The sequence below is a fragment of the Tauraco erythrolophus genome, chromosome 17 (assembly GCF_009769465.1).
Source record: "Tauraco erythrolophus isolate bTauEry1 chromosome 17, bTauEry1.pri, whole genome shotgun sequence".
Taxonomy (NCBI): domain Eukaryota; kingdom Metazoa; phylum Chordata; class Aves; order Musophagiformes; family Musophagidae; genus Tauraco; species Tauraco erythrolophus.
The window spans coordinates 17,390,830-17,514,832 of NC_141481.1; the positions used below are offsets into that span (position 1 = coordinate 17,390,830).

Consider the following 124,003-nt stretch of genomic DNA (forward strand, 5'->3'; position numbering starts at 1 on the left):
CAGTGTCCCCCCCGCTCCCCCCCCGCCCACCGCGCCCCTCCCGCCCCGCCCACCGCGCCCTGCCGGGGGCGGGGCCTCATTTGGGGGCGGGGCTTCACCCCGGGGCGGGGCCTGACCGGGGTGACGAGTCGCGGCCTGGGGATGGGGCGGGGGGTGGGCGGGGCTCGGCGGCGGAAGGGGGCGGGGCGAGGGGCGGAAGGGGGCGGGGCGAGGGGCGGAAGGGGGCGGGGTAAAGGGGCGGAAGGGGGGCGGGGCAAAGGGGGAAGGGGGCGGGGCAAAGGGGGCAGGCTGAGGTGGCCGTTTCCGTGGCGGCGGCGGCGGCTGGCGGGGCCTGCTGGGCCCGAGCTGCCGGCGGGGCTGCGCCGGCACCGGGTACGGCACCGGGGCCAGGGAGGGCCTGCTTGGCGGCGGCAGAGCGGGCTGAGGGGCCGGAGGGGGCTCTGAGGGCCGTGAGTGGGACGGGACGGGATGGGATGGGATGGGATGGGGCCCTGAGGCGGCTGAAGGGCGGGAGCGGGTTCTGAGGGGGACCCGGGGGGCTGAGAGGGACCGGGGGGGCTGAGGGGGACCTGGGGGGGACACCTGGGGGGCTGAGAGGCCCTGGGGAGGACCTGAGGGCCTTGAGGGGGACCCGGGGGGGCTGAGAGGAGGGAGCGGGCCCTGAGAAGGACCTGGGGGCTGAGGGGTGAGAGGGGCCCCTGAGGGGGCTGTGGGTCAGGAGCGGGCCCTGAGGAGGGGGGAATGTGGAGTGTGAGAGGGGCTGGGGCTCCTGGCAGGGGAAGGGTGTAGGAGCAGGAGGGCTTGTCTCAGGGGGGAGCCGGCCTGTGGGTGCCCTCCGAGACCCTGCAACCCCCAGGCAGCCTTGTTGGCCCCAGGGCACCCCCAGAGTAGCTGCCAGCCACTGGCATCCTGACTTGGGACAGGGATGGTAAAAGCTGCTCCTCTGCCTGGTGGGGGATACTGGTGTGTATGTCCCTCCCCCCACTAGAGAAGCAGAGTGAACCCCTGCCTGTGGTGTTTGCAGGGGTTTGGGGCACAGGGAATGCCCCGCGGAGATGACCATGGCCTTGTTTCACTCAACCTCTTGCTGGAGATGCTGTTTGCCTCAGTCCACGTCACCGTAGTCGACCTCCCGTAACATCACCGACAGCCGCTCTCGTCAGCAGAGCATCTCGAGGGGGCTGAACTGAGGAGGGAACAAGAAACCCGGAAAAGGTTTTCAGGAACTCCCTGAGAAGGAGTTGCAGAAGGCAGCAGGAGGAGAAGCCCGACGTGGGGCTGTATCTCTCTCCCTGTAGGTGGCGATCAGGCTGTAGTCCCTCACCTCTACGGCCCGTTGATGTGGCCACAAAAAGCTGTGGTTGAAGCCACCTGGGCCTGCCAGGAGCTGCGGGAGCCGAGTCTGTCTCTTCCCAGCTCTGGCTGAGGTGGAGCAGGGTGGCCGGGCGAGCGTGAATGCAGCCTGTGGGGACGTGAGCCTCCGAGCCTGCTCCTGGATAGGGGAGTGCGCCCCGAGGACGGCCATGGAGAAAATGGCCAGAGTCACCACTGCCCTGGGGGGCAACACCCTCACGGGACGGACCATGTTCTGCCACCTGGACGCCCCCGCCAACGCCATCAGCGTGTGCCGTGATGCTGCCCAGGTGGTGGTGGCTGGCCGCAACATCTTCAAGATCTACTCTATCGAGGAGGACCAGTTTGTGGAGAAGCTGAACCTCCGCGTCGGCCGCAAACCCTCCTTAAACTTCAGCTGCGCGGATGTGGTGTGGCACCAGATGGACGAGAACCTGCTGGCCACCGCCGCCACCAATGGCGTGGTCGTCACCTGGAACCTGGGCAAGCCGTCCCGCAACAAGCAGGACCAGCTCTTCACTGAGCACAAGCGCACCGTCAACAAGGTCTGCTTCCACCCCACCGAGGTCTACATGCTCCTCAGCGGCTCCCAGGACGGCTACATGAAATGCTTCGACCTGCGCAAGAAGGACTCTGTCAGCACCTTCTCTGGTACGAATGCGGGCTGTTGCTTGTCCCCCTACCCTGGTGAGAGGTGGAGGCTGGGGGCTTTTCCCTTTCTCCGTGCCTGGGAAGAGGGTTTGCTCAGGGTGCGATGTCCGGAGCAGGCAGGGAGGGAGCCGAGAGGCATTTTGGTGCATTTTTCCCCACTCAGCAGTGGGCTGGGTCTGCACCGGAGGTGGAAGGTGGCCACATCACTCCCTGCTTCACCTTCTCTTTGGGCTGGTGACCCCCATGGCTTTTCCAGTGGGGAGTTTTTAGCTTCGCTGGAGCTCTGTTCCACCAAATCTCAACTTCTGTCCCCACTCAGGCCAGTCGGAGAGCGTGCGTGACGTCCAGTTCAGCATCCGGGATTACTTCACCTTCGCTGCCACCTTTGAGAACGGGAACGTGCAGCTGTGGGACATCCGCCGGCCGGACCGCTATGAGAGGATGTTCACGGCCCACAACGGCCCCGTCTTCTGCTGTGACTGGCACCCAGAGGACAGGTGTGTGTGGGGCCGGACCCTGCCAGCCGCCCAGCTCCGTCGGAGACCGGGGAGGCCCTAAAGATGGGATTGGGATCTTCCCGGGTGAGGAAAGCAGGGTCTCTGATACCTTGGCCCCTTGTGTCAGGGGCTGCGCTGTTGCTGGATGATGGGAGCGATTATTCCTTTGATTTGAGGGGGTGTTGGGGTGTTTTGGTTTTGTTCTTTGACAAATTGGGGGATCCTGATTGCGTTCCTAATGGTCAGGTATGGCGAGCTGCTGTCCTGCCCCTCGTGTCTGGGCAGCCTCTCACTCCAGTGCTCCGCTCAGGAACAGCAGCTGCATGGCTGCTCCAGGATGCAGCTCGCTGCGTTTGATCCCGTTTCCCTCCTGCCTTTCCCCGGGGGCAACTGGAGTGTGGAAACACTTGTGGTGTGCAGGTGGCTCCTCGCTTCCTGCCAGGCAGCGCTGCGACTCCTCCCGAGCTTAGAGAGGCACCAAAACACGTTCAGACTGGCCTTTTTTTCCCCTCTCTCTGTCCCTGGAAAGTAGAAACCGGAGGTGGGGGGAACTGGTCTGGCTGGGAGCCCTTCAGATGAGTGTGGCTCAAAAGACACAGGGAGCAGGAAGGAGGGGTGTTGCCTGACCTGGTTGTTGGAGAATGGAGGTGTTAGGGTAGTGTGTGGGAGGAGAGGGTGTGATCGCAGCCCAGCTGCCTCCCCTTGGCCTGTACGTGCTCACATCCGTATTTGTGAGCGCTTCTGTGCCGGGGCAGGAAAAGAGGGATGAATGGACGTGGATCCTGGCCCAAGCTGGTGTCTCACTGTCTTTCTCCACCCTTCTCCCAGGGGCTGGCTGGCAACAGGCGGCCGGGATAAGATGGTGAAGGTGTGGGACATGAACACCACGCGGGCGAAGGAGATTTACTGCGTGCAGACCATCGCCTCCGTGGCCCGGGTGAAGTGGCGCCCGGAGTGCAAGCACCACATCGCCACCTGCTCCATGATGGTGGACCACAACATCTACGTCTGGGACGTGCGGCGGCCCTTCATCCCCTCCGCCATGTTCGAGGAGCACAAGGACGTCACCACGGGCATCGTGTGGCGTCACCTCCACGACCCCTACTTCCTCCTGTCCGGTTCCAAGGACAGCACCCTCTACCAGCACATCTTCAAGGACGCCAGCCAGCCCATCGACCGGGCCAACCCCGAGGGGCTGTGCTACAGCCTCTACGGAGACCTGGCCTTCGCCGCCAAGGAGAGCCTCATCTCCTCCGACTCCAACCGCAAGCCCTACATCGGGGACCGGCGTCACCCCATCTTTTTCAAGCGCAAGCTGGACCCCACAGAGCAGTTCGAGTACATCTCCTCCTCCAGCGCCCTCAGCGTCTTCGAGACAGACGTGGAGAGTGGCAGCATGGACTGGTTCGTGCACACCGCCAAGCAGTACGCGCTGGCCGGCAGGCCCCTGGCTGAGCTCTGCGACCACAATGCCAAGGTGGCCAAGGGCTTGGACCGCAACCAGGTGAGAGCTGGGCTGGAGGCTCTTGGCGCAGAGCCAGGCTGGTGCTGGGGTTGACAGGTGCTGCCAGGATGAGGCCCGCCACCCGAGCAGGTGGCAGCTCTCCAGCCGGCTGTGACCTCTGGCTGTCCCAGGCGTACCTCCGCCTGGCACCAAACCCGTACCACTGTTGCCTACAAGATCGTTGCCCAGAAACTTGACCCCCCTGAGAGCCTGCCCAGCTCTAGATCAGCAGATGATGGGAATTTGCAGAGAGGAAATTCCAGGTTTTCACCTGGCGAGGTCTGACCGCCGCTGTCTCTCACGCAGGTGGCTCAAACGTGGACGATGCTGCGAATTATCTACTCCAGCCTTGGCACCGTGTCGTCTGCCAACCTCAACCACAGTATGGGGAAAGGCAGCGCCGCCCTGCCGCTCATGAACAGGTGAGGGGAGCCGCAGTGACAACGACACGGCTGGGACGGCTCCACGAGTGGGAGAGCAGAGATGGCTCCTGGGCTGGGCTGGAGGCACAGGGTAGGAACAGGGCTGGCTCTGCCCCAGCCTCAGGCCACGCTGGTTTGGAGGTTGGCCCATCAGAGGAGGCCACGGAGATCATCCGAGGGCTGGAGCACCTCTGCTATGGAGACAGGCTGGGAGAGTTGGGACTGTTCAGCCTGGAGAAGAGAAGGCTCCGGGGTGATCTTATAGCAGCCTTCCAATGCCTAAAGGGGCTGCAAGAAAGCTGGAGAGGGGCTTTGGACAAGGGCGTGTAGTGACAGCACAAGGGGCAATGGCTTTAAACTGAAAGGGGAGATTTCTATTAGATCTAAGGAAGAAATTCTTCCCTCTGAGGGTGATGAGGCACTGGACCAGGTTGCCCAGAGAAGTTGCGGCTGCCCCATCCCTGGAAGTGTTCAAGGCCAGGTGGAATGAGGCTTTGGGCAACCTGATGTAGTGGAAGGTGTCCCTGCCCATGGCAGGGGGGTTGGAACTAGATGGTCTCTGAGGTCCCTTCCAACCCAAACCATTCCATGATTCTATTGTTTGATCTTTTTCCATATGAGTGTGAGAAGCGAGCGGCCAGCCTGGCCTCAAGCCATGCAGGCTTGCACGCTGCTCCCTCCTCCTTCAAACGAGGTCTGAAGCTGTGGTGGGGCTGGTTCCATCTTTGTAGTGGTTTAATTGGCGACTGTGACCGAGGGCTGGGCTGGAGAACCCCCGTCCTGCTGCTGGTGCGGAGAGGTCGTCGCCTGCTCTCCAAAGGGAGAGGACAGCCCAGCTCTGCGAGTGGCTGGCTGGCGTGGAGAGCTCCACCGTGGGCTGATGAAGCAGGAAAACTTGTTTTTCCTCTTCTCGGTGACATCTAAAAGCAGAGGGTGAGGATTCCAAATGAGCTGTCAGCCCTTGCAGGGCCGGGTTTCCCAGCGTGAGTGGCAGACACTTGACTCCACATCAAACAAAACGCTCTCCTCGACCGAGCTCTGCATCCAGTGCCAGCGCTCGGCTCCGAAATGCCTTGCTGGAAAAGGCTGTGTTAACAACTGCAAGGCATCCTTGTTTTTAAGTCATGACGTGGGAACGGCCGGTTGTCGCAGCTGCGGAGCTGTGTCCGGGCTGTGCACAGGCAAGAATGGGGGCTGGCAACTTCCGTGACGTTTAAATTTGGCTTCTTTCCCAGCTTTAACCTGAAGGACATTCCCTCTGGGCTGGGCACCGAGTCGAGACTGGACCGCAGCAAAGGAGAAAGCCGCACGGAAAACATCCTTATGGATTCCTCCTCCACTCTGATCAACAACGAGGGTAAGGATTCTGGGGCGGGCACAGTCCCGATCCCGCAGCTCTTCCCTCCTCAGCTGTCGATAGCCCTGATAGGGGGCAAACTGGTAAACTTACCCTATAAACTGGGAGGTGACTGGACCTTCTGCAGCCCCCAGGTGAAGCACACCGAGCCCCAGGGTGTTGCAGAAGGACAACTCACCCCCGTGACCTGCACAGTGGTGGCTGCGGGTGCCGGGAACGCGACTGCGGTGGGGAGCTGAGCCATCTGGCTCGGGCACAGCCTGGCACACTGGGGCAGGGCGTAGGGGATGTGGATCCACCCGTGTGCCCGAGGGGGATGAGCTGATTTCTCTTTCCCTGGGCATGCAGACAATGAGGAGACAGAGGGCAGCGACGTCCCTGCGGACTATCTGCTGGGAGACGTGGAAGCGGATGAGGATGACCTGTACATGATGGACCATGAGAACCCACATGGTGAGTGAACGGCTGGTGCTGGGTGGCGTTGTGTGTCCCAGACACATGGCTGGATTTTCTCCTGGCCTTCCCTCCTTGTTTTTGACCGGATCCCTCTCCTCACAGCTGAGGAGCAGGAATACAGCCTTCCCCAAGAAGCCTTTCCCCTGCGCCACGAGATCGTGGACAACCCGTCGGCCTTGGACCACCTGCAAGACAAGGCTGACTCCCCTCACGTCAGCGGCAACGAGGCTGAGACGGTGTCGCTGACACCCGTGGAGTCCTTCTCCCTCATCTCCATCTCCCACTCGCTCTACGAGAACCGCCTGCCCTCCGACTTCTTCAATCCCATCGTGCGGGACACGCTCCTCTTCTATGCCGAGCAGGGCGATGTGCAGACGGCCGTGTCCATCCTCATCGTGCTGGGAGACCGCATCCGCAAGGAGATCGATGAGCAGACCCAGGTAAGACCCCAGGAAGCCCCTTCCTGGCTGCGTAGGAACCGGACCTTCTCTTCATGGCTGGTGCAGCAACCCCTACGAGATGCAGTAGGTCACCTTGGTGGGACCCAGTGGTGGTGTATGCCAATGCAATGGGATCCCGCCTGGGCTCTGGGCACCTCCTTTCTCCTCCAGCCCCTGCCAGGCCTGTTCTAACCTGGGGTGGGCAGCTCCAGGACCCCTGGTACCCAGCTGGCTGTCCTACCGGCGGTCCTGGCACGGACCCGAGGTGGTGTCCGCAGGGCAAGGGTGGGGAAGTGGCCTCAGCCTGTGGATTTGGGGAAGGACGCCTCTTCCTCATCCCCACGGAGGAGTTTCCCCCGTGCAGGAATCTTGCCTTTGGGACGCAGGGCTGGGATCCTGGGGAGGGTTTTGGGGGGTGTTGAGGCTCAGCTGTCTGCGGCTGTCCCCAGGAGCACTGGTACACGTCCTACATCGACCTGCTGCAGCGCTTCCAGCTCTGGAACATCTCCAACGAGGTGATCAAGCTGAGCACGTGTCGTGCCATCAACTGCCTCAACCAGGCTTCCACCACCCTGCACGTCAACTGCAGCAACTGCAAGCGGCCCATGAGCAACAGGGGCTGGATCTGTGACAGGTGAGGGCAGCGCTCCAGGCAGGGAGGAGGGGACCATGCCCTGGTCGCCAAGGAGAGGAGGGCAGGAGGATGGGGTTGGTGCCCCCCGATCCCCCTCGCTGCGCCCTGCGGGCTCTCCTGCTCACCCCCTTCTCTCTGGCGCAGGTGTCGGCAGTGTGCCAGCATGTGTGCCGTCTGTCACCACGTGGTGAAGGGGCTCTTCGTCTGGTGCCAGGGCTGCAGCCACGGCGGCCACCTCCAGCACATCATGAAGTGGCTGGAGACCAGTTCCCACTGCCCCGCCGGCTGCGGCCACCTCTGCGAGTACACCTGAGCCCCTCGGCAAGCGGAGGAGATGGCAGCCAGGTGGGGCAGGTGGTGGTGGGCAGGGCTGGCAGGGCCTCCTGCCTGTGCCCTCCCCGCACCTCCCTCCCTCCAGTTATTTATTTTTGTGTAAATAGGGGCCCTGTGTGGCCCCCCCCCGCTTCCCCCTGCCCGCCCCTTTTGTACTGGATTAAAACAAAACAGAGCAGCTGAACTGAGCCACGCCTCTTGTCTTTGCTTAACCTGGCTGCAGTGGCCCTCGAGGCCCCGGGGCAGCTCGGTCCCGGCCCCGGTTCCGTTCCGCGCTCGGGGGTCTCTGCCCCGCGGCCACCGGGGATGTCGTGGGCCCCGCTGTCTCTACGTGGCCTCTTTAAGACGTTGCCCTTTTAAGCTGTGGCCCCGGCCAGGAGCCGTAGTGAGACACGCAGCCAATGGTAGCGCGCCGCGTCAGCGCGAGCCGCGGGGCCTGCTGGGAAGCGTAGTCCGCCAGCCGCCCCGGTACCGCCGCCCGGCCCGTCCCGCTCCGCGATGGCGGCGGCGCGGCGGCTGCTCTCGCTGCTGCTGCCGCTGGCCTGGGCCCGGCCCGCAGGCGGCGCCGACTCGCCGGGCGGCGGCTGGTAAGGGCGGCGGGCCGGGCCCGGTGCCGGTGCAGGCGCCGGTCCCGGTTCTGAGCGGAGCTTCCCGTTGCAGGCTGGCGGGCACGGTACCGGAGGAGCAGCGGTGCACCGTGGAGCGGGCCGACGCCTCCCTCACCTACTCCCTCTTCCTGCAGCGGTACGGGCGGCCGCTGCCCCGAGAGGGGGTACCGGGGCGGGGGCAGGTCCCGGTGTCCCGGGCAGGCTACCGGGGCCGGTCCCCGGGGTGCCGGGGGTTCGGGGCGCGGGCCGCGGGGGGTTAGGGGTGTTGGGGGAAGACCCCGGTACGGCCGGCCGTGCGGGACCCCGCTGCGGTGCTCTCCCCCAGGTTCGCCTTTTCCCGGCCGGTCATCCTCCGCGGCGTCACGGACAACTCGGTGAGTGGCGGCGCGGGGACCGCTGGGTGAGGGGCTTCCAGGGAGGGCCGGGGCCCCGGCTGCATCCCGGCCCCGCCATTCCCCCCCCCGCCCCAGGCCTTCCGTGCCCTCTGCACCCGGGAGAAGCTGCTGGCGGCCTTCGGCTCCCGCCCGGTGCGGCTCAGCACGGCCAACACCTACTCCTACCGCAAAGGTGAGGGCGAGGGCCGAGCCCCACCGCCCCCCCACGGCGGGCAGGGCCTGCCCGGGGGTACCGGCGTGACCCCCCGCCTCTCCCCTGCCCGCAGTGGACGTGCCCTTCCAGGAGTACGTGGAGCAGCTGCTGAAACCGCAGGATCCGGCCAAACTGGGCAGCGGTGGGTAGTGGCGTGGTTGCGCTTCGCAGCCGTGCATCCCCCTGCCCTACGCCATCCTCATCCTCCCCGTCTCCCCCCCTCCCCAGACACCCTCTACTTCTTCGGGGACAACAACTTCACCGAGTGGGGCCCCCTCTTCCAGCAGTACGTGCCCCCCCCTTTCCGTATCCCGGGCACCAGCCCTGCCTACAGCTTTGGGATCGCAGGTGGGTGCTGACAGGGGTGGCAGTGGGTGCGGGCAGTGCCAGGGTGGGCTGGGAAGGGTGTGGGGGGGGTGGGGGTGTCTCCCCAGCACCAACATCCTTGCTCTCTCTGTAGGCTCGGGCTCTGGTGTTCCCTTTCACTGGCACGGCCCTGGTTTCTCTGAGGTGATCTTTGGCAGGAAGGTGAGAAATGAGCCCCCGGAGGAGGGGGGAGGGAGAGAAAGGAAGACCCCCAGGAGCATCCCCTGAACGTGCTGGGATGGAGGAGCACCAACCCCCGAGGGGCTGGAAGGGAAATAGGGGTGTCTCCCTCCCCCGGTGTCTTCCAGCGCTGGTTTCTGTACCCGCCGGATAAGACACCCCACTTCCACCCCAACGAGACAACGCTGGCCTGGCTCCACCGCACGTACCCCGCGCTGCCGCCGGCCGAGCGGCCGCTGGAGTGCACCCTCCGCCCTGGGGAGGTGAGTCCGGCCAGCCCCTGCGTCACCCTGCTTCTCCGCTCCCGTCGGGAAAGCGGCGGAGCCACCCAAACAGCCCCCCCAGGGCACAGGGTGCAGGAGCCCATGGGACCCTCCTGCTCTGTCCTGGCAGGTCCTGTACTTCCCTGACCGCTGGTGGCACGCCACCCTCAACCTGGACACCAGCGTCTTCATCTCCACCTTCCTGGGGTAGAGCTGGGACGGCCAAGGACGTGCCACCGTCATCCTGGCCGTGGAGAGAGCGTGCCAGGGCGGCAGCTCTGGGGAATAGATTCGCCCCCCCTCAACTACTGATGTTGGCACCAAGTGCCTGGAGATGTGCTGGTTTTTTACTGGTCTTTTCCCTCCCCTTTGGATTAAAGTTGTTGTTCTGCCACGGCGCCTTGTGTATTGCTACATCCCGCCCTGGGGCGGGCATGGGGGGAGTGGGCAAACCCGCTCCTTATGGGATGACACTGGTTCCCAAGCCACAGTACCTTGTGTATTGCTACATCCCACTCCGGGGCGGGCAGCGGGGAGCCCACCGTGGCACGGGGGGAGCAGGCAAACCCACTCCTCGTGGGATGGCACCGCTTCCCAAGCCAGGACATGGTCTGCCCAGTGCAGAGATCGCTGCTGTGAACCACTCCAGCTCTTTTTTTTTTTTCCCCCCACACACTTATTGCTGAATTATTTTTTTATTATTATTTTTATATATTTATTTTTCTGTTGTTAATGGACATTGGCAACCTTCCAGAGAGCGCTCCGAAGCCGGGCAGGCTGGTGTCTGTCAGCCGTGGATTTCTCAGTGGTTTTCTTTTCATTTGGTGATTTTTTTGGTTGGTTGGTTGTTTTTTTTTTTTAAAAGGGATTTCATTAAAAGGAAGGAGAATTTCAACCTGGGTGGTTGCTTGCAGGGAACCATGGTCCTGGTGGGCGAGGGGATGCATGAGCCAGCCCCTTCCAGCCCCGGGGCACCAGTTTCCCAGGAAAAGGTGGAGGGCGAGTCGGCATCCGCAGCGGGAATGTTGGTCTCCCATCCCAGCAAATGGCTATTTACAGGAGAGGAGGACACGACCTTGGCCAGGCAGGAGGTGGAAGGAGGAAACAACTATGTACACCGGGAGGGGGCCGGGCCAGACTAGCACCGGGCGCTCGTCTCGGCAAGCTCCTCGCGGCACCTCCCCAGAGCAGGATGCGATCTTTAGGGATTTTCAGCTGCCGTAGCCGAGGGGAACCCTGCTCGCTGGGCGATGAAGACGTTGGTGAGACCTTCCAGGCCATGGTGACGAGCCAGCCTTCTTCAAACCCCCAGGCAGGTCTTCCTCCAAGCGCCGCGGTCGGTGAGGAGCTGGTGGAGAGGGGAGCCCGGGGAGCCTTTGTGCCCACCCAGTCACTGCGGCTCCTCGGGAAGGAGAGATGGCGACGTGCCCTCGCCCAGCCCTTCCGCTGGGTTCCTGGGCACCCGGAGCGGAGGGGGAACAGCCGGAGAGCGAGTAAGGCATGGTGCTAGCCCAGCGAGAGCCGTCTGTGCCAGGGGAGCCCGGGCAGGCCGCACTGCCCGCCTCGGCCCCTCAGTAATCCTCCACCCAGCCGTTCTCCGAGATGAAGGCGTCTATCACCTCCTTCATGGCGAGGTTGGGGATCAGCTGGTCCTGCGTCAGGGGACTCCGCGTCACCGGATCGAAATGACCCACGCGCTGTAAGGGAGGAGACGCCCGCGAACCGGTTACTCCACGTGCCCGGCCTCGGCCCCGGGGCACAGGCAGCCATGAAGCCAGTGCCATGCTGGCATCCGGTAGCAACCAGGCATCCACATGCCTGCTGGGAGCAGGAAAGAGGTGGGCGGGGGGAGAGCCCCCCGCCTCCGAAGGTGCCTCCCAGCAGGATGAGAGCGGGTCAAGGCTCAAGGCCCCTTGCTAACAGCTGCCTCCGCTGCGGGCAGGGCCTGGCAGCGCCTGACGCCTTCCTGCCTGTCCTGGCACCTCCGCAGGGAGCTGCCCGGGCAGGTAACTGGGACCAAACCCAAGGAGGCTTTTGAGCCTTTAGTTGGGCAGGCAGGTGCCTTCAAGGGAGGGCAGGCAGAGGACTGCAGGCAAGGTCCTGGGAAGCCCCCCCTCCCCCTGGGCTGGTGGTACCTGGAGATGCTCCTCGATGTCCTTCCTGTCGTAGGTGATCCCGCTGGGCGTGATGCAGGGCTCTCGCATCAGCTCGAAACTGATCTTCCCGCACAGGTAGTCAGGGATGTCCCGCTTCTGGCTCGAGAGAAGCGGAGCAGGGTCAGGAGGGGCTGGGCAAGCCCAGCATCAACAAAAGGGGGCTGGGAGCCGGTGCCGGCTCAGGGAGGAAGATGGGAAGAGGTGGTAGCGCGGAGTAAAGTAGGTTTATGGCGAGCAGCTCCAGATGGGGAGAGACGGGCACACGCACTGGGGCACACTCACCTTCCTCTTCTCATCCACCTGAGAGAAGAGCTCGTCCATGTCTGCCAGGTATTTGTCCTGCAAGAGAAGGCCTTGAGGACGAGGGAACCCCTGTGCACGAGGGCTACGGGTCCCCAGGGAGCGAGCCCTGAAGCCTTTCACCCCATGGGTGCTGCGGCAGGTCCCTGGTGGCCCCTCTGCCTTCGCAGCCCCCAGCTGGCGTTCGCACGGCTACAGGCTGCGCCGCGCCGCGTGGCAGGAGTGATCCAGCTTAAAAATAACCTGCCTTTGTGGGGCTATTTTTATCCCAGGATTAGACTCCTGTGCCAGGCCAGCACCCAGACCCACACGCAGCCGAGAGCCGCTCGTGTTGCGCGGCCCCGGGAGAACAACAGGTCCAGCACCGGGGGAGCGCAACTGGGCGTCAGCGCTGCTGGGCTGCCCCGGGACTGGGACAAGAGGGAACAGAGCAGGGGCAGCCAGCACGGGGACACAGGGAAACCCACCACCAGCAGCTCGGGCCACAGGAACGATGGCTGAGAAGCCGTGCTCTGCCCTGGGCTCTCCTGACTTTCCCCTGCACAGCCACAGCCCTGTGGCTTCCTCGGCTGCAGCAGCACATGGGGATGAGGACGGGACGAGGAAGGCCCGGCACATCTCCCAGCCTCCGTGAGCAGCCCCGGCCTCCCCGCTTACGTGTTTGGCCTCGATGCTGGCCAGCTGAACTCGGCTCCGGCTCTCGTCCACATTTTCTTCCTGCTGAGTCTTTCGGCACTCGGCCAGCTCCCTGAGACAGAGCAGGGAGATGAGAAGCGAGGGAGGGAGGGATGCTGGCGCTCCCTTCCCAGCTGCTGCCCTGGCTGCAGGGCTCTGCCAGCACCTCCGGGAAGGCAGAGGCACCATACGGAGCTGCGGCGGCTTCATGGCACCCACCAGCACCCCGTGTTACCTCTCCTTCTCTGCCATGATCAGCTTGGTCAGGTAGGAGTGCAGCTCGTTCTCCTGGTTGATCCGCTTCTCCTCAATGCTGTTCCAGCGCTTCTTCTTCGCGATGCGCAGCGCGCTGGGGATGTCATCCCCGAAATTCAGCCGCTGCTCCTTGGCAAGGTTGTAGGCTAGGGAGGGAATGGGCATCTCAGAGCCAGCACCTGCTTCCATCTCACCATCCCTGGTCCTTTCTCAGTGGATGGGTGGGGAGGGGGACACCGGCACCATGCCCACTCACTCACCTCTCTGCAGGTTGGCGATTGCCTCGTCGTAATTCTCCATCTCCATCTGGCACTGGCCCAGGAAGAAGTGAGCCTTCACTGACTGGCCGTCCAGCTCCAGGGCGCGCTTGCAGTCCGCCAGCGCCTTGTCGTGCTGCTGCATTTTCAGGTAGCAGAGGGCTCGGTTGGTGTAGTAGACGGCCACCAAGGGGTTGCGGTTCTGCAAGGTGAGACCCGTGCTGTGGCTAGTGACGGCAACCGCCCCACTGCCCGCCACGGGCTGGCAGGGACACGGCGCGGTGACAACAGGGTGACGCGGTGAGCTGGCTGCGTACCACCACAGAATCACAGAATGGTTTGGGTTGGAAGGGACCTTCAAGACCATCTATTTCCAACCCCCTGCCATGGGCAGGGACACCTTCCACTACACCAGGTTGCCCAAAGCCTCATCCAACCTGGCCTTGAACACTGCCAGGGATGGGGCAGCCACAGCTTCTCTGGGCAACCTGGGGTGCCTCAGCACCCTCAGAGGGAAGAATTCCTTAGATCTAATCGAAATCTCCCCTCTGTCAGTTTAAAGCCAACCATCACCCTGGCAAGAGCCAGGGCCAGTCCCCATGGGCAGCCTGTGTCCCCCCCACCATGCCCTGGCTGGGGGGGGCTGCAGCCCTCCACCCCACGGCACGTCTGCCCTACCAGGGGCAGCCTGGGGCTGTGGTGGGGTCAGGGGCCACAAGCCCAAGCTGGGGGCACCCTGGGGTGGGGTGGACGCAGGAGAGTCCATCTTGGAGCCCGGTGGTGGGACGGGCCTGGCTGGGGGCGGTGCAAGGGGCACTAGCCCAGGCTGAGGGGCGCGGGGGGGCCAGGCCAGGCCCAGGGAGGGGATGCAGGCCTGGGGGTGGGGGAGGTCAGGCCGGAGGGAGTGGTCTAGGCCGGGGGGGGTCCTGTCCCAGGAGTGCCCAGGCCAGGGATGTCCCATCCCAGGGGGTGCCCAGGCCCGGGGGGGGGGGTGGGGGGGGTGGTGTCCCATCGCGGGGTGCCAAGGCCAGGCCCGGGGGAGGGGGGTGGGTCCCAGCCGGGGGTGGGGGTGCCGCCGGGACTCACGATGGCGCGGCCGTAGCAGGCGGCGGCCTCGGGGTACTTGCGGCCGCCGAAGAGCCGGTTGCCCTGCTCCTTGTGCTCCTGCGCGCTGTGGCTCTTCTCGGGGCTGCCGCCCCCCGCGCCCGGCCCCGCCGCCCCGGGCCCCGCCGCGCCGCCCTCCCGCTCCTCCTTCCCCTTCATGGCACCGCCCGGCCCGGCCCGGCCCGGCCCGCTCGGGGCCGCCGGCTCCTCTGGCTCCGGCCGCGCACTGCGACAGCCGCCACCGCCGGCGCCGCCGCTTCCGGGGCCGGGCCGGGGGGGGCGGGGCCAGCGCGGGGGGCGGGGCCGGGGGCGGGAGCGGAAGGGCGGGGCGGGGGGAGCGGGGGGCGGGGTCTGGGGGCGGGGGGCGGGGCGGGGGCGAGGAGGGGCGGGGCGGGGGGCGGGGCGGGGGGCGGGGGCGGGTGAGGTTTGCAGGGCTGGATGGGGGGGGCTGGATGGGGGTACGGGGGGGGGGGGGGGTCTGGATGGGAGCCTGGATGGGGGTACGGGTGCGGGGGCTGGATGGGGGGAGCTGGATGGGGGTACGGGTGGGGGGGCTGGGGGAGGGGGGCTGGATGGGGGGGGGGCTGGATGGGGGTGGGGGGGTTGGATGGGGGTAAGGGGATGTGGGGGCTGGATCGAGGGGGCTGGATGGGGGTACGGGTGGGTGGGGCGGTTTGGGGGGGGCTGGATGGGGGTACGGGATGGGGGGGCTGGATGGGAGGTACAGGGTGGGGGGGCTGGATGGGGGGGGCTGGATGGGGGGTACGGGGTGGGGGGGCTGGATGGGCGGTACGGGGTGAGGGGGGCTGGATGGGGGTACGGGATGGAGGGGGCTGGGTGGGGGGGCCTGAATGGGGGGTACGGGGAGGGGGGGGGGGCTGGATGGGGGGCTGGATGGGGGTACGGGATGAGGGGGGGCTGAATGGGGGTACAGGGATGTGGGGGCTGCATCGAGGGGGCTGGATGGGGGATCGGGGGGGTGTAGCGGGGCTGGGGGTTGCGGGAGATGTGGGGGTACAGAGGGGTGTGTGGATGGATGGAGGAAGGGGGGCAGAGGGGGCTTCAGTGCCCAGCCCGCGCTGCAGAGCCACAGCCCTGCACGCCCTCCCCTCCCCCCCCCCCCTTTTTTACCCCCCCCGCCCCCCCGGGCAGGCAGCACCGCGGGGCCGAGCCGGTGCCGTTTCGCGCATCCCGGAGTTTTCTGCTCCAGTTAAATCCCGTCCCCGGCTGCTCCCCTCACCTCCCCCCGCCCCAACGCCTCCCCCCCCCCCCCCAGGGCCCTCATTTAATCAAGCAGGGATCGGAGCGGGGGGGAAGGGGCATCCCCGGACACCCCCCAACTCCCCCCCCCCCAAGAGACGCAGCCCCCGCAGTGTGCAAAATATTTATTTATACTCCAAAAAGGTCGGGGGGGGGGGGAAATTGGGGGGGGGGAGGTCGGGACGGGCACACACACCCCCCCCGTGCCCTCCATCCCGAGGCGCGCCCCCCGCCATGGGGAGGGCGGCTGGCAGCAAAGCCGGGGGGGGGGATGAGGGCACGGGGAGGGGGGGCCTGGGCTGCCGAGGGCACTGCTGAAACGAGTTGGGCCGGTCTCAGCGGCCCCCCCCGTAGTTTCGGTCATTTTTTCTCTCTCTTCCCGTTATTTATATTTATTTTGGCGTAGAAAAATAAATCGCTCCTATTTTGGCACCAGTCCTTCGGGGGAAAGTGCAGGTCCGGGGGGGGGGGGCAACGAGTTGGGCCCCCCCACCCCGAAAAGGGGGTACGGGAGCAAGTTGAGAAGGGGGACACACAACCCCCTTGCCGGGGGGGCACATCCCGAGCCCCGCGGGTACCCCGGGGAGGGGAGTGGGCGATGCCAGGGCAGGGCTGAAGCATCCTTTGGAATGGGGGGGGGGGGCACAGCGGGGGAGGAGTGGGTGCCAGGGTACATTTTTGGGGGACACACACACACACAGGCAGCCCATGGAGGGGGGGGGGCAGCGCGCTCGCTAGCACCGAGAGGGCAGGGGGGGTGGCCTGTCCCCATGTCACGCGCGGGGGACCCCCCCCCACCCACCACCACCACCACCACCATTGGGGAGAGACAGGGGGGGAGTTATGGTGGGGGGGGGATCTGTGCCCCCAGCAGGTCGTAGGCGAAGATGTTCCAGAAGACGGCGAAGAGGAGGAAGGTGCCATAGGAGAGGAGCAGGACCCACCAGCCGCACTGGTCGCGCAGGCTCTCCTCGTAGCTGCGCAGGATGGTCAGCCCCATGCTGATGCCCACGATGGCCCCGGCCAGGTGTGCCATGAAGCTGGGCTGGGGGCCCGAGGCTGGCAGCGGCGGCGAGAAGCGGAGCCAGACGGCGCGACCCACCTCCGAGCTCACTGTAGGGCATTGGCGGGACACGCTCAGCGGCCCCGCTTATTCCCACCACCACCCGCCACCCCCCAAATGGGCACCCCCGGGGACGGGGAGCACCCCTGGGTACTTACTGCACACCAGCGCCAGCACCATCCGCAGCAGCTTGTAGGGGCAGCGCATCCCAGCCCAGTTCTGGGGTGGATGGACGGATAGACCGATGGACGTGCCCTGGCACCAGGTGTGCTCCAGCACCAGGGCCCCCAGCGTGCCCCTGTGGAGCTGTGTCCCTGTCCCCATAGATTTCCCCCTCCCCCTCCCACCCCCCGATGCCACCCAAGGTGCTCCTCGCTGCCATGGTGCCCACCCCACGGCATACCCCCCCCGATGGTGCCCACCCCATGGCACCCCCCCCCAATATCACACCACACTGACCACCCCACAATGGCACCTGCCTCTGATGCCACCCCCTGGCATCCCCTCCCCCCAATATCACACCATGCTGCCCACCCTCCCATGCCACCCCCCTCCCCAATGTCGCACCATGTTGCTCACCCTCTTGCACCCCCTAATGGCACCCACCCTCCCCAGTATTCCCCCACACAGCTCACATCACACCACGCTGCCCACCCTCCCATGCCACCCACCCCATGCCACCCCCGATGTCACACCCTGCACCCACCCCTCCCGCACCCCCCGCTGACCATGACGACGTTGGCGAGATGGGCCGAGCAGAGTGCGTAGACCCCCCCTGAGCCCCCGACCAGGGGTGCCCGCATGTCCGTGATGGAGACAGTGAGGGAGCCTGCGGGCATGGGCAAGGCTCAGCACAGGGCCTCACCCCCCCATGGCATTAATTAATTACAGTCCACATTAATTAATTACAGGCTGTGTTGCCCCCCCCAGCCCCCCCGGGGCAAGATGCTGGCAGTGCAGGGGGGTACCCAGCGGTGGAGGGTGGGCGATGAGCGAAGCCCCCACACTCCCATCAAACTCGGGATGCAGCTCCCTGTGCCCTCCCTGGAGCTGGTGACAGGGACGGATGGGGATGCCCCCCCCAGCCCCGGGCACGCACCCACCTGCCAAGACACCGGCCAGGTAGAGGAAGCTGATGCGCAGGATGCCATGCACCATCTCCAGGGGCACCCCGATCATCAGCTGCAGGAGGGCGTTGAACCCCAACTGCTCCAGCCTGTGCGGGCACAGGAGGGGACACGCGGTGGCTCAACCCACGCAGCCCCCGGTGTCATCATACCCTCCTCCCCCCAGGCAGGGACCTACCCCACGTGCATGAACATGTAGGTGAGGAAGCGCCAGGCGCGTGCTCGGTGCCCGGGGTGGTAGATCAGGGGGCTCTTCATGTACTCGGGGTGGTAGGTCTGCAGCACCCACTTGTTCAGCCGGGCCCCGTAGCAGAGGAACACGATGATCTGCACCAAACACCACGGCCGTCAGCCCTGGCACCACCGAAACCTCCCCCCTTCCATCCCTCCGGCTTGGGGTGGGGTCACCCACCCCGTCTGCCCCATGTCTGAGTTCCCATACGGGCACTGGCACATGACAACTGGGGTCACCCATCCTCTCTGTCCTTGGTTTGAGCCCTCTGTGGCCACTGGCACGTCACCCATCCCTTCACCCCAGATCTGAGCTCCACAAGGGCACCAGGACATCACAACCGGGGTCACCCATCCCTTCACCCCAGATCTGAGCCCCACAAGGGCACCAGGTCGCTTCAGCCAGGGTCAGCCTGGGCACCAGCCAGCTGGCACCCTTACCTGGGTGAGGGTGACGGCTGCCATGAAGACGGGGGGCGGGCACGTGCGGTGCTGGTAGAAGTACCAGCGCCGGTCCATCTCGCAGGGCAGGATCTCGTAGGCCACATAGCGGACGAAGCGCTTGTAGATGCCCAGGCCGGTCTCGTCCAGCAGCACATCGCGGGGCAGGGCGCGCTGCCCATTGGCGATGGCACGCTTGAAGCTGCTCGAGCGCTTGCTGCTGATCTGCGGAGACAGGCCGTGCCCGCAGGGGCCACAGGGGCACCTCGGGCCGGTGGGCTTGTAGCCACCCCTTGCCCATTGCCACCACCCCGTGCTACAGTGCGGTGGGACCAGCCACCCCGAGGCTGTGCCATCATGCCATGCCAGAGGAGCCCCTGGGGACCACCGGCATCTGCCCGCCTCCCCAGGGACACAGGGAGGTGCCCAGTGCCCACCCCAGGCTGGCACCCGGCCACTCACCCCTGTCCCTGCATCCCCCCCCGGGCACTGACCAGGTCTACCAGCTCCTGATAGCAGACCTGCCCCTCGTCGTTGCCCTGTGCCAGGGCCACCAGCATGTCCAGCTTGGCGGGGTCCAGGGGCAGCTCATGGCTGTGCACGAGGCTGGCGAATGTCTCCACCCCGATGAAGCCGGTGTTTTCAGGGTCAAGCTGCAGGGCACGGCATGGGGCATCACCAGAATGCCACAGCTCCCCAATGGGCCGGGGAGACTTTCCAGTGCCCCTCACCCTGCCCTCAAGCCTGGTGGCACCATGTGCCACTCCACGACACCAGCTCCTGCCTCTGCAAGGGAGGCTACAACCTGCACCCATCCTGCACCCCACACCGAGTGGGTGCCCTGTGCCATGCGGGTGCTCCATGCCGTGCAGGTGCCCCATGCCGTGCCGGCATCCCCGTCCCCGTCTCCCCGCGGCGCAGCCAACACTCTCCCACTCAGTTATTTCTCGCCACCAGCAGGCTGCCAGCCGGGAAGCCACGAAGCTAAACACACGCGCAGCCCTGGCACCAACCTCCTTCTCCTCCTCCGCCTCCTCCTCCTCCTCCCGCGTGCCCTCACTGCTGGGCTCCACCATGCCAGGCACCCTGTGCCAGGGCGCCTTGTGCCACCCCTGGGGCTCCCGGCACTGACTGGGCACCCTGAGCCCTCCAGGCACCCCGCACCCAGCACCCTGGGGTACCCAATGTGGTGCTGTTAGCAGAGATGAGGAGCCTGGGGTGGCACGAGGAGGACGGAGACAGGGAGAGAGCCCCAATGGCTGGAGAACAGCTCAGTGCCCAGCTGAGGGGGGCCAGGACCCCGCGCCCCACAGAATGCCCCTGTAAATCATGTGGGGTTTGCTCCTTTCTGTGCCAGGGAATGAAAAGCAGGAGGGGAAACGCGGCCTCATGGGACGGGCAGGAGATGGAGTCCTGGGGGGCATGGGAGAGTACCCCCACCCTGGCATGCACCCCGTCCCTCTGTCCCCGGCGGGGAACAGCCAAAGCCCCTGTGCCAAGGAGTGTCTGGGTGCCCGGAGTCCCTCAGGTGGGCGTGGATGCCCGGGGGAATGCAGGGTGTGGGATGTGGGGTGCAGGATGTGGGGTGCGAGATGTGGGGTGCAGCTGCTGGCCCGTGGGAGCAGCCCCAGCCATTGGGGTGCAGGAGCACCCAGGGGCCATCCGTCCCCTCCCGCCCCGTGCCCGCCACCCCACAGGCACCACGTGCGCGTGGCACATGCCGGGACCTGGCACACACCATCCCCACGCGCTGGCACACGCTGAGCTCACCGGGCCCCGGAGAGCCCCGACAGCGGCCAGGAGCCCCTCTCTGCTTTCGGGGTGCATCTCCCCCCCACCCCAACCCCACTGGCCCCCCGCAACCCCCCGGGGGGGCCCGATCCCCAGCCCCCCCAGCTCCTGGGCCCTGCTGGGCTCTCCCAAGTCCCGCTCACGCCCCGGGAAGACGCTGCTCGTCCATCCCCAAAGGACTCAGAGGCACAGGGAGCCCCAGCACCCAACAGCGGGGTGACACGGGGCACAGCACCACAGCTCCCGGGACTCAGCCAAGGTCACCCAGCCAGCGGGGGCGAGGGGGGGACCATCCATATTCCTGATCCCCCCCAAGAATTTCCCTCCCCATCCCCAGGGGCGGCTCGGTGCGGGGCAGGGGGATGGAGCACCCGGGGAGCTTCGGGGCTGAGCACCGGGCAGGGCCGGGGTGCAGCGGGTGTGAACGCGTCGGGGCCTGATCCTGCCAGCGGTGCGGAGCCCACCGCTACGCAGCGTTACGGCTCCACGGCCTGATCCCGCAATCAGGCCACGGGGCTGGGGGTGAGTCTCCCCCCGGGGTGGGCGAGCCCCACGGCAGCCCCAGGACCTCGGGGCCCCATCCTGCACCCAGCGCTGGGGCTGGGCACCACCGCAGGCGTTGGGGCTCGGCTGCCCAGCACCCCTCGTCCTTGAGGGTGCGCCCGGCAGGATCGGGCCCGGGGCAGGCGGAGCGGGGAGTTGCCGGGTGAGGGGGGGGCCACAAGTGAGCTGAGCCGCGCGGTCTCAGAGGCGCAACGGGGACGCGGGTCTCCCGGGGCAGCGTCGGGGCACACCGGAGGGTGCTCGGCGAGGGGCAGCGGGCACGGTAGCCGCCCTGGGAGGGCAGCGCTGCCCGGTGCGTGCCAGAGCGGCGGGCAGCGCTGCCCGCTGCGCGGCAGCCGTGGCCGGTGCGCGCGAGCATCCTCCCCGGTAACGATGCCCGGTGCACGGCGGCACCCCCCCCCCCTTCGCCCCCCCGCCCCGGAGCGGAGCCCGGTGCCCGCCCGCCCCTCGGCAGCGTTTCCCCCCGCCCCCCCAGCTCTCACCTGCTCCTGGATGAGCTGGAGCAGGGAGCTCCTGTCCATGCACCCGGCGGGCGGCGGGCTCCGCCGCTCCCCCGCGCCCGGGGCCGGCGAACCGGGCAGGGGAGCGGCGCGGGCGGCGGGGACGGCGGGGGGGTCGGCTCTCCCCGCCAGCCCCGCGTTGCGGCGGGCCCGGGAGCGAGCGGCGAGCGGCGGCGCCGGGAGCCGCCGATGGCAGCGGGGCGGCGGCGGCGGCGGCGGCGGGGGCGGGAGCGGAGCCGAGCGGAGCCGCCCCCGCCGCAGCGCACGGCGCAGCGCCCCCCCCGCGCCCCCCCCCCCCGCCGCCGCCGCGCGGGGAACCGGGACCTGCCCCGCTCCGCTCCGCCCCGCCGGCAGCCCCGGCCCCGCGTCCCGGGACGTGGCACGGGGAGGGAGCCGCCACCGGGCACCGGCAGCCTGGTACGGGCACCTGCATCCCAGTATCCCAGTATGGGCACCTGCATCCCGGTACAGGCACCTACATCCCCGTACTGGTAGCTGTATCCCACTACGGATACCTGCATCCCGGTACTGGTATCTACATCCCACTATGGATACACACATCTCAGTACGATACCTGTATCCCAGTACTGGTACCCACCTCCTTGTACAGTACGCGCATCCCAGTATGAGCATCCACATCCCAGTACAGGTACCTGCATCCCAGTACAGTATCTGTATCCCTGTACTGGAACCTGCGTTCCATCTACATTACTTGCATCCCAGTATGGATACATGTATTCCAGTACTGTACCTGCATCCTGCTATGGGCACCTGCATCCTGGTACAGGTTTCTGCATCCCAGTACAGCACCTGCATCCTGCTACAGGAATCCGTATCCTGGTATATTACCTGCATCCCAGTATGGCACCCACATCCCGCTATGGCACCTGCATCCCAGCATGGGTACCAGCATACCAGTAAGGATACCTTCATCCCAGTATGGGTACCTTCATTCCAGTAAGTGCACCAGCATCACAGTAGGGGTACCTTGATCCCCGTAAGGGTACGTTGATCCCAGTAAGGGTACCAGCATCCCAGCAGAGGTACCTTCATCCCAGTATGGGTACCAGCATCCCAGTACCAGGTACCCATGGAATCTGGCACAGGCACCTGCAAACTTTACCTCCATCCTCACCCTGGCACCCACAAGCCAGCACAGGTCCGGGTCCATCGCCCATGGGTGCTCCACCTGGCACAGGGCACATGGTGCTTCCAGCATCGACACCTGCCCCAGCACAGAGCACGCAGGGCAGCCTGGCACCGGGTACCCTTCAATGGGTACCTTTTACGTGACATGCACAGCAGCACCCGGGCCAGGGCTGCTGCCCTGTCCTGGGGTGGCACGTCCCCAGGACCCAGCCCTGGCACTGTTCCCACTCCCTTGGGCCGCACATGGCGTGCCATGCCGTGCCATGGGGCTGCCCCTGTGCCAGGGCAGAGGGGCTGGGAGGCAGCAGGCTCTGCCGGCTGGCGATGCTAGTTGGCACTGGGCAGAGATGTCAGGCAATGCCCAGGCTCCTTCCTTGAGGACCGTGTGCGGCCATGGCTGAGCTCCCGCAGCCCTGCCACGTGCATCCCCTGCCCCACGCCTGCGCTGGCACAGCACACGCGGCTCCAGCACATTGGCACTATTAATACGCACCGCGGCACACGGGCTTGCTGCTCCCACGGGGCCCAGCCTGGTTTGGACTCTCCAGGGAGCACCGCGCGTCCCGTCCACCTTGGCATCGCCTCCTCCACCCTGCACAGCGGTACCAGCTGCGCTCTCTCCCAGTCTGGGCACTCCTGGACGTCCTGGTTTGCCATAGTGGGAAGGGTCTCCTCTCCCACCCTGGCAGCCCGGAGGGATCCCCTCGCACATGGGGAGCGGTCCCGTCCAGCCTCAGAGCAGAAGTCCCGGAGAGGTGCTGTGAAAAGCCTTTTCCCCAGCTGCGCCCGCGTTCCTGGCACCCAGCACCCATGGCTGAGCCTGCAGAGCTGGAAAGAGCTGAGGAAAAAGCTGCCACGGGGAAATGAGAGCAGGCATGGCAGGGGGAGCAGCCCAGGAGCTGAGGGCAAGGGGTCCTGCCCCCTAGGAGATGCAGGACACGGTGCTCAGGTGGAAGGTGTGTAAAAATTTATTTTGTTGTCGAGAACAAACTTAAAACAGTATGGCTTTGCCAGGCACGGGCCGGTGCCAGGAGCGGGGTGAGACCACCAGAAACGGGCCTGGCTAGCAGAGCCACGCGCGGTGGGCTTGGGCACGGAGAAGGGACACAGAAACACCAGGGATGGGGCTCTGGCAGTGCCATGAACCACAGGCCAGCAGCGAGCGATGGCAGCAGGTGCCCAACTGGCAGAGTGGCAGGGACCCCCCATCCGGCCAGCGCTGGGGACAGGGCACCAACGGGATGGGGGCACCACTCTGGGGCAGCCCCCAGAAAGATGCTGGCTGCTGCCCAGTGACTTCTCAACCCCCTCGCTGGCTCCAGGCCATGATAAAAAGTTTAAATTATAGACAAAACCACACAGAACAGCAGCTCCAGCTGTACCTCGGTGCCACCCCCTCAGCTGCCCGCAAATAAACCTACCCTGAGTGTGCTGGCAGAGCCCAAGAGCTTAGTGCCACCCAGCCAGGAGCTGAGCCGCGCTCCCCCCGGGAAGGACGGGAGCCCAGGGTTGAGGGGGGAGCCGAGCCCAGGGGCCAACACAGGCTGGCCTTGCTCTTTGGGACGCAGAGACAGGGATGCTGCCAGACTCTGGCCCCAGGTTTGCGCTGAGCTGAAGTGGCAGTGGGTGCCCGGTGGCTAGCTGCGGCTTGGGGCTGGCAGGGAAGGGCTTCCAGTCATACCAGGAGATACAACGCCCAGAGCCTCGCGCTCTGGGACAGCCTCAGCACGGCCAGGGCTCCATGGAGGGGACAGCAGGACAAGGGCCACGTGCCAGTGTAGGGCACAGGGTGGCACCAGCTCTGCGATGGCACTGCCAGGAAAGGACTGCACTGCCCCAGGGAGTGCAGCGGGCACCATGGGGCCTCGCAGCCCTCCCCAGCTTAGCAGGGCTCCTGGGGCCCCCCTAAACACTGGTGGCCATGAATACTGGTGGCCAGGGCAGGTGTGGGGAGGGCACAAGCCACGCAGCCAGGCAGGGCAGGAGGGCAGACAGGCCAAGAGCCTGGCACACTGCAGGACACCGAGTATCCTTGTGCAGAAATAAGAGAGAGAAGGGGCCCAGGAGAGGTCCTGGGCATTGCTCCCTGCCCTTGCAGCCTGGGATTGGGAGCTGCGGCAACAGCATCCCAGCAAGAGGGGGCCAGGAGTGACCCCAAAACCACAGAGGGGCTTGGGGGGTGTAAGCGTCTGGCCCTCCAGGGCTGCCTTTCCCAGTGCTAGCAGAGGGAAAGGGGACTGGGGACGGTGGTGTGCCGCAGGGGGCTGAAGCCATGAGCCCATTTCACAGCTCTGCTGCTGCTGGAGGTGCCGGGGACTCCAGGAGTGTTGCCCTCCAGAATTGAGGGCAGTGGCACAGCCCTCTGGGGAAGGCTGTGCCCAGCCCAACAGATACTGAGACTCACGTTTGAGCTTAAAAACAAACGTTAAAAAACAATTAACAGACTAAAAGACAGGGGTGATCCTCGAGCTGCCAGGGAGGCAGAGGCCCCAGACAGAGCTGCCCAGGCCCCCGCTGCCATGGCTGGGCAGGAGCCCGCAAAGCCTGGCAGGGTTAGGCTGCCTGGTGCCAGAGGATCTACCCTGCTGGTGCTGGGAAGTCCGGTTTCACTGGTCCTGCAATCCAGGCTGGGGGGAAAAGGAGGATTTCCCACCAGGGACCAGCTTGCGGCAGGGCCCCTCAGCGGGGCGTCACGGGGGACGGGGAGGCTGGTGTCACGGGGAGGACGGGGCGGAGGGCGACTCTCACTTGTTCTTGGTCAGCACTCGGTACAGCGTGAACCCTACCAGGGCGGTCACCGTGGCCCCCAGGGCCACCCGGAGCCAGAAGGACGCGGCGCCCAGCTCCACGGCGTTCAAGTGGCTGCAAGGAAAGGGAGAAGAGGTGGGTGAGTGCGGTGCACAAGATGGCTGCCCCAACACCCCGCTCCCCGGCAGCCCGCGGCGCTCCCGGCCCAAGCAGGGAGGGTGGGGAGGCCCCGGGGGGATGGAGGGTGACAGCTCCGGGATGGGGGATACAGCTTGGCTGGAGGCAGAGAGCAGCGGGAGGCTCCCCGGCTCCGTGAGCCAGAGCACCCACCACCCGGCACCGGCACCGAGCCAAACCACGGCTCCGCGCTCCGCTGGTGGGACGGATGGGGCTCTACCCTCCCGAGGTCTGGAAATAGCACACCAACACCTAAATCATTAGTAGGAGCAAGGAGATACGTATCCTCCTTTCTAGGTCAAGCTGCTGTTACAACTCCAAGTGCACGGAGACCCAGAAGCGGATCAGGCGGAGGCACCGGCACAGCCGGTGACACCGGCCGAGGGGGTCCAGTCCCGCCCCAGCGTACACGTTCCCTTCCTGCCTCAACGTGCTCCTCTCCACGGTGGAAAGACACATCCATTACGCAGCCTCCACTAAATCAGGGGAGAACAGCCAATCCCCGGCCCTCCATTACGCTGTTATTTATTTATACCACATACCCTAAGATATATTAAGAATATTTAAATTTTAATACTGCAGAGGGGAAAAAAAAAAAAAAAGTGTCAGCTCTAAAAATAAAGTTGTTTATTGAAAAGAAGCTAGAAGGGAAACCACTCACTAGTAATCCCATCCTGTCTCCCGATGCACCCACACGTTCTCGCCGGCTCTGCCCCCGGCGCTGCGCCGACCCTCAGCTCTCAGCCCCGCTGCCTCTCGAGCAGAGCCATGCCACACGTGGGCACCTTCTCCTTCCCAAATTTCCCGTCCCCACTCATGACCGGCCTGGCTGTCGCCCTGCCCTGTTATCCAGCCCCTTCCAGGTGAGGTTCCTTCCCAAAGGGAGGCCCTGGGGACGGAGGTCTCGCTTCACTGACCTCTTTTTTCAGTCTGATCCACCTCATCAGGAGAAAAATAGCTGCCACCCTTCCTCTGCAGGGCTTGGCAAACTAGGCTGGCGACTCTCCCTCAGCGTTTTTTCATCTTAAGCTTCAAAAATAAAAACTCCTGTGGCAGGATCCATCTAACAAATCTGCCAGAGAGACGCACGAGGCAGAAGAGAGCCTCCACCCCCGCCGATTAGGGGAAGAAGTGGCCTTTTTGTTTCAATTACTTGTATGAGCAGATGACACCACGAGCTAGAGAGAAACCAAACCAAAAGCCAAGCAGCAGAGGCAGGGGTCAGCCAAGCCCCCATCCCTGAGCTCTTCTCCCAGCCGAGAGCCCTGTCCGCAGGAAGGATACTAACGGGAAGGTGGCGGCGGTGGCCAGCTTGGTGTAGACGGCGGTGCTGGGTGGACCCTGGCCGTGGCAGGAGAAGAGGAAGGGTGGTGGGAGACAGTGCTTGTAGCAGAACTCTGCAGGGGAGAGCCCAGGCTGCTGACTCGCTTCTGGTAGGTCTGTCTTGGAGGCCACGAAGACACAGGGGATCTGACTGTCCATGTAGTGTTGCTGCAGAGACAGGGAGAAGCCCCAGCGAAGGGTAAGCGACCAAGCCCCAGGAGATCTGGGGCTGGCACGCTAAGGCTGAAGTCCCAGCGGGCCCTTGCCAGCTACCTTGTAAATACTGGCACAGTAGCTGAAGGACCTGGGGTCGCTCACGTCGTAGATGAAGCAGGCGACGTCGCAGGCTGCGTCCGACGGCTTCGCGAACCTCGTGTCGGCGCTGACCTCATACAGCTGGGGCAGGAGGCGAAAGGACGCGTGGCACGGCACCGTCCCAAGGGCATCGGCTCTTTCAGACCGTGCCAGTGCGACCGCAGCCACCACCCAGCGCCAGGACGGCGCGGCAGCAATCCGGGGGTGCCACAGCCACACGCGGCAGCGCTTCCCTCCTCTCCCCGACTTACTATAAGGTACTTCTCCTGGCCGTTGACTTGCACCGTGTTGATCACGTAGAGGGACGGCTCTCCCGGGTTCTCCCTCTGCGCCTGCCACCGATGCAAACACCGTCTCAGACAGCAGGGAGCAGGAGCTCGGGGGAGGGAGAGCGTTCCACGCTGCCCCGAGCGCCCGCGCTGTGACTGCACGTCGCCAGCTGGCGACTGCCACGAGACGCGGGGCCGTTCGCAACGAGCAGGGAAAGCCAGCATCGCCGCGGGGAGACGCGGCTGCCCGGGAAAGGCACAGCCCCTCCAGGTCCTTGGGACAAGCAGAGGGAGCGGGCCCGCTGCCTTAGGCAAAATTAAGGATGCAAGAGCCACGGCGACCGGCGCCGCCGGCACAGAGTGGGGCATGAAGCCCTTTGCCAGGATGCTGGGGCCTGGCCATGGGCAGGGAGGTGCCATCACGCAGCAGGTCGCTCAACGGCCTCACAGCTCTGCCTCCTGCTCCGCTGGGATGCCCTGCCGCAGCGCGGCCGGAGAGGGGAGCAGCCACTCACCGCGAGGCTCCTGCCGAGGAAGGCCTGCAGGAAGGCGGACTTGCCTGCGCCCCTGGCTCCCAGCACCTTGCAGAGGAAGACGTTTCTCTGGGTCTGCCCTTTCTCCAGGTCGATCCTCTTCTCCCGGGTCACTGGCAGGAGAGAGGCTGCGTGAGCGAGAGGAGGGACCCGAGCTGCGACGGGAGGGGAGGGCATGGCCGTACCCGTGAGGGCTTGTGTCTGGGAGTCCTGCTCCGAGAGGATGGGGTAGCCCAAGTAGCCCAGGCACTCCAGGCAGTGCCGCACATCCAGGTAAGCCACGAGCCTGGAAAGACAGAGCGCACCGGGAAGCCAACAAGGTCAGCAAGGGCTAAGCGATGCGACTCCAGGCAGGGGAGAGGGACTGAGCTTACGTCCACTGGCAGAGGAATCCATGCAGGGAAAGCAGGCCTTTATCAGTGGTGCATACCGTGTGGTAGAGCTCGGGGCCCCAGGGCACGCGGGGGAAGACGCTGAAGAAGTTCTGCAGCTCTGTGGGGGAGAGGGCTCCGTCCTGGTCCTGCCGAAACAAAGGGGAGTCAGCAGCTGAGGTGCGACACAGCCCACGCACGCATGGGCAGCTCTGCAGCCACACCAAGCGCTGCTGGGGTCCAGCGAGGGGCCCTGGCACACAAGCCACCCTGCCCGCTGCTGCAGAACGACACGGGGATGCTTTCAATGGCAGAAATCAATTGCAAGCAAGGCCATTGCTGCGCGAGCGTGCAGAGAGCCTGTGCCCCAGGGACTCCCGTCACTGCACGAGAGACAGGCTGATTCTGCTTTGCGACTGCAGCTGGAACCAGTGCCAGCCCTGCTACTGGGCACGACCCATCCACGCTCACCCCGCAGCCCTGAGCTTCCCTGGGGTCAGTCACCCCGCAGCAGCCTGCATCGCTCCAGCCTGGCCTTCCATGCTGCAGGGTAACTAACCCAAGGTCCATGTGAGGCCACTGGGTCGTTGGCCACCAGCTAAGCACACGCCAACGTGTGGTAGCTTCAAGCTGGTGTGCCACAGGGCACAAAGGATGTGCCAGCATCTGGGCACACAGGGACGTGCATCGACTCGGTGCCGCAATTCCCCATGGCCACAGTGCTGCCGTACCCCAGGTGCATGCCAACATCGGAACAACCAGTCCGAGCAGGTGCATGCAGATCCAACACATCCCCTTCTCTCTCTCCAAAAAGCCAGAGTATTGCACAAATCAGTCGCTTTCTCTCCCTGTCTCCGGCCTGGCATTCCCTCCACAGGGCTGGCAGCCACGCGGATGCTTGTGGCTGCAGGCCAGCAGCTGTGCCCGCTTTCCCTGCCACCCTACGTGCTGCGGGGCTACACCAGGGTGATGTTAACTCAGACCCATCCCCTGAAGGCCCAAACTTCACCAGCTGCCCTTTGTTCGAGGGTAGTGACCACAACCCCATGCCCTCGACATGCCGTCGGACTGCTGACAGCTCACTCTGGCCACCTCCTGCTCCCAAAGCCTCAGCAAGAAGCCACAAAGGGAGTGCTGTGGCAAAAGAAAGCCCTTCACTGGTGCCACCTCTGCTCCCTGGCACAGAGGGGGTGGACAGGAGAGCAGCTACACCCAAGTGTGCAGGGCTAACATGGAACACCCCCTCCCCAGGCAGCTCCACTGCACGTTGCCCACCTTGTCGTGCTTCTCGAACAGCCGCTGCAGGAACTGGTAGCCCAAGTGGTTGAGCTCAGTGGAGCAGCCGGGGGGAAGGCGGAACCTGTCGGAAAGACCCAAGTGAGCCTCCTCAAGCTCTGAACAACGGGCAGCGTGTGAGCCGGGCTTCGGTCAAGCCAGATCTCACCCAGAGGACACAGTTCCCCACTCCCTCCCTGCTCAAGGCCAGCAGCTGTCTCCAGACCTGGCTATTCCTTGACACAGCCCCCTTGTTTTGGGAAGAAGCCCTCGAGGGTGCACAGGGGCCTCCCCTCGGCACATCCGCGCTGCCCAAGCAGGCAGGAAGATGACGTAGCCCTGGCTCTGCCTTGTGCCCAGGGCTTCAGCAGGGCACAGCACCAGCCCCGGGGTGCTTTCCACCAGCACGGGCCCCGTCGCCTCCCCACGCAGCCAGCAGTCTGGGGCGAGGATGAGGCAGCTCGCATGCCAAAGCCTTTCATTACTGCCAGATCACCACCTCCGGGGTGGCAGGGAGCAGAGAAGAGACAGCAGCTGCAGAATCAGCCGGGAGGGCTGTGCTGACAGCTCGCTGCTCTCGACAGAGCCGTTCTGCCTCAGCTCAGGCACAGACAGCACAGCCTTCAAAAGGCCCTTGCTGATGTCAAGGGAAGACAGGGACAGACCTTCATTCCCCACCTCCTTGCCCGCCTACGTCAGAGCTGGCAGCACAGTCAGCAGCTCCAAGGCCTGCTGGATTTGTTGCCAACCCAGTGCGTCGGCTCCTGCCCACAGGGAAAGGTGAGGAGCGTGAACCTGACCATGAACTAAGGGTGTGGATTCAGCCTCAGCTGAGGAACACAGCAGACCCCAGGGCGCAGAAAGGAGGAGCCCAAGTTGGGCACCACGGGGATGTCACACCCTGCCCGCCCCGCTCCACGGCAGGATACGCACTGTGGGTAGAGATAGTCGTCCGTCAGCTCCAGCTCATCGTCGTACCCGAAGCGGCGAAGGATGGTCCAGGTGGTCTCGTGCCGGCCCCTCTGGATGAAGAGAGTGTTGAGGAAGAGGAAGCCTGTGGAGGAGATCAAGGTGGCTGAGGCACAGCCGGGACAATCGAGCACTCAGCCTCAGGGATCCACTCGGGACCACGTTTTTACTGGGAACACGGGCTGCCTGGACAGTGCGCCACAGCAGGCTCAGGCTTGCTTTGACAAGATGGACTAATTCGGCTTGGAATGAGAGCCAGGAGGCTCAGCCCAAGAACAGGGCCCCTCACAATATGGTGAAGGAGACGGGTCCCTCCATCCCTTGCTGGGAAGGGGCACGGAGCCCTTGTTCTGTTACCGTTCAACGTCAGGCCGTTGTCCTGCACCCCGTCTGTGGTGTTCTTCCACACAACCATCTTCACATCCTCCAGGGCCTGCGGAGCCAGCGGGTTTCCAAAGCAGGATTTCTACCTCCCAAGAGAAAGGTGGTCATCGTCAGCAAAGGACACGGACAGCACAACTCTGTCTCACCAGCAACCCTCGCCCCTGGCAAGGAGATGGTGTTTCTAGGAGAGAAAACCCACCCAGCTCAGGGATTGCTTCCACAGACCCTGACCAAACCCCTGCTCCTCAGCATCCCAATCCAGTATGACTCTCAGCATCTCCGCAATCTCCTGCTCTTCCCACACCAAGCTTAGCAAAGATGGAAGACCTGTGGATCCCCATGTGCTTGCAGATGTGTTCTGCGGGGCTTTAGTTGTGCAACAGCAGAAGTACGGAATGCAAACGTGCGTCAGGAGAGGGGCAGCCTTTCTGCCTGGTGTTGGAAGGAAAGGAGACCCCAGGGGCTTTCCACAAGGCACTGGGAAACATCTCAGCTCCGCAGCCAGCCTTACCTGGAAGTAGTTGAGCTCATCGTCACTAAGGATCTGGTTGTTATCCTGGTCGGAGAGGTTGAAAATCCGGGTCAGCGCTCGCGCACACGCAGGTTTCAGCTGCAAGGGACAAATCAGAGTGACAAAAACAAGGCACCACCTTCAGCTCAGCCCTTCCTCCTGCCTCCTGAAATCCCACGTGCAGCAGGGTTCCCTTCCTGCACTGGCTGGGAGCACGGTTCGGCTAGGCCAGTACCTCAGCCACTGTGGAGCTGGGAGTCAGAAGCAGGACAGCCCATGGGGAAGGTCTCTCCTAGACCCTTCCCACTACGGCTAAAACATTGTCTGGAGCACGAGGGCTTCGACCCCGACATGCCCCTGGTCCTTGAAGATCTCTCTGGTCTGAATACACTCAGCTGCCTGCACTGAGCACGAGAGATGAGTGTTTTCTCCCATCGGCTCCCCTCAGGGACATCACCTTCCCCTTGTTCTGGATGCCTCGGCCCAAACTTTCCACCCTCTTACCCAGGGGCAAAAGCACAGCACCGGATCAGAGCGCTGCAATGGGAACGAGACTCCTCCATGGGCTGCGAGCAGTGCTTCCTACCTGCTTCTCCTCTGGGTCGTAGAGGGGGGCGGTGGGGTGCAGCACAGCTTTTTGGGCATAGTAGAAGAGCTCAGAGATGTTCTTGAGGTTCTTGGCAGAGCACTGGGGATTAAAAGGAAGAGACAGCCCTGTGAGCAGGGACAGGCAACGGGCTGGTGACAAGGAGCAAAGGGAGGATGGAATCACTCAGGTGGGAAAAGACCTTTAAGATCATCAAATCCAACTGAAATGGATGATATGAGCTCCCCCAGCCAGACAGGTTGTGCATCAAAGCACAGAGCAACGTCTGCCCACCGTTAGGAAAAAAGAAAAGGGAAATCTCCTGCTCATGCTCTGGCTTTGCCGCACCCGTTCCACAGCCAGCATGTAGCTCCACCACCAGTTACAGCTAGTGAGCCAGAGCGGGCTGAACCCCACTCCCCGTGAGGAAGGCAAAGGACAGAAGGCCCTCAAGACCAGGCAGGGGTCAGGGCAACGTCAGCAGGGCAGAGCTCCGCAAGCACGGAGGCTCCCTGACTCACGCTGGCCAAGTGCTCCTACCCCCCTTGGGAAGGCTCTGCAGAAAGCCTCCAGCTCCCTCACCTCCACGCAGGTCTCAATCTCCGAGAACTGGTTCATGATGGGCAGGATGACATCCATGGAGCTCCCCACCTGCAGGTCAGACTTGTTTCCCACTAAAATAATGGGGATCCTGGAAAAGGAAGACAAAGTGTCAGAGAGCACCAGCGAGGTCACCCCTCTCTTGGTCTCAGCGCTGCCCCGGCCACGTGTGCTCCCAGGCAGCAGGCTGGGGAGCCTCCCCACCCTCCTCCACAAGGTCCACAGCAGCTTTCCCGCCTCCCACGGCTGGGAGCATCCATCTGGAGAAACAGACTGCCTGATCCCACTTACGCTTTCGCCCAGCAACAAGATGTTCAGGAGTCTTTAATCCAGCACAGCGGCCTTCTGTCTAAGCAATCCACGCACAGATTGCGGCTTCTGTGCTCCCATCCTGCCTTGGCAGCCTCCCCCCCCTCCCTGGCTGAGAAGGGATCAAGGGGGGAAGGAACCCTCTCCCATGGCCCTCTGCCAGATCCGCAAGGGAGAAAAGCCCCCGTGTCCTTCTGCTACAAGTGGTCTGGCCTCAAGCCACAAATTTGGTTTGATCTGAGCGACCTCCACCCAACGCAAAAGTGATGGGGACCCCGCAGCCTCCAGAATCCCCCAATTGTGCACCCGCAGACGGTACCTGGAGCCCTTTTCGACTCCCCCGTTCACCATGGGGATCCACTTGGTGCGAATCTGAAAAGCGAGCGCAGGGAAAGGCCTGTCAGCACAGCCTGGCGAGGGAGAGGCAGCTCCCAGCACAGCTCCCAGCACAGCTCCCAGCACACACGCCGCAGCAGTCAGCAGGGCCCTGCAGCCATCTGCTCCCCGGCGTTCCCCCGCACCAGAAGGCAGAGCAGACCCAGGGATGCTGGATGCCAGCAGAACGCGACGAGCTTGTTGCCCCCCAGCACGTGAGAACAGCCAACGTGGGAGCAAGCTTGGGCTGTGCTCAGCCTGCCTCTGCTTGAAGCCCCAAATCCCTCACAGGGTGGGGAGGTATCGGTACCCGCTCACACCAAAAAGCCAGGGCAGCTGGGAAGGACTGGATTTGGTGTTGAGGAACATGGTTTAGGGACCCTGACAGTGCAGGGTGAATGGTTGGACTCGATGATCTTGAGGGTCTCTTCCAACCAGATGATTCTATGGCATTCTATGGCATTCTATGGCATTCTATGACTCGGTGCTGGGAGCCCCTTCCCCTCTGGCACTGCTGCTGGAGTGGGGTTTCGGTGGGAGACGAGTTACCTTCTCGATCGTGGCCTCCTTGGTGACATCGTACACCACGCAGACCACGTTGGCCTGCAAGAGAGAAGCAGCAGAGGGTGGTGAGCGAGGGTCCCTGCGGCAGCGGGGAGGCAGCCCGAGCCCGAGGCACAGCCCGGCCCCGTGGCCAGGCAGCTCCGGCCCCACACGCTGCCATCACGCTTGCCCCGCAATCCGGCCGCGGCGGCTGAGCGCACGTGAGCGTGCCCACGTACACACGGCCCTCCGACAGCGACGACTCATCCGCTGCCAACACAAGCTCTGCAACGGGCTGCTCGGGGCAACGACAGGCTCCGCTGCTTCAGGAGCTGCCATGAGCACACCTGCCTCCACGCTCGCCACCCCGGCTCCCCATTCCCACCCCTCACTGTGCCCCCCTGCAACGGCTCTGCCCGTGCCCCATGCGGGGCTGGCAGCCGCTGCCCTCCTCCCCTGCCCGACCCCGTGCAGACAGCGCCGACACCAACGCTTTATGTGAAGCAGACAGGAGGGATCACTGGCCCTTTCAGGAGAGAGTTTAGTGCTAATCCCGAGGATGCACGAGGGTTTAGGCAGGATTTCCTAGAGCCGTTTTAAGCCTCTGCATCCACTCTTGCTGTCTGGGGTGGAGGGAGCAGGACCCCCCTGCCCACCGGCCCACCTCCTCGGTGGTTAGCCAACAAGGTGGAGAGATTAAATAGCTTTGCTCACGAGATGCACAGGGGAGATGGTTTTATTATCCATAATCAAAAGGTCCTCCTCTGTGCAGAGCCGAGGTTAATCCCGGAGCAGAGAAGAGCAGCTAGGGGAACCCCAGCCAGCCGGCTGGATTGTTCCTCCATGGCTGCTCCGAGGGACGCAAGAGCCCTCGTCTCTCCCTGCCCAGCACGCCCTGGGGCTCCAGCTCCCAAACCAATTCCTCTGTGTCACTGCTTCATCAGGCAGCCACAGGGACCTAATGTAGAGAGCAGGGGGGTCTCACCCAAGCTCAGCAACCACTTTTCCCCTCTTCTGAGTCCGTCGGCAACATCCCGAGGCTAAGAGCACATCATCTGCCCAGCAGCCTCCTCTGCTTCCTAGTGAGCAGCAAGCTGTCCCCCACTGCCTTCCTTCTGGAGGCTCCCCGGAGGGCTAGGACGAGCCACGTACAACAGCTTGCAAGCCAGAGAAGGATTAAGCAAACCTCTAAACAAACCGATAGCATTAATCCACAGACAACCGACTGCCTGCGCATCTCCGGTAACGGGGGAGAGCGAGCAGCCACATGTCACTGGCAGGCTGCAGGGCGACAGGCACCACAGGCTCCTGTCCTGCAACACTCCTGCCCAGCCCTGCTCACCTTAGCGATCTCCTCCTGCAGCTCATCCTCCGTCTGCTCCGACTCTGGAAAGGGAAGAGAGCCGTCACCAACCACCCATGGCAGCAGGGACCCCTTCCCACTCCTCTCGGCCAGGCAGAGAAGGGGAGAAGGGAGCAAGGCTCCACTTGCAGGGAGCAAGGCAGGACAGGGCCCTACCTGAGTAGTCCACTATGTGTGTGGGGACCTTCTCGGGGGTGACATCAGCCGGGATGGTGATCTCCTCTGCACGAGGGGGCACCTGCAAAGCCAGCAGACTCCGTTCCAGCCAGCCGTGCCAAACGCAACCAAGAGAACGGGTGACAGGGGACTTCAGATCCCAACATGGCTGCTGCCCAGCGCTCTCCCTGCCAGGGTGGGATGAGCTCCAGAACACGGATCGCTCTTGGCCCACCAGGCTGCAGCTGCGACTCGCTGCAGTCCAGCCCTCGCACAGCCAGTATCCCCACGGTGAAACCTCCAACCACCTCCCAGCCCCTAGCTTTTCCTCGAGACGCAGCTCCTGACAGCGCCAAGTGCCGCCAGGGAAGCTGCCACCCCCGCTACAGCTCCGGAGATAAGCCCTCAGCACTCCCCCAGCTCTCCAGCCTGACCTCTTGGCAGCTGGGAGAAGCGCTAAGCTGATTGTCCGGGCTTTGCTGCAAGAGCAAGGGAAGGTGCGCAGAGCTGGTCCTCCCCCGGTCCCCCAGAGCTGGTGCCTCGTTGCAGAGGGCACCATCTGCTCGTGGGCAGCGGAAGAAGCTGCCTGTGGGACAGACTGATCCTGTTTCCCTATCCAAAGCACGATTGTACAGTGAGCTGCTGAGCCGGAGGCTTCAAGCGGCACGTGCAGGAGGGCTGGATGCTGCTCCTCGTAGACAGCCCAGCTCAAAGCATCAGGCCTGTCTCCAGACACACGTAGAAGGGCAGGAAACACAGCCTGGCCCCTTCCAAGGGCTCTATACCAGCGCTGCCACAGCAAGACCACCGCTGGGTAGCAAATGGCCTTGCTCCAGAGGGCAAGGCTTGGCCCCACAGCCTGCTGCACTGGAGGACACGGAGATCCCCAGCCACAGCACCGGGGAGCAGGGCCCTGGGAGGTACCTGTGCCCTTCCCCAGGGCAGACAGGGCCCCAAATCAGGGATTAGAGCATGAACTGGAGAAAACATCATTTCAGCTGGAGCTCCGTGTGCTCCTCGCAGGCTTAAGCTCACCCAAACCAGCCCCGTGGCTGCCACCAGTCTGCAGGGAGCTGCCTGCACCCCCAGATCCTCCCACCTCGGGCTAACGCTGCTCGGGACGGAGCCTGGCCGGGCACCCAGGGGTCCGTGCCCTCACACTCACCTCCTCAGGGAACTCCTCGCCCACCAGAGCCATGATCAGAGATGTCTTCCCCACCTGGGCTAGGAAAGAAAGGGAAGACGTTGGCACCGGCGCGGCAGAGCCCGAGCGGGACGCGGGCCGGGGGCAGCGGCAGGCGGCAACCACCCTCGCGGGGCGCGGGGCGGCTCGGCCCGCCGGCGAAGGGGAACGTCGGTGCCCTCGCCCTGCGGGAGACCTCGGGGCGGCGGCCGGTAAAGCGGGGTAGCGGAGCCCGGTGCTGCGGGAAGGAACCGCCAGAAACGGGAGCCCGCGCTACCGCCGGCGGCCGCCCGACACCGGGGCCGGCACGGAGGGGGCCACCCCTCCCGCCCCGCCACCCCCTCCGGGGCTCAGGGGCGCGCCAGGCCGCTCCCCCCGGCCTGCCCCGCCGGTGCGGCCCGCCCGGTGCCCGGCGGCACCCCGCGGGCCCCGGGACCCCCCCGGCACGGCCCTGCCGCCCACCTTACCCTCCCCCAGCAGCAGGATGCGCACGTCCCGCTTCATGGCGGCGCCGCCGCCGCTCCCGGGGCCGCCACCGCGTCCCGCCGTGTCCGCCCCCCCCCCCCTCCGACTTCCGGCTACACCAGCGGGTGGCGGCGCAGAGCGGCCCGCGCGGAGGGGCGCCCCCTGGCGGCAGGAGGGCCGCGCGGCACGCTCAGACCCCCTGCCTTCAGCTTTGGGTGTTTTATTAATAATAATAAAGAAAAATAATTAAGAAAAAAAGGAAATAAGGTCGCAAAACGCATCCCCGGCCCCCGCCGCCGCCACGCCCGGCCCCACCAGCCCGCGGGCGGACAGCACGGTGGGGCTGGGCCTAGTCGAGGCCTAAACCGGGGCCTCGCCTGGGAGCCAGGGTCGGGCCACGGCAGCCGGGACCCGGCCTGGGGGCCGCCCCCAGCCTCGCTCCCCCGCTGGCCCAGGGGGCTGCGGGCTCAGCCGCCCGTGAGCTCCCAGAGCAGGACGGCGCTGTGGGAGGCTGTGAGGAGGCGGCGGCCGGAGGGCGCGAAGCAGCAGAGGTGGACGGCGTCGTCATGGCCCGCGTAGTCCTGGGTGGCACCAGCCGGGCAGCGCAGCAGCCTCAGGAGCCGCTCTGTGGGGAAAGGAAGGGGCTCAGGGTGGGGGGCAGGAGGTTCCAGAGCACCATTCCCAGTGTCCCCCCAAGGCCCTCTCCCAGTGCTGAGCTGGGGACAACGAGCTGAGTGACGGGACAGCTTATTCCCGCATCAAACAGGCAATTAATGGCTGGCAATGGGGAAAGGGCACAGCGCAGCAGCTCCATGCTGCGTGTCGGACTGCCACACGGCAGTAATGGTCATGGCAGCGCACGTCAGGGCAGCCCCAGTGTCTCACACCCCCCTGCAGTGCCCAGCCTGGGGCTCAGCGGGTGCCCCCCGGCTTTGGGGCAGGAGTGGCTGTCAGAGAGGGATGGACACCAGCACTGCCTCCCCAGGCAGATACAAACAGCTACAGGGGCAAAGTGCCCTTCTCAGGAGGAGGGTGCTGATCCTTGTGCTGTGGGAAGGTCCCTTCTGCCTCCCGGGCTGGAGCACGTGCAGTCACAGAGCTGTTCGCTCGTAAGCAGAGATGAAGACAGCTCGTACCCCGAGGAGTCATTCCAGTGCCAAATCCTGCTCACTGACAAACAGGATCGAGCTCACGCAGCTTGTTTCTGACCTTTCTCCTTGCCTGACACGTGCCCTGGCCAGGAGCAGGGCAGCTACCCACATTCCTGGGACAATAGCTCCCAGAGTTTGAGGACACAGGCTGGTGTGTGTGCACATCTCTCCCGTTTAAAGGAAAAAGGGACACACTTGGTTTCCCTCAATCACAGGAAGAAGGGGAGATCTCTCCCTGGGGACAAGGCAGCCTGGGCAGCAGAGCCAATGGTGGCACCCTCCGGTACTCACCGCCGAAGCCGACAGCCATGAAGCGCGCCGCAGGAGACAGGCTGAGCGATGTGGCGAAGTACGGCAAGGAGATCTTCTCGACCACCTGCGCTCCAGCAAGAGAAACACATCCACATCTCAGAAAGGAGAAGGCAGGAGAAGCGGAGCCGCTGCAGCCACAGTGGTTAGGAGGGTAAAGGGCTCCTCTCAAAGGAGATGCCGACAGATGCACGGCTCCTCTCTGAGCTTCGGAACCTGCCAAAAGCATCGACTTTCCAGAGGAGACTTGACTCAACGACTCAGAGACCGTTAGTGCTCCTGAAACCAGTCGGATGGAAAGGCAGCAGGGCGGCAGCGGGGACTGGCAACCTGCCCAGACGCAGCCCGAGGCAGGGGCAGGGCCCTGCTGCTCACCTGGGCCAGACTGGGGAGTTTCTGAGATGAAAACCTGTTGCCCTGAGCCGCTGCTTGTCTGAGCCCACCCCACACCTCCAGACCTGGCTTTACGCACAGGGTGGCACTGCCTCTGCCCCACTGCACCCTGTTCGACGTGGCCACGGCCCCACAGCAGCAGAGCAGCACCCACGCCGTACCCGTTTCTCGCACAGGCTGTAAAACAAGGCTTCCTTCTGCATCCCAAAGCCGACGTAGACCAGGGTACCGTGTTCCCAAGGGCAGAAAGCAGCCAGGCTGGGCGGAAGGCTGCCGAGATCCTGGTGAAGGAAACCAAAGGGGACAAAATTGAGGCTAAGGTTTTCCAGCCCAACCCAACACAGTGTGGGGACAAAAGGAGAGCACGGAGGGCTGCAGTGTCCGAGCAGCAGGAAATTAGTATGAGGGCGACTGTTTCCTCCCTCTTGCATTGCCACCTCGGACACGCTCACAGCAAAAGCAAGGAGCAGCCGCACACTGCCATGGAAACCTGAAGCAAATTGTTGACTGTCATAGGAGTGGGAGACATGAGGGTCTCCTGAGGCATTATTGCTATGTGGGCTTGGAGGTGGGATTGGGTTATGGATCGGTTTAACACAAGAAACCAGGGCCCAGAGGACAGATCTTCAGTAGTGGATGCAAGATCAATCCTCCTCCTGTTTGCTGTGTGGAGAGCTGTAGTGAGTCTCCTTCATGGAGAGGAAATCCATCGTTTTGGAAACAAAAGAAGAAATGTTGTCAGAACCCAACTGCTGTATGGGCCTGGATGGGGCTTGGCCCTAAGGATGGCTGGTTGAGGTGGGCCCCCAAAAAGAGCCAGCTCCCTTCTGCTCACCAATGTCATGTGTACCGGGGACCATCTCTACGTCCCTTCCAACACAGACCCTCCTCCCTTGGTAGCAGGTGCCCTGCTGCCCGAATCTAACACCTGGGTTGGAGCCAAAGGGTTCTGCAAAGTATCACAGGCACCCAGAGCTGGAGCACTTGGCTCAATGAACCCATCGCTGCGCTCCTGGCTCTTTCTTTGGCCCTGTCCCGCTCAGAGCCTTGAGGCACCCCTCCTCCAGCTCGGCTGGTGCCGAGACCCGTGCCATGGAGCAGGCAGGGGCTGGCAGTGCCACGCTCACCTCGGGGCCAGCAGGAGCCGGGAAGCTGAGCCAGTCAAGGAGCTCACACTTATCCTTCAGCCAGTCGGACGCCCAGACGCTGACTCGCCGGTCCGAGCTGGTGGCCAGCCAGAGTTCACCTCCTTCCACCCCAAAGTCGCGGTACTACAGAAGAGAAACGCAACGCTGTGACTCTGGCAGTGCAGAAGCTTTAGAGAAAACTGTCACTAGAGCTGGCGTGGGGCAGGAGCTCGTGGGAATCAACACCAGGATTAACCTCCCTTTTGGCAGTGCTTAAAGACACTTATCACAATAAAAGAGGACAGGAAGCTGTGGTACCGGAACCAGTGGCACGCTCTGGTCTGAAAGCCCCGGCAGAAGAGGCTGCTGGAGAAGGGGTGAGGGCCTGGCCTGAACGACACAGATCTCTTCCCCGGGACGTCCTCTGAATCTGCACATCTCCCAGGGGAGTGCTTGCAGATACCATGTGTCCCCTACAACGTCCTTCACCTAAACCCAAGGAGGATCTCCTAAGTCTACAATCAGCAGGGAACACAGCAGCACGGGTGATTTTAAAGCCTGAGAACTTACACAAAATTATTCTCATTCCCACTGCGCAAAGGATAAAGACTCTCCATGAAGAGATGGACAAAGGTGATGCTAAAACCATCCCACTGCTGCACAACCAAGTCTCCATAGCTCCGCAGAGGAACCATACGGAGAGCCAGCTCCACGTGAGGCCAGGCTGCCAAGGAGCGAAGCGGGGAAAGCACGCTGAGCCCTTTCCCGGGGCTGAAAGCTCACGGCCCGGGTTGCTTCTCTCCCAGAGGTGTGGGCACACATCACATCTGCGTGCAGTGTGTCTACAACAGCCACCAAACGCCCCCCCGCCTGCAGGCACAGCCTCGCTCAGGCTTGTACCTGCAACGCCTGCGGCTTTACCCCGCCAAAGACATCCCTCGAAAAACTGAACGGAACTTACTGGAGGGGATGGGGGCCTGAAGAGGAAAGGTGAGGGACAACAGAGCAAACTTGTTGACCAACCTGGCCACGCTTCTGCTGCTTCCTACAGCTGTGGATTGACACATGGGGAACTCGCTCCCGCACAGCGCCAGGGCAGAGGGTGAGGGCTCACCTGCTTCCTGATGCACTGGAGAGCAGTGATGGGAGAGCCTTTGTGCTCAGCGAGGACACGGATAGTCATTCCAGTGCGAGGGCTGCTGACAGCCACGAGCCCGTCTTTGCCCCCCGATAAGATCATTTCTCCTGTGAGCAGAGGAGAGAAAAGAACAGGGCACTTCTTGTAGGAGAAGAAAAAGCCCATAGCTGAAAGGTCCAAGGTCATGGGATACTGGTGTCCCAAAACACTGTGAAAGGCTGGGAACATCTGAGTCAAGGGCTGGGAAAGATGAGACACCCACTAAAACATCACACTAAAGAAGAGCCACTGCGGATGGTAAGCAGGAGGACACAAAGGAACGCTTCTTGTACCCAAACCCCTTTGCTATACCATTGCCAATATAGCACCGGTGTCCCGTTTACCACATGCTCAGCTGGCAGAGCTACCAAAACTCATCGATATAAGTTCTCCAGCTCTCCTTGGCCCCAGGTTTTTGGGCAGGCCACCAGTACATGGAACGGCTGGAGGTCATGGTAACCCAGGCACAACCAAGTCATGATCCCCAAGGCAACATCTCCCCACTCTTACAACAGGCAGCCTCACCGTCTGTGGAGTAGGCAATTGCTGTCAGTGCAACGGCATGGGGATGCATTTTCAGCTCCATCTCTGTCCTGGAAATGCTGAACACACGGATGGTGCCATCGCTGTACCCTGCCACTACATGCTGGCTCTCAGCTCCCCACGTGACGACGGGACGAGGCTTCCAGGCCAGGCACTGGCAGCTCTGCAAAGGAACCAGGGCAGAGACCCAACGACACAGTGAAGACAGCAAGCGCACCGAAAGCTCCACCTGCGAGTACTTCTCCAACTTTAGTCTGCTCCGCGAGGACAAAGCAGTCCTTGCAATCCCAAGCAGTGGACTGTGCCCTCTACCAAGAAGAAGAGATCGACGTACCGCAAACAATTACCTGGTTGAGCACCTGGAACTGTACCACCAGCTCCATGCTGCCCAGAGACCAAACCCTCACGCTGCCGTCTTCCCCGCACGTTACGCAGTGAGTCTCGTCAGGACTGAAGCTCACTTCGGTCACCTGCAGCGAGAACGGAGATGGAGAACAGGGGCCCTACAAATGCCGCAGCCTAGGGGACATCGGCTCCTCTGCCCTCTCATCCCCCAGGACCCCTCTCATGGGAGACACCAGACAAGAAGCCCCAGACCTAAAGGAAGCTGGGGTGCTTTGTTTTTGTCCTTCAATCTTGGGCTGACAACTAGGCTTGTCATGGAAACCAGTAAACCTAACCCCAAAGCTAGGACCAGGCACTACGCAACGCAGCTGTAAGTAAAATACCTTCTTTTGCCATTTGAAATCTTTTTTCTCTAGCACAAAGATACCCAAAAGCAACAGCGAAATTCAAAACAGTCATTCTTCATCCGGTTGTTTGTTTTTTTTTAATGTTTTAGGCAAAGAAAACGTTATCCAACATGGATGACCAGCTAGCAAACAGAAGGCAGGCAGAAGTCACAGCACTCCGTGATTGCGAACTGCGTTCTTCTGCTCCAGCAGAAGGTCCCACAAATGCTCCCAGACCCATGCTGTTAAACACCTAAAGCTAGAGCAGACGAGCTCAGATTTCTTGATGTTGGACTCCTCAAGGTGCACATTTCTCTCTAGACTCCTCCATGTCATCTCAACAGCACTAACGAGCCCTACAGCTCCTTGACCTCTCCCGTGGCCAGACCAGGGAACGCTTCTGCAGCCCGCACACGCTTCCCAGGGCATGGACAGCACACCCAGCACCCGCTGCTCTGTGGGACAAACCACCCCAGCCCAGCCCCTCTAACCTTGTTCTTGTGGCCGCTGATGAGTCGGATGCTTGTGCTCTCCGGCCAGTTGATGTACCACAGCGTCCCTGCCGTGGTGCCCACAATTCCCATTTCTAGAGAGTCATCAAAGGCCGCACTGACTATCGTCCCGTCGAGGGCGATCTCATGTTCCAGCAGGACTGAGCTAGACCTGGAGGAAAGGAGGATGCGTGAAAGACTGGCTCAACTGTTGGAACAGCCACTCTGCCTCCTTTAAATGCAATTTTCTAGTGAGTCCAGTCACGTATTTGCAGCTAAACGGTTTGATGAGGGGCTCCTGTACATTGAACAGTGACTACCGTTGTATTTACACTGCAACCATCTTTTATAGGAAAAAAGGAAAACAGGGCATGCAATAGTGCAAGTGAGGAAACAAAGGCAATATATTTTCCCTAATTCTCTCAAAGAAGCTCCTACAAATCACCAAAACGAGCTTCAGGCATGATAAACTCCACCCATTTCCAGTATTAAGAGGGTTCAGCTACCTGTGGCAAAAATTCAGCGAAAAGATCCAGACAGAAAGAATCAGTAGTCACGGGACAGAGAGGGAAAGCTAAGGATGAAGAGCAACAGGAGCAGCGTGGTTGCAGGCAGAGCCGATGTCCATGAAAAGCCACCTCTCAGACAAGTCCCTGGAGCTGCCAGATGAGGGGAAGAGCATCTCAAGAGCACAGAGTGTTCTCGGGACGGCGCGAGCACAGCGGAGACGCCGGGGCCACGACGTCCTACCTGGCGTCGGGACCTTTCAGCCTCAGCTCCTGCACGGCGGCCACTGCCCACAGGCGGATGCGTTTCGTGTTGCTGCCGCTCACCAGCCTGTTGCGCCGACACACCAGCACACCTGGGAACCAAGGGCACCCATGAATATCCACCACTCTGGGCCATCACCCAAGGTGTGCTCCTGACAGCCAGGCCACTGATTCACTGGGGCAGGGCAGCGGGGGTCTCCTACAGCCCAACACCCAGCGTTTTTACAGACTAGAGGGAACCCAGGTCACGGATCTGTTGCCACCCCACACATCTGGCACCAGCAAACTGGTTTTCTGAGCACAGCTGAAATCAGAAGCCTGCAAGCTCATTGCTGTTCTTTCTTAATGAGTTCCCGTGGAATTTCCTAGAGCCCTGACAGGCAGCCGGGGCATCTGCACCCACCGATCTCACCCTCGTCGGCCTCCCACGTCATGAAGCAGCGATTAGTCTCGGTGTCCCACACGCAGATCTGGCCTGAGTTGGTCCCACTATAAAGAAGAGCGTTGGCACCGTAACAGAGAGAGGTCAGCTCCACTGGCCCTAGCACCTCCGGGGCAGGGGCCTGATGAACCTGCCAGAGCACGTAAAACAAACGTCAGAGAGAACATGGTGCTCACTTATGCTAAAAAAAACCCCAAACCAACCCCAACCCCTCATCCTTCCCTCAATTAATGCAGTTCAGGCCTCAAATACATCTGAGAGCCACTCAGGGCCAGCCAACATGACCTCACTAAATCACCAGCTCTCACAGACTCACCAGGGGCTTGGAAAAGGAGTCAGAGATGCCGAACACGTATTTTAAAAGAAGGTAAAACTGAGGTTTACCTTGAGGTTGACATCAGCTCCCTGCTCCTCCAACAGCCAAAACGTCAGGGCTCCCTTCCCCACGCAGGCCAGTTCTCTGTGAGAAACAGGACTAAAAGCCACGTCATGGACCGGCTCCGAGAGACAAGTCGACGACAGGAGTTCGTACGTGTAGGTGTTCCACAGAGCGACGGTCCGATCGCTGTAGTCCCCTGGGTAGAACATGGAAGACAGCAGGAGGAAAGTCTGCAGCCTCAGCGTTTCTTCAGGCTGCTCGCAAGCACACGCGCTGCACGCACGCGTCAACGCTGTCACTCCCTTGTCTGGTTGTTCGGAGACAACCGTTGCAAACACCGTCCCAGCCACAGACACGGCTCCTTGCGTGCTCAGCAAAAGCTGCACGACATGGTGGGTCCTCACCCGAGCTGAGGACAGAAGTAACTGGCCCCACGTTTCGTGCTGGAGGTTGTGGCAGATCTGGCCCTGCCGCGGGGTCTGCAGCCGGCGTTCGAAGCGGCCGATGGCTGGCGTGGCAGGGATTTCAGCAGGCAGAGCAGGTTTTCTGCTCTTTCTACATCCTTAGGAGCTACTGGACACCTCAATGCATGCCCCACATAAGCCCAGCAGTGATAGAATCACAGAACCACAGAACGGTTTGGATTGGAAGGGACCTCAAAGATCATCTAGTTCCAACCCCTCTCCCATGGGCAGGGACACCCCCCACTACACCAGGTTGCCCAAAGCCTCATCCAACATGGCCTGGAACACTGCCAGGGATGGGGCAGCCACAGCTTCTCTGGGCAACCTGTGCCAGTGCCTCACCACCCTCAATGTAAGGAATTTCTTTCTTATATCTAACCTAAATCTGCCCTCTTTCAGTTCAAAGCCATTGCCCCTCGTCCTGTCACTACACACCCTTGTAAAAAGTCCCTCTCCAGCTTTCCTGTAGCCCCCTTTAAGTACTGGAAGGCTGCTATAAGATCACCCCGGAGCCTTCTCTTCTCCAGGCTGAACAGCCCCAACTCTCTCAGCCTGTCTCCATAGCAGAGGTGCTCCAGCCCTCGGATCATCTTCGTGGCCTCCTCTGGACTCGCTACTGTGCGCTCTGGGCTAACAACAGTCTTGAAATAAGAAAGGGATGTTGCCTTTGCCGAGGTCAAAGCTGAGACAGGAGCTCATCTTAATGGAAGCCACCATATCTGAGCGGCAGCAGAAGGCACCGGTCTCAGTGATGGCAAAACATCCTCAGCTCCCCGACAGCTCCGGAGGACAGTGCTCTCTTGCTGCCTTTTCCAGGCTCCACAAGCTCAGTGGAGACTTTCTGCTTTTCCCTTCTCTGCCGCCCAGACCGGAACAGGAGGAGGAGGTGGGCTCCTCTCCCATGCTGCTCCATGGAGAGCACAAAGCTCTCTTCCTCTCCAGCAAAGCTTGCTTTTTTCCAAGGGCAGACTCAGCAGCCCAGAGAGGGTGTGTTGGCTGCTCCACAGGTCCTCTCTTGTGCAAAACAAGAACTTACTAATTGCATATTTGTCCTTTAAATGTCCCCTGCCTAAACAAAACAGACAGCTTGAGCGTCCATCGTGTGCTGGCATCGCTGCCTGGCAGGAGGCTCACAGTTTGAAGCCTGGCTACTTCTCTGCAATTCCACCTAAGCAGCAATAAGAAGTCCAGAAGAAGGTTTTTCCCTTTGGGTACTATATATAGTAACTGCAAATGATGTACACGGGCTTAACAAGTGCTAGTGAGCCAGGAGAAGGAAGCTGTAACTTTGATAAAAACAAGCTAGCTGCGGCAATAAGAAAGAACTGAAGGGGAGCTGAGGGGAACCACAGCGTGAGCGAGATGCACAGGGTGTGTGCTTCCCCTCGAAGTGCTGCCCACAGCGCCCTAGAAGCACGCTGAGCTGCAAAGATTACCTCTGCAGGCAGTCACTCCCAGGAGGACCAGAGATCCCTGGCAGTTTTACGTGCTGTACTATCCATTGTCCCAAGGCTACCAAGCAACAGCCTCATACCCACAAGCCTGGCACGTATCTCACAGGTCTTGCACACCTACAGCATCCTCCTCCCACGAGCTGTCTACTCTGGGGTGTACTCCTGCGCCCACTCCTGGTGTTCCAGCTGTACTCACCGAGAGTGACAAGGAATCTATCATCCCGAGAGAATGCCATGGCTTGTACTTGTGTCTTGTGATGGAAGAGACTTGCTGTGCAAAGCCCATCCTGGACATTCCAGATGCAGATCTGACAATGGGAGTCTCCATTCCTCTTTCCTGAGGCAGAGGCAAGAACCTAAGAGGACAATATACGTTGTCACTGAGACCTTGGTAAGTAATTAGAGAACACTTCCTTAGGTAGGTAGTCTTAGCAACTATTACCCTCAAATTAAAGTGATGTGGTTGGCGAAAATTCTGTGAGAACAACCATCAGCTGATGGCAGGAGGGAACGGTAGCATCACCCAGAGGAAGGGAGCAGCCTTTCCCATCACACTGAGCCAGCACAGCGGATAGCTGGGCTCCAGAACCATTTACTGCATTTCCAAAACCCCAGATCTCCAAGCAGCAGGCAGAAGAAGGATTTTACAAACAGGATTTTGGTCTGTGACATTCCTTTAGCCCAAAGCGACGCAGACAAAACCCAGCCCAGGGCAGCAGAAGCCTCTCCTACCTGGGCGTCGTGGCTGACGGCAAGCGTAGAGATCTCCTCCGCGTGGCCAAGCCAGTGATTCTGTGATCCCGAGTGCAGGTCTTCAACCACGATGACGCAGCCACAGGTGTAGGCGAAGAAGCCTAGCAGAGACGGAGATGGGATGTTTTCATGTAAAGGCTTCCTGTACAGCACCCACTACAACCTACACCGCAATTCAGGAAAATTTGGTGGTTTTTTTTTCTGGTAAAATGTAAAAGCTGACTCTTCTATGCAGCCTGCCAGCGTTCTTCTCATCAAGTTGAGAGCGGAGTAGAACCTCACCTGCCCTAACCTGAGCAAAGCAAAGTGGCTGGGCATCGCTCCAGCCTGGAGAAAGGAGGCAGGATGGCCTTGTGAGAGCTTTTCCTTCTGCTCTGTTGCCTGAGTCTGCCCGTATCAACTAACGTTTCCCAACAGCAAAGAAGAAGGGTTACTGGATTTTACCATCACAAAGAACCCCTGTGTTAAAGCAGAGATCCCAAGCTGACAGCTAGAAGACCATAACTTGGCTCAGTACACAAACCTCCCGCCCCTCCAGAGCCTTCCCGGCGTACCTGTGTCCGGGTTCCACACCATATTCCCTCTGCCGTTCCCATTGTAGCCGATCACCGCTTTCAGCTTCAAGACCTCACTGTCAGCTGGAGGAGATACGAAACTCTACAAGGAAAACAGACACTGGTTTAAAATGAGCTCCAGAAGGATGGCTGGGTCAGGTACCTTCAACACCCACGTAAGAACTCACGCACACAACACACACCTCATGCCAATACTCACACAATGCAACACATCAACGGATGAACACCAAAGTGCACACTTACACAGACAAAAGAGAAACTGTGCCAGCAAAACCAGGCACAGATTCAGATGGGGCACAAAACAGGCTGGCACCAACTGCCCAGCCGACGAGCAGCTTCTAATCCCGCTGGGAAAGAGTTCAATGGGTTTTGCTGACTCGGGGACGTCGACGTTTCAACAGGACAGTGGTGGTGGGGAAGCGCTACCAGGTGGAGGGGCGGAGGAGAGAATTGAATGTATTTTCTCTCCCAGCACAGCTTAGGAAAAGGTTGAGTTAAGTTTGAGGTTTATTGTTGCTCTGTTTGTTAGCAGAGCGAGAGCTGCGCCTCGACTGCCTTCACTCGGCTCGGTGATCGCCTTCCCCAGCCTGCTCTGCCAACGCATCTGCTCGCAAACGCGGGCGCACGATGAATCACTCCATTGCCCGCTCGTCTCTCACTCGCAATAGCACATGCCATTTCCATTTCTTTTGAATAAAAATGTATGCAGATTGGCTGAACGGAAAAAAAAAAGAGTTGATCACCACTCACTTTTTACTAGTCGGGAAAGAGCTGCATGTAGAGAAGAGAGGAGGACTAACGTTAAAGGTTTCTAATTGAACACCAGGCCCGGGGGTATATTTCAGAAATCGCTTTCAAGCAGAGAAGAAAACAGAAACAATTGGGAAAACCCACCTACCCCAGCCCCAAAACACCTGTTTGCCACCTGCCCAGGTAACCAGCTCTGGCACAACTCTCACCTGGGGGAGCACCGATGCCTTGAAGCGAGGAGTGAAATGCCGGTAGGAATCTGGGCGTACGGAGCATTGGGACTTGGGACTTTTGGTCTCCTTTCTGGGTTCTGCCACACAAAGAAGAAGACAGTATCTATGGGATGCTGCTCCTGGGAATGATTTGGGAGCAGCAGCCAGGCACGGTTTTGTGCTGAAGCTTTCTAACAAGTCCTGCCTGGGGCTGAGCGCTGGCAGCTGCCCGCTCCTGGCAGCTCGCCACAAACTGCTGCAGCTTTGAGGCTCTGCGTCTATTAATAGAGACATTGGGAGCTTTAATTGCAGCTGGGTTTAATAGAACGTGCCACTTAGAAATGATATTGGCTCCAAGCTGAAGAGGGGCTTCTGGTGTGCCGCGAAGCAGCAGCAGGGAAAGAGCCAGAAAAACAAGCAGTCTTGGGGACCAGCATGAGTTTCCCTCAATACTGACTCCCCTTGGTAAATCACACCCAAGGGAGGTGCCCCAAGGAACACATCGCTACCCTTCGTCTCACCACGTGGAGCACGTGTCTGGGTCTGTCTGTACCATAGAATCACAGAATGGTTGGGTTGGAAGGAACCTTCAAGATCATCCAGTTCCATCCCCCCTGCCATGGGCAGGGACACACACCTTCCACTACACCAGGTTGCTCAAAGCCTCATCCAACCTGGCCCTGAACACTTCCAGGGATGGGGCAGCCACAGCTTCTCTGAGAAACCTGGTCCAGTGCCTCACCACCCTCACTGCAAAAAAATTTCTTCCTTAGATCTAATGGAAATCACCCTGTTTCAGTTTCAAGCCATTGCCCCTTGTCCTGTCACTACACACCCTTGTCCAAAGCCCCTCTCCAGCTTTCTTGTAGCCCCTTTAGGCACTGGAAGGTGCTGGAAGGTCTCCCTGGAGCCTTCTCTTCTCCAGGCTGAACAGCCCCAACTCTCTCAGCCTGTCTCCACAGCAGAGGCGCTCCAGCCCTCGGATCACCTCCGTGGCCTCCTCTGGACCCGCTCCAACAGCTCCATGTCCTCCTTCTGTTGATCATTATTTTTCAGGGATAGACCAAGCTGCCATGCAGGCCTGTGCCTCTAAGGAGTAAAGCTCCGTATGAGGTGGGAATACCCCTGATTTACCATTTTCTGATTCTCCAGAAGACCTCGAGCTCTCCTGCCTCACTTTGGGCCTCACGACAATAACCTCCTCATTCCTGACCGACTCCACCACAATGACCGAGTCATCTTTGTCTCCATTCGCCACCATCCTGCTGCTGCCTGCCAGACCTGCTTCCTCCTCTTTGTCCGACTCGGAGAAAATACCTGAAGAGAAAAATTAGTGGGAAGACAGAACCATCCGTGTCCTTCAGGACCGCTTCATGTGTGACCGACCCGTTGATTTCTGGCAGTGTCTTTCTCCTGCTCCGTGTAACAGCCCATCTGTTAGGGTGGAGGGCTAAGCAGACATTTCCCACTGGGTCTGTCCAACAAGGTATTTCCCATAGCCCTCAGAGAAGCTGTGCCAGCAACTTAGAGTATGGAAGAGAGCAGAGGATAAAGCAGTGCTGAACCCCAGCACTTCTGGCTGGCTTTGGCCACGTTAGGAGAAGGAAAGTGCAGACTGTCAGTCTGCAGGAAGGGGATCACAGGTAGGGACAGCTCCATGGGTGACGCTGAACTAGGCAAGGAGTTTTTCCTAAAACAAGATTAATTTTCCCCTTTCCTGCATGCAGTTCCTCTTACTTGGACATCCTGCTTGATGGACAGAGCTGACGTTCAGAGATGGTGGCGAGGACAACAATGGAAGAGGCACTGTCTGCCGAGGTGTCTCAGAGGCATCCCTTAGCTTCTCAGAGCTCCCTTCTGTGAAAAGAAAAGGGTTTGTGTAACTTCCTTCATCCCTTAGATCCTCTCGCCCTCCTGGGTTGACCGATGGTGATACCTCTAAGCTCATTTCTCCAGCTTCCTCCTGCACAGGAGAAGCTACTTTTCCTCTGTCTTTCAAGAAAGGGAGGGACAGTAAGAGCAGGGCAAAAGAAGACAGAAGAGGTGGAGGCAAGGAAGGACAGAAGGCAAAAGCCGAAAGATCTACCAGAAAACCCAGTGGCTCTGCCCAGAACATCCCCTCCTTGGCAGGCGCCCACTGAGAGGTGCTAGTTAATTGGAGACCGTCCTTTGAGGCTGATTACCTGGTTAGCCCCCTGTTATGTGACTGCCTGAGGGAAGGAACCATAAATCCCCAACCCCTACCCTCTGCCATGAAGAGCAGCTGTGGAAGAGCTGTCAACCTGCCGGCCACCACAACTCACAGAGGAGGAAAACTCACCTGCTCCCGGCAGCAGAGCGGACTCCGAGGAACGAGCCCTGGAAAGGGAAGGAGACTGGCGTTACTCCGGGAGGGGATGGGGCAGGGGAAGGCACTGCCCAGCACGGTGCACGTACCCAGCTAGGGGTGACCTCTCCGCAGGCAGGGCCAGGAAATCCCAGAGGAAGACGGCATCTCCAACGCTGACGACGTGCCGTTGGTCTGGGGTGAAGGCCACCTGGCGCACTGGCTCCGAGTGGCCGATGTACACCTGGGAGAGAGCATGCCTTGAACTTCTCCACCACCCACGCCTGTCCTATCACCACCAGGATGGTGGTTCTCGCACTCCCTTCCTCGGATAGTGAGTGCCTACACTCCTCAGCAGATCCCCTCAGAGGCCAGCACCACCCCTAACAGCGCTCAAACCTAGGGCTGATCAACCTGGGGTTGACCTTCAACACATTGATCTGGAGAAACGAGCAGAAGCTGAAGGCGCCCAAGGTCTTATCCTAACCCTCAATATCTCTGAAACCCTGGGCGAGCCGTTTTCTTCTCTGGGTGGCTCTGTCCCCCAGCACAGAGGTAACACCCACCTCTGTCCTTCACCGAGGGTCTCACTAGGTGCGGTGCTTTGGCAGTCCCAGCCTGTGCTCAGTGCACGGCGTCAGGACAATGTGGGAATAGGGCTGCGTTTCTCAGCTGCTGGGAAACTGGGACCGGGGACACCGGGCCAAGTCACACAGAGGACATTTGCTGCTCTCTTCTCCAAGGAATCGGAGATGCTTGATGAGGGCAACACTAGCCCCCTTCCCTCCCTTTGTGGGCAGTACCTGGAAGTTGATATCGAAGCGCATCTGATAGTCCCACACTTTGATCACTTTGTCGCCAGCAGTGAGCAGGTACCGGCCATCCACGCTCAGCGCTAAGGAAGAACAGGACAGCTTGTGCACGGGAGACACCTGAGGACAAAAAACGGCACCAGCAGCATTAACCAAGGTAGTTCATGTCCTTGCTTATGCTTCAGGGAGAGGACAGGAGTGTTGACAGCACAGAAAACATGGACAAGCTCAGGCTCGCCCTGAGCCCAACCACACCAGGACAGCTACACGGCTGCCACGCGTGTGTCTTGGAGGCTTGTGAACTCCAGGATGAGCTCGTCTCTCGTTCAGCTGCCTACAATGACAAGAAATGCCCAAGCCCCACGTGACACAAGACCTCAGTGCATGAATTTCATAGCGTCCTACCTCTCGCACCAGCCGTCCCGTTTTTGCGTCAAGCACAAGGATTTTATTGGAAGAAGTGGACACCAGGAGCTCGCCTCGAGGCGCCGGAGCAAAGCAGACTCTCACTGCCGTGTCCAAGGCAGTGCTGTTCAAGTCGAGGATGCTGATGTCCACCCTCAGCAGCTGTGAACCAAGGAGCTACTTAAACGTCCCGGAGCAAATCCTGCAGAAGCCTCAGGATTGCTCTCGGGGCTCTCCTAACACAAGGCTACGGAGCCCCCCAGACCCTTTCCTTCCCACCTAATGAGGGGCAGCAGGGTCCAGGAGAGCAGCTCACAAAGAGGAGTCGGAGCCAACAGTCTACACAAGACTTCTCCAAATTATCTTTCTAGAGGGGAATGAAGCTGGAGAAGAAGAAACCTGGACGTTGTTGTTTCTATCTCACAGAATGGAAAACAAACCTCATTGTAAGCACCCTGAGCAAGGGTCTGCTGTGCAGGGAAGGGCTCTCTCTGACATTGCTGATGCCCAAGGCCCTTGATCTGTCTCATCTGATGGGAATTTCCCCTGTGGCACGTGCTCCCCTCCCCACCCTCCCCCAGGAACAAGGGCAGCCCACTGGGTACCTCATCTAGCGAGCAGGCCTCCATCACGGTCACAATGTACTTGGAGGGGCCCACGAAGGCCAAGAGACGGCTGTCCCCGCTGACCACCAAAGCACCCGGATCGCTCCCAGCATCCCGGGCCACCACATTGCCTGAGGGCCACAGCAAGAGAGAGAGTGAAGAGAGGAGCAAAGCCCACACTGCAGCATCCTCACTCTGTGATGGTGCTGCTGACCAGGAGTTCCAGCTTCTCCTGCCTCCGAACCAGCCTTGGGTTAATGTTCTGGCCTGAGAAAGAAGCAACCTCTGTTGTAGAAGATGCTACAAATTGTACCTGCAATACTCAAAGCGTGCAGTGAACCACCTCAAAGACAAGGTCTATATACATGGCTTGTCGCCTGATGGAACGCGTGGTGTTTTCAAGGAATGCAGAACAAAGTCAAGGGAATAACATTGATTTTAGTGTTTATTTTCTAAGGTTATGAGAAGCTGTGATGAGGAGCTATGGGTGGGACATCTCAGCTGCAGCCTGGGTGTCTGAACCCTGAGCCGAATGAAGTGAGTGCCGAACCCCACCACGCTGATGTCAGTCCGGTGGGCAGATAGACCCAAAGGTCTAAAAATCACACAAATCAGAGTGATTCTCTGTATTTGTTGCACTACCAAAACTCCACTGTTCTGTGCCTGGAACACGGCCGGGCAGTGAACGTGGCTTCAGAGCAGAGTCCAAACATGAAAGGTGCAGCTGCAGCACTGACACTGTCACCAAACTGGGTGATTTTGCACAAATTCCCTGGTTTCTCTGAGCCCCTCTTCCTTCTCCACCTACTTCAAATGCGCGTTTCTTGCGGCAGGATGCTCCTCTTCGTACAATATTGCAGAACGCAGCTCTCTTTCCCTGCCCAACCTCCTGCTGCCACAGCTCATTTCAAAAAGCGTGTGTTAAAACATGGCATGAACGTTTCAAAGCTGCCCTGCCCTGCCTGCAGCTCTCCACCTTCTCCACTCACCACCACGGCTCTCTGCTGCGGGCAGGATCAAGGAAATGATCCAACTCAAAGAAATTAAACCGCACATCCACAGAACAGAAGGCATCAGAGCTTGGGCATTAGTTAGAAGACTCTACGCTTGTAGAGTTGCTTCTAGGCAAGGAACTGTTGAAGCCAGACCTGAAAGGGCAGGTCTCTGCGATTCCAGCTCGCTAACACCGAGCAAGCTGAGAGTGTTTGATCCAGGATGGGTAGGGGAAGGCTGGCAGTCGTTAGAGTTTTGCTCACGCATATGGCATAAACACAAACGACACAGCTCAGAAGGTTCATCAGAAAAACATTGGAGCACCTTTCCTATGAGGACAGGCTGAAAGAGTTGGGGCTGTTCAGCCTGGAGAAGAGGAGGCTCCGGGGTGACCTTATAGCGGTCTTCCAGTACCTCAAGGGGGCCTACAAGAAAGATGGGGAGGGGCTGTTCAGGAGGGCCAGTTGTGATAGGACAAGGGGTAATGGTTTTAAAATAGAGGGAGGTAGATTCAGGTTGGATATTAGGAAAAAATTTTTTACCATGAGAGTTGTAGAACACTGGAACAGGTTGCCCAGAGAGGTGATGGATGCTCCATCCCTGGAGACGTTCAAGGCCAGGTTGGATGAGGCCCTGAGCAACCTGATCTAGTTGGAGATATCCCTGTTCCTTGCAGGGGGGTTGGACTAGATGACTTTTGAAGGTCCCTTCCAGCCCTAACCATTCTATGATTCTATGATCTCTCTGAGTAGGCTGAGCCTGGTTTAGCTTTGGTGCTGGGATGTTTGTGCTACCAAAAAAACAAAAAAAAAGGCAACCCAGAACCCCGAGGTCTTACCCAGGACTCTCAGGACGTGGCTTTTCTGCGCCATACAGCTGTAAAGAGCCAGAGTTCCCTGCAAACAGGAGCTGAACATGAAGTTGCCGTCTGGAGAGAAGGTCAGTCCGGTGATTGCAGTGCGGTGCTGCCTGAAAGAAAGCAGAAAACATGAAAAAGGGGAGGAGAACAAACAAACAAAGAAACAAAATCCCCCAGAAAACAGGAGCAACGTCAAGTGCAACATGGTGAAGAATCCAGGGGAGCAAAATAATCAGGGGCAGGCAGAGGACCTTTAGGCAGTACCTGAAAGGGCTACAAGAAAGCTGGAGAGGGGCTTTGGACAAGGGTGTGTAGTGACAGGACACGGGGCAATGGCTTTAAACTGAAAGAGGGGAGATTTCCATTAGATCTAAGGAAGAAATTCTTCCCTCTGAGGGTGCTGAGGCACTGGCACAGGTTGCCCAGAGAAGCTGTGGCTGCCCCGTCCCTGGAAGTGTCCAAGACCATGTTGGATGAGGCTTTGAGCAACCTGGTGTAGTGGAAGGTGTCCCTGCCCATGGCAGGGGGGTTGGAACTGGATGATCTTGAAGGTCCCTTCCAACCCAAACCATTCTGTGATTCTATAACCCCACTGTGCTCACGGCTGCAGCAGCCCAGGACAATCAACACTCCAACTTTTTGGAAAACTGAGCAGCATGTGCAGCACTCCAGCTGTCCCTGGATGAGATTTGCTCCCCTCTCCTTTTGAAGCACCCTCCACTTCCCGTGCCCAGGCTTGCAAGGGCTCCCTGTTCAGCTGCCCTCTAGGACAAGCCTTTTCCTACTGTTGGCCAACTGTCCACCAGGAAGTCACAAAGAAAACCCTCATACCCTTCACAGGTTGGACTGGTACTACCCAGAGCCTTGGCACAGCAGGCCTGGAAACCACTTGGCTGGGACCTGATTGTTGAGCTCCAGAAAAGCCCTTTTCCCACTTCCACGATGATCGCTGTGGCTCTTGCCAGGACACCCAGTTAGACCCATATGTGCCCTGGTGCAGCTCCCACTGCCAGCACTTACTTGTGCTCCACCAGCAGATCGGAGGCAGCCAAGCTGAAGGTCCGCACCGTCCCACTGTCAAATCCACAGGCCAGGATGTGCTGGGTGGGGTGAAAGGCCACAGCACACGGCGTTTCCTCTGCAGCTGTGAAGTCATACAGCTGTGGGGAAGAGACACAGCTCAGGCATGAAGCTGGGTAAAGCTGTACCTGGCACCACACATGACAACAAAATGGCCTCAGACCTCCACCACGAGCGTGTCCCACAACAGGGATCTCATCCTGCCTGGATGGATCTAAAGCCCAGTGAAATCCTGGGTCTTCGGGCATTTAGATAGAGCCCTCGGGTATTATTTTTTGTGTTAAAAAGTGGTATTAAAATGATGAAGGAAAAGAAAATATTTTGTTTAATAACACCTTCAGAAGCTGAGGCCAAATTATGCATCAAGCTAAAACTCTCAGAACTCCGTACTCCAGGATTTCTTGCCCATGGTACCCCCCCATGCTTCAGGGAGGACATTTAAGGGCTCTTGAACTGTGGAGCTTTGATAACGAGACTGTTAACCAGAGACTAGGCGGACTATTAATAAACGCGAGACACCTACTGCCTCTCATCTCACCTACCTGCTGCATGGAGACGAGGTCCCAGACGCGGATGGTATTGTCCTGAGACACCGTTGCCATCTGCTTCCAAATCCCCTCCACCGAGAACGCCAAAACCGAGTCCTCGTGAGAGCGCATGAGGGTGTTATAGTCCCGGGACTGGATATCCAGGTAGCCCAGGTTCCCAGCAGTGGTTGTGCACAAGACTTTGTGGCTGTCTGGGCTGATGCAGACGGAACTCACCGGAGCCTCGTGCTCTGCGGAAAGACACAGGAGTCAGCAAACCCCCCCTAGAAAAGTTGCAACAGCAGCTGGGGCACAGTTACCAAAGCAGATTCACGTTTAGGAGTAACACACACAGGAACGAGCATCCCACATTTCTCCAGGATTGAACACTTGCAGGTTTGAGTTCAGTGAGAAATCAGTCTCTGCCCTTCCTAGAAGTCCCCGGGCTCTGCTGTTACGGTGGTTGTTTCAAAAAGAGTGAAGAATTGCTCAACTTCTCCCCTAATTTTTCATGGACAGAAGAGCCATGGGTACAAGGACACAGAAATCAAGACTGAGCGCCTGCTCCCACTCAGGACATCCTGCCTTTCTCCTACGAGCTACAAGAATGAACAGGAGTGATTGTTGTTGAAGTAAAAGCCTTCCAAGCCAGCCAACCCTAGAGCCAGCAGGCACAAAAGATCCCCTTGATCCTAAGAATTGCTGTAGGAGACATGACAGTGGAGCTTTGGCTTCCCAGCAGCAGGCTGATGGAGACGTGGAGCTCGGAAGCACCAGTCCCACCTCTACTCACCTGCCTCTATGATGACAGCTGAGAAGTCCAGTGGCCACAGCCGCAGGTAGCCGTCTTCTGAACCCGTGGCGCAGAAGGTTGAGGAGAGGCTGATACTGTTTATAGCGATCCCAGGGCCTGAAAACCCAAACCACAACACGAAACGCTTGAAAACAAGAAAACTCAAACTGAAGGTTCCCCCATCCAAGAGTGAAGTCCAACGGGCCACCTGCACCAGCAGCTGAAGCCTCCGAAGCAGCAGCCAGGAATCCCACGGTGACAGTACAGGCTGGAGAGTCTCAGCCAGCCCTTCCCAGGACTCAAAACACAGTCAGACCCCGTCCCTCTCCAGCACTCCTCCGCGCCATCCTGCAACTCCGCTTACTCTCATCAGGCACAGGAAATTCTTACCACTCTTGAAACCCTGCCATATTTTTGCCTTGAACGGGATCGTGCTGCAAGGGATGTCCTAAACAAACCGAGACACCAAACCCTTTCATTTCCACATTTCAAATCCTTTCTGCAGTCTAGAGAGAAAAAATATAGATCTACAGAAACTGGGATTTTTTGATTCGGGTCTAAAGCCTGTTGGTCAACGCACTGGGGAGAGCCAGCACTGCTACCAGGAGGACACCCAAGGACATCGTTTCATCTCCTCTTGGGCGTTTTCTCACCCACGAAGGGAGAACCGGAGTGACGTACGTCTCAGAGGGGTGTGCTCTCGGTTAATCAGCTCAATTTGCAACGCAAACTATGCCCTAAGTTTCAAGATATCAGAGCAAGCACACTTCAAAGTGAGTTCTTCCCGCTGTTAAAACTAATGGCAGAGCTGAAAGCTGTACTACTTTGTATACAGCAACAAAGATTTTTTTCCAAACACTCTGCACAGGCTGAATAATTAAAAAAAAAAAAAAAAAAAGTTCATCTTTTTCCTTGGTCTGCTTCGCTCTTTTTCCATCTCTACATTAAGATTCCCATCAGCAAATTGAGACCTTGTTTCGTGATTCTAAAAGTGGCATTTCTCTGAAAGTGCAATCAGCATTTAAAACGCTCAAATCCTTTCTTAAAACGATCCTTTGCTGTACTGAGGAAGATTATTTGCAGCACTTAAGAGGCAAATAGCTGGCAATGATCTAATCAACCCAAAATAATCCTCGGCAGTAAGTAAATAGCTGGTTTCTTTTAACCAGAGATTTGCCTGTCGTTTCTGACCCCCACGATGGCCGAGGTGCTCCGTGCCCGCCGATGCTCCCACCTGCGCCGCTGCCCGCCTTGTCCTGCCGCTGGCAGCCCCGGGGCCGCGCGGGCAGGAGCCGCCGCGCGCTCCTCATGCAGACGTTCTTGTAGTCGACCTCCAGGACGTGGCCACTCTTGCTGCAGACGAAGCTGTAACAGAGACAGACCCCTGCTCTAGCACCCCCGGGTTACAGGGAGCCGCGCCGGCGTCGTTTGGTAAAAACCCACCTTGGTTTACCCGTTAAAACCATTTGCCTGATGGGCAGCAATTCTGGTTCACGGTAACCTCAACGAGGTGCCCAAGGGCACCTTTCCATGTGCTGCCCTACAAACCTACGACCAAGTCAGAGCTTCTTCCTTTTTTCTTTCCTGACCCTTTGAAATGGGAATTTGTGAGAGAGCTAAAAGCTCAGCATGGACTTCGGAATGGAACCTGTCTCTGCCGCAGGATGCAGCCCCGGGGAGGGCAGGACCCGCTGAGCCGACAGCTCTGCCCTTACGGAACGGTACGTGGTAGTAATTTTGATGATTAAAACAAGACAACAAAAACCGCCACGTGTATCCGTCTATACGCAAGAGGCCACGCACCATGCTCCTCCCGCTGCCAACAGAAAGCCAACCACAAGCCTCAGGTTGGGGAAGGATTCACTAAATACGGCACAAAACATCAGTATGGCACGAGGAAAGACTCATTTCTTGGGCTATCCTGCAAGCAGCCGAACCTCTTTTGGGAAGTGAAGCGTGCTGAGGAGGGGGAAGGCTCTCCCAGCTCCAGGAAGCACCTGTATTTCAACAGGGAAAACCCAAGCAGAACGCAGAGAAGGGAGAAGGAGGATGCTAAAGGCAGCTGAGAGCCGTAGAGCTTCGTCATAGAATCATAGAATGGTTAGGGCTGGAAGGGACCTTCAAAGGTCATCTAGTCCAACCCCCCTGCAAGGAACAGGGATATCTCCAACTAGATCAGGCTGCTCAGGGCCTTGTCCAACCTGGCCTTGAACGTCTCCAGGGATGGAGCATCCACCACCTCTCTGGGCAACCTGTTCCAGTGTTCTACAACTCTCATGGTAAAAAGTTTTTTCCTAATATCCAACCTGAATCTACCTCCCTCTATTTTAAAACCATTACCCCTTGTCCTGTCACAACTGGCCCTCCTGAACAGCCTCTCCCCATCTTTCTTGTAGACCCCTTGAGGTACTGGAAGACCGCTATAAGGTCACCCCGGAGCCTCCTCTTCTCCAGGCTGAACAGCCCCAACTCTTTCAGCCTGTCCTCATAGGAAAGGTGCACGTCCCGGTGGGCTGCCCCGAGGATGGGTGATGGTGGATCCCAGCAGCCCCTTACAGCGCGCGGTCCTCCGGCTCCCGCTCGGCCGCGTGCCCCTCCTCGAAAGCCAAGTCGGTGAACTCCAGGGAATGGTACTCGCCCAGATCGACGGGACAGGAACGCAGCCTTCCGCTCCGCACTCGCCACAGCCTGACGTTGTCCCGGCCACACGACACCATCCTGTCCCGGGAGAGGCTTCGTGAGGACCAGGGCAGGACTCTCCGAACCCCTGGTGAAAGGTGAGTGCCCCGAGGGCCACCAGCTGACAGCGAGGACCGAGAACAGGACCGAGAGCAGGATGGCTGCAGCACCACGATTCCGCCCCCCGCGGCCGTATGGCCGCGGGGGGGGAATCGTGGTGCTGCAGCCATCCAAGAACCAATTCTTTTAATTTATTTTCTTTGCACGCTACCTGGTATCATCAAAAAAAGCAATCTTCAAGGCCTGGATGTCCACATCCGTGTGCGCTTTGGCCAGCACAGCCACCTCTCCGCCACGGGTCACCTGAGCAGCGTTCCACACCACCACCATCTGAAGCAAAGAAGAGATGACAGCAGAGCTGCTCAAATTTGGAAACTTGGGCAGCAAAGCTTTTCATCACAGCAGCTGACCGGCTGCATATATGGAAACCCACTCCGGAGCTGGGCACGGAGTATCCATAACAGAGTTGAGGCAGGAGGGAAAAAAAAAACCAACCTCTTGCACAGGGTTTAGGACAGTCCAAGAGCTTTGCAAAGCTTCATGGCAATATACTTGTCTGGCATCTATAATTATAGGTTCTAAATCCCGGGGCTGCCTGGCAACAGGGCTCAGACTTGGAAAGAAAATTCACAGAGGAGTGGGAACTCTGTCTGCTGAGATTTAAGAGCTGAAGTGGGGCTGAGACAGTGTCCCAAAGCAGCACTTTGCTCCGACGCAGGTTTGTGTGCTGGCAGTGCCCATCGCGAGGGGTGAGAGAGTCAAACCCTTTCCCCAAAGGAAAGGGGAAGATGGGGGGAAAAGAACACAAGTGATTTGATGCCTGGCATTTCAAAACAGCCTCAAAACCAGACCCAGCTGAGGCATCACCCTAGGAGAGGTGCTCCTGGCCAGGCCCCCCAGCACCATCCTGTTCTCCCATCCTGCTTTCACCTTATTGATGCCCCTTCCCCAGTTGCAGCTCGCCGGCTCCCACTCGGATCACGGACTGCTGCCACGTGCCGGGATAAAAACCAGAGTGGTGTTTGTTTTTTCCTGCTGGCAATACGCAGTTAACGATGGCACAGCTAATTGCTGGGGGGTGTCAATAAGGGATCAGTGCAGGAAAACGGTTCCATCGATAAAGCAAAACCCCCAGTCCTGTGAAACACATTTATTTTTGACTGCTTGACATGGGACCTGCGTCATCCCTGAGCTGCATCAGTGGGTGGCAGCTCCAGTGCTCAGCACCCCTTCCAGCAGCGATGCCTGCAATGCTCAGAACCGAAAGATTAAATCTCATGTCTCACCCTAAATGCTATAAAAAAAAAAAAAAAAAGGTTTTTTTTGGCTCTAGTCTGTACTGAACCTCCCATTTCAATTCCCATTCCTCCACTCCGTGCTTGCAAGCCTCCCAGCTCAAAATACCACACGAACACGTGTCACCCTCAGCGCGACGGGCCAGAACGGCTGCGGAGGCGGGTGGCAACGCTGCGCGTGAGCCTGCGGCGATCCCCGCAGGGCGCGGGCAGAATCACACTGCCGCCTTCATCGCCCCGGCTGGGACCACAGCAGGGATGGAAACAGCCCCAAAGCTCAACCCAATCCAGTCTCTGGGGCTGCTTCCGAAAGGATTTGTTCGCTTGCAGCCCAGGAAGGCGCATGCGAATATTCGTGAGCATCGGGTAGAAGGAAAGTATTTTCTAAGCAGCTAACGAGAAAGGGATCTCCCCTTGGAGAACGTGTCTGGGAAAGCCCAGAGCAGTGCTCTGTCTGAAAAATTAACTCTGCGCTCTGCAGAACAGCCATCTCGTGTCGCTTGTTCGCAGGGCAGGGAAAACTCCAAACCCAAGTTTCGGTTCTCACCGTTTTGCCGTGCCCGTCCTTTCCGACGCCACACAGAACGGCTCCGCTGTAGGAAAAGCTGCAAGAAGAGGCCACCTGGTGAAATGTGGCTCCTTCGACCCCGAGCGCATCTCAGAGGGGAAGAAAAGGAGACAAGTTCGGGGTACGGGGAGAGAGCAAGACCTGAGGGATAAGCTCAGGAGGGAGCTGGCAGCGTATCGGCCGTTCCGGGCCAGCTGCCAGCAGGTCTCAGTGATAAACACACGCAGCTGAAGGTCCACCTGGTTCACCACACGCCAGTAGCACAGGAAAGCTGCTGTGCCACACGTTCAGCCCACCTGAACGCATCCCTGAAACCCACCTCAGGCACGAGAGGGAGCGGACGTGGGTTCTAAACACGGAGAGGCAGGTGCCCGTCGGGAAGTCCCAGAGCCGCACCACGCTCAGGGGCCCAGCCTGTGCAGAAGCCAGCAAGGTGCCGTTCCCGTTGAATGCCAGCGCCGACACCTGCGGGAAGCACCAGGTCAGAGGCTCTCGAGGAGAGTTGGGCCAGGGGGTGCATTTGGAGTACGAGGACAGGGCTCTGTACGGAGAGTTATGCTCACCTTATCCGTGTGTCCGATGAAGAACCTCTGCTCTCCGCTCTGGATCCGCAGGGTCACTATCACAGCGTGGCAGGGGTAGACCACCGCGGCGTTGTCTCGAGTCCACAGCGCCTGTGGGAGCGAGACAAGAGTGAGAGGGTTGCAGGTCCTCAGAGGTGGCCCAGGTCCTAGGCTGGAGCTGCAGAGATTTCCTAAACAGGTGGGAGACTTGGAGATCTGCTGCATGTGTTGTACGGAGAGCGTCCTCTCACCTGCACGAGCACTCTACTAACTAGCAAAGGAAAAATAAGAGCCCAGCGAACATCCTAGTTAATTCAGTGGATTTACCGTGTCTACAACATGAATAGCAGATACAAGGAAAGTCGTGGTGGTGTCTGCCAACAGACTGAACCAAAACGACCTTTTCTTCACCCTACTGCAGACCACAAGCCTGGAAGGCAAAGCGCCCCACGGAAACAATCCAAAGCACAGCCCTTCCTTTCCAGACTCTGACAAAGCAGCTCTGATTTGAATATTAAAACACAGAAGCCATGAGATGTAAAAGGCCCTCGTAATTTCTGATGCGCCATCCTAACAGTGGCAGGCCCATGCATGAATATAAAGTCATGCCCATCTGCTTTGGGGCTGTTTCCCCCATCACAAGGTGCAGGATGGGTGGCACTCAGCTGCCTTTCATGCCTCCAAAAATAATAATAAATAAAAAAAAAATACAGAACCTGTGATTACACATAAACTCCCCAAACCGCCTGAGCTACTGACCCATTTGGTGCTGCAGCCTCCAAAGCCAATAATCATTCTCAGCTTCAGGATGGGATCTGGTAAAAGCCTCTGGAAAAATAAAAACCAGACAGCACCGTCACAATTGGCGCAGGACGGTGTTTCTCTGCCCACGGCTCCCTCCATCCCCACTGCCAGTTTCTCTCTAAAGCACAGAGGCAGCGTTGGGTTCTCCCCTCTCCAGCCCTTCCCAGCACCCCGGCAATGCCCGGAGAGCCGGCGGCTGCTGCGGGAAGGGTTGTCCTCTTACCCTGTAGGCAGAGGCTCTCCGGCCGGCTGGCACGCCTGGTCCAGGGCCCTTCTTGTACACGCTCTGGGCAAAAGAGTAAACACACGTTATTGGCTTAAGGTCCGTGCATTCGAACACAGGGTCCCTCTTTCAAGGCAAGTCAGATACTGGGGGAAAGGAGAACTGCCAGTCAGGAAAACTAACGCCAGCGAAAGGACTCCATAAGATTAACCGAAGCTCCAGCCTGAAGCTTGTGTTCCCTCTGCTGCTCCTGCCGGGCTCACAAGCATCAGCTGTTAAGTGTCCCAAAGCCACCCGTGGGCTGCAGGGACTCCTCAGCACCTCACCCACCTCCTCCGAGCTGCTGCGGACGGCTCGGATGGTCCGTTCGCCCTTTTGGTGAGCGTACACATGGATGCCACCGTCACTGACTGCCGGTGACCGCTGCACGTCCCCCGCGCTGTGCGGCCTCTGGTGCTTCTCTAGCCCCTGGTCCACAGCAGGCACAGCTCTGGGAGGTGCTGGGGCTGTCAGGTGAACCTCAGGGATGCTTTTCATAATGACAGGACACCGGTGCGGCATCTGAGAAAGAGCAAAGCCTCAGACAGAGATCAGCCCTCCACCCACCGCAGCCATAAGGAGACACCCGCATCTCTCCCGAGTGACTCCACAGCGACACAAACAAGGACGAAGCAATGTGGAGGGAGAGCATCCCTGTGAGTGCCTAACTTGGCCAGGGACGTTAACCAGCCGCTCTCCCTATGCTCCCAGTGTTGTCCATGAACAGTTCATAGAATCACAGAATGGTTTGGGTTGGAAGGGACCTTCAAGATCATCTAGTTCCAACCCCCCTGCCATGGCCGGGGACACCCTCCACTACACCAGGTTGCCCAAACCCTCATCCAACCTGGCCTTGAACACTTCCAGGGATGGGGCAGCCATAACTTCTCTGGGCAACCTGCTCCAGTGCCTCACCACCCTCACTGCAAAAAAATTTCTTCCTTAGATCTCATCGAAATCTCCCTTCTTTCAGTTTCAAGCCATTGCCCCTTGTCCTATCACTATGCACCCTTGTCCAAAGCCCCTCTCCAGCTTTCTTGTAGCCCCTTTAGGCACTGGAAGGCTGCTGGAAGGTCTCCCCGGAGCCTTCTCTTCTCCAGGCTGAACAGCCCCAACTCTCTCAGCCTGTCTCCAGAGCAGAGGTGCTCCAGCCCAAAGCATCATCTTCGTGGCCTCCTCTGGACCCGCTCCAACAGCTCCATGTCCTTCTGATGTTGGGGACCCCAGAGCTGAACGCAGCACTGCAGGGCGGGGGTCTCAGGAGAGCAGAGCAGAGGGGCACAATCCCCTCCCTCGACCTGCTGCCCACGCTGCTTTGGGTGCAGCCCAGGACATGGTTGGCTTTCTGGGCTGCCAGCGCATGGTGCCAGCTCATGGTGAGCTTCTCCTCAACCAACACCCCCAACAGTTCACCTCCTCCAGGCAGCAAACCAGAGCCCCAGGAAAGATCCAGCCCTGAACAGCCTCTGGAATAACTGCCCTCTCTCCAGTGAGCAGAGGAAGCTCAAAACACCCAGCCAGCCAGCTCGGTGCATCCCAGTTCACAACAGCAAAGCACTCACACTCCTCATTTTCTCCCTCTCCACAGCGTGAGAAGGATGGCTTCTCCAAAAGCCCATCACCACGCTGGCTGGTAAGCCAGTCTGAGCACCAGCTCCTGCATCACCACCAGCAAGGAAGGGTAAATGGGCGGTGAGGGCAGCTGCCCGCAGCCCCAGCAATCCCGACTCCACACACTGCTCTGCTCCCTGAGGGCACCCGACCCAGTTCTTTAGTCTCCAGTCCTCGTTTCCTACGTATAATTTGGAGACACAATTATTTGCTGCCTTGGCTGAGACAGGGAGGATAGATGTCTGGAGATTACGAGGTACTTGGCATTTATCTTGTCTCTGCCCTGTGCTATGCCAGACAGAACCACCTGGTCATTAACCGCGGGGCTGTGGTCAACAGACCGTGCCCGGATCAGGGGTCTGACCTGCCCGGATCAGCTACGAACCACAACAAGCAGCTTCTATGTCCTAAATAAAGGACCTCAAAGACAAGATGTGGGGGAAAACATCCATGGGAGGCAAAAAGGAAGAAGTTGCAGCCTCCTCCATGGTGCACTTACAGCTTTGGGACTGGTTATCTGATGGACGAGGGACAGTCGGTCACGGACTGCTTTGGTGAGCGTCACCGGTTGGGACAGCTGCTGGATGGGGTCCTCCGAGACTTGGCCACCTGGGTGACATGAGGAGTGGGTTGGGCTCTTTCGGGAAGCCAAGGTGTCCACGCAGGCGGCACAGCCTGGCCTCCCATCCCCGGCCTTCCCACCTGCCGCAGGACCGGGACAGCTCTTCTGGATGGAGTCGTATGGGAGCTTGGACCCGTCGGGTGGGAACCTGAGCAAAATCAGAGGAAGGTGCCATGTAATCGGGCTGCTGCACCGGCACCCAGGGATCTGGCATGATAACGCACTGCCCGGCACAAAAGCCTCTCCGTTGCCTCCTATAACATTCCCCCATTTTCCCCCTCTTCTCCCAAACACAGGGATATTAAATAAAGCGTCTCCCAGCTCTGATCTACCCCAGGGGTTAACTTGGCACCACGTGCTACAGGTGACACCACTCAGCCGATGACACTGATGAGCTGCGACTCGTGACCGACCAGAGTTCTCTGCCAAAAAGACCTCACCACCGATGGGAGCCCAGCACCGAAGCCGAGGAATTCCGTCGTGTCTGCCCCCCTGACCAGACGTGATGGCCGATGGCAGCTCAGCAGCCCCCGTCAGACCACCCCTTACCAAGCAGGAGGCTGAAGCGTTCCCCAGGAACAGCACGTGCAGAAGAAAGGGTGGAGTTGGAGGGACCAAAACGTCCCCGCTCGAGCCCCAGGTTTGTCCAGATCCATCATTCCTTAAGTGCCGTTACCCATCCCTGCCTTCCCCCGGGGAACGGGGAGGTCTCGGAGCCGCGGTTGGGTTCAAGCGCAGCCGGGAGCAGCGGTACCTGATGTAGTTGTAGAGGTCGTGCCACTTCTCTCCCTTCGGAACGGGGAAAGCCATTTCCCGCGGCATGGGAGCGACCCCGCGGCAGGCCAGGTCGCCTTGCCGGGCCTCGGAGAAGGTCACACCTGGCAGCACAGAGATGAAGATAAAGAGAGTAAGTTCTCCCAGGCCCATGGAGCTGCTGAAATCACGCATCCCGTGGGACACAGGCAGAAAACTCTTCCCTCTTTGAGAGCACCTGAAAAACAAAGACTACAGCCCCGAGGTCTGTAAGGAACTAACACATCTTCGCACAGGAATAGTCCTGAAACTCAAAAAAAAACTTCAAAAAAGACCCAAGAGGGTAAACGCTTGGTATCACGTTATAAATCCCCCAGGCCCAAGATTCACTTAGTTTTGTATCCAGCGGTTCAGCAGTGACACATCATCTGTGTTAAGGCTCCGTTCTCATTTTCTGGTCTTATTTCTTTCGCGTGTTTGTAACTTCATCAATGTCTTCAAGATACGACAAGATTCAGGAACCCAAAAGCAGCATCTACACCTTCCTCCTGACTGATGCCTTCCAGCAGGCCAGTCACAGAATCACAGAATGGTTTGGGTTGGAAGGGACCTTCAAGATCATCCAGTTCCAACCCCCCTGCCATGAGCAGGGACACCTTCCACTACACCAGGTTGCCCAAAGCCTCATCCAACCTGGCCTTGGACACTTCCAGGGATGGGGCAGCCACAGCTTCTCTGGGAAACCTGGTCCAGTGTCCCTTAGACCTAATGGAAATCTCCCTCTTTCAGTTCAAAGCCATTGCCCCATGTCCTGTCACTACACACCCTTGTCCAAAGCCCCTCTCCAGCTTTCCTGTAGCCCCTTTAGGTACTGGAAGGTCTCCCTGGAGCCTTCTCTTCTCCAAGCTGAACAGCCCCAACTCTCTCAGCCTGTCTCCATAGCAGAGGTGCTCTAGCCCAAAGCATCATCTACACGGCCTCCTCTGGGCCTGCTCCAACAGCTCCATGTCCTTCTGATGTTGGGGACCCCAGAGCTGAACGCAGCACTGCAGGGGGGTCTCACCAGAGCAGACGGACAGAATCAGTCCATTTGGGCAAACTTCCAGCAAAACCTAAAGGCAGAAACAAAGGTTTTGACCAAAGTATCTCTACCACACTGAGCAGGTGGATAAAAAAAAATAGATTGGAAGATTTCTGAGACAAAAAAACCCAACAACCACAGGCTCTTCCAGCACATAAAAGCACAGGCCTCAGAGAAGCGACGTTTGGTAACACCTTAATTTTTTTTCCCTGAAAAAAAATTCTAACCTTGGTAAGAGATTTAACTTTGCTTTTATCATTCCCTTTTACAGCTGGAAAACAAGAGGCCGCTTTCCTCCAGGGATCAAGAGATCGTGTTCACCAGTAGAAACTTAACTGCTGTGGGGACGGCAGCCTAGTGCTCTGCCAGGGCTGAGGTCCTGCTGGCATCGCGTCTCCAAAACCAACTCTAAACTCCCTCAGGTTCCATCCAGCCTGGGTTTAAGTCAGAAGAGGAACCGAAGGTCACCCCGAGGTCTCAGCTCCTCACCTGGGTCGAACACCAAGTCGCTCGTGCAGAGGTTTTTCACCAGCAGGTTGGAGCAGAGCTTGACACTCTTCAGGTGGCTGTAACGGCGGTTGAGGTAGAGGGAGAGGATGGAGCGGAGGTCGAGCACCAGGCAGGTCCAGCGGGCATCCGCGGGAGCTGCTCCCACGAGATCTGGGGAGGAGAACGGCAGGTGGTAAAAAGGGAAGACGGGAAAAAGATTTTACAGATCTCAGACCCTGGTCCTCACAGGACGGGAGACGCCAGATTAACGCGGTTACATGAAAAGTATTTATCAGGCAAGGATCCCACCAGGCTTGGCTCGTCCGTGCCAAGGTGGGAAGACGGGAAAACGCGCCTCGTAGCTCGCTACTACGCGCAGGGGTGAGGAAGGACAGACGAGCAGCCCCACTGCCTCCGTGCGCTCGTGCCTGGCCTGACACCGCACCCCACTGCTCGGGAGAACATGGGAACGGGGACAGGGGACATCCCTCCCAGGAGCTGCAGCCTCAAGACCACCACCCTTCGCCCTCCTTGAACGCAGGGAGTCAACTTCCCAACTCCATTTATTTTCTAACAGTTTATTTCGGTGGCGATGTGCCAGCACGGTCCCGACCAGCAGCAGCGCCGCGCACGCTCCTCACCGCGCCTGGCCGTGCGGTCGTACACTGGGCCCTCGGCCGCTCCGCCGACGAAGGGGAACTGCAGCCAGGTGGCCGTGGACTTGAACTCCTTAAAGAGGTTGGAGAAAGAGACGCGAACCACTTGCTTCTCCTGAGAAGACACAGACACACACACGGAGCTTCAGTCAACCTCGTGGCTTCGGCACGGAAATCCTGCGGAGGAGAAGGCGCGCGGCCGTGTCCCCTCCGTGTCCCCAGTAGAGATGCCACAAGGCTGGAGGTTTATCCCAGGCTGGAGATGGTCTCCACATCTCCAGCCTGGGATAAATCACCAGCAGCAACAAGGATCAGCCAAGTTCTGCAACCCCAAGTGCAGAAGACCACTGCTGCCACCGCGCCGGTCCTTCGCTCGGGCCGCGATGGTAACGACGGCGGTTTAACGGGGCCGCCCCGCGTCACGTACCTCGGTGGTGACGTCCAGGTGGATGACGAAGTGCTTGCGGGGCATGGGCCTGAAGAGCAGGTAGAGGTAGCGCCCGGCCAGCCCCAGCGACTGCGTCCCCGTCCGGGGCAGCTGCAGGTAGTTGCTGGCGGGGACGGAGCCCCGGATCCGGTAGACGGTTCCCTTCAGCCTCGCGTCCTTCCGAAACCACGGAAAGGGGTGATTGGGGGGGTGTGGGGTGGGTGTCCCCACCCTCCCCGCGGTGCCGGTGCCCCCGTTACCGTGAGGGCGGTCACGTCCCCCTCCCTGGCCGAGCGCTTCCACTCCTCCACGCGGAAGTGCTTGAAGATGTTCAGGTAGGGACGCTGCCAGGCTGCCGGTACCGGCACCGCGATCGGCGCGGGGACCTTACACCCGCCCGGGTGCCCCCCGTTACCCCCTGTACCGGGGACCCTGCTCGTGCCCCCGTGTCCCGAGGTTCCCTGGCCCGTCGGCATCCTGTTATCTCCGTGTCCCGAGTCTTCTCAGCCCCGGTGTCACCCCCGTGCCCCGAGCCCCCCGCCAGCCCCGGTGACGGCCTCATTATTACCGTGCCCCGAGTCTCCCCAGCCCCGGTGGTGGCCCCGTTAGCTCCGTATCCCAGGCCCCGCCCCAGCTCCGGTGACGCCGCCGGTATCTCCGTGCTCCGAGTCCCCCAAGCTCCGGTGTCGCCCTCGTGCTCGGTGACTCTCCCGTTCTCCGAGTCCCCCCAGCCCCGGTGTCCCCCCCGAGCCCGGTGACGCCCCCGTTACCGCCATGCTCCGAGCCCCGCCGGCCCCGGAGCCCCTCCGCCAGCCCCGGTGACGCCCCCGGTACCTCCGTGCCCGGAGCCTCCCCCAAGCCCCACTGACACCCCCGGTACTCCCGTGTCCCCAACCCCGCCACCCTAGTGATGCCCCCGGTACCCCCCGAGCCCCCCGCCGCTACCTGCCGCCATGGCGCGCGCCGCCGGCTCAACCGTCCCGCGCGGCCGCCGCCAATCCGCGAGCGCCGCCCGTCACGTGATCCTCGCCCCACCCACCCGCTTCCTCCCACCCGCCGGGACCGGGAGCGGGACCGGGACCGAGAGCGATGGCGGCAGAGACGGGAACGAGCCGTGGGGGCGCGGGAGGTTTATGCGGGACGGGGCCCCGGCCGTGCCGACTCAGAGCGCCGGGTCGCCGAAGCCGACGCGGCGCTGGGCGGCGCGGATCTCCCGCAGCAACGCGTCGTTCGTCAGGCGCAGCTGCGGGAGAGAGCGGGGAGAGGGGGGGTCAGGCGAGTCCAGAGGCGCCCACCCCCCACCCCTCCCCATCTGGGGGCTGCGACTCCCCGATATCCCTCCCGGGGACTCCCCACAAACGGCCGTTTCCGCGCGCCGCCGGTACCGGCCACGAGCGGCGGTTCCTGGGCCGCCTCTTGGCGCTGGCACGGAAAACCCGGACAGCGGCTCTCCGACCCTAATGGCGCCACCATCAAGTAACGCCTTCGTTCCGACACCCCAAATTGTGGCAGAGAGCCGCTGTCCGGATTTTGGGTGCCGATTTGGGCGGCTCAGGTGGGGCGCTGCTCCTGAGGCTTGATGGATCTGCGGGATGGAGAGGGCGCGCCAAAGGATTTCGGGTGACACTTGTGGCACGTCGTGGCATCGTCAAATTAAACTTGCAGCTTAAAAGCACAAACGCTTCGTGCTTTGGGGGCACCCTGGGCTGGTCTCCTTCCCTCCTGCTCAGCAGCCCGGGTCCTGCCATGCCCGCCCCGCGGCAGCGCGGGCACACAAACCTTGACGGTGTATTTGTAGCACTGCTCTGCCTCCAGCTGCCGTCCCCCCTGCACAAACGACACGCGAGCGGCTGGTGAGACCAGGCACCGGTTCTCCGGGAAATAACGTGGCGTAAGAAAGCCCAGCACCAAGGGCAGCCCCAGCAGCGAGGAAGGGTGCTGCTTTTGCCATCCGAGCACGGTCCCTAAACTATTTTTACTGCTGCGATCTACGACGTGTTCTTCAGACCCGTGAGCAGATGCCCATAAAACCTGCCTGCTCTCATCGGGCTGGCAGCAGGGCCGCTGGCTGGCTGGGCACTCACTTGCAGGCAGATGAGGGTGAGATATCCCCACACTTCAGCGTTGGTGTTGTTCAGGGCGTTGGCTTCCGAGAGAGCATCCTCTGCTTCCACCATCTCTTCCAGCTCGAGAGAGAGAAGGAGAGGTGTGGGCAACAGGCAGACAGTGGGCAGAAAGGGCTTCAGAACCGAACGGGCAGCTGCTCCAACAGCTGAAGAAACCGGTGCAACAAAAGTGTCTAGCAGGGTTTCCCCGGCAGGGATGCAGGGAAAGGATTTAGGGCAGAGATAAGCCATTCTCCTCTGTGCCAGTATCCACCTCCCTGGAGTGGACAACAAGCCTCTCACCACTGACTCCCAACCCCCATGGGAGAACTCACTGCATTTCCAAACCAGCCCCCAGCACAAACACCTCCACCTCCAGGAACCATGTGGTCCAGCTCCACCAGGAAACATGACCCTGGCCCTGATCCCTATCAGCGGTGGCTCCGGAGAGGCAGGGGTAGCCGGAGCCCAGAGGGCTGCAGCCAGCTCCTAGGCCACCACTCACCTCCCTGGCTGGAGCCTGCAGCCTCCCAGGAGGTGTATGTTTGGCCAAGGAGGAAACAGACGTTCAAGTTCCTTCCCTGTTCGCATCCCTCTGCCCAGCTCCCTTGGAGGAACCTCACAAGGTGTACCTCTGGGAGATACTGTGCTGCTGGTAGCTGGGTGTCCTCGGCAGCCTTTCAGAGGCGCCAGATTCCTTTGGGCAGGGAAAGCACCGAGATTCCTCTCTGCTGACATTCTGCTCAATTCCTTGGTGGTGACATGTGGGTCATGTGCAGGCAGGCACTCGGAGCAAAGCCCAGGCCCGGATTACATGCTTGCCATGACATCCTGGGGAAGGAGGTGCTGGCGGTGGTACAAGGAGGGAAGGACTGCTGCTCCCAGAGCAGCTGCTGAGGGTCACTGTCCCCTGACACCTCCCGTACGAGCAGCCTGGGGTGGCACGCTGGGGCTGTGACAGCACCCGGCACACGATGGCCTTCAGGAGCGTTGGTTTCACAGGCAGCTAAGCTTTTCTGTATCAAAGGGGATCACGCAAAAGCAAGCCCCGCGTGCCGTGCCACAGAGCACGGGTGCCTCGAAGGCGATTGCACTTACCCTGTAGCAGGCGATCCCCACCCCCAGCCAGGTGAGACAGGACGCGGAGTTCTCGCAGGCGAGCAGGTAGGTCTGCTTCGCCCGCCCGTACTGCCGGGAGAGAGACAATGGTGTTTCTCTCTGTGTCAAACGCATCGCTCCGCAGACAGCCCCCCCACTCAGGAATTTGCCAAACACCCCCATCCCCAGCGGGGCTCAGACACCCACCGTCCCCACCGCTGCTGGGAGGGGGCTGAGAGCCTGCCTGCTGCGCCCGACATGGTGGCTCTGTGCCAGCAGGTCCTAATGCAGTGACATCGAGGTTCCCCTCATCACTAGGGTGACGAGAAATGGCTCAGCAGCACCCTCAGACATTGCAACTGGGGCTTGGAGCCAGCACGAAGGAACAGGACAAGTCCAAGCTCCAAGGAGCTGAGCACTCCAGAAGGTTTTGCTGCCTTGTGAGACCTCGGCTATAGCTACAGGTGTAACAGTGCCTTGTACCCAGGGGCTGGAACCTCCTGCTATTTGCTTTGTGGCAAATTCCCTCCCACCACTCCCGCTGGCTCCTCACCTCTTTCTCTTCCAGGTAGATGGAGCCCAGGCGCAGGTAGACAAAGTGCATGTCTGCAGCATCCTCCACAAAGCTGATGGTTCGCTCGTAGCACTCCTTTGCCTCACCAAAGTCTCTCTTCAGGTAGCACAGGTGCCCTTTCTGAGCCCAGACGTTTGGATTCTGCGCACACAAAACCAGGAGAGAGAGGTGGCTGGGAGACGGGAGGGAGAGAGACCTGGGAGAGGGGCACAGACCCTATAATCAGCAAAAAGGAAGAGCTGACCAGCGTTTAATTATAGCAGGGTAGGTTTTACATGCGGAATTAAAATCAAATCAGTGGGCTGCCTGCGTAATGCCAGCACTGGGAGCCTCCTCCAGCCTTTCCCATCACGGTGCCTTGGCCCGTGCAAGGCTCCCCACGGATGCAGAGTACACAGACAGCATCCGGAGAGGTCGGCTTCCTCCTGCCTTTCATTCAACCTCACCCCAAAGCCGCCTTCCCTCTCTGCTGAAGAGCAACCTTGTTCCTCCTGCAACAGAGCCTGCCTCACCAACAGAGGGAAAGAGGATGAGGATACACACGTTGAAAGGGAAAAGAAAGGCAGACGCTGCAGAGAGAGCAGTCCTCGCTCAGAAATGCCACCTGTCTGCGCAGGAGATGACAGAAGGCGAGTAGTAAGCGGGGTAACGAGGAGGGCAGCGCTGCAGCCACAGCCTGATGTGGTTCATGAGCTGTGATTGTCCTCCCCTGCAGAAATTCCTGCAAACTAACACTGGAATTGCTCGAGTGGAAATGAAACGCGGGCTCTAGGTTCACACGAGGCAACAGCGCGGAGTCTGCCGCGGTGTTTGGCCGGTGCCCTGCCTTGGGACACCGTGCTGCAGCCCCGGAACACGCCGGGCGTTACCATGTAGTCGATCCTGGCGGCCTCGCAGAGATATTCTTCGCATTTGGAGAAATCTTCCTTCAGCAAGTGAGTCCGGGCCAGCGCCAGGTAGTACGCACAGGAGGGACCTCCCGGAAGGCTCAGCAGCTCGTGGGCAAGTGCCATGTGAACAAACTGCGGAGGAACGGCACACCAGCGCGGTTAGGAGAGCAGGCAAACCACGAGCACCCCCAGAAGGACGCAACAGGAGAGACTGACTCCCACTTATTTGACTTCTATGAACAGAAAACAGGAGATTTTTTTTTTTTTTCCCCTTCCTTTGACTATTTACCTCCATTACTTCTAGTTCTGTTTTGCTTTGAGCAACCCTTCCTGCCAGGTAAAATTAAGGCAGGCAGCATAATGTGGCAGTGAGAGAGATCCCACAGAGATGATTCTATGGTTCTATGACTGCGTGGGACAGGGACATTCCACAGGTGACACAAAAATTACTCTGACATGCCCAAGCATCCGAAACAAGAACAGAGTACTGGCATCTCGGAAGCATCACAGTAACGGATCTCCTCTCCGAACGTACAGAGGAGAGCACATCTGCACCATTTCTGACTCGGCTGTTCGCTCCGCAGCAAGCAGCGCTGAGCTGAGGCACCCCAAAAACTTTGCCTGCCTGAGACAACTGTGTCCCCGAGCAGCATTTGGGTCTGAATACTCTGCCTGGCCACGGTTCTGTGTTTCTGGACTGGAGGAGCCAGAGCTTGTTCTCTGAGCCCAAGAAAGGGGCTTGCTTGAGTTTGCCACCAGCTCTTGGGACATAACCCAGGGAGGAGACCAAACCTCCCTTCCCACTCCTCCACTCCACACTGAGCTGACCTGGACGGCATTGACTTTCATCAGGAATTCCACTGTCTTCATGAAGATTGTGCAGGGAGGTTGGCTAACTCCTGAAACAGGGGACGGTGCTGCAAGAAAATGTATCTCCATCAGTCCCAAACTGGGCTTTTTATTTCTGAAGCAAGAGCAGGGGCTGAGACCCTGGTGGGGCCAGAAGATTTCCAGCAACAAAGGAACAAAGCAAAACCCAGGAGGTGGCAGGGGAGGCTGAAGCAGAGATTAACTCAGCATTTCCTTCTGAAGGAGTTAAGTTTTTCTCAGAGATGTGAAAAGAAATGATGTTCTTCATCCCCTAATTTTCCAGTCCAAACTCCAAGGAAGAAAAGGTAGGAATCTATGATTGAAGCTTGTCAGGGTCAACTACAAACTGCCTCCCCAAACCAACCCAGCGGGGCCCGCAGCACCCAGCACTGCCATCTCTTTGCCACCCATCGGAGAGTGGAGCTGCGGAGGAGGCAGATCACACAACACACGACCAGAGGAGATCCACAGGGTCAGATTTAAGAGCTGGCATCTCAGGAGGGAGACATCCAAGCAGCCGATGAAGGCCACTGGGTGCAGTGACATGTAGGGAGAGCCGCATTCACCTGCTGGCTGTCCATCCTGAGATGTGCTGCTCTGAAAATTGGGATGAACCTGCTTTGCTGGAGATTGCCTTGCTCAGGAGGGAGGATAAGCCTTCATGTCTTGCCTTGGCATCAGGATGGCCATGGCTCAGCGCTCTCGAGTTACTCCCCTCCCCACGAGGCCATCTCCCAGCACTGGGCTCTCCCTTCCACGCCAGGTCCTGGTCCTCTGACCTTTTGGGGCTGTCTCCGGTGCAGCAGCCTCTTCCTCAGGTGCTGCACAGGCCAGGGCAGGCTCCACCACCTCCGGCACCCTTTTGGCTGAGCCATCTGGAACAAAACCCCCAACAACCATTAGATGCAAAGAGTTTGCCATAAACCGCCCTGTTCGCAGCATGATTCTGCAGAAATGAGGAAGCAGTAAAATAGAAAAGATCCATCAGATTTTTCAGAACTGGGAAGAATTTTTTTTTGCAGGAGGCAATACCTGGGTTTGGGGTTTTGAGTACAAGATTACCGTGTGAAGCTAGAAATGGGTATAAATGAGGCAATATCCCTTCCCTCGTAATCAGAAGGGGAAAAAAAAGGGCGTATGACGCTAGGCCTGCCTGCATGGAGTGGTGATAACGTTAAAAATAAAGCTGGCCAATGTTTCCCACAGCCTGGCCAAATATCTGGGCCTGGGGACAGAAAGCCTTGGCTCAGGGTGAAGCTGGATGCAGCGAGGCTCCAAAGAAAGCCTTTGGTTGAGGGTCACCACCAAGCAGCTGCTTTGCTCTTTGAATTGGTGAGGCAATGCTTTCCTGGCTGTGTTGGGAAGTCACAGCAACAGCTTTTGTGAAAGCTACACCCAGATGACCTCAAGTACAACCATCACAGGGACAGCTCTGCCCTCCCAAAGCCTCAAAAAGTATGCTCGCTTCCTCCAGCTGCCCTGGCCACTGCCCATGCATCGGTATACCAGTGGCACTGGGCTGGGACAGAAAAATAAACGCAAGGACTGGTCCTTCTGCTAGGCTGTGGGTAAGACATCAGCTGTGCTGCTTTCAGAAAGCTTCCTCATTTAAAGCAGGACGCTTGCCGCTGTTGTCTCTCGCTGGTGTAGTTTGTGGTCAGTCTATTCTAGCTTATGGTCCACATCACAGAATCATAGAATGGTTTGGGTTGGAAGGGACCTTAAAGATCATCTAGTTCCAACCCCCCTGTCATAGGCAGAGAAATCCTCCACTACACCAGGTTGCCCAAAGCCTCATCTAACCTGGCCTTGAACACTTCCAGGGATGGGGCATTCACAACCTCTCTGGGCAACCTGGTCCAGTGCCTCACCACTCTCAATGTAAAAAATTTCTTCCTTAGATCTAATTGAAATCTGCCCTCTTTCAGTTCAAAGCCATTGCCCCTTGTCCTGTCACTACACACCCTTGTAAAAAGCCCCTCTCCAGCTTTGCTGTAGGCCCCCTTTAGGTACTGGAAGGCTGCTATAAGATCACCCCGGAGCCGTCTCTTCTCCAGGCCGAGCAGCCCCAACTCATCTTCCTTTACCCTTTGTATTTCTCCTCTTAGAAATATTTAGGAATTTCTCCTCTCCTTCCACTGTTCACCACCTCCCAGGTTGCTCCGAGCCCTCTCCTTGCTGGTGTTAGGGCATCTCCTGGTTTTGCCCAATGTTACCTGCCAAGGACTCTTCTGGGCCTGGGCTGGGAGACCTCGCACATGCAGCAGAAACAGGCTTTCTTCCTTCTTCTTCCCCAGCAGCCTCAGGGATGCTCCTCTCCTCGGCAAGCTGTGCTCGCAGTAGCTTCTTCGCCTCACGGAAAGCCATTTCTGCCTGAATATTATTATTCTGCAGCTCATAAAACAAACCTACGGGAGACAGAAAGAGCAGCATGAACAGACACCCAACCCTTAGAAAAATCCTTCCCTTAGCCCTCAGATTAAGGCAAGAAGAAGAGGAGCAGGGGCAGAAGCAAGGCTCGGCTCGACAGGAACGCCTCGAGCACGCAGGCTGGCTTGCTTTTGTACCTGAAAGCGTCCAGGCGATGATGCTGGATGGCTCCAAGCAGCAGGCATCCTCAAAAAAAACCTCTGCCTCTTCGTAGCGCTGCAGAACGACGGCCACAATCCCACAGAGCAGCAAGCTGGGGACAGGGTGGGTAGTTTAGCCTTGCAGACCCCAGGCAGCAGTGATGGGGGACACCCTTCACCCTCCCACCCACCCGCCGGGAGCATGCAGCACCTTTGGACGTGATGGGGGTCCAGAGAAAGAGCCTGCTGGAAGCACTCCTGGGCTTTGGTTGTTTCCTCGAGCAGGAGGCAGAATGCCCCGTAGTCCAGCCAGTACTGGATGTTGTGCTGGTCCTGAGCTAACCTCTGGACAAAGGAGATCATCGCTGGAGTGAGGACTGCTGCAATGATGCTCAGCACACACAAGGACCATGGCTTCCCCCTGGCCACCCCAGCCCAGTTTAGCAACAATCAAGCCCTTATCTGTCACATGTCAGGGTTTCCCTTAACTGGGATCGTGCTTGGCTCCCTCTAATCACCTAATACATGTCCTCCAGCTTCAGCTGACCTTCTCCCAGCCTCCTGTGAGAGGGCTCAGTGTCCCCAGTGCTGACCCAGCACGCCTTTTGGACCAGCTAATCCTACTTTCCCTGTCTGGAGGCTGAGGTCCTTGGTGACCTGGCCAGGCTCTATCTCACATCCTCCAGAGAGCAGCATCTCCCTAGAAAACCCCTCACACGTTCAGCCTGAGTATCCCAGTCACGTTCATCTCCTTCCTCTGAACACAACAGACAGGGATGGCTGAGCTGTCAGCAACACGGGCCCCACGCCGCCGCGACGGCGTGCTGGCTGCCTGCCCAGACACACGGGAGACGGGCAGGAAAGAACAAGGGCTCCTTTACCTGCTGGTGGTAGAGAGATGCCAGCTTGTAGTCCTTGTTGACTTCAGCTTCGTGAGCAAAGAGCCAGAGCTGCTCCTCGGTCATGCGGGACGGAGGGGCAGGAGAAGCAGCTTCCTTGGAGAGTAGCTGGTAAGGAGCAAGACAGAACGTTAGCCTTGGGAAGGGGAAGAACAGCTCATGTGATCCCAGTAGAGCAGCACTCTCTCTAGATCCCTAGATATAGATCTCTAGATCCCCAGATCCCCAGTCCAGCACTGCACCAAGTACAGCCTGGTGCTGGGCGAGCTGGAAAGGCTGTCCCGGCTCCCGTTTGTGGTGGGACACATTCCTGTCACTCCCAGGTACCTCTGCCACACAGGGACAGGGCAACATCCATTATTTGCAGTCGTGACAAGTAAAAGCATCCCCTAGATCAAGACCCAGCCACCCTCGCTACAACCCAGCCACTGCAGCTTTTACTAGTGGCATCTCACACATATCCCACCGTCGGGACTTCGTCGCAGGGATAAAGATGCACCAGATCCTGGCTCTGAGCATGGGTCAGGGCCCACATGTGATAACTGCAGCAAATGAAAGCACGAGCCTGCTTCTGTCTTGAAGGCAAAAGTCCCTCTGCCTTCACTAGATACAGCATCAAGCCCTGGATCCACAGTGAAGCTGTGTCCCAAGTCACCCATCCCAGCGGGCCAGACACCAGTCAGGGTTTCTCGTTACCTGGTTCAGAGCAACATGCATCTGGTCCACGAGGTACACGTAGAGCTCACTGAGAAACGCCTGGAGCTGCTCCTGGGTCTCAAACGCCGTGGTTTTCAGGTATTTCTCCCTCACAATGTTCACTACAGCGTACTGCGGAGACATGCGGCTGTCGGACAAGGCAGGTCCCCCCCCGTGCCCCACACCACTTCCACAAGCGTAACAATACGGCGCCAGGACACACGGATTTTGCCTGAAGCTCCGACTTAGTTCTGAGGAAGAAATCCAGCCCAGCACCAATAAAAGGAAGAAAAGCAAGCGAGGGTGAATTCCTTTCCCACTTCCTGGCTTTTCCTGACCGACCACTGTCCTTTGAGGGACAACATGTGGGAAGGCTGGTGCCCCTGGCACAGAGAGGGGGTCTCTGGGCAGAGCGTGGCCGAGGCTGAGCAGGTGAGAGAGGGGAACCCGTCCTTCTGCCAGCGCCGACTGCGAGTGCGCAAGAGCAGTCAGCTCTGCCTTCCTCGGGCTGTGAGCACAGGGCAAACGGACACAATCAGCTGTGGAGTCTCCCCTCTTTAACAGGAATGGTTCTTCTGGTGCGTGACCAAAGCAGCTCGATGCCTGCTCCGTTAGAGGCAAAACCTGCCCGTCCCCATGCCCAGCGTGCCAGCCTTGAGTGGCAGGAAGGGATTCTGGAGCAACACATCACCCTCAGCTACCACCATGGAGCAGCGGGTGCTCACTGAGGAAGTGCCAGGACAAAGCAAACAGCGAAGCGAAAAGCACAAGCGACTCTTTACCTTTAGCTGTTCCTTAAAAGCAAAATATTTCCCAGAGCTATTGAGCTCGAAGTTGAGCTGACGCTTCTGCTCCTCCAGGCTTTGGTGGTCTATCGCTCCCTGGTCAGGCAGCCGCTTCCCAAAGAGCTCATGGCATTCACTTAGGATGGCAACAGCAATGCTCGTGACACGGTTGTGATAATCTTCCACGGCCTGGGAAATAAAGAAATAAAAAAAAATAAATCAAAAGAAGCTTCCATGTGCTGCGGTCATCGAAGCGGATCACTGTGCGCTCCAGACAGTCCAGCACGAACCAATTCTGCTGCAGCACTGGGGTCAGTTATTGAAATGCTGCTTCTTCCCTCACTTTGATTCCACCCTTGGCCAGAGGCCATCCGAGGACGTTCTCCTTCGACGGCTGCTCTGTACCTGCAGAAGATGAGTCGGTGCTCCCAGATCATTTTCCAAGGATGTCACACACACACACACAAGTCCTCAAAAATTCTGGGTGACCTGAGAGGGGCTGGGGCTGATTCATGTTTTTCTGGATCTGATGAAGCACATGGGCTAGTCTGAGACATGAAACCGTTGGGACTGCCCAGGGTTAACATAAGGTTTTGGCAGCTCTTTCTCCAGCATCCCGTTTCCTTCCAAACACCCCCACACTGCTGCCTTTGCTAGATCTCTCCCCTTCGTATGGGCTGTGAACATGAGTGATGAAGCCCAGGAATGACTTCCCAAGGCACACTACTGTGAAGATAACACATCCAGAAGTTTTCTTTTCTCTGTGTTTATCATAGAATCATAGACTGGTTTGGGTTGGAAGGGACCTCAAAGATCATCTAGTTCCAACCCCCCTGCCACGGGCAGGGACACCTCCCACTACACCAGGTTGCTCAAAGCCTCATCCAACCTGGCCTTGAACACTTCCAGGGATGAGGCAGCCACAGCTTCTCTGGGAAACCTGGTCCAGTGCCTCACCACCCTCACTGCAAAAAAATTTCTTCCTTAGATCTAATGGAAATCTGCCCTCTTTCAGTTTCAAGCCATTGCCCCTTGTCCTGTCACTACGCACCCTTGTCCAAAGCCCCTCTCCAGCTTTCTTGTAGCCCCTTTAGGCACTGGAAGGCTGCTGGAAGGTCTCCCTGGAGCCTTCTCTTCTCCAGGCTGAACAACCCCAACTCTCTCAGCCTGTCTCCAGAGCAGAGGTGCTCCAGCCCAAAGCATCATCTACATAGCCTCCTCTGGACCCACTCCAACAGCTCCATGTCCTTCTGATGTTGGGGACCCCAGAGCTGAACGCAGCACTGCAGGGGGGTCTCACCAGAGCAGAGCAGAGGGGCAGAATCCCCTCCCTCGCCCTGCTGCCCACACTGCTTTGGATGCAGCCCAGGACACGGTTGGCTTTCTGGGCTGCCAGCACACGTTGCCGGCTCATGGTGAGCTTCTCCTCAACCAACACCCCCAAGTTCTTTTCCTCAGGACTGCTCTCAATCCATTCTCCGCCCAGCCTGTACTTGTTCTTGGGATTGCCCCGACCCACGTGCAGCACCTTGCACTTGGCCTTGTTGAACTCCATGAGGTTCGCACAGGCCCACCTCTCCAGCCTGTCAAGGCTTTCCTCTGCTAACCTCATCTACATGCTGCTGCAAGGCTCAGGCTGAAAATGAGGATTCTCCTGCATGAAGATGAGGGCAGGATGAGGTGGCAGAGTGGTGGCGAGACCACAGGCTCTTGCACATACCTTCTTGGCTCCTGCAGTCCAGGGAGGCAGCGGAGGGCGAGGAGGAATCATCTCCTTGACCCTGTCAACGAGAGGACAGAAGAGATCAGCCAGACACGCTGCCAGCAACGCAGCCTGTAGTGCGAGGGCTCCAGCCTGTCATCGTATCCCGAGACACCTCCCAGGGACCCGGGGAGGGGGGAAACTGAAGTCTCAGGCCAAGAATTGAACTGTTCCTTTAGCTCACGGCCTCCTGGTCTGCCAGAACAGCCGTCAGAGAGGTACCTACCTGAGGAAAGCTCTGAAGAACTTTTTGACTGTAAACCCCGGGCCACCCAATCCATCAGTTCCCGACGTGGCACAGTGCAGCTGTGGCACCTCATCCCTTGGCCACTCACTGACTCCTCGACACCATATCAACCCTGTTCGTACCGCTACGAGAGTTACAATTACTTTCAAATACTGATCAAAAGCCCTTAGGATTATCGTTATTTTTTACTAAGAATTTATTAAAACCCTTGGTGCCAAAACAGCTTAAATTCATTGGGATTTTTATCTAGATTTCCTGCCTGCAGGGACTAAAACACCTTCGATCCTTAGAACACAATTAGCTGTCACATCCTTGTGTTGGCTCCTACAACGAGCAAAGCAAATTGCTTATTCCCCACCAAATCTAAACCACTCCTGTAACGGCTCTGCCAGCTTACAGAGCCCCTGACCACCTGCCTTCTCCAGGTCCCAAGCCCTTGGCCACTTCTCCCACGCAAACCCCTCTATGACTCTCTGCTGTGTGGTCTAGTGCTGTGTCCCTGAGTGGTCCCCTTGCTCTGCAGAGACCTGTCACCACTCCTAGGGAAGCCACAAAGCCTGAAGAAGTGGGTAGCACAGCTCCCACGCTCACAGTCCCACCCTGGCCCAGCTTCACAGCAGCCCCCGTCACTGCTGTGTCATCTCCACCAGGGTGCAGATGAAAACTGAACCGCTCGACTTGCAGATGAGAAAATCGACAACAACGCTGGGGAAAGCAAGCAAAGGGGGCCAGGTGGGTTTTTTTGGAGGGTTTAGCTACAGGGATATGGATTTAAACAGCTTTCCCAGAAAAAGAACCTCAGCATCACTCTTGTCTGCCAGGACACATGTATGGAACCCCCAAGACAAGAAGGACCCTTCCCACGACTCGGGAGCACCAGGCCTGACATCTGCAGCTGCACACAGCAGGTGAAGAAGGAGGAACTGCACTGAGTTCACATAAGTTGCAGGAGAATAGGAACGGTATAAAAATGGCCAGGAGAAGGTCTGTTGTAAGGGAGATTCACCTTCCTCAACCTGTTCTCCCTAGAAGACAAGTAGGCAGAACCGAAGACAACACACCTACTTTCCTTTCAAAGAATAGCTGCTGCTGCTGCTATGAGAGAGACATAGCACCTGCACGTTATACTTTATTTATTTACTGTATTTTCTCCCTTTTTATTCAATAAATTATCCATGCTAGGCTTTTCCTAGACTGTAACGCAGCAGGGCTATCGCTCCGTGCACGGGCAGCGACTGCCTCGAATCAAACAGTGGAAGACTCAAAGCAGCAGAGACAAGAGAGCAGCTCTGCAGCGGAACGACGTGAAAACTAGTGTAAGAGCTCAGGAACGGGTAGAAGATCTGTGAGAAAAGGACGAAACGATGGAATGCTACGGTGAAGTTACAGCAGCGCTAGCCAGGGCAGTCCACGCTGGTGGCCAGTCCTGACCCAAGCAGCTGAACATCACGTGCAAGAGGTAAGCCCATGGGGATTAACGGGAAACAAAGCCCAGACAGGAACGCGGACGCTGTTGTGCTGCTCTGGCTTCTCTCTTTTTGAGAGGAACGGCAGTGAGATGCCAGCTCGGATGAACACAAGTGTTTTCCCAACACACCAGAAGCCATCTCTTCAGCAGTTTGGCCAAATCCTCCCCCTGATGCCAGAGGGCTTTGGCTCAGGGCCTCAGTTGGTCCTTACGGAGCACTCCAAGGGGGTGGCTCGCTGTACAGCCCTGTCTGTGTCCTGCAGAAAGGAGTTGTCACCCCCAGAGTTACAGCACGTCTTCACGCACCGTCTGGTGAGCTCCTCTCGCAATCGCTTTGGTACCAAGGCCTTGTCCAGCTTTATCTCCATCACCAGGAACGTTCCTGCTTCAACGTATTGCTGTGAAGACAAACATTGTTCTCTCAGTGTCAGAGCTGTTACTGGCACGGTGAAAGACTGAGTGTGTAGCTACGGATCTTCAGCAGATCCTCTTCAAACTGCAGAGATACAGCTTGGTTTATAACCTGCCCTCAGAATGACTTACAGCAGCAAAATTCACCTCAAGAAACCAGTCTAGGAAAAAGGAGAAAGCCCAGATAATCAATCTGCTTGCATAATCAATATGCATTCTAGATGGTTTGAGGAAGAAGCCGAAATAGGCAGGAACCCTTCTAAATAAACACCTAATTATTTACAGAGACCTTCTAGCCCAAGGCTAGACTGCCCTCCAGCTGGACGTCACTGGAAGAACTCCAGGGCAGCACCGACATAAAACATGCCTTGTCCAACTCACTCTTGAAGAATTAAATTGCATGAAAGGTGTGAGACGGCGGTGCAGTGACGATCCAGTAGTCTTTCCTTCTCTTTGGAGGTACATAATTACCTGTCCATCAAGGCTGAGACTTGTGACATTTTCAGCTTCTGCAGCAGCATCTGACAACTGGATTTTGGGCCCGTTGGACATCTGTTGAAGAAAAAGAAAAGACATCTCTTGTTTCACATTCAATAAACCTCACACCTTCTCAAGTTCAAGATGTGAGTTGTACAAGATGTTCAGGCAGCGGTACAAAAATTTCAAGACAAGGAGTTTCTCTCAGTTGGCTGAGACAACACGGCATCAGTCCCTGGTTTCTTCATGCCCCAACTACCTCTGATGTGGAAATGGAGCAACCGTGTTGCGCTATGCCCCTCTAGACCTTACCGTTCTGTTGGAATCCTTATCTTTGGCGATCTTCTCCTTGTCTTCCTTCTGAGTTTTGCTGGGAACAGCTCTGGAAAGGGGAGTGCTGGTTCTTGGGGTCCACGACCCTTCCTTAGTCAGACCGAGCTGGGTCCTGAGATCCCGGAAAACACTGTGCTGACTTTTGGTCTGCAAAAAAGAGGGAACAGAGGGACTCAAGGGACAAACCAGACTCTGAAATGAGGTGCCTGAGAAAGCCTCAGCGGGCTCTCCTTGTCTTCTCTCGAGAGCAGCATTTTCACCGGCCTGAGCTATGTGGTGGACATGCTGGACCCCAGCCCCGTGCTGCCCTGATCCTGGCCCACTGCCCTGAATTCCTGGCTTGATCCTGGACCCACTTCACGGTTATGGACTTCCCTGGTGATACGGACTGTTTGATGAAGCTGGCTACCCTCACCAGGTCTGCTCTGCCATTTTTGGGTGCCCCCACCTGCCCGGCAGTGACTCTCGGCAGTTCCCAGCCCTGCTCTGCAACAGCCAGCGGGAGCGTGGAGGCAGGGAGAAGGGAGAAGGGCTGTAATTCAGGCAGCTCCTGCGGCCTGGACAGCAGCAGAAAAACCAGGCTATGCATCAGCCCTCCTGAAACAAGCTCAGGTCTGTTCTGGGAGTACTGTGGGAAAATGGAGATGTAACTGTCACTCTTAGTAACAGAGGGGGGAGAAACGCAAAGACAAATAAACCTCCATGAGCTACAGCTGGAAGAGCTCCAGTGACAGCTTTTTTGGTTGTTGCCTGGGGTAACACTATCCTTTTAGAGCCACTGTTTGCTCTTCCCAGCAACGCAGTTCATTTGCCCACGTTCCAGACTGGGGAGAGAGGAGCGTTCTTGCAGCTCTCCCTGCTCAGCTGCTGGCAAAGAAAGGAGCAGAGTGAAATTCAGAGCCTCTCTCAGCCCCCAAACCTGCTCATGCACACCCAGAAATCCCCTGCCTTTCAGAAATTTGCACCTAAAAGCTCGTCTCATTATTTTTCTCCATCACCAGAAGGGTAGTGAAGGTTCAGAGCCAGCCTTTGAGTACCACGCTGCCCGTCCTGCCCGCTCCCAACCCCACTCTGTGCAAACACAGCTGTGGAGCTGGAGCACAGCCTGGCTGTCTGGCCTGCTCTCACCTTCTCAAACACCTCGCTGTCTTGGTAGGGAAAGACAGGAAAAGCACCTCGGATCTGCTTCACGCCAGGGCACAGCAAAGGCACCACGTTGACATACGCCACGCCATGGAAGAAAATCTGCTTGTCCTCATCTCCCTGGAAACACAGAGCAAAGGACTGAGATAGTGAAGGGACTGTTATTCTCTGTAAGGAAACGAGGTCACCGATCCCATTAAGAAGAGGCCGCCCAGCAAACCGATGCACCTGATGAGCTGGTGGCTCTCTGTCACTGGCACACAGCCGAGACAACCTGGCTGAAAACACTGGAGTCATTCGATATCTGGAATATCAATTGTATTCGAATCCCTGCAGGGCAGCTTTTCCCTCACCGCCCGCACTGCGCCGTTCCTCAGGACGGTCTTTCTGAGATAGAGCTGCAAAATTACCAACCATGGGTTAGAAATCCAAGTGACCCAACCAGAGCTGTGTATCTCAGGTTTGATAGAAATCAGGTAGCTAAGGAGGTCTGAGAGTCCAGGCTAGCAGCTGACTGGTGAGGGTAAGGGAGGAGGATCTCCTCAGAGCTGCAAAATCCTGGCACCAGCGAGTGCTGAAAGGGTTTATATACCAACTTCTATGACTTTGCCCTGGAATGATTAGGACCTCTCACTCGCCCAGCCACCAGGACCAGAACAATTAGCTAAGGAGCTGTTTCTTTGTTAAACCACCCCGGTTTATGTGCAAAAGCATAACTTATTTACACCCCGAGACAAACAGGCATGAATTTCTTCAAGATGCTCCAAAAACCCACTGGCCAAAGATAAGCTCGGTGAATTACCTGAAGGCTCAAAAAGCACCAACTCCCTGGCCCCCTTCCACCAAGCTACCACAGACTGCCAGTGAGAGCTCTCTCTATATGCTAGAAGGGAAAAAATATTATCCCTTGTCTATTCAACAGCTCTATAAGGCCGATTAATCCCTTCACAAAGCCTCTAGCTCTGACTCGCTTTGGCTGGTTCAAGGCTGGGTTTGGTATTACAAAGGCATTGAAAGGAAAACGCTCGATAACGCAATGCTGCTCCGCAAGCCAGAACAACATATCCCTCCCCACTTTTACCTTGTCAGCTTTGCTAGTCTTCCCTTTGCTGGGTGAGGCCACAGCCATCCTGCAAACCTCCACGGGCCAGTACCGGCACTCCGCAATGCGCTTCTGCAGGCTGAACACAAAGGAGGGCACTGAGAGATGCAGAAACCAAGCTGGAGAGCAACACTGCCCTTTTTTCTGCCCCATTAGCCCCAAAGCATCTCCCCTTGGCTTTGCTTCGACCCACTCCCACAGCAAGCAGCCTCGGGCCACTGGAACACGTGTGCTTTGGGGTAGGGCTCCGTACATTTTCTTCTCCATCCACTGCTGTGTGCACCTGTGGCACAACCAGCTATAAAACAATTGTGAGAGCGACACACTAGGTTTTCTGCCTCCCCTGGTTACTTCAGAAATGAAACAAATAAGAAGGAACATGATTAACTTTGGTATAAATCCTGAACTGCACAGAGCAAGCAGACCCTGAGCTCCTATTCAACGTGCCTGGTGAGTCTGAAACCAGCAGGCAGGCTGATGAAAAGTGTGGGCGAAAAAAAATTTTAAAAATTAAACCAGATAGAAAGGAGTATTTCCACACATGAGGAGCAATTTGGCTGTGAAACTCAGAGCCATGATGCAGCTGAAGCCAAGAATGTAGCAGGACTCAAAGAGAAATGGGATACTTATCCTGATCTTGAGCATATCTGGAGCTGCTACAGGTAATGTTTATCCAATAAAAAAGCAAATGAAGAGCACCCACATGGAGTGAAAGGATTTTAATGTACTGGGAATTCACCAAGACTTAATTAGCAGCTCAGAGCAGAGCTGTGTGGGCCACCCTACTCCATGCCTGCTCACCATAACTTTGCTGCTACCCCTTCCTTCAAACCACGGAGGGAACAGTCACCAGCTCCAGTTGCTGGCAGCATGAGCGAGCATTTACAGCCTGGAGACAGCAGCTACAGCCAATTCATCTTCTCCCACTATAGCAGAAGTTAGCTGCTGCCAGTAACTGAAGGCAGTTAGCTGCTGCCTTGCTCATGTGAACACCTTCAGCCAACAGCCAGCCATAGGAGCTGCGGGAGGTGAGCCAGAGCCATGGTTTGACCACGTAAGAGGTCTGAGAGCACCTGCGTGTTGCTGCTCCCTGCCTTAGGTCACTCAGCTGAGTGTGTTCTGGAGTGGTTTCTCCCACTGCTCCATGCTGGAAGGGAGGTTCTCAGGTCTCTTACACGACTACTGCAGCAGGATCCAGGTAACAGCGCCCTTCCATGTCCCATACGATTCTCTTCTTGCTTTCTGCTTGGATCCTAAACTCCCTGTCCTGTGAGAAACAGTGTGTGGTCAGAGCCAGGGCAGCAATCTCTACAGCTTGCATTGACCCCAGATCACTCCCTCAAAATATTCCCTGGGAGAGAACGTGAGTCAGAGGGGAGTCCAGCTTACCAGCCCGTCCTAGCAGAGTATGTTAGCAGCCCTCCCTGCAGACACCAGAGCCCATTAGTATCAAGAGCCTGGCTTGCAATGAGATATAATACAACCCCCAGCCCAGCAGCTTGGGAGTGGGGAGCTCACTGGTGACCAGACCTGCCACATGCACCCTAGGGAGCTCTCCTGTGGGCAGTTACCACACCCACTGTCCCAGGGGAACCATCTCCGTGTCTGGACACTGCGCAGAGGACCGACCACCAGCCTTCCTCCGCTCTTCCCATAACAAATCTCTGCAAGTCTTTCTCAGTCCCTTCAGCGAAATCTGCTGGTTCTCTTCCAGCCATGGCACTGCCAGTCCTTCCTCACCTCTCTTTTGTTGAGCTCTCCATCCTCATCCTCATAGGGACCACCAACAATGAAGGAGTTGGGTATGCTGAGAGCACCAGGAGCCGTGATGTTAGCAAGGGGCCATTTTTTGGGTCGGGGTAATGGTTCTGTTTCACCAGCAAGCTTCAGGATGCCGTTCTTGAAGAGCAAGGGGAACTCCTTCTAGAGAGACATGAGAACGAAAGGACTTGCATTTCCAACATGAGCAGGAGCGAGTGCCAGCAGCTCCACGCTGGGTCTAACAAAGCAAAGCCTGGCTTGGCAAACACACTCCACCACACACATACAAAGAATGGAGCAAAAATAAATAGCCATGTGGAAGAAAACCCTGCCGGTTTCAACCCAAATCTTGCCGAGCAGACCTTTGTGTTAAGGAAACACATCACGCCACAGAGACCCCGAGCACTCGCAACAAAGGCTGGCACAGAAGCTGTACACCCCATGGGCCTGGACGTTTGTTCCACGGTGCGTAGGGAGGGAGAACAATCCACTTTGTAGTAGCCAAAACCCCTCTCACCCGTGCCTGGATCAATCCTCACCTCCCCAGCAGCTGGTACTTGCAAGCAAGCCATGTAGTTTTGTTGGGGCCCATCGGGAGCAAACGCTTCGGGGACGGAATAAGCTGCCTCCAGCGTGACACTCAGGAGGTTACCATCTGAGAGCTGCGTGGCAGAAAGCAGAGGCTCTTCGGTGCTCACGGTCACTTCAAGGCCACCCTGTGAGACAAGGATAAAGTCGAGCCAGTAAACTAGGCAATTACGACCCAGAAAGCCAAGGTCAGAATGTAGAATGTTATCTGATTCCTCACCTCAGATGTAAAAGAAAACAGACCAGCACTGGAAAGGAATTTTGTGATCAGTTTGTCTGGATTGTGATATTTGTTTGTTTAAATCGGAGCCTGCTCGAGGCATGGCAGATGCCCCAAGAGTCTCATAAAACGAGCTGGGGAGAAAGAGTCGGGGTCTTCTCCAATGAGCCATGGAGAAAGAACATCAGGGATGGAAAATAATGATTTTCCCCTGGTGATTCAGAGCGTGCCAAAGCTAGGGCCACGCTTCGACTCTGCTCCATCTCCACGCACTGTGTACAGTCTTTAATTACCTGGATGGATGGTGTGTGCTGAAACACCAGCGGATCAGCATTTATTATCTCTCCTCCCTAATGGGCACCCCCCTGCCTCGCTTGTAACACCTCTCAAATACAGAAAAGTTAATGTCACATCCGCCCCTCCAATTCCCTCGCAGCGCTAACCGCGGGCAGACTCAGGAGAAAAATTAGACACGTTTCACATTTTCCCAGTCTCATCCTATATTCCCTGCTTTATTCGCTGGGTACTTTTTGACCAGCTGAATGAATAAGGACTTTGCAGGGAAGGCACTCACAGCTTGTACAATAATGCACCCTGAGACATTTTATCCACAGAAAGGAAGACTAATAAAGTTGGGAAGCTAATCCTGCCCTTGTTGTTTTCTGATTTTTCAGCTCTGTGCTTTCCATCTTGAGTGTTTTTTCCAGAGCGGTTCGGAAGCTGTACACATTAGCTTTTCCCAGCACGACCTCACCTATCACAGGCAACTGGAGGCAGACGTCAGTGGGAGCAGGAAAGGCCTCCAAGCTTGTAACACATAGGGCTGTAACACGGCCGCGGTGAGCGAGGCGGCTGAGTCATGCTCGCCTTCCCGTTAAAAAGCAGCAGAGAGCCGTGCAAGCGAAGGAACAGTTCCAAATCCCACGTACCTTGGCCTCCGGGTGAAGGCTCTCTATAGGAGAGGTAGGCACTGCATACAAAGGAGCCGAGACCTTAAACGAACACTGTCCTGGGAAGAAACGGGAATGAGAACAGCATAAATTGAGACCCTCTGTAGAGAAGTAGAAGAAGGACATGGAGCTGCTGGAGCGAGTCCAGAGGAAGCCACGAAGATGATGTGAAGGCTGGAGCACCTCTGCTATGGAGACAGGCTGAGAGAGTTGGGGCTGTTCAGCCTGGAGAAGAGAAGGCTCTGGGGTGATCTTATTGCAGCCTTCCAGTACCTAAAGGGGCTACAAAAAAGCTGGAGAGGGGCTTTGGACAAGGGCATGTAGTGACAGGACAAGGGGCAATGGCTTTGAACTGAAACAGGGCAGATTTCCATTAGACCTAAGGAAGAAATTTTTTACATTGAGGGTGGTGAGGCACTGGACCAGGCTGCCCAGAGAAGTTGTGGCTGCCCCATCCCCGAGAGTGTTCAAGGCCAGGTTGGATGAGGCTTTGAGCAATCTGGTGCAGTGGAGGGTGTCCCTGCCCATGGCAGACTGGATGGTCTTGAAGGTCCCTTCCAACGCAAACCATTCGATGATTCTACGATCCTGTGAAATCACGGCCTAACTCTGATGCTTGAGCTACTGATGTCACCCCCTCTTCCCCCCGACCCAGCTTTCTGCAGCTGCTACAAGGTGCATTTTGTCAAAAGGAGGTAAGCTACAGTCAGGGATCCATAAACAAGGCTCAAAACGTGCCAGGGCGTAAGAATTGGTTACAGAGGCTGTGGAAGTCAATGTCGTACCTTGCAGCAGAGGTAGAAGGTCCACCACGGCTTGGCCAAGAGGCACAGTCTTCTCCTTCTGCCTCTTCTCCCTTTGCAACACTTCTATCACTGTCACTAGAGAGATAAAGAGATAGGAGCTGGCAGAGTTTCTCAGACAGCTTCAGACCTGCAGTTCAGGGGCTGCAAAGGGTCTGCGTCAGCTCCGGCACACACTCCTACTTCATCTCCCAAGGCCAACAACAACAGTGGAGCCAAGGAGCACAGGCCAACACGAAAGGGGATTCTTCCAGCTGGCAGAGATGGGAACAGAAGCGCTGACGCCCTCCCACCGCCGCTGCTGGAGTGCTATTCTTGAGCGAGTGACTCTGGCAGCAGGCAGGCAGCGCGGAGCAGCTGACGGCACCCACCTCCAAGGGGGGAGACGCAGCAGCAGGTACTCACAGAGCACAGGTTTTCGCGCGACGTCATCCAAGGAGTTGGGCCCGTCGGGGCTGCACTCGAAGCTGGTCGTGAAATTATAGTTTGCTGTCCCGTCTGGCAAGACGTCAGACCTGGAGGAGTCTCCCAAGATCTCTCCGTTGTACTCCGCACGCACCAAAGTAACTGACACGTCGCTTTTGATGCTTCTCTGTCGAACACAGACAGCACGTTAAGCAGCTGGCTCTGCCCGGGATCAGAGCTGCCTCTGCTCGGGATCAGAGCTGCCTCTGCCCGGGATCCGAGCTGCCTCTGCCTGGGATCAGAGCTGCCTCTGCTCGGGATCAGAGCTGCCTCTGGCAGGCAGCTCAGGTCGGCACCCATGACAGAGCACACTGGTGGGGGTTCCACTACAGGAACGGGGAAGAGGAGCAGAGCTTGGCCATCCTGAGACCTCACCCTTTGCTATCTTTAGGACATTCCCAGCTCCACCACGCTGTGATGCCCCAGGGATTATCAAAAGCTGTTGCTGGAAGGGTGAGGGGCAGAGAGGTCCAGGCTTCACCCCAGCAAAGGCAATGAAAGACACAGCTAAAGCAAATCCAGAAATATCCCATTGATATTTTCGTGCTTCCAGGAAGCTCAAGGCTTTTGTCGTCTGCTAAGAAGGTAGCTCCTGAGCTGCACAGCTGAGCTCTCAGGAAACTGGTGTATATCTATGGCTCCAGGGTGGTCTTCCAGCAGCCTTCCAGTATCTGAAGGGGGCCTACAAGAAAGCTGGAGAGGGACTTTGGACAAGGGTGTGTAGTGACAGGACATGGGCCAATGGCTTTAAACTGAAACAGGGGAGATTTCAATTAGATCTAAGGAAGAAATTCTTCCCTCTGAGGGTGGTGAGGCACTGGACCAGGTTGCCCAGAGAAGTTGTGGCTGCCCCATCCCTGGAAGTGTTCAAGGCCAGGTTGGATGAGGCTTTGAGCAACCTGGGGTAGTGGAGGGTGTCCCTGCCCATGGCAGGGGGGTTGGAACTGGATGGTCTTGAAGGTCCCTTCGTACTCAAACCATTCTGTGACTCTATATCACGTGGCTGGAGAAAGCCCTGAAATCAACGAATCTCTCTTTGGAGAGCTCTGCAATTCATTGTTACACCACATTCATACCACCTGCTTTAGGCAGAGATGAGGAAGTTCGAATTTTAAAATGTCTCTGCAGAGAGGCTTAACCAGAGGTGAACAGGGATGGTGACGGCACAGCACATCGCAGCTGGGATCTCCGTGCCCGGGCAGCACCGGGCATCTCCAGAGCAGCGCAAAAAGTGCTGAGACAGAGGGTTACGAAAGAGCTTCCCTGCAGGAGAAACAGGGTTTACTTCTCCATCCAGGGAAGAGTGGCCACCGCCCTGAACACGAGGTTGTTGTACCCAAACCCAGCTTTTCTTTAGTCCTGAGCCACAGGGATGCCCAATCTCCACAGGCCTCTCCCTCAGCTCCCTTTCACCCTGTCACTGGGGTAATTAATTCCATATTGGCTCTTGCACAAAAAGAGATTTCATTCACTTGGTTTTAATTTTCAGTCCTTCTGACTGTCTCCTTGAGCATGCACTCTATGAAGGGCTAAACAGAAGAATCCAATTAACCTTTCTCTGTACCATTAATTATCCTAGACTCCTCTCTCATCATTCTCTACAGCACCGCTAATTAAGCACATTCCTCACTTCTCATAGCTGGAATTTTTTTCATATTGTTGTTCTTATCATTGCACTTTTGTAACCCTCTCTCCTTTTGGCATAGCCTTTTCTTAAAATGGAGCAATCTGAACCACAAAGCAATATGCCCGGATGCAATCAGTCCATGGCTCCGTTCTTTTCAGGATTGTTTTCCCTCCTCTTACCTTCTACTTCTCACCTAAGGTGTTGTTTGCTGAATCTATCAGTGCGAGAGGTACTCAAATACTACTGCAAAACCTCAAAAAAACAGAAAGGCAGGTGCTTTTGCTTTGCTTTTTTTTTTTTTTGTCTGCTGCTAGAGCAGATTTGCATTTTTCTGCTTGCAGAAACGTAGCTCCTCCACGTTCCCTCCTAAATGCCAGTTCCTCTAGAAGACTTTAAGGACAGCTGGGTGCACCATGCAGCACACGGAAAGCACGGAAGTCATGTTTTAATTGGAACCAGCTCATAGTCTTGCCCTGTAACTACTCTGGAGCTGCTGCTTTTTTAAAACCAGAGCTACCCTATTGGTTTCAATACGATGGAAAATCTGGCTTTATATCCAAGGTCAGATTTTTTTAACAGACATTTGTCTCACCAATACACATTTTTACTGTGTTTTGCTTAAAAAAGCTGCCATTTACATACAGCTGGGCAGAGAGGTACATTTCAACACAACATCCCAGGACTATTATGGGGAGGAGGAAGCCACAGCGTGGCGTCGCCGAATCTCCGATATTCCCACTGCTCCTTCCTATAGCCTTATCTCCTCACACCTGTAGGGCATCGCAGCACACAGAATCGCTCCGGCCTCGATTAAACCACCGGAGACATTTTTCAGGAGAACTTTACCAGGTCTTGCGCCTTCAGTACCGCGATCCGCACTGTTTTTGTCGGCGTTGGTCGTGACTCGCTGGGAAGGGCTGCAGCAGCGGGCAAGGCAGAGGACTCCCTTCTGCCAGGCAGCCCCACAGGGACCTCCATGGCTCTGCAGGAACAAGAATGGGGAAAGAAACATGAAACCACCCTATTCCTCTCCCAGCAAGGTCCGCAGGACACAGTTAACTGCTAGCGCTGTTTGGAGCTCGGCTGCCAGGACACCACTGAAAGCACAGGGCTTTGTCAGGGACGAATCGGGGGGAGGACGGGGAGAAAGGTACCACCGAGGACATCCCAGTGAGCCCACCGCAGCCGGCCCCTCACGCTCCCCGCGCCCCAGCTGCCCCCCAGCCCCAGCTGCCCCCCGGGCCCAGCTGCCCCAGCCAGGGCGCGGGGTATCGGCGTCCGCCCCGCGGCTGGCAGCCCCCTCAGCGCAGCCTCCCGCCGCCACCGACGGGCCCGGGGGTCCTCACGGCTCGGGCGCCGCTCACCCCTTCCCCGCGGGCGGCGAGAGCCGCGTCCGGCCGGCGGCGGGGCGCGAACCCGCGGCCTCGCTGCCTCAGGGGCGGCCCCGCAGCGCGTAACCACGGCGACGCGGCTGCTCCCGCGAGAGCCCGAACCTTCGCGAGATCTCAGCTCTGCGCCACGTGTTGGGGGGCGTGGCCGTGAAGCCGCCGCCGCCGCCATGATGGGTGTGGGCAGCCCTTACCAGGCCCCCGGGGCGCTCCCCATGGGGCGGGGGGTGCCCCCCACCCTACCCAGCGCGGCTGGGGCGTGCCGCAGGGGTGCCACGTCCTCCCTTGCACCCAAAGGTGCCCCTGGGGAGCCCGGCTGCTGCCCCGGCCCCACTCCTGGCTGAGGCTTGGTGCCCACCCAGCCACTCGCCTGCACCCCACGGAGGGCCCTGAGAGGGTGGGGGTCCCCGCAGCCCCACGGGGATGGAGGGGGGAGGTGTGGGGCGAGGTGCTGGGGCCAGGGGCAGCCACCCCTGGGCACCCCGGGGTGCAGGGCGGGGGCAGCTCCAGGGCCGAAGGGGTGTCGGGGGACGCCAGCAGCACCCCGGGAGCTTTTGGGGCGGGTGCCGGACCCCCAGCGCGGGTTGGCCCGCTCGATGGGAGGAGATGACCAGAATAGCTCCGCTATCCGATTCCCGCCGGAGGGGCCGCGGCCGCTCTCCTCAGCCACTATCTTCTCAGGGCTGACATTTGAGCCCTGGCAGCGGGACGTGCGCCGGGGCTGCCCGGCATCACCCAGCTCCTCCAGCCTCCCCGCCGGCGTGGCCGGGGTCGAGCGGCGGGATGGCAGGCGGAAGGCGCCGGGGGGGCGGTGGGCGCCGGGGGGGACCCCGGCAGCAGCCCGAATCGCCCACCTCACCTGCACCACTCTCTCCCACAGCTGCCACGGCGCAGCGACGTGTGGGTGCTGCCCCCAAAACCGGCCGCCCCAAGGAGCCAGCGGCGACGGGACCTGACGTGGACTCGCTGGGCTTCCAGGCCATGGACCGCAACGTGCCCGGGCTGTCCCATGTCATCCTCCAGAAGCTCAACATGAAGAGCTACGAGGACTACAAGTGAGTGAGCACCCATGGGTGCTGCCATGAGCGTGTGTTTCTCCCCACTCCCAGCCAGTGCATCCCGCATGTCCCCCCAGCCGGAGCATCTCCCCCGGCTCACCCCACCCTCCCAGCTCAGCCCGCAGGTGGGGTGCTGGGACATGGCACCCCACCACCAGCCCATTCCCAGCTCCCCGTCCCCAGCCAGCCCAAGCCAGGGTGCTCAGCCGGAGGTAAGACCCCAGCAGGCTGGGAGGGAGAATGCCAGCCCCACCATCGTGGATCCTGCTCACCCCCTCAACGTCCGCAGGTCTGCCATGGACGGGAAGAAGAGCGGCAGCGATTTCGGCATCCGGACTTACTTCGACATGTTCCAGAAGATGGAGGACACCTTCAAGTTTTGCGTTGAGTGCAAGAAGCTCCCCGATGCCCTCCCTGACCCCAAAAGTCTCCGGCGATGCAAGAGGTATGGAGGGGGGGGTGGTCTGATGGCATGAGGATGGATCCATCCTGCTTCCAGCCTGGTGACCGGGGTGAAGCTGGAGGTGTCTGGCCCCGACACCCACCTCCAGCCGCAGAGCACCCCAAAAACAGCAACACAGCCTGGTGGGGGGGGTGGCGGGGAGCCAGGCTTGGCAGGGCGGATCCTGCTCCCCACCCCCACCGCGGCTGGGCACGCTGCCTCTGTCCCCAGGTGCCAGAACGTGTACTACTGCGGCATGGCGTGCCAGCGTGCCAACTGGCCGCTGCACAAGAAGTTCTGCAAGAAGCTGAAGCTGGTGGCCCTGGACCGGCTGGTGGAGTGGCTTGTCTTCACAGGTGGGGCAGGGGACGCTGCTCCCACCCTGTGCGTCATCCCCCCCAGCCTGCCTGAACCCCCCCAGGCTGCACGGAGGGACATGGGATCCCTCCTCCCAGCTCCAGCCCCACCAGGCAGGTCCATGGGACGGGCAGCCTGGGCTGTGGGGCCACCACTGTGACCCCCAGCGCTTCTCCCTACCCCTGCAGGAGACATCCCCTTCCCCACGGAGACCTGGACAAAACCTGCCCGGGACGTGGAGGGCTGGGAGGACTGGTTCTCCATGCAGGGACAGCTGGAGGAGAAGCTGGGCACCATCCTGGCCGGGCGGTACATGACCCTCCTCTGGGCCAACGCTGGGAAGCCCCGGCCGGAGGACGAGGAGCTGCGCGCGTCTGTCCGGCGGCTGGTCACCGACTTCCTCTCGCGGCCGCTCACCGTGGGCTTGGGGCTGCGGCTTTTCGGCATCGACCCCCTCGCCAAGGCCCTCACGGTGCATGTGGTGGGCGCGTCCCACGTCGAGACCCTCAACGCTCGTCTGACGGACTACGATGAGCTGACGCGGATGTTTCCAGGGCACCGGGGTGTGGAGGTGGTGATGGTGGGGGTGGACGTGGTCGATGGACCCGTCATGAGGCCGCCCCTGGCCATGCCGGCGCCCCGGGGAAAGGTCTATCTCAGCAGCTACAAGGGGTTGTACCATGACTTCTGGGAAAGCCACGTGGAGACCAAGCTGGCCAACCGCCCCGACCTGGTGGTGGGCTTTCACCCAGGTGAGTGTCTGCGCCACGAAGGCGCCTGGACCCTTGCCACCCCACTGCCCGGAGCAGGATGCCCCCAGTAGGGTGCAGGGCAGACCCTGAGTACCCTGGCAGCGCCCAGGGCTGAGCCTGCTGGTGGCTTGGGACATGCCCAGGACTTTGCGCCAAGCCGCGATGGGCAACCGGAGCAGCCAGGGTGACCCCCTTGGGGCTCAGCTGCCTTGTCCCCTCCAGGCACTCAGTGTCACCCACCTGCCAGTCAGCAGGGCCTAGCAGCACCCAAAGGGGTCCCCACCATCAGGTCTCGGTGTGGTGGCTCAACCCAGGACCCGGAGCTGGGTGTGGGAGATGGGACCCACCTTGCTAAGGGCTGCCAAGCCCCACCGGGCACCCTTGGGGGATCTCTGGCACAGAGTGGGTGCCGTTAGAGCTGGATTTCCCTGGGGATGGGATGGGATGGGATGGGATGGGATGGGATGGGATGGGATGGGATGGGATCCTCACCGCCATGTCCCCGCAGGTTTCCACGCCTGCCCGGACCTGCTGGCAGGCTGGCTGCCCACCCTGCTGCTGCTGCGGGACTACCGCCTGCCCGTCCTCTTCACCGTCTACAGGTGAGCGTGGTCCCACTCCCCGCAGCGTGCCGGCACAGCCGGCTGGTAATGGGGCCATCCTCCTCCTCTCCCGGCAGCGAGCAGGAGCTGAAGTCCTCCCTGCAGATCCTGGCAGAGCTGGAGACGCACATTGCAGGCTACGCTGCCAACCCCTTCGCCTCACTCCGGCCCGAGCAGGTCTACTCCAGCCCCAACAAGGCGCCCGTCTACTGCAGCTCATACTACATCGCCCTGCTGGGGCTGGCGGCATCGGCCGCGCCGGACGCCGAGGAGCTGGAGGACGGTGATGGCTGGCAGGGAGGGGAGCCCAGTGCCAGCGGTACGGCCGGGGGCATCGCCCCAGGGCTGGGCTGAGCCCCTGCAGCCAGTGCCATCCTGCCCGCCCTGTCCACCCAGCCCCTCGCTGCCCTGTGCCAGGACCCCGTGTCCCCATCCCAGCATCGGCGATCCAGCCATCCCTCGCTGCACGCATCCACTCCCGGGGACGCAGCGCCCCAGCACATGGATGGCACAGGCACAGCACCTCTCCGCAAAGCCGAATAAACCACCGCTGGCAGCCGGCTGCCGCGTCTTGAGCTTTTATTTCCGAAAAAGCCTGTTTTCCCAAAGAAAACAGCGGGCTGAGCCTGCCCCAGCCCCCCTCGGGCAGCCGTGGCCCCCGGAGGGACGGACGTGGTCCCCGGAGGGACCTGCCGTGCACGGGGCTGCGTGGCCCTCGGGAAGCCCTGGCACCCTGCTGTCACTGTCACACGCACTGTGCCCCTGCACCGGTGCCCACCCTGCACGGTGGTGCTCCAGCATCGCTCACCAAGCCCTGCTCAGCCCAGCCACAGCACGTGGGCACTGGGTGCCACAGCCCCCACCGCTCACCAGCCTTGGCGGCCCCCATGGAAACCAGGGCAGACAGCGCTGAGCGAACCGGCCCTTGTGGCATCACCCTGATGCCATCGGGGACCTGCACCAGCCTGGCATCCCCTCCCGGCACAGCCAGTGGGTCCAGCATGGTGATGGTGGCAACGTCCTGCGTGGGCACCTGCGATGGCTTGCGGAGGCTGGTACCACCCTGGGGCTCCCTGCGCTCCGATGGTGGGTCCCTCTCCGGCATCGGTGCCTGTCGGAGGGGCCATGGCGGGCAGCGGGGCTGGCACGGTCCAGCTGGGGAGGTGGCACGGTGCGGCACAGCCGGTGTCACTCGGCGCCAGCGCGTTCCCGCAGCGCGGGCAGCGTCAAGGTCTCCGGCGCTGACTTCTTGCGCGGGCGAGTCTTGGGGGGAGCGAGGAAATCGGGGGCCTCGTCGCTGAGGGGGGTGGAGGGGGCGCTGGCAGGGGCCGAGTGCGTGGCCGTGGGCTGCTCCACCTCGCTGACCGACACGGTGGGTGCCACCAGGCCCAGGAGCTCGTTGGTGGCCTCCTGCGTCTCCCGCTCGTAGCGCCGCACCTCCTCCATCGTCATCCCTGCCGAGCACAGCCGGGCTTGGGGCCGCTCGGCACGGCCGCGTCCTGCACCCCGTCATCCTGGGGCTGCCAGCACCCCGTGCCGGCTCCCCCCCAAACCGGGCACCGGGAAGGGGACAGGGGCTGGGGACAGGGGGATGGGCAGGGAGGGTGGCACCAGCCTGGCCATCAGCGCGGAAGGGGACAGACAGCGCAGGCAGGGGATGCGTGGGGAGGGCAGTTGGGCAGGGTGGGAGCCCCTATGCCATGGGGTGCAGGGGGGGCTCGGCGGGCACCGGGCACAAGCCCCCCAAGCCTGCACCTGCCTGCAGGCAGCGCGGCGGGGTCCGGGGGGGTGTTAGGGGTGCTGGCTCCCCAGCTTTTGGTTTGTGGCCACTTGCATCTGAGTCTCGAAGGCCCGGACCTCTTCCAGGGACATGTCTGGAAGGCAGAGAGCCGCTCGCCGCGACGGCTTCGCGCCCGCCACCGGCACCCGCCGCTGGCCATCGCCGCGCTCAGGGTTCCCGTCACCGTGTCGGTGCGTGGCAGCTGCCCACAGCGTGTCTCCCTGCCAGAGCGGGGGTGCAGGCAGCACAGGCAGCGCAGGCAGTGCAGGCAGGGGTGCCAGGGCTCCTCTCCTTCCCCCCAGCCACGCTTCGGCCAAGCCATCGCCAGGCGTGCGGCGGCGCGGGCAGCGTGCGAGGGTGCGGGTGGGGGGCGAGGGCAGCGGGTTGCAGGGGAGCCAGGGGACGAGCGGGAGCTGCCCGTGGGGTTAGTGGCATCGGCGGTTAAACCCACAGCCCCCTCCCATCCTGGAGGTCCTGGGCCACCCCCAGGACCGTGTGTCCCCCCACCCCTCACCGGCAGCGCCGCGGACTCACCGCACCACTCGTCCACCCAGGCGAAAGCTTGCCGGTGCCCGATCAGCAGGATGTCCCGGATCACCTGCGCCGCACCGTGAGGTGGGGGGGAGGGGTCAGCACCCTGAAACTGCACCCCCCCCCCATCCCCCCAAGGTGCCCCCCCGCCTCACCTTGTGCACGAACTGCTCCACCCGCGTCTGCAGCCCCCACACCTCGAACTTGACGCTCACCAGCTTGTAGGAGCACATGATGGGCTTGGTGTGCTGGCGCCAGCCCTCCCGCAGCGGCCCCCGGCCCGTCTTGGCCGAGCTGAAGAAACGGGGGTCCTGGGGGGGGGGGACGCACAGAGCAGGGCCGTGAGCCCCCGCTCTGCCCGGGGATGGGGGACAAGGGGAGCTCCCCCCCGGCTCCAGCCGTGCCACCTCCAGGCTGCGGTAGTAGCGCTCGGGGATCTCGTCGAAGGCGATGTCCAGGAAGGAGACCTCGTGGTCGCCCAGGATTTTATCGCTGTGGAAGATCTGGGGAGGGGAGGGAGGGTGAGAGGTGGCGGCCATGCACGTGTCATTGTGTGTGTGTCCCCCATCCTGTGATGAGTTTGCCAGGTCTCAGGCGCGGCGCAGACTCACGTTCTCGCTGTCCCCACAGTTGTCCTCGTACTTGGTCTCGATGTAGATGGAGAACTTGGGCAGGAAGGAGCACTGCGGGGAGCAGCTGTCAGCTGGCCCCGAGGGACACCCACTCCCAAGGACACCCACTTCTAAGGACACCCACCCCCAAGGATGCTGAACCCCCCGGGATGCCCATCCCCAAGGACACCCACTCTGGGGGACGCCCAGCCCCAAGGGATGCCCATTCCCAGAGGACACCCACCCCAGTGCCTCCCTCCCTGGCCAGGGGACACCCAGCCCCAAAGGACACCCACCTTGAGAGACACCCAGCCCCAAGGGATGCCCACCCCGAGGGATGCCCATTCCCAGGGGACACCCATTCCCAGGGGACATCCACTCCAGTGCCCTCTCCCTGGCCAAGGGACACCCAGTCCCGAGGGATGCCCACCCTGAGGAATGCCCAGACCCGAGGGATGCCCACTCCAGTGCCCCCTCCTTGGCCAAGGGACACCCAGTCCCAAGGGACACTCTGCCCTAAGGGATGCCCACCCTGAGGGATGCCCACACCCAAGGGACACCCATTCCCAGGGGACACTGACCCCAGTGCCCCTCCCCAGCCACGCCAGGTGCTGGGGAAGGGGCCAGGTCCCCCCTTGCCACCTCCTTACCGTGTACTCTGCAGGGACACCGTGACACGTCAGCATCAGGGGGTGGCATCATGGCGGGGAGAGAGTGAGCGGTGAGACTGGGAAGCAGCCATGGCCAGGCTCTCCCAGCAGCCCACCGCCATCGGAGCGGCACAGGCTGCCCGGCGGTGCCCGGGTGCCCGTCCCCGCGCCCTGCTCGGGGCTCACCGGTGATGGTGTAGGGGTAGTAGTTCCAGGCCTTCTCGGTGATGTAGAAGATGCGGGGGGTCACCGCTCGCGCCCAGCTCGGCAGTTTACTGCAGGGGATCGCGGTGGAGGAGGGGGCTCTGCTCAGGGCAGGATAGTGCCCTGCCCAGTGCCACCTGGCCCCGCTCCGCTGGATGCAGCCCTGCCCAGCCCCAGCATGGCCCTGGCTCTGGGACCCCCATCCCCTTCCCAGGGACCTCACCTGCTCCCCAGGACCCTCACCTCCACCCCAGCACCCCTCCATGCACCCTCACCTCCACCCTGGGAACCCCCCAGAGATCCCTGCCACCTCCCCAGGTCTCTCATCTGCACCCCAGGACCCCCCCAGAGACCCCTGACACCTCCCCAGGACCCTCATCTGCATCCCAAGACCATCACCTGCACCCCAGGTTCCCCCCACCAGGAACCCCTGCCACCTCCCCAGGACCCTCATCTGCCCTCCAGGACCCCCCTAGGGACCCCTGGCACCTCCCCAGGACCTTCACCTCTTCCCCAGCATCCCCATCCTCTCCCCAGGACCCCCCTCTTCCTCTCCAGGCATCCCTCCCCCCTTCCCCAGGACTCCCCAACCTCCCCAGGGACACCCCCCCCACCCTTCCCCAGGGCCCCCCACCCTCCCCAAGGCCAGGACTCCACGGTGCCCCCACTGTCCCCAGGCACCCCTGCCCAGCACCCCATGGCTGCCCACACTGCCAGGGCAGGATCAGGCCCCCAGAGGAGCCGTGAGGTGGGTTTTGATTAATTTTCAGGTGTTATAAATACCAGCCCCGAGCAGGGAATCGTGAGCGTTGCGGCTAAAAATAGCCCGTCTCACGCCAGCACCTCCCGGGTGGGCGAGCAGCCGGTGCCCGCACCACAGCGTGCAACAGCGGGTGGCGGGCACACGGGCACAGCAGCACTGGGTGCCAGTGGTTGCCCAAGGGGATGCGCGGGGAGATGTGGGGACACCCCAGGAACGGGCTGAGCAGCAGCCTGGGCACCCCTGCCCACCCCTGCACTGCAGCCGGGGCACCTGCTGGTACCCCAAGAGATGGGTGCCCACCGGGAGAGGGGTGTAATCCCCAGGGGTGGGCACACCCCTGCAAGATGCGTGCATGCCCAGGAGATGGGTGCAGCCCTTAGGAGATGGGTGCACACCTGGGAGATGGGTGCTGCCCCCAAATAAGTGCACCCCTGGGAGATGGGTACACCCTTAGAGACAGGTGCAGCCCCCAAAGATGGGGTGCCCTGAAGACGGGTGCACCCAAGGAGATGGGTACACCCTGAGAGCTAGGTGCAGCCCCCAAAACAGGTGCACCCTCCCTGGGAGACAGGTGCAACCCCTAAAGATGGGTGCACCCCTGGGAGATGGGTGCAACCACCCTGCAGGGTATCAAGGACCTTCCCCAGGGATTCTGGTGGGAGGGATGGGACCACCCTGATGCCTGCCCATGCGCCCCCACTACAGTGCCGCCCCAGGTGCCAGGGCCCCCTCCCCACCCAGCAGCCCCTTGCTGGAACTGCAGCCTCACCTGGAGAGGTGGACACGCTTCTCGGTGAACTGGCCGGGGCCATGGACGGGGTCCTCATGGGGCTCGTTCTTCACCACCTCCACACCCTCGCCCTTCTCGCTCTCCTGGTGGCTGTGCTTGCTGATGGTGTAGAGCTGCCCCACGCGGTACTGCCAGCCACAGCGCCCAGCCTCAGCACCCCCAGCCCCAGCCCTGCCACCCACCCACCTGAACCCGCTCCCGGCATGGGCTCCTCTTTGCCAGCCTAACGGCTTTCCAGCTGCACTGCTGGGAGGGGAAACTGAGGCACGGAGCAAAGGGGCGGCAGACCCCGAGGCATGCAGCGGGCAGGGGTCACCCAGGGCACCCTGTTTCAACCCTTTCATCCCTGGGCTGCTCAAGCACCTGGGCGAGGGTCACATCCTGCCCTTCCTGCTCTTCCCTGGTGTCCGAGTGCCTTGCGGAGCGCCTGGAGGCTTTCTGCTCGGCAAGAATGCCGGCACGCTCCGCGGAACTCTCTCTATAGATATATAGGTACATATCTATACATCCAGATGGAGATGGGGGGGAGTAGCCACCCCGAGCGCTGCAGTGCCATGGGCACCCAAATCCCCACCAGCTCAGCCCGTGGTCCTGGGGCCAGGCTGCCCCTGAACAGCCCCCGGTGCCGCCGTGGGGCTCCATGCCCGGGGGGATGATGTCCCCCTGCCTGCACCCCAAACCATGGCTCAGCGCTCACATGGAGCACCCCGAGCCCCACAGCCGTGGCCGGAGCACATCTCAGCAGCTTGGCCAAGGCAGCCAGTCCCTGACACAAGCTGTGCCACGAGGGCACGGCAAAGGGGTCCGCGGTGCCCCTCAGCCCCTCTCTGGGCAGGGACCCGATCCCTGGGGGGACCATCAGCGGGTCCCTGTAGCCAAGCTGTCCCTGGCACCCATGGCCTAGGGCTCAGGGCTCCCTCTGTCTCTGCACCCTTCTTCCCAAACAACACCCCCCTTTCTTGCCCAGCCCTGGGGGCACTGGCAGCCCTGGCTCCCCACTGCCCCCCACTCACCTCCTCGGTGGTGAGCGGCATGCAGATGCGGTACTCCTTGATGAGCATGGTGGCACGGGGGGGCGGGGGTCAGGCCGAGGTGTCGGGGGCACAGCTCATTCTGGGGGGACCCGGGGGGTGCGGGTGAGGAGGGGGACACACAGCGCTCGGCAGCCTCCCACGCTCCCATCCCATCACCGGTGACTTCATGAGCCGTTGCCATGGCAGTGGCGTGAGGTCACCGGTGCAAGGTGCAGCCTTGGTGTACCGGGCTGGGGACACCCCGGCACCCCGAAACCCCTGTGGCGTTAACCCCTTCCCTGCTAGGCAGACACCCACACCCCTGCGCAGCTGCCTCGGAGCACACATGCCCCCCCCCAGATCACAGTGCCATCCCTTCAGGGTGCCACATCCACACCCAACCGTGGTGGCTGGCACAGGGACACCAGGCTGGGATCAGACCCGCCGATGGCCACCCATGCTCTGGCCCGTCCCGGGGGCTGCTCCCAGGGTGCACCCCTGGTCGTGTCCCTTGGGTGGGACACCCCTTCCCTGGGCTGGAGCTGGAGCCCCCACCCCGAGGCAGTCCCCAAGCACCCATTGCCTCTGCTCCAGCCGGAGCTTGGGATGCTCAGGGTGGGTAACCGAGAGGCTCAGGGGGGCCCTGGCTGTGGCCCCCAGCCCCACGGGGCAGGGAGGGGACGTGAGCCCCCCAGGAAGTCACCCTGACCAGGGGATCAGGTCTGGCCCCCTTGGAAGGAGCAGATGAGGGTCTTGTCTGGGGCAATTGGTCCAGCTGGGGACACAGGGGCATCCCTGGGAGCACGGGGGGGGGACAGGGGGGCCCCTGGTGGCACGGGGGCATTGGGGGACACAGAGGCGTCCCTGGGGGACACGGGCACCCTGCTGACAGGGAAGGGGCTGGGTGCTGGTGCCGGGTCGCGGGGAGCCGAAAACCCCCCTCGGGGGCTCCTCCGCCGGCCCCGGGACCCGCCGCAGCCCCGGCGGGCAGCGGGGCGCGGGGCGGGAGGGGACACCCGGGACACCCGGCCCCGGGGCAGCTCACACCGGCCCCGGGGGTCCGGCTGGCCCGGGGGGGGGGGAGCTGGGGCTGCCCCGGGAAGGGACGTGCCGTCTGGGGCGGGGTGGGCTCCGGGGCTGCCCGGGGCGGCCGGCCGGCCGCGCCGCCGGGACAAGCGGGCGATGCTCGGGCCGGGGCGGGCTCGGGACACCGCGGGGGGCCGGGACCGGCAGCACCGGCAGCGCTCCCCCCGGCCCCGGCCCCCTCCCCTCCCGCCCGGCCCCCTCCCCTCCGCATCCCTCGCGGGGTCGGGGCTCCCGCTGCCCCCCGCCCCGGCCGCACTCACCCGGGCCCGCGGCGGTGCCCGCTCCCCGCCGCCGCCGCCGCCGTGCCCCGGCCGCCCCGGGCCGTGCGCAGGAGCGCACCGCCTCCCGCACCGCCTCCCGCGCCGCGGCACACCGACCCCTAGGGGGAGGAATGCACCGGCACCCGCACGGGGACCGGCACCGGACCGGGACTGCACCGGGACCGGGATTGCACCAGGACCGCACCGGCACTGGTATTGCACGGTACCGGTGTTGCACGGCACCGGCACGGGGACCGGCACCGGGACCGCACCGGCACTGGTATTGCACGGTACCGGCACGGGTACCGGCACCGGCACTGGTGTTGCACGGCACTGGCACGGGGACTGGCACCACGACCGCACCAGCACTGGTATTGCATGGCACCGCTACTGGGACCGGGACTGCACCGGCACCGGCATTGCACGGCACAAGCACCACACCTGCACTGCACCCGCACTGGCACCGTATCTCCATCAGCACCGACATTACACCACACCGGAGCTCCCCTGGCACGGCCCAGATTGGCACCGGGCCTCCCCACACCCACCGACTCTCAGCTGCTCCCGGAGACTCTCAGCAGGTGCCATGCCCCTCAGCTGGGTGATGCCCCAGGGTGTCCCATGGGTGCGGAGCCCCGATGGGTCTGAGCTCTCCCACTGGGACCCCCCCGCACCTCCTCCTGCACCCTCACCCCCATTGGGTGGGTGGGAAGGTGCAGGGGTGGGGGTGCAGGGAGCTGGGACACCCACCAGGCCACCCACCACCGTGGTGGCCCCAGCACAAGGCATGGAGGTCCCACTTGCCCGGGCACTATGGCACCCACGGGTGCCATGTGGTGTCTGAGGCTGGGTGTGGGCTCTTTCGCCACCATGGCAGCTGATCTGTCCATCTCATGGTGGTGGGGACCCCGCTCTGCGGCCTCCAGCAGCCCCGAGGCAGCAGCGATGGCCTCAGGCTGTGGCCAGTGCCAGGGCAAGCGATGGTGGATGGAGAAGCACAGGCTGGGGACAGTGGCCCCAAAAGCCACCAGGGTGCCCCGCGGGGCACCCATCCCACATCCGGGAGCACCGTGCCAGGAGCTGTGCCCGCCGGGCACACCTTTCCCTGCCTGCACCGCTCCGCTTCCATCTTCCTGGTACACTGGCCTGCGGTGCCACCGGCCTCCCGGTGCCACGTCTCAGCACCCCCAGCTCTGGTGGCACCGGGTGACAGCCACCACCCCCCCCTCCCCCGGCCGTGTCCCCCCAGCAGCCTCCGAGGAGTAAAGCAGCAGGGACAGGGGTCCCACCAGCATGGCAGGGACCAGACCCTGCGAGGCTCCCCCTGGGGTGACAGCGGTGGGGACGAGGATCTGGAAGTGCTGGTGACGAGGTGCTGGGGGTGCTGGTGATGAGGACCTGGCGGGCTCTCAGCAACCCCCTACCCCCAGCAGCCACATTCCTCCCAAACCCGTTTGGCAGGGTCCTGTGCCAGTGCCAAGGCGAAGGCATCCGGGTTGGGTTTTTTCCTGCTCATGCCCTGCTTCTCTCCGGTGCCGAGGCAACAAGGAGGAGAAGAGAGGATTTGCTGGAGCCCAGTGGCCCCCCCATGCTGCTGCCGGTGGCCCCCCCACCCAGTCCCGAGTCTCCGAGCCCCCGTGCTGCTGGGGAGGACCCTGCAGAAAGCCAGGAAGGGGAAGAACGAGGAGGCAGAAGCAAGTGAAAAATGACCCAGTTTAATCCCAAAGCCCCATCCCTTTCCCTGTTCCGTACCCCCCCTGGCCTCTCGGCCCCCCGGCCGGGCACCCCCTGGGGCACAGGGCTGAGCGCACCCCTGGGAACACCCCCCGGCTCTCTGCTCCGGCGCGGGGAGAAGGAGCTCTCCGAGGCACCCGGCCTCTTCCTCGGCTCCGTCGGCAGCCCCGTGCCGGCACCCGGCCACGTCCCGCCACCCTGAGCCCCACCGAGGTCACCCCGAGCCCTTAGGGAGGTTCCCTGATGAAGACCATCTTGGTGGAGTAGACCAGGTCCACCAAGTAGGCGATGAGGTTGAAGATGGTGAGGAAGGTGACTCCCAGGTGCCTGTCCCACCAGCAGCTCCTGCCGCAGGAGCTGGGGCGCGTCTGCCCCTTGAAGCTGTAGAGGGGCCAGAGGACGGTGGCAGTGAGGTACATGGCCAGGGCCAGGGCGTTGTAGCCCACCAGCATCTTCTCCAGCGGGAAGGGCATGTAGGCGAGGCACCGGCCGATGGTGAAGATGATGATGAGGAAGGTGATGATGAAGCAGATGGAGTAGACAGCCACGCACCATTGCAGGCCGGCTTTCGAACTGTAGGTATCCAGCAAGGAGAAGATGAGACAGGCCACGTAGGCTTCAAAGACCTTGAGGAGCCCGGGCACGGTGGAGAGAAAGCTGCTGATGTCCCCTGGCTTGGCACGGGTGAGTCCCACCTCAACCGCGTAGGCGAGGAAGCAGAGGCAGGAGGCAGTGGTGGCCACGGCCTGCCGGGCACACTTGCTGCTGCTGCAGGGGCTGCTGATGAAGGTGGAGGGGAAGACCACCGAGGCAGTGAAGACCATCAACGCCGCCAGCATGGAGAAAGCCGAGGTGAAGTCATCCCAGGAGAGCGGCAGCTTGGGGTAGAGCTCCAGCAGCTCCAGCACCAGCACCAGCAGCGTCACGGCGAAGCAGAAGCACCAGGTGAACATGCACCACGTCCCGTAGGGACCGCCGAAGGTCCTGGTGGAGGCCACCAAGCTGAAGGCGACGCAGGACAGCACGACAGCAAAGAGCCGGGCGATGCCCACCCAGGAGGTGACGGCACGGAGGTTCACCGTTGCCACGGCCATGCTCCCGGCCGGCTCTCCCACCCGTGCCAGGAAACGGGTGCTGCTCTTATCCGGGTGCTGGGATGGAGGGGTGGGGCGCCGGGCAGCGAGCCGCTGGACCCCCCTGAGCCACCCGTGCCAAGGACCCCCCCAGCTCTGCCGCCACCGCCACCAGCGCCAAGGCACGGCTCACCGGGGCGGCTGCTGGGAGCTGGCGGCGGCGGCGCAGGCAGGTGGATCATTAACGTGGGGCCGGCTGAAGGGCTCTGGCGCTCGCGGTGACGACGAGCCCTGCGGCGGGGCTGGGTGGGGGGGGTGAGGGCCTGGGAGCAGCCACGTGCCACCGTCCTGGCACCAAACCCCGGCCCTACCCGCGGCAGGAGGCACAAAGGGGCCCTTCAGGCACCCCCGGAGCACTGGGGCGGCCACCCTGGCACCCCCATCCCCATGCTGTGCCGGGGCCGGCGGCCAGCGGGGCAGCGCCACGGGGGCTGCCTGAGGGGCTCGGGGGGCTGCACCCAGTGCCGGGTGCCCCTGGCAAGGGGGTGCCACCATGGGGAGCGGACGGGTGGAGCCCCCCCACCCCTCTTGTGGGTGGCACCTCGGCCACCTGATAATGGGCTCAAAGTCCAGCTGTGCCAGCTGCCGTCACCGGGTGGGGCGATGGTGGGGAGGGGACACTCACTCTGCCCGCCCTGGCCACCCATGGCGCCACCGGCACCCTGCGCGCGGCACCACCACCTCCCCAGGATGCCCAGCCGGTGCCGGCACTGGGCACCCTGGCAGCACGGTAGGGAGGGGGGGTCTCGCCCCGTGAACCCAGCTGCTGGAGCAGCACAGGAGGGTGGTGGCATGTGGGGCGGGGGCGGGCAGCAGGAGGAGGATGATGATGGCAAAGGCTGAAGACTCCAGGTTGACCTTTAATGCTGGGTGGGGTCCAGGGGGTCTGTGCCCACGGCGGAGCACCCAGGGACCCAACCCAGGGCCGCCCGGCACCCTTGGGGGGGGTCTCCTCACCCCGAAACAGAAGGGGAGCTCCTCGCCCCCCCAGCACAGCCGCTGGCGGGCAGGGGCCGGGCACTGCCAGGGGGGTCCAGCGGTGGCTCAGGGGTCGCTGCCACGCTCGCCCTTGCCAGGCAGCCCGTTGTGGGGGTTCAGCGCCGGCCGGTTGCTCTCGTTCAGCCGCCGCACGCGGTAACTCTCGTAGTGGACATTGTGGGTGATGTCCTTCAGGTCCTGCAGGTGGGACCTGGCCGGGGTGGCAGTGGGGAGGCAGGGTGTCAAGTCACTGTGCCCGCGATCCCGCCGTGCCCGCTGTAAGGTGCCGGCACCCCCCACCCTGGCCCCCGCTCACCGGATCAGCAGGTCTCGCAGGAGGGGGAACTCGCAGTGCTCCGGGTTCTCCACTGCAAAGGAGGGCAGAGTGGGCAGGGTGGTGCGGGCAGGGTGGTGGGGGGATGCCCAGAGATCACATCCCAGCAGGCTCCAGGTCCCACCGGAGCACTGCTACAGCTCCACACTGCACCCCCCGGCTCAGCACCCACCCAGGCAGGGATGCACCCATGGGTGCTGCTCCTTGCACCCCCAGCAGACCCACCACCCTCATGCCCGGGGAGGGCAGGGGGGGGCAAGAGGCTCTGCTCACCTTCGATGATGCCCCACTTGGTCTTGCGGCCCAGCACCCGCTTGCCATTCACCTGGTGCTCCTGGTCTGCCCCCACCACGGCAAAGGGGATCTTCTCCTGCCAGCGCAGAGGACCGTGGTCACTCCGGGGTGCTGCCAGGCACCCCCAGGGGTGTCTGTCCCCCATCGTGGTTCCATCCTCATTCCCAGCATCCTGGCACTCACCCGAATCCGGTTGTTCAGCGCTCTGTCATCGGGGTCCTGGTCGAAGTCCTCCTGCGGGTACACGCTGATGGCATGGGTCTTCAGGTCCTCCTGGATCTGTGAGATATGGGGCTCGAGCTGGGCTTGGGGGGGAAACATGGGGCACCCTGGGAGACCCCCCCCAGGGACCTGCCCTCACCCGTTGTTTGAACTCAGCCCGTTCCTCCAGGGTGAGCGTGTCGGCTTTGGCAATCACTGGCACCACGTTGACGATCTTGCCAAGCCGCCGCATGAACTCCAGGTCCAGTGGGCGCAGCCTGCCAAGGACCACCATCACCCCAGGGTGACCCCACCACCACCATCACCCCAGGGTGACTTCACACCACCATCACCCTGGGGTGACTCCACCACCATCACCCCAGGGTGACCCCACCACCACCATCACCCCAGGGTGACCCTACCACCATCACCCTAGAGTGACCTGCACCACCACCACCTCAGGGTGACTCCACCACCACCATCACCCCGGGGTGACCTCACCACCACCATCACCCCAGGATGACCTGCACCACCACCACTTCGGGGTGGCTCTACCACCACCATCACCCGAGGGGGACCCACACCACCACAATCACCCCAAGATGACATGCACCACCACCACTTCGGGGTGACTCTACCACCACCATCATCCTAGGGTGACCCACACCACCACCACCACCCCAGGGTGACTCCACCACCATCACTCGAGGGGACCCACACCACCAAGCAAGGAGTACCCATGGGTGCTGTGAGCAGGGACTCACCAGTGACCCGTGGGGGGGACAAAGTAGACGCATCCATGGACCCGAGTATCCGGGATCTTCCTCTTGCGGGTGATGAGGATCTCCTCACGTAGGTACCTCTCGTACTGCTCATTGATGTATTTGATGATGGGGTCCCAGCTGAGGACGAGGAGTTGGGAGACAGCATCTGAGCTCAACCTCCCACCCCAAATTCCCCACCCCTCCAAGCTGGGACGCTTCACCTCGTTGCATCCTACCAGTTCTCGTTGTTGATCTGGTCTCCAAACCCCTGGTGTGTCCGTCACCGTCAGCTTCATCTTCACACCCTTCTCCTCAATGACTATGGGGCAGAGATGTTGGTCAACGGGGATGAAGAATTGGGGAGAAGCAGAGGACCAGGGTGGGGAAGGGGGTCTGAGGCCGCATCTGCGGCCTCAGACCCCCCTTCCCCACCCCGGTCCTCTCCTTCTCCCCATGGTTAGTAGGACACGTCCCCACGGTGGTGACCTTACCATGGGTGACTGAATGCAGCTGCACCGTCTTGGGGATCCGTTCCTCCTGGGCGGGCTGAGAAGCTTTGCGGCTCACCTTGGACTTGAAGAGGGTGTTCACCATCGTTGACTTCCCCAACCCGCTCTGCCCTGCGGAGACGTCGACAGCTCCGATTTATCCCCCCATCCCATAAACGTATTCCCCTCCAAGGCGATAATCTGGGAGAAGCCAAATTTGGGATGAGGTCTCCCATCAGCATCGCTACGTTTTGGGGTACAGGATGTTGCTCCTCTTTAATTTCTTCTTGCTTAAATTCTTTAAAAATCCCATAAATCTTTAAAAATTCTGGCACGGCGGCATCGGAATCGGGATTCCCACCCCAACCGCCGCGGTCACTGCTCACCCACGACCATGATGTTGAACTCGAAGCCCGTCTTCATGGTTTTGATTTTCATCTGCTCGAGCACGGCTTCGATTCCCACATAACCAAAGAGCTGGCGACCCGCCAGGCCGGACGCCGCGGTGAGGGGCAGCTCCTCCTCCGGCGCTGCCGGTAGCTCCATGCTGAGATCTTCAGGCTCCAGGCTGTTCCCTGTACATGTGGGTGAAGGTGGGTGAGCTTGGATCCTCCCACCCCCACCCGGTGCCCACTCCTCCGCCGGCGCCGTTGCCCCAGCAGCAGCCACCCCGGCGGGCACGCAGCCCTCCCGGCGCATTCCTGGCAGCTGGTGAGGCTCGGCATGGCAACGGGGCATGCCGCTTCCCCCAGCACCCCACAAGCAGAGGGGGGACACGGAGGTGCCATAGCAGCATCCAGTGCCACCAGGCAGCCCTGTCCGTGCCCCGCGATGCCACCAGTGAGGCGGTCGCACCGGGCACTGCAGCCACTGCCAGCACCCGTCGCCCAGCCCACACTGCCACCCATGCCCAGGCCACCTCCTGCAGCACCCGGGGGGCTCTGGGCCCGGGGTGGGACGTGTCACCCGGCAATGCACCTGCCAGGTGCAGGGCACCGGCTCCTGCCAGGGCGAGGGGGATTGTGCCCAGAGCGTGGGCAGCTTGGGGGGCACCAGAGCCCTGCACTCGCCCAAGCCCTTTGCGCGGCAGCTTTGGGGGACCCCCCTCCCTCCCTTTCTTCCTCCTCCTCCCAGCATGGCCATTGTTCAGGTCCTACCTCAGTGCCACGGTGCCCTTGCTCCGCACCCTACTACGGTCAGGGTGGTCCCCCCGGCGCCATCAGCGTCCCCATAGCCATCAGCGCCACAGCCCGGCCCCCCTCCTCTCTGCCAGCCCCTGGCTGGCACCGAACCCAGCTCTGGCAAGGCTGCCGCTCCCACACATAGCAGGCACAGCAACAGCCCTCCCCCCACTCCTTCTCCCCTCCCCCCAGCCCCCTCCCCACCCAGTGCCAAGTCTGCCAGTTGCCTGGCAGGGTGGCGATGGCACCCACTCGCTGTGCCCACCTGGCACACGTTACTGCTGGCCTCCCGCCACGCCGATGTGGACAAGGACCTTGGTACAGGGATGCCCCCCCCACCCCATGGCACCCATCACCCCCATGGGTGGCTGCGGTGATGCCAAAGGGGAGCGGGAGCACCAGGTTATCCCTGGCTGGCACCCACTGGTTCCCTGGCACCGGGGACCACTCCACACCGTGCCCCTCGAGCAGCACCCATGCCCAGCCCCAGCACGGGCACAGCAGGATAAGGTGAGGGATGGGGGCCCTGCCACCCGCCCCACTGCCGCAGTGCCCCATGGCGCCTGCGTCCCCCCACGCTGCAGCCTCCCCGCCTGCCACATACGTGCCAGCTGGCTCTTGGCATCAGCGAAGCCGGAGCAGCAGCTTGCCCGTGGCTGGGGCTGCCAGGCTGCCCTGCCGAGGCTACGGCTGTGTGCCACACAGCCTGGGGACAAGAGACACGTGGGCAGGGTCTGGCCCCAACTGGCCGCGGGTACCAGGAGATGATGGAGCCGAACACGCCTGTTGCCATAGCAACAGCATCCTGGCTCCGGGAAGGGGCACCCAGCACCCACTGGTGGGTGGCAGGGTTGGGAACAGCAGCGCCACGTGTCCCAGCTCCCCCCACCCAACCCCCCCGGGTCGGGGTGTTCCTCGGAAGTGTCGAAACCGGGGACTTCCTGGTGACAGTGGTGCCACTGACTGGAGGAGGGGGCCAAGGGCAGGCAGGGTGCCCGCTCCCACGGGGACCCACCACCCAGCACCCCCCCATGCTCACCTGGGCATGTCACTGTTCCCAGGGGACACCGAGCCCTCTGCACCCCCACCCCCATCCCTGCCAGCCCCCGGCCATTGCTGGGACAGATCCAGAACCCAGTGATGCAGCCGCTGCTCAGAGCCAGCCAGGGTGGCTGGGCGCAGGCAGGGCACAGGCAGGGTCTGGTGCTTGCAGCCCCCCCAGGGTGCAGCACCCGCACAGGGGCTCAGCCATCACCCACCGCCTCATGCCACGCTGTGCCGTGCCGTGCCAGCGGCAGCGCCGAGCAGGCACGAGCAGCCGGAGCAGGCAGTGGGTGAAGCTGCAGGGCAGCGCCGGGTGCTGCACCCACAACCGCCTCCCCTGCATGGCTGGAGCCCCCCACCCCGAAATGACCCGTCGGTGCCGGCCGGCAGCCGGGCAGCCACATGGAAGCTCTTCGGCATCACCGCGCACCTCCGGGGCTAATGGCTCCTGCAGCCAGACCTGTTGGAGGACTCATTAAAGATGCTCTTATTTTCCAGGCAGGGACGAGTAATCCCGGGTCCGTGGTCTCCTCCACGGGTTTAATTACTGATGTGGGGTAATTGGCCCGTTCCCGGGGAACCCTGTAATAAGGCTCCAGGGACGGAGGGGATGAGCCGGGAGGGGAGCTCGGGCCGGACCAGGCATCGCCTCAGCCACGGAGCGCAGCCAGCCGGGGAGAACGTCGCTCCGCATCGGATGAGCATGAAGGAGCCGGCCTGTCCGGCAAAGGGATGGAGGATTTTGGGGATGCTGAGGGAGAGGTGCTCACCGCGCCGGCAAGGCACCCACCGTGGCTTGACCCGCCTGGCAAAGCATGACCCAGAAACGCTGGCACCTCTCCCAGCGCCGAACACAACAATGGTGACAATTCCCATCCATGGTGACAATCCCCATCCACGGCCCGATCCGGAGCGAGTTCACCCGGTGTGGCCAGGAGCCACGGCACGGGGCCGGGGGCTGCCGGGTGCCGGTGGCGAGCAGAAGCAGAAGTCAGCCGGCGGCTGAAACCTTGCGCCTGCCCATGGGGACCGGGGACCGAGGGCTTCGCCCTGACCCAGCGGCAGCACCCCCCTGCCCACACGCCACCCACAGTGCCACCGTGGCCATCCCTACCTGGGTGAGGCGGCCGGAGCCGGGGCTGCTGTCGCTGAGAGCTGGTCACCGGGGCCAAATGGCTCCTGGGGTGCAAGGCGGGGAGAGCGGCTGCAGCCCACGGCTCCTCCTCCGCTCCTCCTCCTCGCCCGGGGCCCTGCGTGGGCGACCCGGGCGCTCTGTGGTGTGGAAGTGAAAGGCGGCAGCCGCCGGCTCGCTTGGTGCTTCCTCCCACAAGGTGCAGGGCCAAACGTGCCGCGCCATCCCACGGCCACCCACGGGTGCCACCGGCCTGGGGACCGCGGTGGTAGCCCCTCAGGAGAGGAAACAGCGCGTCCCCACCTCTTCCTGGCAGAGAAACCACTGTGCCCAGGCAGCGCCTGCCAGTCCTTTGCCATCTGCATGGCAGCCGGTGCCCATGTGCTGCCCACCGGCTCATGCCTCACTCCTGAGCTGCCCTGCCAAACCCTGGCTTGGTCCTAAGCGCCGCCCCACCATGTCTCCATCACCCCGGCTCAGCCCTGAGCACTGTCCCCCCATGTCCCCGTCACCCCAGCTCAGCCTCGAGCACTGTCCCTCCACCCTGGCCAATGCCGCGGGCAGCGGCAGGTCAGTGGGGCAGCCGGGCTGGCTGGGCAGCACGGCCACGGGCATTGCTGGGGGATGATTCACGCCAGCCCGGAGCAGATGATGTATGGGGAGAGGATGATGTATGGATGCCTTTGCCGGCGTCAGTACTTAGAGCCCGGCGACGGCGGCGGCTCTCATGACACGCCAGCGAGACGGGCAATGAGCCCCAAGCACCCAAACAGGGAGCAGCGGCGGTGGCGGCAGCCGTCTCCCGGCCACCCCGGCACCCTCCAGCCTTTCCCGGGAGGTGCCCATGGTGGTGGGAGCCAGGGGCACGGCTGTGCCAGGGCGGCCCACATCCTCCCCCCGGCACGAGGCGCACACCCGAGCGCGCCTTGGCCCCCCGCCACCTCCTCTGCCCCCACGGGAAGGGAGGAACAGGATCCGTCCCCGTGCCAAGGCAAGGAGGGATGAGACGGGAAGAAAGCGCTGGACGTGGGACAAGATCGCGGCGATAGCCGGCACGCGCGGGGCCCCGGCGCTCAGCGCTGCTGCCGATGGGGCACATGTGTCCCAACCTGTCTCCCTGCGCCGGGGAAAACTATTAGTGCCGGGGTGGCGCGGGAAGCTCGCCAGGCACCCCGGGGCCGGGCGGGCTGGGAGTCCTGCCAGCACCGTTCTGGGCTCCGCGCCGTGCGGCTCCCCCGCCACGCGCCGTGCTGTGCCGGGTGGCATCCAAGGCAGCCCGCAGCCCCCCAGCACTGGTGGGGATGGAGGAGGGAGCCAGCCATGGGGCTCATCCTGGCCATGGCATCCCCAGCATCACCATGGCCCAGCATCGACATCCTCTCCAGCATCGGCAGCGCCGGGGCTCACTGGGGGGTTTTGGCAACGCTGCACCCAGCAAGGGGGTCCAGGTGGGGAGATGGGAGAGGGGACAGGAACGAGTCCTACCGTGCTCCAGTGTCACCGCAGCCAAGCCGCCGTCCTCACCGGGAGCCGCTGCCACCACGCAGGGTGCCCGTGGCCCTGCTGGCCTGGCACTGGGAAGGTTTGCCGCAGCTCCAGCAGGCACTGCCAGGGTCCCCAGGGTGGGCACCATCACCAGCCCCCCGAGGAAGGCGGGCTGGGAGCTCACTTGCACCGTCTGCGGCTGGGACACCAGCTTGAAGGGGGCGGCTTGGGGGGCCGGGGCTGCCTCCCCCTGGCCCCGGGGTGGGGGCCGGTGAGCCGGAGCGGTGCTGGCCCCAAGGCTGACCCTCAGCTGCGGCTGGGGCAGCGCACGGGGGGCCGTGTCCCACCCCCCTGGCCCCTCGGGGAGCGTGGGCAGCCCTGGAGCCGCCTCGGTGCCATCGCATGGGGCTGGGGACGAGGAGGAGGAGGAAGGCTGGTGGGCACAGGTTTGGGTCACAGGGCTTCGAGGGCCCCATGGCAAGGGGTCCAGTGGGGGGGTCCCCATCCCCGGCTCCTCGGCGATGTGCAGGTCCAGCGTGGGCAGCGAGCCGTGGCTGGCAGCGGTTCTGCAGAGGGGATGCTCCAGCTCCGCCGGGAAGACGCTGCCGTGGGATGGGACCTTCTTCAGGCCGGGGCTGGCGGCCGGCGGGGTGCCCAGCGGCTGGGGGGGCCCAGTGGGCGCGGGGCTCTCCAGGCTGGAGGACGAGCTGCGGAGGCTCTCACCGTCGCTGCCCGGCCCTGCAGCAAAGCCATGGCGGGTCTGGAAGGAGGCGACGCGGGCGATGCCGGTGCTGGCAATGCCGGTGGCTCGGCTGGCAGAGAGACTGGTGCTGAGTCGGCTGCGCAGCACGGGGCTGGGAGCAGGGCTGGCACTGACAGCTGTGCCCGAGCAGGGCAGGTGGCCAGGCTGCAGCGGCCGGCAGCTGTCACCTGTGCTTGAGGGCAGTGGGGAGACTGGTGGGGAGCCGGGCACCTCCTCCCCATCCTCCGCCTCAAACGATTTCTTGAGCGCTGGGGACAGAGAGAGAGATGGTGGCATGAGAGTGGCACCTGATGGCACCCACCGGGCTCTGCCTCCTCCCCAGCCAACCCCAAGGCCAGCCCTGTTCGTGGACCCCCTGCCACGCCGCACCATGCCAGCACCCGGAGATGCCCCCCGCGCTGCTGGATGCCAAAAGGCCGTTTGCGAGCCCATCCCGCGTGGGAAACCAGCTCAGCGCCGGCGGCCCCACCGCATTGTTCGCCGCAGTTTTTATCATTGTTCCTCGCGGTTTATCTGTGCCCGGCCGGCCGGTGCTGCCGGCTCCCTGCGCAGCACACTGCCCGCTTTATTCCCCCTGTAAGGGATCCGGCCCTGAGTAACTGGATCCCCTCCCCGACCCTCTCCCCCTCCATCCATCCAAACAGCCATGCTGGGAAGGATTCCTGCCCCTTTACAGGGCATTAACCCTGAAGCCTACTGATGACAAGTCAGGCTAGAGCCATCCCTACAGGCAGCAGTAACGTTACAGTCCATGTGGGAAGCTGCATCCACACCTCCCACACGGCTTTACGCGACTGATAGCAACCATGAGCCCACGCCACGGCTCCAGGGCTGCTGGTGATGCGATGGTGTGCCCCCCCACTGCCTCGTTGGCATCACAGCACCTGGCTCTGGTGCAAAGCCTCTTGCGGAGCAGCTGCCAGGTGCTTGGCAGCGGTGGGAGGCCCTCTCCCCATGGGCACCATGGCCTGGCCGGACACCGCCGCAGCAGGTCTGAGCAGCCAGGACCCCCGCGAAGCCCCTGCGGGCAGGAAGCACCTTCACCGGGCGGCCGCCCCCTCCCTCCCTCCCACCGCGATGTGGGGTCCCCCAGGAGCCACGCTCCTGCCAGCTCTGCCGAAGCAGCACCTTTTGGTGCCACCAGCCGGTTCCCCGGCCCCGGGGAGAGCGTGGGGGGCCCAGGCCCCCGCCGGGCAGCCTTCCTCGCCCCCGCCGCGCCCCGCTGCCAAGCAGCGGGTGGCTGCCTCCGGCGGGGAGGCTGGAGGGGGGGGCGGCCCACGCTGCGCCCCGTCATCCCGGCACGTGTGCCGGCCTGCCCCAGCACAGCACCCGCTGGCACGAGGCCACCCTCGCCCTCCTCTTCCTCGGCTCCGTGGCTGCTGCCTGGGCTCGGCTGCGGGTGGTGGGGGCAGCGGGGTGGTGGGGGTCCCCAGCTCCCGTCTGTGCCCGGGGTGGGCAGGGGCCAGGGCACAGGTGCTGCCGATAGCTGGTCTCCTCCAGGCAGGTTATTTCTCGGGCCACTCCCGCCCGTCTCCAGCTCGCCAAGGTGCCGGGGGCCACGGGGACAGCACCCCCCTCCCCACATCCATCCCACCGCCGGGGGCACACCGAAACGCCTCCTTTCACCCCAAACCTGCCCCTGGTCACGGGTCACGTCCTCACCCACCGCTTCGGCTGCCCCAGGTGGTGTCCGGAGGGATGGGCAGAGCGGGACGGGGGTGGGCAGCGGCGGGGGGGTGCAGGATGAGGTGGGGGGGGAGGATGTGGCAGAGATTGGAGGGGTGGGGGCGGCCCGGCAGCAGCAGGGTTAAGGTGCCCAGGGTAGGTGCACACATTCCTCCCCGGCGAGGGCAGCAGCAGCCCCGGGGTCGGGTTTCGCCGCCCGCCCCTCCCCGCCCGCCCCCGGCCCCGGCCCCGGCCCCTCCCGCCGCGGCCTCCGGGAAGCGGTCGGCGATAATCGCGGGAGAGAGAGAACGACGAGCCCGTCCCGCTGCCTCCTGCGGCCGGGCCCCCCCCGACCCCCGCAGCCCCCGGCAGCCGCGGACCGGAGCGCGCACACGCGGGGGGCGCGCACACGCACACACGGGGTGGGGGGATGCGCACACGGGGTGGGGGGGTGCGCACACGCATCCCCCCCGACGCCCTCCCTAGAGCGCTTTGCAGTTCCCCCCCGCCATCCCCACCCTGCTCACCCCACGGGCGCATCCCCCCGCGAGCACCCACGCCCTCCCCCCCCCCCCCCCCCCCACGGGCGCACCCACGCCAGGCTGCCCCCGAGGGTGCGCCCCGCCGGGCAGAACCCGAGGAGCGCGGCCCGGGGGGCGCATCCCACCATGCGGAGCCCCTAGGGTGGGGAGGGAGGGAGCAGCCCCCCCACGATGCGCAGCCCTCGGGGACATCCTCCACCACGGTACTCAGCCTCAGAGGAGGGGGGGAGCGACGCCCTCCACGATGCTCAGCCCCGGGGGGGCATCCCAGCCCCCCCAAGACGCTCAGCCCCAGCAGCATTCCACCCCCCCGCCCCGCATACCCAGCCCTGAGGGGGGGTCTGGCAGCCCGCGGGGGGGGGGTCACCCGTTGCGGAGGGGGGTCACCCGTTGCGGAGGGGGGGGGGCGTCTCGCAGCCCCGGCCGCACCTTCGAAGTCGGAGAGGATCCCGTCCAGGTGATCCTTCACGGAGAGCCGGGCCATGCCGGGATGGAGGGGGGGGGCCGGCGGCTGCCGCCCACCCGGAGCACCCGCATGGGGAGGCGGCGGCAGCGCCGGGCGGAGCGGAGCGAAGCCGCAGCTCAGCCCGCCGAGCCCCGGGACGGGACGGGACGGCGCCGGCTACCCTCGGCGGGGAGGGGAAGGAGGAGGGGACCAGCACGGGGGGAGGGGAGGGAAAGAGAGAGGGAGGGGAGGGGGAGGTGCTGCCCGCGCCCCCGCCCCGGCCGGACCCCCTCCCCTCCCCTCCGGCTCGCCGGGCCCGGCCCCCGGAGCTCCGCCGGTCCCGCCGCCAGCCCCCTCCCACGGGCTCGGCTGGTCCCATCGGCACCGGCCCCGTCCCACCGACCCCAGGGCACTGGGATGCTGCAGCCCCTCGCCTCTGCTCCGGCCGGGGATGCCCCCGAGCCCTGGGGGAGGAGGGACCCCCCTGCAGCGCCCGGCAGCAATGGCCGGAGTTGGGGACCCCGCGCTCGGCTCCGCGACCCCTGCGCAGGGCGAGCGAGGGGGCTCCTCTGCCTGCACCCCCCCGGTGCTCCTCTGCAAGGGGGTTCAGGACAGGCTGGGGGGGACCAGGGCAGGCTGGGGGTCCTGGACTGGCTGGGGGGATTCAGGGCAGGCTGGGGTCTGGGGCAGGCTGGGGGAGAGGGTTCAGGGCATACTGGGAGAGACCAGGGCAGGCTGAGGGGGATCCAGACAGGCGGGGGGGTTCCCGGGCAGGCTGTACACCGTAGGCGCTGCTCCCCCAGGGATTTCTAGTTTGGAGTAGGGGCAGTAGAACGCATCGGTGCAGGCCGGGCTGCCCGTCCTCGGCTGCCGGCTGGGTGTGCGGGGTGTTCGCTGCGGTGTTCCTGTCCCCTGGCGCGGCTGTCCCCGCCGAGCCCTGTGTCCCGTGCCTGAGCTCCCGGAGCATCCCCGGGGACCAGCCGCAGCGGCCCGCGCTCCCCGTGAGCATCCCGGGTGGCCCCGAGGGTGAGGGTCTGCACCGGGGCCGCCCTCCTTGCCCTTACGGGATGCTCGGGGAGGAGCGGGGTGGGGAGCATCACCCATCATTCATCCACCTCCCACCCTGGCTGCCAAGGGTTAACCCCCCTCCCAGCCCCATCCCGCGATGGGCAGCAGATGTGGAAGGGGAAGGAGCTGGAAATCCCTTCTCCAAACAGGGCTCCCGCCGCGCAGGTTCTGCTCTTCACCATCCTCCCGCCGCGAGTAAACACCCACCGGCTGCGGCACATTCCTGCGCTGGGCCCGGGCTGGGGGCGCAGCCGGGCCCCGGCCCCGCGGGGTCCCGCCGGATGCGGCCCCGCTGCCGCGTCCGTGCCGGGGGGCACACGGTGGCCGCAGCCCTGGTCGTGGCCAGGTTTTAGAGACGTTGCCCGCTGGCTCCCTGGGGAAGGGCTGGGTGGGCTCTCACCAGCCACCCTGATGGGTTTTGGGTGCACAGGGGGGCTGGGGTGGGACAAGCTTTCCCGGTGGCTTTGTCATATCGCGGCTCGTGCCAGGGCAGTGATGAGCCCCCCCCGAGCTGGGTGACAGGGAGCTGGGCTGGGTGGTCGTGGTGGCCCTGCCCGCACCGGCAAAGCACCCAGGGGCTGTTGGTGCTGAGCACTGCGCTCCCACCGCCGAGGCTGAGAGCAGTGGGTTGGCACCAGTGCCACGCGTGGGGAACCCAAAGCGACCGGAGGGCATCCCGGGAACAGCACCCTTCCTGCAAAGCACCCATCCCAGCTGGAGCCAGCGCACGGCCGAGGCAGATCTGGAGGTGCTGGGCTCTGGCACTGGTATATTCGATGAAATCAGGGGCGATTTATGGCCTGACCCAAAAAAGAGGAGAGGGAGAGCAGGCAGGGGAGATGGGAGCAACAGCACAGCTGGATGCTGCAGGTGCACTCTGGGCTGGCACTTCACCCAGGGTCTGCCCCGCACTCGGTGCCCACTGGTTTCCTCTGCCGGTGGCCAGAGCATCCCGTCAAAACAGGGAGAAGCCAGAGCTTCTTCGGCCAACACTCAGAGCAGCATTTCAGAAGCTGCTCAGCTTCCCCGAGGAGTTCTGGAGCTACAAAAGCTCCCCAGATCTCTGACCCTACAGAAAATATATTTATTGAAACGCATTTCTTTCTTTGTTTATAATAAATAATAACCAGGAGCTGCCCTGAGCTGCTCCGGGGCTGGCTGGTGCGGTGCCGAGACCTCGCCGCGCTGTAGAGCAGCAGTTTCGGATCAGCTCCAGAGCTGTTCTGAAGGATGTGATCTCCAGAGCTTTAGGGCTTTTCTGGAGCCGCTTCCAAGAGGCTGGACAGATTTCAAGACCTTTAGAGACCTTTTCAGAGGATGTGCAGAAGAGCTTGAGCACTTCCAAGCAGCTACAGATACTATTTGACATGTTTTAGAGCAGTTTTGGAGCAGCACGGAGCAGTTTCAGGGTTGCTTACACCTCCTTGGTGTTATTTGGAGGGGATTGAGGGTGATTTTGAACTGTTTTGAGAAGTTTAGAGACGTTACTGCAAAGTTTTCATGCTGTTGAGAGGGACATTGGAAAAATCTGGAGGAGTTTCAGGTGCCTTTCGGAGCACGTTCGAGCACTTGAGGTGTTTCACAGCCACGCAGAGGAGGCTCAGAGTGCTTCAGAGCTGCTACGAGATCTTTTTTTATCATCCATTTTGAGCTATTTCAAGGAGCTTTAGAAGAGTTTAGAGGACTTGAAGAGCTACTTCGAGCCGCTCCAAGCACTTTTAGCATCTTGGTGCCTTTCAGGGTTGGTTTTCGGAGCCTGAGAGCTATTTGAGCAATTCAAGTGCTTCAGCGCTGCCCAAAGATCCGTCCTTCCAGAGCTCCCAGTGGTTCACAGCTCCTTGAACTGACCCAGCACCGCTCCAGTGCCCCCGAAGCCGTTTCCTTACCTGATTTCTAGAGCAGCTTCACGCTGCCGGAGGTCGAGCTTTCCAGAGAAATTTTAAAAGGATTTTTTGGAGGCATTTAGAGAAATCTTGGGGCACGCTGGAGCTGCTTAGAAGGGTGCAGAGCCGTTTAGAGAACTACAGAGGTGTTTTAGAGCAGCTCAGGGATGTTTTAGAGATGTTCAGGGATGTTTTAGAGCGGTTCAGAGGAATGTGGAGCAGTTTGAAATAATTCAGGGTGTTTTAGGGAGCTCAGAGTGCGTTAGAGGCATTTCCCAGCACGCAGAGGCACTCGGAGCTTTTTGCAGCAGCTTTGGGGCTGCTTCCAAGCTCATAGCAATAGTCTGGAGGTGCTGCAGGATTTGAGAAGGTATTTTGCAGGTTTGAGCCCTTTGAGGCGGCTCACGGGCTGGGAGGAGGTGGAGAGAAGCTTCGAGGGGTGTGGAGCACCTCAGCAGGGTGGTTTAAGAGTATTTAAGGGATTTTGAGGGTGGTTCGGAGCAGCTGAGTGCTTGGAGGGGTTTAGCACAGCATAGAAAAGGGAAAAACATCCATGTCCTCACCTGGAGCAGACCCCAAGCACGTCCCTGATGGTGCTGAGCCACAGCCTGGCCCCAGCTCAGCCTCCCCAAACCCTCCAGAGAAGGGGGACACGCTCCCAAGGTCCCCCACCCCACCGGGATAGCGAAGGGTGAATCCCCCCCCCCCCTCCCCCTACCTGCACAGCTCAGCCGGGGCGGTTTGGCCTCCCCCATCCTCATCCTCCCCAAAATCGGGGCACTCTCTGGGACAGGGACATTTCCACTCCCACCCAGCCCTGCTGGGGAGCCAGTCAGCTGCTCTGATGGTCAAAGCTGCCCCTGGGAAAAGAAAGTCTCCAGGCAGGAATAGTAACAGCTTTTAATCTGACAAGAATTGATACATCGTTTAAGACAATACTGTTTTTGCCTCTTTTTTTGGGGGGGAGAGACTTCCTTCACATACCGGTGGGGAAAAGAGGAACATGTTCGGGAAGTACAGGTTTGGTGGTTTTTGTTTTTTTTTCTTTTTTTCTTTTTTTCCATAGGGACTTTAAAGCATGGTGAATGTGCAAGTCAGTGCTTTGTTTGCTTAAAACTTTTTCCCGGTGCTTATTTACAGTTACAGTACCTCTTTGTGAGCGACAGGAAAAAAGATGATTGTTTGAGAACTGGGGATCCATGATCCCAAGTCGAGAAAGGCAGATCTCCGATATTTATATATTTATACATATATATATATATGCTTTTGTGTATACACAGATACATTTCTCTCTTCTTTAAAGTATTAAAAAAATGATCAACCTTCATTCTATAAAAATACCTACTCTACAAGATAGAAAAATTTTCCCTCTCCAAGTATACACTGATTTACACCCAAAACTTCTCTGGAAATGTACATTACGTGGCTTCTTCCCGCGGACTCGGGGCAGGGAGGGGAGGGGATGCTGAGGAGGGCCGGGTGGACGGGATGGGGATGCGGAGCTCCGGCTGCCCCCTTCGCCCAAGCTTTTTGGGGCTTGCCCCCCACCCCGCTGCGCCTGGCACAAGGCCACGGGGGGTTGAGCACCCAGAGGCGACGTGTTTTAAGAGAGGGTGGAAGAGGGAGCGGCGGATCGGCCGGCTCCAGGTCTCGGCTCTCGGACGCCGGAGCCCCCGGGGACCCCCCAGCAGGGACTAAGGCTGTGGCAGCCGCCACCTCCCCTGGCCAGCGGCACCCTCCGGGGACAAAGGGTCAGCAGCCGCTCCG

General features: G+C 60.6%; 11 protein-coding genes across 22 annotated transcripts; 3 read left to right on the plus strand and 8 right to left on the minus strand.

Annotated features, from left to right (window-relative positions):
- The first annotated feature begins 352 nt into the window (after positions 1-352).
- On the plus strand, positions 353-7,699 carry WDR24 (WD repeat domain 24). The gene is made up of 10 exons (XM_086621931.1): positions 353-372; positions 1,025-2,004; positions 2,324-2,501; positions 3,330-4,005; positions 4,312-4,427; positions 5,663-5,784; positions 6,133-6,237; positions 6,343-6,680; positions 7,130-7,314; positions 7,459-7,699. The coding sequence occupies exons 2-10, from the start codon at positions 1,524-1,526 to the stop codon at positions 7,625-7,627; spliced, it is 2,370 nt and encodes a 789-aa protein (XP_086478057.1). The 5' UTR covers positions 353-372; positions 1,025-1,523; the 3' UTR covers positions 7,628-7,699.
- Positions 7,700-8,145: 446 nt separating this feature from the next.
- On the plus strand, positions 8,146-10,310 carry JMJD8 (jumonji domain containing 8). The gene is made up of 9 exons (XM_086622515.1): positions 8,146-8,234; positions 8,308-8,391; positions 8,581-8,629; positions 8,726-8,822; positions 8,917-8,985; positions 9,072-9,191; positions 9,304-9,371; positions 9,518-9,652; positions 9,783-10,310. The coding sequence occupies exons 1-9, from the start codon at positions 8,146-8,148 to the stop codon at positions 9,861-9,863; spliced, it is 792 nt and encodes a 263-aa protein (XP_086478641.1). The 3' UTR covers positions 9,864-10,310.
- Positions 10,311-10,345: 35 nt separating this feature from the next.
- STUB1 (STIP1 homology and U-box containing protein 1) lies at positions 10,346-14,558 on the minus strand. Of its 2 annotated transcripts, none has more exons than XM_086621950.1 (7): positions 14,382-14,558; positions 13,299-13,497; positions 13,019-13,184; positions 12,766-12,856; positions 12,091-12,147; positions 11,789-11,904; positions 10,346-11,368 (listed from the first exon to the last, which is right to left on the minus strand). In XM_086621950.1, exons 1-7 carry the CDS (start codon positions 14,556-14,558, stop codon positions 11,224-11,226), a joined length of 951 nt encoding a protein of 316 aa, XP_086478076.1. In that variant the 3' UTR covers positions 10,346-11,223. The 2 variants fall into 2 exon arrangements, with proteins under 2 accessions (XP_086478076.1, XP_086478075.1); XM_086621949.1 differs by having other exon boundaries at positions 10,347-11,349; positions 11,788-11,904.
- Positions 14,559-16,500: 1,942 nt separating this feature from the next.
- Positions 16,501-21,397, minus strand: RHBDL1 (rhomboid like 1). 2 transcript variants are annotated; one of them, XM_086621947.1, is made up of 8 exons: positions 21,359-21,397; positions 19,016-19,174; positions 18,522-18,746; positions 18,028-18,176; positions 17,826-17,938; positions 17,451-17,551; positions 16,881-16,941; positions 16,501-16,772 (listed from the first exon to the last, which is right to left on the minus strand). In XM_086621947.1, the coding sequence occupies exons 1-8, from the start codon at positions 21,395-21,397 to the stop codon at positions 16,501-16,503; spliced, it is 1,119 nt and encodes a 372-aa protein (XP_086478073.1). The 2 variants fall into 2 exon arrangements, with proteins under 2 accessions (XP_086478073.1, XP_086478074.1); XM_086621948.1 differs by lacking the exon at positions 18,522-18,746.
- Positions 21,398-25,034: 3,637 nt separating this feature from the next.
- RHOT2 (ras homolog family member T2) lies at positions 25,035-37,023 on the minus strand. 6 transcript variants are annotated; one of them, XM_086621934.1, is made up of 19 exons: positions 36,983-37,023; positions 36,498-36,556; positions 35,333-35,414; positions 35,156-35,199; positions 33,820-33,873; positions 33,215-33,267; positions 32,569-32,677; positions 31,987-32,088; positions 31,401-31,499; positions 30,863-30,971; positions 30,470-30,590; positions 29,537-29,621; positions 28,265-28,410; positions 28,076-28,176; positions 27,876-28,003; positions 27,340-27,420; positions 27,047-27,169; positions 26,739-26,941; positions 25,035-25,387 (listed from the first exon to the last, which is right to left on the minus strand). In XM_086621934.1, exons 1-19 carry the CDS (start codon positions 37,017-37,019, stop codon positions 25,270-25,272), a joined length of 1,854 nt encoding a protein of 617 aa, XP_086478060.1. In that variant the 5' UTR covers positions 37,020-37,023; the 3' UTR covers positions 25,035-25,269. The 6 variants fall into 6 exon arrangements, with proteins under 6 accessions (XP_086478060.1, XP_086478059.1, XP_086478062.1 ...); XM_086621933.1 differs by having other exon boundaries at positions 27,873-28,003; XM_086621936.1 differs by lacking the exon at positions 33,820-33,873.
- A 424-nt stretch (positions 37,024-37,447) lies between these two features.
- WDR90 (WD repeat domain 90) lies at positions 37,448-69,968 on the minus strand (the record flags this gene model as incomplete). The annotated part of the gene is made up of 42 exons (XM_086622517.1): positions 37,448-37,605; positions 38,423-38,507; positions 38,995-39,114; positions 39,961-40,104; positions 41,075-41,205; positions 41,663-41,843; positions 42,028-42,150; positions 42,903-43,074; positions 43,653-43,764; positions 44,076-44,244; positions 44,499-44,689; positions 46,608-46,767; positions 47,144-47,265; positions 47,719-47,821; positions 48,699-48,799; positions 49,836-50,018; positions 50,439-50,558; positions 51,022-51,059; positions 51,138-51,271; positions 51,831-51,959; positions 52,245-52,406; positions 52,850-52,980; positions 54,681-54,811; positions 55,722-55,861; positions 56,324-56,559; positions 57,102-57,218; positions 58,336-58,466; positions 59,658-59,819; positions 60,052-60,170; positions 61,683-61,740; positions 62,023-62,168; positions 62,267-62,377; positions 63,026-63,094; positions 63,624-63,854; positions 65,443-65,552; positions 65,646-65,713; positions 66,320-66,443; positions 67,889-68,059; positions 68,521-68,659; positions 68,972-69,148; positions 69,232-69,323; positions 69,917-69,968. Coding segments are annotated over 42 exons (5,553 nt in total), but the record flags the coding sequence as incomplete, so codon positions are not given.
- Positions 69,969-70,133: 165 nt separating this feature from the next.
- On the minus strand, positions 70,134-93,793 carry CFAP70 (cilia and flagella associated protein 70). Of its 4 annotated transcripts, XM_086621926.1 has the most exons (29): positions 93,662-93,793; positions 91,129-91,315; positions 90,706-90,801; positions 89,900-89,979; positions 88,702-88,878; positions 88,142-88,324; positions 87,577-87,668; positions 86,381-86,480; positions 85,285-85,419; positions 84,136-84,303; positions 83,818-83,898; positions 83,242-83,333; positions 81,179-81,239; positions 79,456-79,647; positions 78,674-78,805; positions 77,960-78,085; positions 77,290-77,423; positions 77,076-77,191; positions 76,736-76,916; positions 76,595-76,609; positions 75,288-75,391; positions 75,075-75,146; positions 74,467-74,555; positions 73,618-73,770; positions 72,728-72,889; positions 72,175-72,264; positions 71,056-71,157; positions 70,751-70,798; positions 70,134-70,214 (listed from the first exon to the last, which is right to left on the minus strand). In XM_086621926.1, exons 1-29 carry the CDS (start codon positions 93,791-93,793, stop codon positions 70,134-70,136), a joined length of 3,381 nt encoding a protein of 1,126 aa, XP_086478052.1. The 4 variants fall into 4 exon arrangements, with proteins under 4 accessions (XP_086478052.1, XP_086478054.1, XP_086478053.1 ...); XM_086621928.1 differs by lacking the exons at positions 75,075-75,146; positions 76,595-76,609 and adding an exon at positions 71,226-71,270 and having other exon boundaries at positions 75,288-75,383; positions 76,725-76,916; positions 88,142-88,321; positions 93,662-93,704; XM_086621927.1 differs by lacking the exons at positions 75,075-75,146; positions 76,595-76,609 and having other exon boundaries at positions 75,288-75,383; positions 76,725-76,916; positions 88,142-88,321.
- A 1,193-nt stretch (positions 93,794-94,986) lies between these two features.
- Positions 94,987-97,768, plus strand: MSS51 (MSS51 mitochondrial translational activator). 2 transcript variants are annotated; one of them, XM_086621942.1, is made up of 6 exons: positions 94,987-95,258; positions 95,551-95,706; positions 95,935-96,059; positions 96,249-96,812; positions 97,321-97,414; positions 97,492-97,768. In XM_086621942.1, the coding sequence occupies exons 1-6, from the start codon at positions 94,987-94,989 to the stop codon at positions 97,766-97,768; spliced, it is 1,488 nt and encodes a 495-aa protein (XP_086478068.1). The 2 variants fall into 2 exon arrangements, with proteins under 2 accessions (XP_086478068.1, XP_086478067.1); XM_086621941.1 differs by having other exon boundaries at positions 95,551-95,705; positions 95,913-96,059.
- An 834-nt stretch (positions 97,769-98,602) lies between these two features.
- Positions 98,603-103,804, minus strand: LOC147527603 (cytoplasmic phosphatidylinositol transfer protein 1-like). Its single transcript, XM_086621955.1, has 9 exons — positions 103,757-103,804; positions 102,723-102,871; positions 101,173-101,261; positions 100,987-100,994; positions 100,337-100,408; positions 100,133-100,228; positions 99,881-100,036; positions 99,729-99,792; positions 98,603-98,868 (listed from the first exon to the last, which is right to left on the minus strand). Exons 1-9 carry the CDS (start codon positions 103,802-103,804, stop codon positions 98,603-98,605), a joined length of 948 nt encoding a protein of 315 aa, XP_086478081.1.
- Positions 103,805-107,063: 3,259 nt separating this feature from the next.
- On the minus strand, positions 107,064-107,930 carry MYADM (myeloid associated differentiation marker). The gene has a single exon (XM_009977762.2). It carries the CDS (start codon positions 107,928-107,930, stop codon positions 107,064-107,066), a length of 867 nt encoding a protein of 288 aa, XP_009976064.2.
- Positions 107,931-109,013: 1,083 nt separating this feature from the next.
- Positions 109,014-119,377, minus strand: LOC104379707 (uncharacterized). Its single transcript, XM_086622518.1, is given in 13 exon segments — positions 109,014-109,158; positions 109,264-109,315; positions 109,555-109,651; positions 109,759-109,854; positions 109,937-110,054; positions 110,541-110,678; positions 110,777-110,808; positions 110,810-110,859; positions 111,032-111,160; positions 111,415-111,603; positions 115,871-116,881; positions 119,270-119,348; positions 119,351-119,377. Coding segments are annotated over 13 exon segments (2,163 nt in total).
- Between the last annotated feature and the right edge of the window lie 4,626 nt (positions 119,378-124,003).

Excerpts from the sequence above, each read along its gene's own strand:
- MSS51 (XM_086621941.1), top strand. The coding sequence starts at position 94,987 with ATGGCAGGCGGAAGGCGCCGGGGGGGCGGTGGGCGCCGGGGGGGACCC. Across the intron at positions 95,706-95,912 it reads AAGTCTCCGGCGATGCAAGA|GGCACGCTGCCTCTGTCCCC; the intron begins GGTATGGAGGGG and ends CCACCGCGGCTG. Across the intron at positions 97,415-97,491 it reads GTCCTCTTCACCGTCTACAG|CGAGCAGGAGCTGAAGTCCT; the intron begins GTGAGCGTGGTC and ends CTCTCCCGGCAG.
- JMJD8 (XM_086622515.1), top strand. The coding sequence starts at position 8,146 with ATGGCGGCGGCGCGGCGGCTGCTCTCGCTGCTGCTGCCGCTGGCCTGG. Across the intron at positions 8,823-8,916 it reads CACCTACTCCTACCGCAAAG|TGGACGTGCCCTTCCAGGAG; the intron begins GTGAGGGCGAGG and ends CCCTGCCCGCAG. Across the intron at positions 9,192-9,303 it reads CTACAGCTTTGGGATCGCAG|GCTCGGGCTCTGGTGTTCCC; the intron begins GTGGGTGCTGAC and ends CTCTCTCTGTAG.
- CFAP70 (XM_086621926.1), bottom strand. The coding sequence starts at position 93,793 with ATGGAGGTCCCTGTGGGGCTGCCTGGCAGAAGGGAGTCCTCTGCCTTG. Across the intron at positions 88,325-88,701 it reads AAGTACCAGCTGCTGGGGAG|AAGGAGTTCCCCTTGCTCTT; the intron begins GTGAGGATTGAT and ends ATGTCTCTCTAG. Across the intron at positions 85,420-86,380 it reads AGACTAGCAAAGCTGACAAG|GGAGATGAGGACAAGCAGAT; the intron begins GTAAAAGTGGGG and ends CTGTGTTTCCAG.
- MYADM (XM_009977762.2), bottom strand. The coding sequence starts at position 107,930 with ATGGCCGTGGCAACGGTGAACCTCCGTGCCGTCACCTCCTGGGTGGGC.
- STUB1 (XM_086621950.1), bottom strand. The coding sequence starts at position 14,558 with ATGAAGGGGAAGGAGGAGCGGGAGGGCGGCGCGGCGGGGCCCGGGGCG. Across the intron at positions 13,498-14,381 it reads CCTGCTACGGCCGCGCCATC|AACCGCAACCCCTTGGTGGC; the intron begins GTGAGTCCCGGC and ends CTCACCTTGCAG. Across the intron at positions 12,857-13,018 it reads ATCATGGCAGAGAAGGAGAG|GGAGCTGGCCGAGTGCCGAA; the intron begins GTAACACGGGGT and ends GCTCTGTCTCAG.
- RHOT2 (XM_086621932.1), bottom strand. The coding sequence starts at position 37,019 with ATGAAGCGGGACGTGCGCATCCTGCTGCTGGGGGAGG. Across the intron at positions 33,874-35,155 it reads TGCAGGAGGAGATCGCTAAG|GCCAACGTGGTCTGCGTGGT; the intron begins GTGAGCAGGGCT and ends TCTCTCTTGCAG. Across the intron at positions 27,421-27,872 it reads TCCTCGGCAGGAGCCTCGCG|GCGCAGAGGGAGAACCCGGG; the intron begins GTGAGTGGCTGC and ends CATCGGTGGCAG.
- WDR24 (XM_086621931.1), top strand. The coding sequence starts at position 1,524 with ATGGAGAAAATGGCCAGAGTCACCACTGCCCTGGGGGGCAACACCCTC. Across the intron at positions 2,005-2,323 it reads CTCTGTCAGCACCTTCTCTG|GCCAGTCGGAGAGCGTGCGT; the intron begins GTACGAATGCGG and ends GTCCCCACTCAG. Across the intron at positions 5,785-6,132 it reads CACTCTGATCAACAACGAGG|ACAATGAGGAGACAGAGGGC; the intron begins GTAAGGATTCTG and ends CTGGGCATGCAG.
- LOC147527603 (XM_086621955.1), bottom strand. The coding sequence starts at position 103,804 with ATGCTCATCAAGGAGTACCGCATCTGCATGCCGCTCACCACCGAGGAG. Across the intron at positions 102,872-103,756 it reads TGCCGCTCACCACCGAGGAG|TACCGCGTGGGGCAGCTCTA; the intron begins GTGAGTGGGGGG and ends TGTGGCTGGCAG. Across the intron at positions 101,262-102,722 it reads AAGCGTGTCCACCTCTCCAG|TAAACTGCCGAGCTGGGCGC; the intron begins GTGAGGCTGCAG and ends GATCCCCTGCAG.
- RHBDL1 (XM_086621947.1), bottom strand. The coding sequence starts at position 21,397 with ATGGACAGGAGCTCCCTGCTCCAGCTCATCCAGGAGCAG. Across the intron at positions 19,175-21,358 it reads TCCAGCTCATCCAGGAGCAG|CTTGACCCTGAAAACACCGG; the intron begins GTGAGAGCTGGG and ends CGTGCCCTGCAG. Across the intron at positions 17,552-17,825 it reads CCTGGCCGGTGTCTTGGCAG|GCTCCCTCACTGTCTCCATC; the intron begins GTGGGTGCGTGC and ends CCATGCCCGCAG.